This window comes from Cibotium barometz, chromosome 59 (genome assembly GCF_041138505.1).
Source record: "Cibotium barometz isolate CiBa-2024 chromosome 59, ASM4113850v1, whole genome shotgun sequence".
NCBI classification, from domain to species: Eukaryota; Viridiplantae; Streptophyta; class Polypodiopsida; order Cyatheales; family Cibotiaceae; genus Cibotium; species Cibotium barometz.
The window spans coordinates 28,788,910-28,933,088 of NC_141104.1; the positions used below are offsets into that span (position 1 = coordinate 28,788,910).

General features: G+C 41.2%; 1 protein-coding gene across 5 annotated transcripts; it reads right to left on the bottom strand.

The window, feature by feature from the left end:
• Nucleotides 1–18,762: 18,762 nt before the first annotated feature.
• Nucleotides 18,763–81,992, bottom strand: LOC147605682 (serine/arginine-rich splicing factor SR30-like). 5 transcript variants are annotated; one of them, XR_015265106.1, is made up of 15 exons: nt 81,848–81,971; nt 57,992–58,116; nt 57,778–57,843; nt 57,525–57,599; nt 36,249–36,351; nt 36,123–36,169; nt 35,951–36,008; nt 20,708–20,757; nt 20,536–20,592; nt 20,343–20,401; nt 20,052–20,165; nt 19,888–19,915; nt 19,709–19,783; nt 19,308–19,404; nt 18,763–19,205 (listed from the first exon to the last, which is right to left on the bottom strand). XR_015265106.1 is itself a non-coding variant. In XM_086792997.1 (14 exons), the coding sequence occupies exons 2-14, from the start codon at nt 58,076–58,078 to the stop codon at nt 19,381–19,383; spliced, it is 843 nt and encodes a 280-aa protein (XP_086649123.1). In that variant the 5' UTR covers nt 58,079–58,083; nt 81,848–81,992; the 3' UTR covers nt 18,763–19,380. The 5 variants fall into 5 exon arrangements, 4 of the variants coding, with proteins under 4 accessions (XP_086649123.1, XP_086649122.1, XP_086649124.1 ...); XM_086792997.1 differs by having other exon boundaries at nt 18,763–19,404; nt 57,992–58,083; nt 81,848–81,992; XM_086792996.1 differs by having other exon boundaries at nt 18,763–19,404.
• Between the last annotated feature and the right edge of the window lie 62,187 nt (nt 81,993–144,179).

Sequence of the window (144,179 nt, forward strand, 5' to 3'; positions counted from 1 at the left end):
TGTTCCTCTTAAATAAGTAGAAAATGTTTACATTAGAATGATTTAAATACTCTTGGTGAAATTCTAATTAATTTGAGAGAGTTAAAAATTGAAAAATGGTCAGCCATATACAAAGGAGGTTATGGCAAAATTTTTCTAAAATTGTGTAAAATAAGTTTTACTTTTTTATTCAAAAAGAGTAATTCCCATCGTATATGTATTCTTAAAGTGTTATTTTCATCCTAGGTATAGAAAAATGCATACTAAAAATATTTTATTAAAAAAGTGTTACTTTCTTTAGAATTAAATTCTATGCATAGAAGGAAGCATATTGAAATTGTTATTTTGATTATAAAAGTGTCATTTTCATCATAGATAATTTTTATGCATAAAAGAAATTCTTTTATATTAAAAGATTAATTTTCATCATAAATGATTTGTATGCATAAACATATGCATAAAAGATTTTTTTATATTAAAAGTGTGATTTTCATCATAATTAGATTTTATGCATAAATTAGATACATAAAAGAAATACTTTTATATTAAAAGAGAGATTTTCATCATAAATATTTTGAATGCATTAACATATGCATAAAAGATTTTTTTAATATTAAAAGTGTGATTTTCATCATAAATGGATTTTACGCATAAATTAGATGCATAAAAGAAATGCTTTTATTTTCATCATAAATGATTTGAATGCATAAACATATACATAAAAAAATTTTATATTAAAAGTGTGATTTTCATTATAAATGGATTTTATGCATAAATTAGATGCATAAAAGAAATTCTTTTATATTAAAAGAGTGATTTTCATCATAAATGATTTGAATGCATAAACATATACATAAAAGATTTTTTTATATTGAAAGTGTGATTTTCATCATAAATGGATTTTATGCATAAATTAGATGCATAAGAGAAATTCTTTTATTCTAAAAGTGTAATTCCTACTAAATTGGATTTATGCATGGAAAGATGCATAAAGAATTTATTTTAATCCAAAAGTGTTATTCTCATCAATTTTAATTTTATGCATAGAAAGATGCATAAAAAAATCTATTTTTAGTTCAAAAGAGTTATTTTCATCAATTTTGATTTTATGCATAGGAAGATGCATAAAAGATTGATTTTTAATTCAAAAGTGTCATTCTCATTTAAAATGAATTTATGCATAGGAAGATGCATAAAAGATTGATTTTTATTTCGAAAGTGTTATTCTCCTTAAAATGGAATTTATGCATAAATAGTTACGTAAAGAAATCTTATATCAAAAATAAGAATTCTCTTGTATTCTATAAATAGATATGAGGATGTGAAATGAATCAGATAGATGAAAATGAACGAAGAATAGATGGAGATGTATGTATGTGGAAGAATATAGGTGGATGTGGATGTATGGATGTATGGATGTAGATTGTGGATGTGGATGTGGATGTATGAATGTGGATATATGGATGTAGATATGGATGTAGATGTATGGATGTGGATGTGGATGTATGAATGTGGATATAAAAATGTAGATATGGATGTGGATGTATGGATGTATGGGTATGGATGTGGATGTATGGATGTAGATGTGGATGTGGATGTGGATGTATGAATGTGGATGTGGATGTGGATGTATGAATGTGGATATGAAAATGGATGTATGGATGTAGATGTGGATGTGGATGTATGAATGTGGATGTGGATGTGGATGTGGATGTGGATGTATGAATGTGGATGTGAAAATGGATGTATGGATGTAGATGTGAATGTGGATGTGGATGTATGAATGTGGATGTGGATGTGGATGTGGATGTGGATGTATGGATGTATGGATGTGGATGTGGATGTGAAAATGGATGTATGGATGTAGATGTGAATGTGGATGTGGATGTATGAATGTGGATGTGAAAATGGATGTATGGATGTAGATATGGATGTGGATGTGGATGTGGATGTGGATGTATGAATGTAGATGTGGATGTGGATGTGGATGTATGGATGTATGAATGTAGATGTGGATATGGATGTATGAATGTAGATGTGGATGTGGATATGTGGATGTGGATGTATGGATGTATGGATGTAGATGTGGATGTGGATGTGGATGTGGATGTGGATGTATGAATGTGGATGTGGATGTGGATGTGGATGTGGATGTGGATGTATGGATGTATGGATATAGATGTGGATGTATGGATGTGGATGTGGATGTATGGATGTATGGATGTGGATGTGGATGTATGAATGTGGATGTGAAAATGGATGTATGAATGTAGATGTGAATGTGGATGTGGATGTATGAATGTGGATGTGGATGTGGATGTATGGATGTATGGATGTGGATGTGGATGTATGAATGTGGATGTGAAAATGAATGTATGGATGTAGATGTGAATGTGGATGTGGATGTGGATGTATGAATGTGGATGTATGGATGTATGGATGTGGATGTGAAAATGGATGTATGGATGTAGATATGGATGTGGATGTGGATGTGGATGTGGATGTGGATGTGGATGTGGATGTATGAATGTGGATGCGAAAATGGATGTATGGATGTAGATATGAATGTGGATGTACGAATGTGGATGTGTATGTGGAATAATGAATGCAAATATATATGTGAATGGATATGAAGTCGATATGAGCGAATGGATGAGATGAGATATCATGTGAATCAGAATGTGAATGGATGAGATGAGATATCATGTGAATCAGAATGTGAATGAACAATATAAGATGTGAACGAATGAGATGTAATGAGAAATGGATGTGATGAGACGTAATGTAAATTAAGAAAGATAGGAATGGATGTTATGTGAAGTGAATGAATCTAATGTGATGGGATGAAAAATGATGTATCTGGTCAAGAATGGATACACATGATTTAGAATTAGGTTAAGTAATATGAATTGATGTGGAACAATCTGGAAAGACGTGAGTTCATTATTATAGAAACTGTATTTGTGAACTGTTTGTAAATGACTGTTTTATGTCAAGAATGCTGGGGAAGCATTTTGACTGTCTTGAGAATGTAGTCGTGGAGACCTACCTGATAAAGTTGCAACAGCTGAGACGGAGAGTCAACGGAGGACGTCTCGCGTAGCAAGGTCGGCCGAGGTCTTGACCAGCCTCGGTTCGATTTAAATGGTGAGCTTCCGGTAACCTGCAAAGGATCCTCGAGGGTACTGACCATACGGTGCTTGGGCTCTGGGTCGCCGAAGATACCCACACGTGCGTCGTGGAAGATATTGAAACAAGGAGTAAGAGTTGTTTTCTGAAACCAAGTATGGATCTGGTTGATTGACCTTGCCGGTCCTCAACTGATGAGTCCATAGCTCTCTTATATGGATCTGTTGGTTGATCTTGTTGATCTTCAACGAGGATTCCATCTTGATTTTTATAAGTGATTATCTGCCAGGTACTATGAGCTAGGAACTATCGAAAAGGCCCCTACGTGAATAGGTGGTGAGCATTCTGGTTACCAATGATGTCATAGATACTCCGATGAAGGAATGATTGGAAATAAGGATTCAACCAGAGATTTTGAGGATTGTGATCAGTGACACAATGGTTTCATTAAAGGATTGTTTTAAAGATAGCTGATGCTGAGAAAAAGGCAATTTGCATGAACATCCGGCTAGGGGCCTGGGAACTCTTTTCTCTGGTACCCGGGACAAAACCTAACCAAATTCCTAATTGGATCCCATCACTACAGTGGTTGGGCGGTTGGCTAACCCATGGGACTGGATGGGGTTAGGCTGGACTAATGGATCCGTAAATCGAGACTCAATTTCTGTTTAGTTTAATAGATGAAGTAAATCCCAGACAAAAATTGTTCTATGGAAAAAGAATCAACGGCTGTGCCTCTCGATGAGGAAAAAGGCATTGGTCTCTATGATCCATGCAATCTGTCCCTTGATCTGACTATGGAACTTATGAGTTCGGTCAGATCAATTCAGTTCAGTTTGTTAAGGCTTTTGACTACGTTACGGAAAAGTTATCCTCGTGGAATCGCTCGTGCTTTCCGGGCAAAGGAAGTTTTTCCGGGTTCGGTTTTGGAAAAACCGATGGATTAGTCTCTTGTCTAGATATCCGTGGGTGAGGCCCCGAGTGTGGGACCCTGCCCCACACAAGAAGTGCTACTTTCGCTGCTAGCACCGCAGAATTCGTTGCGCAGTGGGGTCAGCGATTTTACATTCCTGATCTAAACCAAGTGAAGCAATGGCTAGAGAACGATAAATTCTGAAATTTTCATTCCTTGAATTCTATGCAGCTTTGCGTAAAAGCTTACAACCAACATCTTCAAGAGAGGATGTAATCCTTCAAAACCAAACATCCTTAATACCTCTCCAACAAGTGATGAGCAAAATGCCTTGTGTTAAATACAATCACTATAAGACCAGCCCAATCCCCATTGTGCATCAAGGCACCTGTTTTTCTGTACTACATACATTACATAACCTTTGGTCATGATACTACCTAGTGTCCCAATTCATCAACAATTGACTCAAAACCTCCATCTCCCATGCACCAAGTAGAAACAATCCAAAGGGTGGAAACTTCTCAGGAAGCAGTTAATCGAACACTTCAATGTTTCTATTGTCGTGGGCCGCACAAAGTGGCTGATTACATAGTTTGGAATGCTTCCATGCCCACAATCACTGACACTTTGCAACCCATGTGTGGATGATGTGGCATTGATCACATGTTCCAAGATTGCCCAAGTCACTAACCTGTCTCACAAAATACAACTCTTAACATCTTAAGTATACAAAACGGACAATTGTCCACAATACCCTTGAATGTGTTTACACGATTGCAAGACAAGTCACGAGAAACGATAAAAAAGAACGCAAAAGATAACACTTCGAAATGGGTAGAAGAACATGCTTTAAAGCAGAAATCAATAAAGAAAACAAAACCTTCTAAACCCAAGAAAAACAAGGGACAACAAACTATCGAAACCAAGGTTAAAAGAAAGGACAGGGAAAAGGAACCTATGGAAAACATAAACCCAAAAGAACCTGAAGCTACACATGATGCAAAAGCATCCACCTCTCAAAGGCCACCACTCAAACCATAACACCCACATGTGTGACACAGGATACAAAAACAAGAATTCGATCTCGTCACATAGGCAAACATAATGAAAACCTGACGTTCCAAAGAAAGACAGAAGATGAAACAAGTTCTAGTATGTCACTTAGTGAGGATGAAACAAGCACAGACCAATCAAGAAACTAGAATCCACCCAACCAAGCCAAATTGCAAATCACGATCACATGACAAATGGCGGAACGCAAAAAGCAAGCTCAAGAGAGCATGCTTAGCATGGTTGAGTGTCTTACAGGATCACCAATTGTGATTGAACCTAATAATGCCAATCCTAAAAAAGCAACCAAAATACAAGAACCTGAGGAGTATTGCTTTCCCTTTCAAGAGGAAGACATACTCTCTATAGAAGAGTTAATAGAGGCAGATTGCATAAATTTTGTGATTAAAAAAGCACGTGAAGAATTCGATGAATCCCTTACAAAATTAAAGCAATCTCTCAAAACCTCATTTGGAGGAGTGATCTTCTCTCATGGTGAAGCTAACATAGTGTCAACACTTGCACCTTTAAAGGCTAAACATGAGTTATGCCAAGACATAAGAGCTCTATAGAACAGGACTGTGAGAATTCACAAGTCTCCAAACAGAACTCAGTTAGAGTTGTTAGAGGACCGAGTGTACCATTGTACACATTGGGTACTATTGAAAAAGATAAAAAGAGGATGAGAGTGAATGGGAATATGAAATCGAAACGGGATCTGAACGTGAAAAAAAACTGAAACATCCATGGTTTCTCTTGAAGATTCTATCATAGTATGGTTAGATTTTCCTAAATACAATGATGTTAAGTGCAAACGCGCATTGATTAGCCCTCAAGCTAGTCATAACATCATGATAATAGACACTTGGGTGTCATTGGGACAACCTAAACGCATCCCTAAAGACAATGGTCTTGCAAGAGGAGCCAATGGACAAAAAATTGAAGTTCCAGGTTACTTTAGCTATGCTACTCAAACAATCGGTGGAGACGTGGAATTTAGATTACATGTTACCATAAATCCCCTTGAGTATTATGTCATCCTTGGTGGAGCTTAGATACCTGACTCGTATTCACTTTTCAATTGCTCTTATGGGAGGACGAGACCTTGGAAGAGTTTGAACTTCCAACATATCTTACTAAGAATATCCCAAGAATTATGGTTGGATTGGAACTTTCCAGTAAAATCACCACAATTCAAGCACAACTTTATCCAACACAAGAGTAAAATCTCATGACCCTCAAGTTATGGGATTTGTTAGGTCAACCAACACTCACGGCTTATCTTGAAAGAATTCCATATACACAAGACTTGAACATGCCATGTCTGGGGTACTTTGAACATACAATGTATATTGAAACTAACCCCCTTACTTGCAAGTTTTTTGTGGTTGAGTATACGTTGGAAAGTAGATTTGATCTTGGGGCATAAATGGACTATTGCTGCTGCCCAAACACCATTGTACTTTGCTAGCGATAAGGTCATCACATGACAATCAACGACACAGAGTTGACAATACCATATTGCCAGGAAGAGGATCCAACCTTAATGGATTTATATGATGCTTAACACAAAAAGTTACAAGCCTCTTCCGGAATCCCCTCTACACAATGACCTACCATCTACCTCAACGACTGACTCCGATAAAGCATCTACTCCTTCAACTCCATCCTCATCAACAAAGTCTAATGGCACAACCTTGCAATCCACTTATATTCATGAAGAAATGCCCCAAGCGCAACCATCTAACAAGGAATGCAAGGGAAAAGCCCCAGAGCAAACGCCTCTTCATCAACCAACCTCACCAAAAGAGGGGGTTGCATGCTCAAAAGCCTCCATATCAGTAAGCACCACTCTGCAAGAGACTCGAACCTCATCGTGTCAACAATGCCCATGAGTCTCAAACCTAAAGCCTCAGAGCCAAACAATGTGAAGGAGGGCCTAAAACCTTCCACTTCCACCAAAAAGAAAAATCCACCATGACAACACAAATCAAGATATCTTAATGGTATCGAAAGGTGGGTGGAGAAGAAATTACTTGTAGCCCAAGGCTACTACAAAGGCACCAATCCAATTTGGGTGCCTCAATCATCAAAGCCTCTTTCTCAATGCAACACTCACAGGCTAAGGAAAAATAAAAGTACTTCCCAACACCGTCCATAAAAGCCTATGTGAGTTCCTCAAAGAACACCAAGTCAACAAGTGTGGGTACCAAAAAGATTACTACAAGCACAAGGGTGTTATGGCTCACCCTAACCCTCCTGGAAACACATCCAAAAAGAGGTTACCTAGTGAATCGTAACTGTCGTGAGAGGATCTTTCTAATGGCCGAACTCGTAACCCTTGAAGTCTCCAAGCTCTACAACTTCTTGAGAAGCAATTCCACTGTGTCTCCACCACAAGCCCTGTCACACTGCTGTGTTGCACTACGGGTCCTCATCCCTCCTCTCATCTCACTTCACTCACACACACTCACTAGCATGCATTAGGGAGAGATATTAGTAAGAGGATTAGCAAGAGCAAGACTCAATTGCACAATGGGAGAGTCCCTTGTATTATGAGAGAAATTCACTTATATACATGGCCATAAGTGTTCACACTCACTTAAACTGTGGCCAGCCGGGCACTTTAGGCTCATAATAATGCTATTACAATGACTACTCTCATAATATATCCATGAAGTACATCACTTAGGACTTCATCATCCTAACTTGCTACCACACCACGCTCATGAAGCGGGAATCGCCATAAATACTCCGTCACACCATTACGGGCGCCCGTCCCAAGTTGTAGCTTTGGATACTATTGCTTCATATCATGAATGTATGACCCTTTGGTGTATCTACCGTGACTCCTTGATGTAAGATAATGGTGGTAGCTCTTGTTAATCCTAAAATTAGATTATTATTATTATTTTAATTTTTTTGCTGCGTGAGCTGGTGTTTCACGCTATGAAACGGTTTTCATGCCGTGAACCGGACTTCACGTGGAAATTAAATTACGATTTTATTTTTATTTTTTGCCGCGTGAATTGGTGTTTCACGCTGTGAACCGGACTTCACGTGGAAATTAAATTGCGATTTTTTTTGGGTCTAGTGGGAAATACGAATTTCCCTTCTTGGGGGAATATTTTTTTAATTTAAAATGAAAGGGATATGGGCATTTTCCCAAAAAAGGTAAGTGGAATCAAAAAAGTCAACCTTTTAATGACACACCTTACACCCTTCATAAATGACCCCCAAAATGGACAAACTGACAACTCATGAGCATCTTCTCATTGAATGCTCATTAGCCTTAATGAGTTATGTAAAAAAAGTGATTAAGGATTAATCTAAGATTAGTCCTTTCACTAATCTTTCTCTCTTTTACACTAATCAAGGACTCTAATTAACTCCTAATCCTTAATTAATTCATACAATTAAGCACACCATTGGATAGAGCAAGGAAAAACTAATCTTGGTGCATCAACCATTGTGTAAATTAATCTAAATTAGGGGATTAATTAGACTCTTAATTATAGTCTCCTCTTTAAGGTGAAATTAAGCAAATAGAGTCAAAATTTTTCAATTTATCAAAAAATTGATGTGATTAGGTGTTTTGATGCATCTAGATGCTCTCAAAACACTCAAAAACCCCAATTTCGACTACTCATATGATCAATTTAGACCCCAATTAACATATTTTCTAAATTTTTAGCCTCTTGAAACAAGATTAATCACCCTTAATGACAAAAACCAGTCCATTAAGAGAAATTAGTCAAATTCAAGGGTTTGTTATTGTTTTAAGAAATTTTTTCAAAGATTAAGCTACTCCTAATGCTTGCTAACACTCTAATCTAAACAATTTCAACAAAAAACAAACAATTAAACTAGAGTTAATAATCGTAGATCTATGTTTAAAATAAAGACAGCTAACATTCACTAAGAAATGTATTCTCTTGCATTCTTTGATGCAATGGATGCAAACTAAGCCTAATAAAAACTATGTACAAGTCCTAAGAACATGAAAAACCACAAAACAACAACAAAAACAATAAATTAATCTAAATTTTAAACAAAAAGCATTCTTTTCAAAAACAAAAAGAGAGAGCTATTCTACACCAAATCTCACACAAATAACCATCAAATCCATATATTTTTCATGGAGAACCATTAATCAAGATAATGGGAAATGGGTTATGCGTAGATTAGCCAAGGGATGGTTCCCCGACACAGCGGTGCAAAAAATGTTATGGCTCACCCTAAGCTTCCTTGAAACACATCCAAAAAGAGATTACATGGTGAAGCGCAACTGTCGTGAGGATCTTTTCAATGGCCGAACTCGTAACCCTTGAGGTATCCAAGCTCTACAACTTCTTGAGAAGCAATTCCACGACATCTCCCGCGAGCGTTGTCACACCGTTGCGTTGCACTACAGATCCTCGTCCCTCCTCTCATCTCACTTCACTCACACACACTCACTAGCATGCATTAGGGAGAGAGATTAGCAAGAGGATTAGCAAGAGCAAGACTCAATTGCACAATGGGAGAGTCCCTTGTATTATGAGAGAAATTCACTTATATACATGGCCATAAGTGTTCACACTCACTTAAACTATGGCCGGCCGAGCACTTTAGGCTCATAAGAGGCCTAATGATATTACAATGACTACTCTCATAATATATCCATGAAGTACATCACTTAGGACTTCATCATCCTAACTTGCTCGCTCTTGAAGCGGGAATTTCCATAAATACTCCGTCACACTACTACGGGCACCTGTCCAAGTTGTAGCTTTGGACACTATTACTTCATATCATGAATGTATGACCATTTGGTGTATCTACCATGACTCCTTGATGTAAGATAATGGCAGTAGCTCTTGTTAATTCTAGAATTGGATTAACAAAGGGTACTACCAAGATAATACTGAAGCTTGGATTTCCAAGCACAAAAAAAATCCCCTAATCATGTTCAAAGAAATAAACCTCAGCACCAAAGGCATCAGCCACCAAATTATAATGTTCATCAAAGATGGGTGCTTGTGCATGTGCTTCGACAAGGATATTATGATGGTAATCTCATCATATGGTTGCCAAAATCGAGCAAAGTGAAAACAGCCTTGCTACCAACTTTAACCCCAACAGCTTCACCTAAAGTTTGACAAGAATGGAAGCCTAAGCAACACCAAGCAAGTCACTCAACCGCTCTTGTGCATTCAGCACCTACACAAGAGCTTATGTGTTCAAGTAACCCCGATGGTACTCAACCAACAGTCTTACCTATCGCCTCGACAACATTTAAGCCAAAAATTCAAGAATCAATTCCCATGTCTACAACAGAGACTTATGAGTGCACGAAGACAAACTCACAATGCTCTTTTTACCCCTTTGGATGTAGAGTATAAGTGAAGAAGCTACACAGGCAGACATAAGAACCTATTCTCTCAAAAAGGAGAGTATCACAAGAACCTGTTGCTTGCAAGGTGGTAACCCAAAAAATAAAAAAAATAAAAAAAAACGACAAACACAAGGGAGTCACACATATGGCCTACCTAAAAGTGGTAGAATATTACAAACAACTCCCAACGATCTTCAATAGCCATTATATTTTTGTTAAGCTTATAGCTTACTATTCTTTTAGATAAATTAATGTTGCAGTAGGCTGCTCGAGTACATATCTACACTCATGCTGCACTAGAGAACATTTACACCAACACCTCCCCATCAACAACTTTCTAGGTACATCTCTGGATGGGGAGGCGAGGTGGGCAAAATCCTGGTGAGTGGTACAACCCATCACCGAAATTTCCCTTCAAATTACAAACCTCTCCAAATGACGCTACCATCTTCACAAATCAATGATCTCTAATCCTTAATGAATATATATATATTAACCTCGCAAGTTGATGTAATTCTTTCAATCCTCACCAACAAGTGGCTACTTCAACATAGTAGCTCAATAAGAGTCTATACGACTCAATTCTTGTACTTCATGTATCTGTGCTTTATAAGAGTACTTAAATATACATAAAAGCATAAAAAGCACATGGTAAGAAGCATGCAGGAACAGGTCCTACTCAACAACATATCATCAGAAAGTGGCTTGACCGTACTCCACAGATTTTTCTTCATGAGGTAGCCCTTCACCTTGATTTGCCAGGTATGGAACCCAGTTCCGTTGAATTTGTCAGAAAATTTAGAACTCATGATGATGAAATATAATACTTTATGTTGAAATCTTGCTCATATAGATGATTTAAGCCCAAATAACAAAAATATCATGAATATAAATCAAGATAAGTATCACCATGTTGTTGGAGCAGAAACTGCAGAAAATAGGCGACTGGAAATTAGCTCCGTACAGCAGCTACAGTGTACCATTTGCTCCAAGATTTTGTATGCTCAATCTTCACGTGATGGACTTGGATCACCTCAAAGGAATTGGCCCAATTTGTAGCGCGACGAAGGCGAATTGTTTGAATGAACAGAAAACGGGCTGTCTGGCTAGCGATGACGAATTCGCGCAGCTGCGTCGAAATTGGGCGTTGAGCTTCGAATTAGAGTATGCTGGGAGCAAAGCTAAGAGCCTATATCAAAATATTAGGGTTTCATCCCCTCAGGTGCAAGCACGGAAGCAATCTACAGCTTGTGGTTCAAACAGAGAAAAACTGGCTATGGTGATTAAGAAATTGATTAAGATTTTTGCTAATCATCTAAACCTAATTGGGTCAAGCTCAGATACCAAATGTTGGATATGATAACTAAGCTATGAAGATTGATCAAAACATACTCAAGGTGGATCAAAGATTGTACAAAACATCATGAATATGAGAGACAAAAATTGGTATATGCAGAAAATTGATATGAGATTAACACAAGAAGACACTAATTATGATTAGACATGACCCAAACTTACATAATCACTTGATCATGACTTGTACCTTATTTAGAGACTCCTCTATTCTATTTTTAGTTGCATGAGTTGCATGAACAACATGCACCAACCATTTGTAGGCTTTACACACCAACCACTGACCACTAGCCTATCAACCACATATTAATTTGGACTAAGGAGTTGGGATTACATTTATCCAACAAACCTTTGTTCTTTTAAACAACAAAAAAGTATTATTGTTTGAGTTATTCCGAGAGCTTAACCATCTTAGCCATATTAGGAATTCCCAAACTACACCTTGAGCAAGAGAATTTAGGAAGGGGGAGGGTAAATGTACATTTCATCGAGCCAACCTATGAGCCAATTATGGCCTTAATTGTAGCTACCCTAGCTGACTTGTTAAGGTTGTCGACTAAAATAGGTAAAGGGTGGCTAGGGAGTTGGGAATTGCTTACTCATGCCCCATGAAAGGTAGGGAGCTAACTTATTAAGGTTGTCAACTAAAATAGGTAGGAGGTGGGAGTTGGGAATTTCTCACACTCATGCCCCATAAAACCATATCGTATAGCTAAACTAGTGTAAAACTTTAATGGAGTTGGGAATCCCATTCAACATGGAAATCTTTGAGACCATTTGTGAAACATGTGAACACGTTGATGAGATCCATTCTTTTTTCCTAACATTTTTTGGTGGGAAGGCACACCAGTGGTATCAAATGCTTCAACCCAAAGATAAAGTTAAGTTTACTTATCTTAAGAATGTCTTTATGCCAAGCTTTGTTAGAAGTGGTGATGACAAGTCAAGCCAATGGCATAGTTCTACAACATCAAGCAACAAGAGCACAAGTCAAATAAGGGATTATTGTTAACCCATTCCTAGGGTCAACAAGAGCTACTACCATTATCTTATATCAAGGAGGCAAGTTAGATACACCAAAAGGTCATACCTTCAAGATATGAAGCAATGGTGTCCAAATCTAGAACTTGGAGGACGAGCGCCCGTAATGGTCCGACAAAATTCTTATGGCGATTCCCACTTCAAGAGCATGTGGTAGTAAGTTAGGATGAAGTCCCAAGTGATGTACTTCATGGATATATTATGAGAGTAGTCATTGTAATAGCATTAGGCCTCTTATGAGCCTAAAGTGCACGGACGGCCACAATTTAAGTGAGTGTGAATACTTATGGCCATGTATATAAGTTAATATCTATCATAATACAAAGAACTCTCCCAGTGTGCAATAGAGTCTTGCTCTTGCTAATCTCTTTCTCTAATGCATGATAGTGAGAGTGTGTGAGTGATGTGAGGTGAGAGGAGGAACGAGTACACTTGGCAGTTGGACAACGCTCATGGAAGACGCAGTGGAATTGCTTCTCAAGGATTGTAGAGCTTGGAGACCTCAAGGGTCACGAGCTCGGCCATTGGAAAGATCCTCAGACAGTTGCGGTTCACCAGGTAATCTCTTGTTGGATGTGTTTCAAGGAGGGTTAGGGTGAGCCATAGCAATTATGTCTCTCATCTTAAGCACTTAAACTCTTGGTGTAAGCTTCAGGAGAGGCTCACCATTTAGTTATTGTTGTGCTTCTACAACAATGGAGTATGAGATCCTAGAATACATGACTATCTGCTCTTATCTAAACTAACCACGTTTGAAGCATGCTACACATTGGCCATAGAATTTGAAGACACAATGTTAGAATTGTTTTAGTCTAAGGAAAACAACATATTAGAACCGTATAGCTTGATAAAAATAAGACTCCACTTCAACTACGCCATCTTGTTGTTCTAACTCAAACACACCGGTAGGGATAGGCAGGTAAAAAACATGATCGTCCTCAATCAACAATTCTAGAAAATATCAATCTCCTAGCAATGCTCACCTTTATCCAAGAAGGGAGTTAATCTTGTGTTCAATATGTAGATAAAATCATACGAGTAGTGAATGCCCACATCTGTGTGATGACCTCAACCATTACTATATTATGCACATTACATGCGCCTTGGAAATCATGAGACATCAATGTGCATATATGGTGCTTAATTCTCATGTACAAGTGTCGGTAGCTAGGCCAACTCTCGCTCATCCATCACCACCAACCCCCCAACATGGTAATACGAGGCCTACACCTTTGCCACGAAGAACTATTGAAAGAAAGTGAATATCCACATGAGTCTGAATAAGTATTATGACAAAGCATGTAAGAAGATGGTTAAGGCAAAAGTTCTACTAGGCTAGATGTAACAACATATTACAAAGCCAGTGGAGAGATCCACAATGGTTAAGATACATCGAGGCCACAAAAGTGTATGAAGAATTCTCAAAAATTTCGGGCAAGGAGCTTGAAAGATTACTATCTTTGGTAAGGCACAAGAGGAACCCCAATTCCTTTAAAAAACAGTGAACCACGACTTTACACCTTTCTAAATTAGACAGGTGTAAGTGAAACAAGTCCCTGGCCAAGGAAGAGCGAGAGGCCAAGAAGGGGTTAGCCCAAAAGGATGCCAAGGAAGATGATGTGTTGAAACTAAGGCCAGTCCCAGATCCTTACAAACATATACAGTGGGGGAACGAATAGTTGTCCACCTTAAGCCCAACGCTCTAAGGAGGGGAAAGAGGGAATCTCTATGACCTACTAAAGTTAAAGAGGTGGACTTAGCTGAACCTAGGGAGGATCCCAAACTAGTGTTCATTGCTAAGGATGTAACCCTTGAAGAAGAAATGGAATTGGTTGACTAAAAGAATTTAGGTTTCCTTTGCATAAGTAAGGTATTGTGAGATTTCATCACTCCACTCGAGTACCATATCAACGCATTTGGGAGATCATCATCGATTCCTTCCAATTCCTTTGGTGGGTGTGGCAGGTTTGCTATTACGAATCCATGACAAATGATCGACTAATACATGTTATGTCCCCTTTCTTATAGTGACCGTAAAATCAAACTCCAAGAGTAGGAGTGACGGTAGTGCTGGGCTTATTAACAAGATATAACAACAAGGGCCTGGTGATCCACAAAGAATACATATTTGTTGGCCAATAGATAATGTCTATACTTTTTCATGGTATATACACCATGGCTAACCCTTCTCTCTCTGGTAGTGTAATTCATTTTTTCCTTATTATTGAGTTGCCTACTATTGGCAAAACAAACAACATAGTCCAATTTATGCTCCCCTAGTTGTTTTAGCACACATCCAATGGCAAAGTTTGATGCATCAATATGCACATGGAATATTATCTCCCAATTGGAGGGTCTCAACATTGGTGAACTTGTTGGTGGCTAGGGCCTTCTTGATTTTATCATATGATTCCTCCATTCATCAAAGACTATAAGTAGTTGATACAATGGCTATACAATCTCTCTACATAGAATACTATGAGTCTTCTGTGTAGTACCCAACATGTCCCATAAACCATTGTACTTCCTTACTTTGTGGTGGTGGAAGTTCTAAAATCAAATTCACTTTTCTTTCATGTATGGAGATACCATTTTTAGACACAATGCATCCCTTTCATTCCACTTTTGCTAGAATTGTAGAGTTTTGGAGAGGTTGTGAATGAGCCATAATAACAATTTCACATTTGATATTAGAGCTCTACTTGTATTAAAAGTATAGTTATGGAGTATGGAGTTCTTATGACTATGATGTAGAGTTATGTTTCCTTGATTCACAAGACTTTGAAAAGATTCCTCAAATAGAATAAAAAGAGATTGAGCAACAGTGCTTACTTCTCCGTGAAGGGGGAGGAACAACTCAAGGAAGTGAATTTGACGACTTGGTTGTGTTCAAGGCTATGCCGAGAAAAGAAAAGTAGCAAACCATTAAAAGGAACGCTATCAATGTTGCATTACTTAGTGCATGGTGGAAAAAGAAAGCAACCCCTAACTTAAGTGTATTGAGGGGGAGCCTAATCTTCTTTTTAATGGTGGAAAATGCTCCTTTTCTATATTTGAAGTAGGTAGCACACTAATATTAATGATCCTTCTTTTGTGTGGTTTTTTTTTGTCACATGCACTAAGTTGTTGTCGCCTATGAGTGAATCATGCAAAGGGAGTGTAGCCATGTAGGGTTAGAGCCATGTTACACATTGATTAGGGGGACTTGGAAGTCATTCCGTGCAATATTTGAGAACCTATACAACTATGTCAAGTTTTGCAAGTTCTTCCAAGTAAAAGTAGTTTTAGGCAAGAGGGTACCCAACCAACAATTTTTTTTAAATCAAATTTAAAAAGAGATTTTTAGGCAAGAAGGTACCCAACCAATGAGTTTTTTTTTTCAATTTAAAAAATAGATTTTTGAGCTTCATCTTTTGATCTCGGTAGCTTTTTGTACCTTTTATGTCCTTAGCCAATGTGCATGGGACACCATTACTTTCAACAAACCCGTTGTTTTACATGCAAGTCCTCTTAATCATCATAGGATGTAGCTCTTAGATCCCTTTCCTCCCTCCACATTAGCTTGCCAATTATGCTCAAGAGTGGAATACACTTTGAAAATGAGCGTTGAGCTCCATTAGAATGACAAGTCGAGAGAGCAATCAATTCAATTATATGAATGGAAAGAATGAGTTATACACATGAGAAATTGTATTTTATGCTTCAAGTAAAGCAAACAAAAAACATAATTACTATATGCTCATGTATCTTAAATCACAACTATAAGATTCACTTGAACCTTGCCTTAATGACCAGTTCTAGTAACCCTCGTTAAACATTTTCATGACATAATAGAGAATGGAATTGCCAATATGTTGACCTGGAGAGAATAAAACTCAAAAAACTTACATCATTTTATATGATTCTTTTGATCAATTCTAAAAACTAGCTTAGAGATCCATCTCATGAACCTATGAATGCAAGAATCCCATCCATAATTTATGGGGTGTTCCAATCTTACATGTTCATTAAAAATCATATCTATCAAATCATAACACGCAATAGCATTAAGGAAAGGATACGATGTGGAAACAAAGAAATATAGTAGAAGATCATTGATGGTGGCATAAGACTATTCAACCATTCCTTCTTCCTTTTTCAATTTTCTCCAAACTCAATAACCAAGTCATGATATGTCTTTTTCTAGCTCTTTTATAACATTGTAGCTAACGCTTTCTCTATTACCACACTTTTTTGTATTATATTTACTATTCACTCTCCACATTTATCGCTTTTCACCTTACACATGTATTGCTAGAGTGGTGTATCATTCACCACATGCCTCAATATAATCTTGACACAATCACACACAATGTTGTTAATCATCATCTTTAGCCTAGCTCGTCACATCAAATTCCTTTAGTAAATTTGTAATACCCTAAAAAGTCCCACAATACGTTATAACATTTATGAACATCACTAGACTATACCATTCACAAAAGAACCTATCCAAGCATTTAGGTTGTTTTACCATGTTCAAGGTGCTACAACATTTGGAGAGATAAGGTGCCACATCAACCATAAGTTCATCACCTTTTTAGATTTCTTATGCGCTAGCTAAACAACACTTTCAATAGGTACAATGTTTTTTAGGGAAAGCACCGTTCGCTTTTTTTCAAAGATTTTGAACTTATCTTTTGTTTCATCTAACACAAATACCAATGAAAGAAAGGTCTCTTTCTTTTGGAATAGATTACACATAAATATATTCATAAGCAAACATCTCTCATACGACGACTCCACAAAATGGGTTGTATATAATATGCTAGAAGATATGCCAATCATGATATGCTAATCATGGATAAAAGTTTGTAGGATGGGGCTTGAATGTTAATAACTCTTAGAATTGTAGAAATGATAGGGTAAGGGTTTAGAGCCTTCTTGTGTGGGGAGGGGGGCGAGTGCCGCAGAGGGGGGGGGGGGGGGGAGAGACGACTATCGTACACACTAAGATGAGTTAATTCTATAAGAAATATTGATCATGGTGATTTGATATATTTCGTGCTAGCAAGCAAACCTTTATTTCACTCTTCAACTCATGAGAGGAGGGAACACTTGCATTCAAAATAATCTCTTTTGATTCCAAAAATCAATATTGCTTAAATAAATATTAAATCCCTTTCTTATATGTCACTAGACATTTTTAAAGATACGTGTTATTGGGAATAGTTTAGGTTTTTATTGTAGGTTTTTTAACATTGGTGTAGGCAGATTCGTTGTGGTCACTAACTTCGTGTCATCTTATTCAAAGCATGTTTCCCAACAATGAATAAGGATTAATAGAGCACAATTCAAGTCATTGATAAGCTTGCATTTCTTTATTATTGAAAGTATGTTTCTCAATGATGGATAATCTTTATCATAGCGTAACTATAATTAGTGATAAACTTGCATTGCTTGATTATGGGTGTTCCCATTCATGTGTGATTGGTTTCTCTACCCCAAACACGGAAAATTCTTTATTGCATTGTACTAATATTGGCTTGTACATACATGAATTAATAATCATGGTTTAATACTACTACTAAAAAAACTCAACAGAAGATTATTCTTTTTTTTTACTCGTACAACCTTCTCCAAGATGGAAAGATGTTCTTTTCAAAATCTTTTTAAAAATCATCCAATGATTTTAAAAAAACCTCCAACTAAAATATATGTTAATTAGTATATGCAATTCATCACCATTATTACATGTCAGTATATCATGCCTTGGTGAACATGCATGCCTTCAACAATGAGGTAACAATTTGGTGGCAGGTAGTGGTAGAGGATGTCATTATAGTAGGGGGAGGTATGATGCTATTTAACTGCTGTCTTCTGCAAGACTACTCTCTCTCCTATTAAACTCTCAACCTTAGATGATCAAACCAGCCCATGATCCTTTTTGCAACCACTTTATTCCCAAATTGGAAGTGCAGTAAAGTAGGAGTCAATCTCACTAAGCAAATTATTGTGCCCTCTGCCGATATTCTAATTCAGTTTGCACCCACAAAACCATGACACAAACAATACCCCACCACAATTTGCCATTTACATGCACACACTGCAGGCTTTGGGGAAATGCATCTAAACACACCAAAAAGCTACTAAATCTTCTGAAAGTTGCTACTTCACGACCAATTTTTTCGGAAAGTGCACTACCTCTTTTCTACCATTTAAAAATAAGCCCACATAATACCAACTTTGACAAGAAATAAATTCAATGTCACCCTGCCATAGCGCTACCACTTCTCATCTTGCTTTGTAGATCTGTTTCCACATAAGCTTTCCATTGCCAAGACAACCTTAACCAACAATGCGCGCAGGACGACCAAAAATTTGAGACTGCACAATCATTTCACCCTGATATGATGTCCTAATAATGTGATCTTTATAATTAAAACTGTCAAAAAGTGCAGACTATTTGAGAAATTTTATTGCAATCACCAGTGGGCCTTCATATCTACATGTGCTTTGCAATTGCAGCCTTGGCATAGCACAGCTGTCCACTCCTCACCTCTTAACTGCTGGGACTTCTTGCTTTCTACAATTGGGCAACAAGCAAATACACCAATAATAAAAAGGACTGCCATGGAAATGAATCAAAACAAGAAAAGACTCTCTCTATAAGGGGCCTGACTGTCTGTGTGTGTGTGTGTGTGTTTGTGTGTGTGTGTGTGTGAGAGAGAGAGAGAGAGAGAGAGAGAGAAACTAAATGCCATTTTCTTTTTAAGAGCTAATTTTTTGAAGCCATCCCTAAGCAAACAAAGAAATATTGCTTAGGCTGGCCTTTTACAAAAGCATACCAAAAAAAAGAACCATTTCAGTAAGGAAATGAAGAAACATACAGGTGAACGTGAAAAGGAGCGGGACCTAGACAAGCTGCGACTCCTACTCCGTCGGCTGCTGTGCCCTTTTGATCTCTGAAATCATTTTTTCAACTCCAAGCACACTCAGAATGCATAAAATAACTAGTTCTGCTTAAGTAATGATTGAGTATAAAACCAACCAGACATGATGTCTGTACCTTGCGAGAAGGTGACCTTGAAGGAGACCTGAAACAAGCATATATTCGATTATTTCACATTGGCTTCGACAAAACACAGAAGCAGACAAACAGAACTTGCAGCTGCTTCATCTTTACTACATACCAAAGAGCTAACACACCTAAAAGCATATTCGTCCATTTACCTGGAGGTTGAAACAGACCGTGAATGGGAATGTGGCGAGCGAGAGCGCCCACGAGATTGGGACCTAGACCTTGACCTTGATCGGGAAACAGATCGAGCCCGGCTATTAGAACGGCTGAAAAATCAGGCCAAAAACTTTGTCATTTCCAATACTGACACCAAATCAAGCTAAGGCTGGTCAGTCAGTCTGACACTAAGCAACAGAGTGGCATGACTGTGATTCCTGCCATCAGGTGATCTTTAAGATAACCATTCCTATAGCGTAGGCCAGGATGTGCCGCAGAAAGCTTACTTTCGGCTAGGGCTGTGTGAGTAGCTTCTCCGGGAAGCCCCTGCTCTATCTTCATGTACCTGAAAAGGCTCAGTAAGTTAGCTTCAAGCATGTGTAAGATAGCACATAAGCAGATTAATCTTTTTATTTTAAAAACAGATCAAAGTATGTTAGCATGCCAAAGACTCCTAGTACATTAGCATCTGGAATTTACCCGAATGAAAGCACGTGAATACCGATTGCGGAACTCTGAATCGTCCAGCTTTCGAATCTGGGTCACACACAAAAGGCATCGTTGGACTCAATGCCACCCTTCCAAAATTGCTCCCCCCAACACCCCCCCTCCCCCCCCCCAGCGAAAAAAAGAGAGAAAATATTTTACTTACTGCATATTTCATGTCTTCATAGTTTGTGTAATCCACTAACCCCTTGGTGCCTGCACACAATCCAATCTTGTTAGTATATATGCAAAAATTTCACAGAAAAAGAAGGGGTTCACAGTTGATACACAATCTGTTTCAAAGGTACAATGTATGCTTTTGAACATGTTGCAAACTAGCACCCCCTTCCCCCCCAAAACCCCCCAAAAAAAAATGGAAATTTGAAGTAAAAGTTATGTGAATACTGTACAGGAAACTGTCTGTACTGTATTGAACATAATGTACAGTTCAGGGGACCAAGTACGAGTACTTTATGCAACTAATGCCTGTTGGCACAGCACAGCATTCTGTTGAGTCATAATCCAACTTCACTATCTTTAGGCATTCCAACTTCACTATCTTTAGGCATGACTGACACCATAACACTTAGTTGAATCATAATCTGACTCTACAGAATCCATATTTGGCTTTGGCGCAAGATTCTATCTATGTAACAAAAGTGATGCTCATCCTGATTCCGTGACCCCATAATCTACAATCCTGAAGAATATTCTCAACTTTCAACAGGAAGGGACTTGCTGGTATACTTGAAGGAGATTCTTCGAATTGTATTGGGGGGCTGTGTCTACAAAGATTCAACTTTTAGAAGGCTGGTCATGTAACGGCGCAGGCACCTGAGCTCTTCCCAAGTTTTTGGATTGAGGTTCCTGGTAACAAGTGTTAGATACCAATTACTAGCAACTTCTTTGAGATGTATAGCTACCTGATGGAGTTTCGATTCTTCAGAATAATTACGATTTTTGAAGGCCAAATCAAACTCCCTAATGAAAGCTAAGATCTTTGTGATGTCACTGTCCTTCCCATCATAATATGGGAGTTTCACACTTCTATCTCCTAGATTGCAAGTCTCTTGCTTCTCCTTCTGCTTGGTGTCCGGTACAGCCGCCTTTCTACCATCATTGGTGACTCCGCTGGTGGTAAACTAGAGGGAGCTAGGATGCATCGCTCCAAGAAAACCGCTTGCCGAGATGAATCCGGACCAATGATTCCCTTCTCATGAAGATATTCCTTTGCAAACACCAAAGGATCACCTAACTTTGACTTCTTCTTCACATAATCTTCAAAATGAGATACCTTTGAATGGTTGATGGCCTTCCTTGATACCACTGCTTGCACATCCGCATCGGTTAATAAGTCCTCCATTTCTTTGAGTCGACGAAGGAGCACCGCTTCACCATTGGCATGAGAAGTATACCAAGTGCCTTCTCCATGGCTTATCGACCTTGAGGATTGGGGCCCTTCATCATGTCCCCTAGTTGCTCTGTCAGCATCACCACCCCTTCTTCTTGAAGATGAAACTTCTACGGACTCACTAAAATGAGCCAGTGATCTTGATCTCTCTCTGTGGTTAGACATCTTCTTAGCAACAAAAGGCTTGTTCCCAGGGATTGTCTTCAATTACCAACAAGGTAAGGAAGATAACACCGCTTTGATACCAATGAAACTCGCCACAGTTGCGTAACAAACTATTCACTGCTAATCACACTTAGCCAACTTTAATCACTGCTGAATTTTGAAGCAAACCACTCAAAATTTTCAACAATCACTTGAGAGAGAGAGAAGAGTGGAAGATAGAAAGCCGACTCAGCATAGACCCTGAACGGTCGGGCCCCTTCACAAGAATATAGATTATTCCTCCATAATTTTTTTACAAACTGTATTGGCGGATTAAATTCAACATGATATCACCATCAAACAAGATTGAAAACAAATGATTTGAAATCTCCTAATTTGCCCGTGATGACTTGCCATACACACGCAAGAGTTGGAGAAACTCACCCATCTGTGTGCCATCCCAATGGCCTTCCAATGGGTCATACAACCAGTTGTCTTCTCTTGTGTTTTGGATGCACACAAGAGTATAGTCCTTCCAAGAAGAATTCAGCTAGCATTTCTTTAAGGGCTTTGAAACACTTTCTCACATACACTTAGGCAACACCTCTGCCACGAAGTGATGGTCTTCTCTTTTGCAACAGAATCTCCACACTTATAGAGTAGCTTTAGCCTCCTTGTCTTCTTGCTGTCAAACCCTAAGTGTTGTTTCTCTCTCTCACAAAATGATGAAGTTCTTGCCTCTCCTCTCACAAAATGATTATGAAGTTCTTGCTTATCCTTGTCTAAGTGTTGTTTCTCTCTCTCACAAAATGATTATGAAGTTATTGCCTCTCCTCACATTGTATAATGAGGATAGCTAGCCTCTTTTTATAGTGAAGTTCTTTCCCCCTTTTCAAAAATAGAAAGAGATAGTCTAAGAGTGCATCTCCCTCTTGAAAATAGAAAGAGATGGTTTCTAAACGTGCATCTCCCTTTTGCTAATAGAAAGAGATGGAGTGTGCATGAGAAACTTTCTCTCCTCAAAATAGAAAGAGATGGTCTAAAATAGAAAGAGATGTTGATAACTAAACTTCTAAAATGAGTTTGCATGTTAAGCTGAAGGGAAAGTTACTGAGCTGGCATGGGTGAGTAGATTCATCGCTACGTCATCAGTTTTTTTTCCTTGGGGTTTTCAACCGTTCTAATTCTAATTCCGACCTCCGTTTTCCCAAAAGATGAAGGGAAAGCCCTTAAATCAGATTTGAAACCTAAAAGTTAGTATATCTTTAAACTTTGTTGAAATTGAAAGTTGTTAGGTGATAAGAATACTTAACCTCCTACAAAATACAAGTAACTAGATCAACAACCACTAACCTACACACATTTGATGCTTAAGGAGGAATGCCTACGTGTTCACGCATTCCTAAAACAGCATTCGATGCAAGTTCATCAAGCAACTTAATGTGTACATGCCTAAGGGAAATACCATCCGTTCAATACACTTTGTATCCATCCATACACTCCCTCATAAAGGTAAGAATGCATAGTACATCATGCTTTATAAAGCATGTCTAATTAGTAATCACACTTACCCACTTAGGGATGGAAGTATGTCCGTGGCCAATCATACTTCCCCACTCAGGGATGGAAGCATGTCCAATCATACTTCCCCGCTTAGGGATGGAAGCATGTCCATTCATGGGTTCCTACGGAATAAGAACTCATGTCCAATCATGAAGCCTATCGTGCTAGGTCAAACATGTCCAATTTATATTTATCTTCAAGATTCTTGATACAAGATTCCATGTACATGGTTAGGGTTTCTCACAAACACAGGTAGATGACAGACGGATTTCTCCGGACCTTGATTACATTACTGGGGGTGCATTTTGCTGGTTGCAACCAGACCGACAGCTTGGATACGAGGTTGCTTCGGATGATTTAGTTTTCCACATCGAGTATGGGATCTCTGCTCACATGCGTTTTTCTCATACCCATAGTCATGTTCCATATGCTCAGGAATCATCGAATAGCTCAGAGACCTTTAGCATCATAGGTGCTACTATTACTTGGCTGGTGCATTTGGAGGGCCAGATGCTGCCACACTCTTGGAGGAGAATCTTCTTCCACTCATCAAATTTCGGCAGATATTTGGTCCGACACCATTTACACGTTTCGTGGTGAATGAGAGTATTTGATGACTCTCTCCTCTCAGGAATCAGCCCTACTTTACTAATTTATTTATTTTTATTTTTATTTTTTAAGGGAAGGAACGCAAGCTGCTACTCAGTAAGTGCAAGGTATGGGGTTGAGCTCGAGGGAGAGTGTTGTGATATCAAGCTCAACTAGTGCAGATATTGATGACATGCCAGGATGTTAGCTCCGCACTTATGTCACTGGCATGGTTAGTGAGACTATGGTTGATATGCCGCCACTGGTTTACAGGTTGTGTGACAGCCAGTTTGGTTTACTAGAGTTATGGCATAGTTTTAGCACTAGCTCATATAGTCACGTTCACATTATGGACCGACCTTGTATGTTTTAGTAGGAGAGTATTTTCCCTTATATTATGTACTCTTATCTTTATATTATGGTAGTAGAGTAGTAAGAAGATAGAAGAAAATTCAACCATCCATCTCTCTCATGTGCTTTGTCTACTCGTGTGTGTGTGTGTGTGTGTGTGTGAAGAGGATTTCTTGCAAGGAGTTCAAGCTCACCCCTCCCCCTCGTATTTTTCTTAGAGATGGGGATCTAGAGAAACGTAGACATAATTATCAAAACGAGTGTTAATTTGATACATTAAAAACATGTAAGATGTTAGCTTCTTGGTTGATGCTTTCCCTATTGCACACAAATGCCTTCAGAAGGACTTGTCCTAGCATTCTTTGTCCCATGTGCTCTTACAAGCACATATACAATTAAGTGCATAAAAATAAAAAATGCGTCATTCAAACTCTTATGTATGTTGTTAAAGTCAAAACCATTGGAGAGGCATGAAAGAAATAAATCAAGGAGCGAGCCTAATGACAAACTTCTTCACCTTCTTTGAAGATATGTAAAGAGAGTTTTGTTGCCGCGGGGTTTGGGTTGTCAAACAAGTATGGCTTGATGGTAATAGGAGACAACTCATTGGATTTGCACCATGGAGCAAGCTTTCACCCACCATGGCCCCCCATCAATAGATATTTTTGGAAGGATGTTGATAGCGAAGCTACACTGCTTCAAGTTAACAGCTTACCCTAGCCTTGCCAAATCATTTGTCGTTGTGCCTTGCCTTAGAGCCGCAATTGCAACTTTCCGATATGGGTGCGCTAGCTCGTCCATCACGTCGTCACTCCATTGTCACGTTGTTGCTAAAGGGAGTGAAGGAAGATCTCTCTATGCCTAGATGAAGGCAAAAAGAAATAGCATTTGCAATGGTTCTCTCTCACAAAAGGTGAGGGAAGAAAAAGAAGCTAATGCAAGAGGGAATTCTACAAACAAACCTATCTAGCAAGCATCCATCAAGCATGCAAGCTTCAATAGCGCACATGTGAGCAAGAGTAGGGAAGAAGGGGAGCTCACAAGTATTCTATTGCAAGGGAATGGTTGTGTATTGCTTAGTGATGAAAAAAGCTAAGAGACGCACACATGCATATCCTTCACACACATCCTCCAATTCAAAAGAAGCCATTGCTTCTCCAGTTTTGAAGAAGCCTCCTACTCGGATTGCTCCTTCAAGTTCCTCAAACAATCCTTGGCGATGTGCTCGGTGGAGTCACAATAAAAGCATTGTCCAACAGCCATCTTGGCACTTTATCAAGCTCTTCTTTAGACACTTGACAATAGAAAGGCTTCATTTTTAAAAGTGGGGCTTGGACCTACCAACGTGTAAGAGATGCACACTGATCCTTCCTAGGAGCCGGTGCCTCTGATGGGGTTGAAATGAAGTCGTAACCTATCACATTAGAGAAAATATTGTGATGACTATGATGACCCATGGAAGGCCAACTTTCACCTCTGGCATAGTCTTCCTTCACTACATCTAGCAGTGTAGGATCTAGTTGGATTGGTTCCAAGGGAAGAGGCTCCAAAACTCGATCTTTTTGCGGCCTCTTAAGAATGGTCACGAGTTCGGTTGTAGCTTCTGGCATGCCCTGAGGTTCCCTTACTGATTCTATGATTGACTCTGGAATAGGGGGTGGGATACACTCAGCACAGTCAGTGATTCGTACTCTCACTTGCTGAAATTGAAGCCATCACCTATCCCATCGGAGAAAATACCGTGGTGATGACCCATGGAAGGACAACTTTCACCTCCCACTTAGTCCTCCTTCACTGCATCTAGAAATGCGAGATCTGCTTGGATTGGTTCCACAGACGAGGCACCAAAAATGGCTCTTTTTGAGGCCTCTTAAGAATGGTCACGAGTTCGGCTACGGCCTTTGGCATGCTCTAAGGTTCCTTTACTAATTCTATGATCAACTCTAGAATAGAGTCTAGGATACACTCAAGCGGGGTCAATGGTTCGTACTCGACTGCTTGCTCAAGTACATGTTTAGCCTCCACCTTTCTTACAAGGCTCTTGGACTTGTTTCATTCGCTCTTTCTCCAACACAAGGTTGGGATACTCTTTGAGTTTCTTTGGAAGGTTTGTATAGTCAATGGGTTTCTTCTCTTTAAGAAGAGTTGGTTTGAGCAAGAGATAGCTCATTGTCTCCACGAGGGAAGAAACTTCGGAGCTATTGCCCGAACCACTCTTTGACAACTGTTCGTACACTGCATTTCCGTGTGCTCTTCGAGGTTTTCTTCTTTTGGACCTATGGTTCCAGTCCTTTAGTCTTTTCAAGGGCTATTGCAACCTTTGAGGCTTGCGCCTCACGCTCTTTGGCTGCTAGCTTCAAGGTTGAAGCCTTAGCTTTCTACTTCTTAGCTGCCTTAGATGTTTCCTTCGCAACTGCCCTCCTCTTGGTCTGGAGCCTTGCGATGGTTTTTAGAAGGGCTGTATGAATAAGTTCTCCTTATACGCTTGATAAGTTGAGGCTCACCAAAGTGGTTGATGAACTTGTGATTGTCACTCTATTGGGACAATCCTTGAAAGCATGTTCGAATCCACACTTGTAACATGTGCCTCTGTATGGAATGACATTAGAGTTTGGCACTGGATTCGAGGATGGAGTTGGTGTACTTGGTGCGACAGCTCTATGAGCACACTCAGAAACACGGTCGAGGCCCTTGCAATGGAAACATCGGAAAGGTGGCTTGCGCGACATGTTATTGAAGTCTCTCGCTCTTTTTTGCACCATAGCTTCGAACAAGGAGGCATAGTCAATGGATGGCGGTTGCTCTTGATATCCATATGAATTGTATCGCTCATGTAACTCATAGCTCCCATGTTCTGGACTTTCAGATTCCGTTGGTAAAGTCACCAAGTATTATTGTCTCGGTGTGGTTCCAAAAGAAAACGACTGGAGTGGTAATACCGGAGGTGGGTATAGCATTGGTGGCGGTCTCTACATACCTTTCGGTATAGGGTTCTGATAAATGGGCACGAGATTACGCGCATGTTGAGAAGCATTTGGTATGGGTGCTAGGGCTACTGGTTGCTTTGGCACCGGGAGCATAGGTTGTGGTGATAGGTTTCCCTAGTTACCAACAATGGGTTGTATCATGGTTCCCATGGTGTTGCCAATAAGCACAATTCAGTTGTTGTCTAGGCCTTAGCAGTAAACACTCCATGCTTGTATGGTTTCACAGTGGCAAATTGCACACCAAACCATATCTCTCCATGGAAATAAATGTGGATATCCCACTTGAGGAGCTCATTGGGGCTGGCTGCCCTGCCACTGCTGGCTGATTAGGTTGGGCAGATTTTCTACCAACTCTTCCATGCTCATATCCTTGACTAGGACTCTAGCTCGTGCTGGTTGGGCACCCTTGGACATTGAGGCTTTGGTCGATGTGCCATTGTGCCCTATCTCTTGGTTCGATTGGACGACTTCTACATCCTTATCTTGTACATTGTCTACTAGGTCTATTGCCGTCTCAGATGCTACTATCCCCCTATACTAGGGGGTGTGCCGCCTAAACGGCTCTGTGGTTAGGCGGTGAACAAGATGCCAATGTCTACAAGTGTTTCCCTTATGTTTATGCTTATTCGCAGCAGGGTCTGTTAGCCTAGGGGCTTTTACACTACACGCCCAGGCAGCGCTCCTATCTGCCACGTGGATACCTCTAATAACTCATAAGAGCCTGAAAGGTTGCTTGTATAGCAATAACCCTACTATTAGTGGCCCTTGCTTTATTTATAAGCTTTTAGCTATAACTAGGCCCTTGCAATCATTTATTGACCCATGGCCAATCTAGACCTCATCCTGCTAGTAATCCTCAGTTACCCTAACCCTAATACTCAATTGACACACGTCCCTAGCCCCGGTTAACCTAACCCTAGGCTGGTAGGAATGTAGCAACAGGGCATCTCGGCTTCACACGTGTGAGAATCCAGCACCAGAGGCTTGCTGTTTTTGACTGATCGCACTACATTCAGGCTGGACGGCACTGTTACATAAGCTCCTGGGTGTGTACCAAGCTACCTCAAGGCAGTAGGTGATTACTAGAAGGCCCCTGGAGAAGGCAGCCATGCATGGGCTCTTTGGAAGGCTGACTCACAAGCTGAAAGTACGGAGGAAGTACCTGTGAGGACTCTTGTGTACGGAAGAGGAGTACCTTTGAAGATATTTAGACAGGGCGGAAGTACCTGTGTATACACTTGATTGCCACGAGTATCTTTTGGCCTAGTGATTTGTGATCACACAGATTCTTTGTTTCCTTTGTTTTCACTTGGATGTATTTGGAGCAACCAGGTGCAAGTGTTGGGGTAAAGGCACTATGCCCACCCTTATAGTGTGTACAAGCCCATAAGTTATAGTACATAGTACACTTAGTACTTTTAATGTACTAAGTGCACTATGTGTACTAGTGCAATATACATGTGTGATAGGGGAGTCACACACTCATATCTCATGAGTTGACTTATCCCCACAACTCTCTCTCTCCCTTGTTCTCTGTGTGTATGTCTCCCACATGAATTAACCTAACCCTAATTCCTGATTCTCCCACACAACTGGTATCAGAGCCGGTGCCCTTCGAATCTCTGACGCAGGCAGGCAGCAGCTCGACTCTCCCATTAGCCTGTGTGTGAAGAGGCCAGAAGCGAACCACTAGAAATCAGGTGGGCGGAAGGAGAAGGTGGCGGGCAGCCACTTCTGCGCTGAATCACACGCAAGGCAGCTGAGCGTGGAGCGAAGAAGCAGGTGGGCGTCAATATAACAGGCCAGCCCAAGTCGCGTGTAGCGCCAGCGCTAGGTGAAGGCAGTGTGGCGACGTGTAGCGCTACTAGGTGGAGGCGGCGAAGGTTTTGTTGGTCGTCGGCTGGCTATTAGGCGGGCGGCGCTCAAGTTGGGTGACGTGGAGCAAAGGCAAGCTCGACACGCCTACATGGGCTATAGGTAGCCAACAGCCAATCAGAGACACGCAGGCGAAGCGAAGGCAAAGTGCCTGGTGCGGTGAGCCAATTAGAGACACGCAGGCGAAGCGAAGGTTTTGTTGGTCGCCCTCTCCTGATACACCGACTGACAAGAGCACCGCCATGCACCGAGTCTGACGCAGCACCAGCATTAGAATTGCCCCCCTCTTCTGCAACAGCATCAGATTTTCTGCAACAGCAAAAATCATCAACCCCCCTTTTCTTGCAACAACAAAATTCAGCCTGCAAATTGAAGAAAAATCAGAAATTACAAGGTATTTTCCTCAATTTTTTTTTGGGATTTGCAATTGAGCAAGTACAATCAACAATTGAGCAGGTACAGGTGTCGAATTGCTCAATTTTTGAGCAAAATTGGCAAAATTGGGTGACATTGGTCACAATCAGAATCAATTTGCAAGAAATTGGTCACAATCAGGATCCATTTGCAGGAAATTGGATGTCGAAATTTGGGGCTTTTGATGTAATTGTGCAATTAAGCACTCATACATGCTGTATGATGTGAGAAATCGCACATTTGGGCAAAATTTGCAGCAAATTGCAGTGCAAATCAAGGGGCTTTTGTGCCGATTGGATTGATTTGCATACAGGCAATCGCGTTTGATGCTGTGGATAATGTGTTGATGCCTTACAAGCACTCAATGTGCCTATAAATCAAAGGGCTTTCATTATTTGGATGTATATGTGGCCAGGGGGAAGCATCGTGAACACTCTGGATGCCTTCATGTGCGTCAATGTACCATGTATGATCAGAAATTGATCTTAAATCAAGGGGTTTTTCAAGTTCGTATGCTTGTTGAGCTTGGCAAAGCAGCAGGCAAGACATTCATGCCTTGAATCCTCAAAAAATCAGCTTGCAGTCAAGGGGCTTTTGCCCAATTTCTGTTCGAGACTGTTGTATGCAGTGTTCGGGACTGTAAAAGTCTGATTTTCACTCATTTGGACAGCCAGGATAGCATTTATTGCTATTGTACCTGCTGGTACAGATTTGGCACAGCTTTGTGCAAGTTTTGGATTGGCTGTACACTGTTTTGAGTGACCAAAAGGTTCAATTTCAGCTGCTGTACTTGCCGGTACAGGTTTGGTACATCATTGGTGAGCACTTGGTACTGCTGTACAGTACTTTGGAAGGGCAACAGAGCACATTTAAGGTGCTGTCCAAAATCTGCAGCAACCAGATTTTGGTGATTTCATCATATAAAGTGGGAGAAAAGTTACATTTGTGCTTCACATCAAGAAGCTTGAAGGCTCGCATAATTATGATATTTGGCAAACCCAGTGCTACAATGTGTTGCTCCAGAAAAAGCAGCACAAGCCTATCAAAGAAAGGGGTGTGATGCCCGCTTCTCTTACTGCTGAAGAGTGGGAAGATATGGATGAGCTGGCAAGATCTACTATCATGTTTTCTGTGTCAGACTCATTACTTTTCAGCATTCGTGAAGAGAAGACAGCTTGGGGAATGTGGCAGAGATTGCAGGACTTGTATGCCCAACAAAGTGCCTCAAGCAAAGTGTATTGGTTGAAGAAACTCATAGGTCTTCAGATGAAGGAAGGGGCGTCTATGACAGCCCATCTAAATGAGTTTAATGGTATTGTCGGCCAAGTTATAAATCAAAAGTTGGCAATGGACGATGAGTTCAAAGCCACTTTTCTGTTATGCACTTTGCCAGAGAGTTGGGACACATTCAGGACAGCCACTAGCAATTCGCATGCTATGCTGTCATATGCAGATGTTGAGGGTGCTCTTCTACAAGAAGAGATGAACAGGAAAAACAACTCTGTTGGAAAGTCCAATGCAATGAATGCACGTGGGAGATCCCAACAAAGGGGAAAAAGCCAAGAACGGGGAAGGAGCAAGTCTCGCTCCAAAAAGGATTTGGAATGCCATTATTGTGGCAAGAAGGGACACATTAAAAAGCAATGCTACAAATGGAAAAATGATCAAAAAGAAAAGGGAAAAGGAAAAGACAAAGAGAAAGATGAAGCCAAAGATGTAAAGCCAAAGGGCAAAAGTGGAGTCAAGATTGAAGAAATCAATGTGTCACATGCAGGTGGCAGTGAGGATGAGGTCCTATTTACTTCTTCACTTGATGCCCATTCACTTCTTACAGGTGGTCATGGTATGCACTCATGGATCATTGATTCAGGTGCCTCCTTTCATGTCACAGGTTGCAGAGACTTGTTTGTCAGGTATACTGCTGGCAATGAAGGAGTGGTTTATTTGGGTGATAACCATGCATGCAAGATTCTTGGCAGAGGTGATGTGAGGCTTGTATTTTCAGATGGCTCACAGCTTATGCTCCATGATGTCAGGCATGTGCCTGAGATCAAGAAGAACCTGCTTTCTACTGGACAGCTTGATGATGCTGATTATGTTACCACATTTGGTGGTGGAAAGTGGAAAATTAGTAAGGGCTCACTGGTTGTTGCCGGAGGCTCTAAGGTGGACACTCTTTACTTCATGCATGCAGGTGTTTGTCACCATGCTAATGTAAATGCAACCGAGCTGCCGGAAATTTCTATGTGGCATAGCCGGTTGGGCCACATGAGTGTCAAAGGAATGGAGCAATTGTCTCGTTTGGGTTACTTGCCTTCTCTAAAATTTTCAAGTTTTCAGTTTTGTGAGCATTGTATATATGGTAGGCAACTACAGTGCCCCCACAAGAAAGCTCTTGGACAGAAAGATGCTCAGTTAGAGCTTGTTCATATAGATGTATGTGAGATACCTCAGCTTTCTTTGGGAGGGGCAAAATACTTTGTGTCTTTTATTGATGATGCCACACGCAAGGTGTGGGTTTATCCTCTTCATTTGAAGAGTGATACATTCTCAGTGTTTCAGAAGTTTGTTGCTCATGTTGAGAATCAAACTGGTAAAACACTGAAGGCTTTGCGTTCCGACAATGGGGGAGAGTATATGTCCAAACAGTTTCAGGACTTTTGTGATGCTAAAGGCATCAAGAGGGATACCGGGCATGATTTTTCAGCCTTATGGCATGGAACAGGAGCCACCAATGGGTGATATGCAGGCTGGACAGCAACCTGCAAATGATGGTCATTGGGTACGGAGGTCCACAAGACCCTCCAGAGCCCCTGACAGGTTTGTTCCAGGGGTTGACTACTTGATGCTTACTGACTGTGGGGAGCCCTCATGTTATAAAGAGGCTTTACAGAGGGTAGACAAGGCTCTTTGGGAGCGTGCCATGAAGTCAGAGATGGATTCTTTGCACAAAAATGGAACATGGAAATTGGTGCATTTACCTGCAGGCAAGAAGGTTTTGCCATGCAAGTGGGTATACAGGCTCAAAGTTGCACCAGATGCAAAGCCAAGATACAAAGCCAGGTTAGTGGCTAAGGGCTTCAAGCAGGAATATGGTGTGGACTTTGAGGAGATCTTCTCTCCAGTGGTCAAAATGACCACACTTAGAGCTGTGTTAGCTTTGGTTGCGCATGATGATCTGGACTTGATTCAGATGGATGTGAAGACTGCTTTTCTTCACGGTGATCTCCATGAGGAGATATATATGCAGCAGCCAGAGGGTTATGCAGTGAGTGGAAAGGAGAAGCTTGTATGCAAGCTGAAAAAGAGTCTTTATGGGCTCAAATAGGCACCAAGGGAATGGTATCACAAATTTGATACATTCATGAAATCTCAGAAATTCAGGAGAAGTGACATAGATCACTGCTTATACACCAAGAAAGCTTTGGATGGCAGTCTATTGATCCTCATCTTGTATGTTGATGATATGTTGATTGCCGGGAAATCTCGTAAGGAGATGGATACCTTGAAGCAGAGGCTGCATCAAACCTTTGATATGAAGGATTTGGGTGATGCAAATCACATTTTGGGTATGCGGATACTTCGGGACAGAAATCAGCATGTGTTGTATTTGTCTCAGAAGGAATACATTGGCAAAGTTTTGCAGAGGTTCAATATGGACGGGGGGAAGAAGACTAGTACTCCTTTGCCTCCATATGTGAAACTCAGTGCTATGGACAGCCCACAGTCGGATAGAGACAGGGCTGATATGGCCAAGATTCCGTATGCTTCAGCTTGTGGCAGTCTCATGTATGCCATGGTTGCTACTAGGCCAGACATTGCATTTGCAGTGGGAGTGGTTTCTAGATACATGGCCAACCCTGGCAAGAAGCATTGGGAAGCAGTGAAAGGTGTCATGAGATACCTGAAGGGCACACAAGATATGTGCATTTGTTTTGGCAAACAGGATGCATTAGTGCATGGTTACACGGATTCGGATTATGCCGGTCATCCAGATAACCGGAAGTCTACTACCGGTTATGTGTTTACATTCACAGGAGGTGTTGTGTCTTGGATATCCAAGATGGAGAAGTGCACTGCCTTATCTACTACAGAGGCCGAGTATATTGCAGCCACAGAGGCTTGCAAGGAGGCATTATGGCTATCTCGGTTAGTGGTTGATTTGGGTTATACAGGGGATATTCCATTGTTGCATTGTGACAGTCAGAGTGCCATCCAATTGGCAAAGAATCCTATCTTTCATGCAAAGACGAAGCATGTGGATGTGAAGTATCACTTCATCAAAGAGGTGATAGAGAACAAGCAAATTCAGCTTGTTAAGATTCATACGGATGACAACCCGACTGATCTGTTGACAAAGAGTTTGCCTCCGGAGCGGTTTGCTCATTGCAGACACTTGATGGGCATTGGATGAGGCCAGTTTCAGCCTTGATATGGCCTTGTATATTATCATGTACATGCTGATTTTTTCTTTTCCTTTACTTAAGGGCACTTTGCCTTTAAGTGGGAGGTTGTTGGGGTAAAGGCACTATGCCCACCCTTATAGTGTGTACAAGCCCATAAGTTATAGTACATAGTACACTTAGTACTTTTAATGTACTAAGTGCACTATGTGTACTAGTGCAATATACATGTGTGATAGAGGAGTCACACACTCATATCTCATGAGTTGACTTATCCCCACAACTCTCTCTCTCCCTTGTTCTCTCTGTGTATGTCTCCCACATGAATTAACCTAACCCTAATTCCTGATTCTCCCACACAGCAAGGTGCAGGCCGGTGGTGAATTCGGAAGTAGACTCCTTTTAGTAATAAAACCTAAAGGGGAGATGTTGGCCTATCTCTGGCCCCTAATGTGGTGTATTGTGCATATTTGGATTTGTGGTTGTGTGTTTATAATCTTGTTTACAGTTACTACAATTCCAAAATACGTGCCTGCCCCACTGCTCTCTGTGCACTACTAAACTGCTCCAGCCCTGCCCACACTGCCCGACCAATCCATACAGCTGCCTTGAGCCAGGTGCTTGGCTGCTACACAGGTGTGTCACATCATTACTCTGCCAAGTGCCCTAACTGGAAATAGGAGAAACACTGCCTTGGGAGACCACCGGAAAACTCAATGAGGTGGATACTTCAAGTCGTGAGATGGAGCCCTCCTGCGGTAGGTCCTTCGGGAGAAGATGATCAAACTGAGGAATGAAATCCCTGCTGCGCATGCTAAAGTGGATGTTGTGATCATAGGGGGTTCCACCAATGGAGAGAAGAAGCTCGTCGTATTTCTTGGGGAGGCCAAGAAAAAAGACAGCAAAGAAACTAGATGACAGAGATGTGACCACGTTTACAGGGAAAAGAGGAAAGGAGCTCAAGGTCCACTCTGAAATGTGCAGTTGAGGGTGGCCTCATTTGGAGAAGTCAGACCAAAAACAACAGATGAGGGGAGGGGCAAGACTCGGACGGCCAGCTGCTCATGCAGCCTGCAGGTGGAGGCATGGGGCAGCCAAAGACGAGATTCCAAGGGCAAAGGAGGCAGGAACAGGTAGAATAAGGGTTCACGGACAAAGAAAAACAGAAAGGGCAAGGGGTGGACGTAAAGAAAAAATGGAGGCAAGCCAGCAGGGGAGGCGGGATGCATGCAAGAAGCGGGTGGAAGGGAGAGAAGCTAGTGAGTGAGGCGAGTGGCATGAGGGGAGGTACCGGCAAAAGAAGCAGGTGGGAGGGGAAAGACCAACAGGGAAGACCACCGACACCACACGGGACAGGTGATGGTGGTGGTGGGTGCACACGTGCACACACACACATGGGATGCTTCAGCTCGTTGGCAATGATGGCTGCTCTTCAAATCTATTTTAGACTACTACTGCTTATCAACACAACTTTTCATTGAATCAACTTGACTCTCTTTTTGTGATGCATATTTTGACTAAGGAGTACGAACCATTCCTTATGTCATAAGGGCCATCCTCTTACTAGGTTCCATAAGCTGCAATGTTGTAAGATTACTAAATGCTATGTTTCTGCAATGGTAGCCTTAAAAACAAGAACCGTCAGAATCAGAGGTAAAAACTATCCAGCTTACCTCCTCCATCACGATAAACTTGAGCAAAGGTAACATCCCCTGCTTTCCTCATGTGATCCTACAAAACCAAAACACTTTGTCATGAAAACCCAAACAACCCGAAGCAGCAATTAAGAGATATTGCAATGCACAGGGGGCTCAGAGTCAAGGTCAAGCTTTGATTAGACCTCACCTTCAAATCTTGCCATGAAGCTGTTGAAGGCAATTTAGACACGTACACTGAGGCAACATGCAAATCTTATCGGTAAGAGATGCATTAGCACAACTAGATAGAGAAATTTAAAAGCATACTTGTAACCTCTAAAATCAGATTGTCGAGGAACAACAGAACGGCCACTATTGTGACTATAGTTGCGATCGTTTGATGATGGCAACCCCCGGCCTCCATGGGCAAGCTCAACCTGAAAGAATCCTTAAATGACTCAATTTCACTACATCACTCAAACCACATCAAAGGATAAACCTAAACAATAAAGCATAGTTTTGCAGCCAAATTTGAAGCTTCACAAAAAACAATTTCAATTTACGAGGTTTTAAGATTTCGATGCCAAAAATCACGTTCCATATCCTCAATACCAAGTCTAAGAGACTTAAGTAGTGTGATTCCATGTCCATGGTGCCACCCAAATTGCCAATGTGGAGAGAATGCATCCTGATTTTGTCTTTCAAGGCCCAATGGCATGGGACACTTAGGACGGAAGACAGAGCACAGTCAAAGGTGAATGGGGAAGACCCTCTGGTTAGATGTGCTCAAATAGTTCTTGAAATCATTTCATTTCTATGGAAAAAGCAAGAGCTTTTTGTCATGTTTGTGTATATTGTTTGTTTCCTGACAGACCTTGTATGTATGTTATTGAGATGAAACCCTAGGTCTTGGTTGTTTCTCTGCACATAAGGCTCTGTGGCTGTTGGCTGTAATATCAAGAGAGCTGGTCGAATTCTGCAGAAGGCAGTCACCTGTGCGCTTACGGTTGTGCACACAAGTTTATGCTTTTTGGGACTCTACTACATGCTTTTTCTATATATAGCTATAGACAGCAATACCTTGGATGAGCAGCCGACTAAGAGAAGGGGGGGGGGAACCCTAACTGTGACTATAGAAGGGTGCAGGAGTGGCTGTGAACTACAGCGTGCTTTTTCTGGTTTCCGAACAGCCTTCTGCTGTTACACGGGGGGGGGGGGGGGGGGGGGGAGGCCTGACCATGTGTCGTGTACAGTAGAGGCCCACGTGTGTGCAAATACAGGACAGACAGCATGGGTGTAGGCATGGGCACACTACAGGACTTGCTCGCCATCTGAAAAAAGTAAGTATTTATGGTATTTTTTTTAGCATTCATATACTTGGCTTTTCTCCAAATTTGTGGGCAAAAAGTGCTAATCTTCTAGATGTTTGTAGGCGCATTCTTTTTGGAGGAAACTTGCTTTTTTCTGGGACATGCTCGAATCAGCCCCTTGTGTATAAAAGGCCGGTTGTTGGTCAACCTTGTGAGCATCCAAGAGAAGATACAAATTCAAAAAGGAGAGGGATAGTGATTTGCACGACTCAATAATGCTTTGATTGATGATGAAATAACCTTACATCAAGTACATGCTAAAAGCCTTATCTTTGACACATCACATATGGCTAGGCCAATGACATCATTGCTCATCACATTCACACATAAACAGTGAAGGAGCTGCAGTATTAGGGTTAGGGTTTACAGGAGCTTCAAGCAAGCGTGGAAACCAAGAGAGGAGAGAACACGACTTTAGTATGCATGAATAATAAAAAAGTGAAGTACAATAGCCACATGATAGTGACCCTAAAGATAAGTGTTCACATGTCCGGCCATAAATGTGCCGGGTGGACCAAAACACTTATAAACTGCATATAAGTGAAACTGAGCTAAACTGGGGGAAAAAATCTCCACTAACTGAAGTAAAAAGTGCCCCAGTAATCTACTGATGATCACTAGCACTCCTCTGGGTGCATACACAGCATAAAACCCAACAAACCCCCCTGGAGTGATATGTGATCACTGTACATCATCCACCAAAAGGAAACAAATTCAAAGCATTGCGGAATGCTTCAAATTTCGGACGTGGTAATGCCTTGGTGAAGATGTCTGCCACATTCTGATCTGTAGGACAGTAGATCAGACTAATATCTCCTGCCTGGAGTCTCTCCCGAACAAAATGATAGTGAATCTCAATGTGTTTCGTGCGAGCATGAAACACAGGATTCCTGGCCACAGCAATGGCACTCTGACTATCAGTATAGATAGGTATAGGCTCCTCCACTGAAATATCCATATCAGTCATGAGACGACGCAGCCAAACACACTCAACAGTAGTAGTGTAGGCTGCTCTGTACTCTGCCTCACAAGACGAAGTGGCCACTGTGGTCTGTTTCTTGCTTAGCCAAGAAATGCATGAAGAGCCAAGGAAGAAACAATTTCCACTAGTGGAATGTCTGGTATCAAAATCACCAGCCCAATCTGAATCACTGTAAGCGTGTAACTGCATGTCACCCCCCTCAGGATAAAGCAATCCAAGAGACAAGGTACCCTGCAAATAACGGAATACACGCTTCACAGCTTGCCAATGTGACAACCGTGGGCTGTGCATGAATCTGCTCAACTGAGAGACTGCATACTGAATATCTGGCCTTGTATTACACAAGTAAATGAGGCACCCAACAGCCTGAGCATATGTAGTGGCATCAAAAGAAACACTGTCATCTTGGAGTGACAGTTTCATCCCAGGCTCCATAGGAGTACTAATAGGCTTGCAATCCTGAAATTTAAACTTCTCCAGAAGTTTAGCAACATAACGTGATTGCAACAACCCAATGCCTCTGTTATCCTGCACAAACTGTATGCCCAAATAGTAATGTACAAGGCCCAAGTCAGACATGTCAAATGTCTGTTGTTGCAGTATCTCCTTAAAAGCTGCAATTTTGTCATCATTTGATCCCATGAGCAAGAGATCATCCACATAAAGACTGATGACCAGCAGATCTGTCTCTTCTTTCTTTACATACAGAGTGGCCTCTGATGGACTGTTCACAAATCCCTGAGTGAGTAGAAAAGCATCTATTTTTGCATACCAAGCTCGTGGAGCTTGTTTCAAACCATACAAGGCCTTTTTCAGCCTGCAAACTTTCCCCTCATGACCATGTTCTGCAAATCCCATGGGCTGAAATACATAAACTTCCTCCTCGAGGTCCCCATGTAGGAATGCAGTCTTTATGTCCAACTGGTGAACAACCCAACCACGATGTGCAGCCAATGCAATGACACACCTAAGTGTCGACATACGGGATGTAGGAGCAAATGTCTCCTCATAATCAATGCCCTTCTTCTGTGCATAGCCCTTTGCAACTAGACGGGCTTTGTACCTGTCAATGGATCCATCTGCATGTCTTTTCAACTTATAGACCCATTTAGTACCAATTGCTTTCTTGCCTTTGGGCAGATCAACCAAATCCCATGTTTGATTCCTTTTAATAGAATCAAACTCATCCTGCATGGCTTTGTTCCAATGCACATTATCTCGTGCATCCACAAATGAATCAGGCTCATCATCATCCTGTAAACTGGCTGCCATAACCAGATTCAAATCCATGATGTGTGCATGCTCATTGGTCCTTGTCTCCCTACGAGTACGACCAGCAAGAGGACCCTCTAAATGGCTGTCCTGTAATGTCCTCAAATACCATCTAGGTATGTGTCTGACCTGTGGTGCCTGCTGCCCCATATTTGGTTCAGCTTCTGGCTCAGTTGGGTGCTGAATTTCTGCACCACCTACATCATTTGCTGGCTGTCCTGTACCCTCATGAGTTGGATCACCAACTGTGGAATGAAACTCCATGGGTAGTAGACCTTCAAACACATCATTTTCAGCCTGATTTGCCTCATAACCAGCCATGGATATTTCTGATTTTTCATCAAAAATCACATCCCGACTAGTGAATATCTTCCTGGATAGTGGGTCATATAACCTGTAGCCCTTGCTCTCACGGCTATACCCAACAAAAATGCATTTTGTGGCTTTATCATCCAGCTTCCTCCTCAACTCTTTGGGTATGTGTGCATATGCAAGACACCCAAAGATACGAAAATGCGATACAGAAGGCTTGCGGCCATGCCAAGCCTCAAAAGGAGTAATAGAAACCAATGCCTTTGTGGGACATCGATTCAAAATATGACAAGCACACATTACTGCTTCCACCCAAAAGATATGTGGTAGCCTTTTTGCCTTTAGCATACATCTGGCCATCTCCATGAGTGACCGATTCTTCCTTTCTGCAACCCCATTTTGCTGTGGAGTGTAAGGAGTAGTATACTGATGTTTTATACCTCTACTCCCAAGAAAGGAATTCAGCATATGTGACATATATTCCCCCCCTCGGTCAGAACGGAGAGTCTTCACCTTGCATCCTGACTCTGTCTCAGCAAGTGCTACAAAGGCCAAAAATGCATCATATACCTGTGATTTCTGTGTCAAAGGATACACCCAGCATATACGAGAGAAGTCATCAATAAATGTTGCAAAATAAAAGCAACCACCTAATGACTTCGTCTCCATGGGACCACAAAGATCACTGTGTATAAGTTGCAACTTTGCAGTTGCTCTTAGAGCCTGATCACGTGAGAAGGAAAACCTGTGCATTTTTCCCAAAATACATCCTTCACAAATGTGATCAGGAGGCTTCTCCATGAGAGGTAGATCTGTAAACATGTTATGTCGTTGCATAAGCATAAGACTACCAAAATTTACATGCCCCATGCGAGCATGCCATAACTCCGCATCAACCATAGCTGGAGTAAGAGTGAATGCATGATAAGCAGACTGATCCACTAGCTGAAATGCATCCAACTGATAAAGTCCATGACATAATGTACCAGTAAGCATCAAGGTCAAGGCATTAGCTTTGTCTCTGACCATGCATTTATCATCATCAAAGTGGACCTGCATTCCACAATGTGCTAAAGAAGAAATGGACAACAAATTCTTCTTTATCCCTGGTACATATAAGGCATCTATAAGGCGGAGAATAGAGCCATCAATGGCTGTGAGCTGAATCTCCCCAATGCCACGAACTGGATATGAAGCATTGTTGGCACACTGAACAGTTTTGCCAACAGGGGCAGGGCCAACATGACTAAACAAATCCCTGCGAGATGTGATATGCTTTGCGGCACCACTATCAAAATACCAAGTACATGCATGCTCTGTCAAACTGAGTGCCTGTGAAGACCAAGAGGCATCATAGCTGCATGTATAAAAACAGTAATCCCTGTCCTCAACAAAAGAAGCAGTCTCTGGAGGAGCTTTAGAAGCATCATTAACAGACATCCCAGCTTCCTTTGCCTTCTCTTTGGCAATCCTCTTCCTACATTCAGTGATGTAGTGACCTGGCTTCTTACAGTAATGACATTTGCCCTTCTTCTTGGGCTGTCCATCACTTTTCTTGGTATCCTGTAAAGAACCACCATCACCTGAATTTTGATTTGCACTCTTTGGCTAAGTTTTTCCTTTCCCCTTTTGACCTGTAGTAAATGCTTGTTCAGCATTTGTGTTCATATTCATATTCTTCCTCATTTGCTCCTCTTGTAGTAAGAGAACAACAAGTTCCTGATACTTGAGGGGTTCAACAGCATTCCTCATGCTGAGGTTCAAAGAGGTATGAAAAGCCAAGTAAGATCTTGGCAAAGAGTGCAAGATGGTGGACACAAGCTGTGTCTCAAGAATAATCTCATCCACATTGATGAGTTGCTCTCTCAAATCCTGCAGCTTGTTTAAGTGGCTAGACATATCATCTCCTTCATTCATTTTCTGATTTTCCAGCTCTCTTTTCAAAAATGAGATCCTAGCCTCATTACGAGCAGCATACATCTGCTCCAAAGTCACCCATGCATTCTGTGAAGAGCCAGCCGAACGAATATGAGGTATAATGGACCTCTGTACTGACAATGCAATGAGTGACAAAGCTTGTGCATCCCTGGCATCCCATGTCTTTTGAGCATTTGTTCTCTGAACAGGCAATGGCTGTCCTGGAGCCTGTACCTGTTGTCCTCGTCCACGAGCACCCCCTTGGAGAGGAGTCTCTGGAGCCAATGGACCTGGACGTGGTTCATCACCACTAACAAAATCCCAAAGACCTTTTGCCACAAGCACATTTTTCAGCATAAAACTCCACAAGGAGTAGTTCGTGCCATCCAATTTGTCTTCCTTAGACAAATATGTGAATACATCACTTTGCTGTTGATTTGCCATTATGCTTTACGCACAATGTTGTACCTGTTTACCAAAAAACCAATAGCAGAAACCCTGATAATAACTGTACTCCACTGAATACAGTTCACCCAAATATGCCTGCACTCTCAATCCTCTGAATGTGCAGCTCAATGCACCAATGACTGAGTAGAGCAGCAAATGGCGTACACAATGCCAAAATGCCCCAAAAATGCCCAAATTTGCTGCACCCAAACTGTGCAAAAAAACCTATATTGTTCTTTGCTAGAAAATCTGCCTGTTGTGCCTGTATATTTTTCACAGAGAAAATAAAAATGCCCAAAAACTGAATTTTAATGCTTACCACTGAATGACTGTGTAGCTTGTGTTATTTCTGCAGGTACTGATCACCAAGGTGCAAGTACAGATTACTGTACTTCACAGGACTGATGTAGGTGGAAGTACTGTGCAGGTAGCGCTTACTGTACGGGCAGGTACAGTATTGTGTTGGGCGAGCAGGTTCACGTCAGCTGCAGGTTCAGATGTGCGTATCAGGTACAGGCGCAGCAGTCGACTGAGTACACAAAGGCGACAGCATTGACTAGAGCTGGTACGGGTGCTGAAGGCGACGATTTGAAGGCGGCGCACAGGTGTACGGGCTGCAGGCGCACAGGTGTAGCTGAAGGCGGCGCACAGTGGGTGTACGGGCAGCAGGCGCACAGCTGTAGCTGAAGGCGGCGCACAGTGGGTGTACGGGCAGCAGGCGCACAGCTGTACGGCGCTCAGAAGTACGGGCAGAAGGTACTGAAGCTGCTGTACGGCGCACAGATGTACGGGCAGCAACAGTACTTGTACGGCGCAGTGTACGGGCAACAGATTCTGAGACCTCAGTATGGCGCACAACAATGGCAATGTACGGGCAGTGCAAGGCAGAGCTTCAATGCTCTGATACCAAATGAAGGAGCTGCAGTATTAGGGTTAGGGTTTACAGGAGCTTCAAGCAAGCGTGGAAACCAAGAGAGGAGAGAACACGACTTTAGTATGCATGAATAATAAAAAAGTGAAGTACAATAGCCACATGATAGTGACCCTAAAGATAAGTGTTCACATGTTCGGCCATAAATGTGCCGGGTGGACCAAAACACTTATAAACTGCATATAAGTGAAACTGAGCTAAACTGGGAGAAAAAACCTCCACTAACTGAAGTAAAAAGTGCCCCAGTAATCTACTGATGATCACTAGCACTCCTCTGGGTGCATACACAGCATAAAACCCAACAAACAGCTATAAGAGGTTGTTTACGTACATAAACACACTAAGCCATCAAAGGGCTGTTTCTTTTTTTTTCCCGAGAAAAAGATCCTTCTATTAGTTATTACCAATAAAACAGCCAAGATGGCTAAGTACAAATCCATCTCCAAAGAGAGATGCAAGTCAAGATGAACAAAGGGGAGGCTGCAGTTCTCCTCCGGCTGGCCGCTCTAGGAAGAGAAGGCAATCTCATACAATGGGGGGAGGGGGGAATAACCACACAGGAGGTCTGTAATGTCAAGTGGACTCGCCACCAGTATCTGTAAGAAAGGGACCGTGCTGCCAGATCCTGAGGAAGGCCTCCCAACGATTCCTCATGCAGACTGAGCCGCCCTAAAGCTGGCCCTCTGAGGATATGAACGATATTTAGCCAGATGCTCCGGATAGACTCCGCTGGCAGGGTGGGGTTGCCTTCAATGGCTTCGCTACATGGAGCTCTCTGTGACTTGGTTGAACACAATGCTAATCAATACACTTAAATACACTAAGATTTGATGGACACTTGCTCAAATACAAGAAGTAAATTGCTGAATTGACAAGAGACACGCAATGAGCCGGAACGGCCGACCCCTCCCTCAAATATAAAGTATATTGATCTTGGGAGAATCAAGTACATAGTGTCATGGGCATTTCTGACCAAATTTCCATACCAATGCATATGAATACAGTATTGCAAACAAGTGGTTGTCGATGTAGACTTGCAACCCACACTACCCTCTCAAGTGTCCATGTTCCCTACCATCTGCTCTCTATTGTTCCACCAACACATGGTAGCAACAATCTGCAAGAGAGCACGTAGGACAAGAGAACACTACACAGGGTATGTGATCTTGTAATCCGGTTCCTCCCTCCAGCTACTTGCTCCCATATTTAACCATAAAAGCTTACCAATAGCAAGTAGAGTCGATGACAACGGAAGTCTTCGCGATGGAAGTCCTTAGAGTGTTGAGATCTTTGATTTGTCGCCTTTCTTCGCCACAAAAGTCTTCAAGAGGATAAAGGGAACCTTGGGAAAGCTTCCCCTATGGTTCAACTTGAGAAAGGAAGGCTGAAATTAGGGTTTTCAGCAAAAAGACCAGAATTACAGCAAAAATGAGAGCTGTTTTGCTGAATTTCAGTCATTGAGAGTGAGTAGGAGAGTGATTATCACTTGGAAACACTCTTGGAAGCTTGGAAAACACCCTAGCAAGTTGGGTATGGCTATGGAGAGCTTGGAAATGGAGAGAAATGGTGGAAAAACAGAGTTTTCAGCCTCCAAAAATCTTCATGAAGAGAAAACACGAATTTGCTCTTAATAAGTAAGTGAATTGGGATCCAATCAGGTGAAGGGACATGGGGAGATGCCCATTTATGAGTAAAAGTGACTTTTGGGCGCCTAAACTTTAATGAAGTGGAAACGTACTCACTGATAAATATTGGCTAAGTCCTAAGGGCTATTTGAGCCTAGATTGGGTAATACTTACCACCTGTTCACATGCCACAAAACCATGTCAGCAGACAGTTTCACACGCACGGTTCACGGGCGGGCATCCCCTTGCCCGGAACTACACATTGGTCAAGCAAGCATGAAAACAGCATGCAATTTCAATTGCAAGCAAGCACATAAAGATGCTATGCAATGCAACATTGGTATGGACAATTCCCGTTCATGAGACTATACCAAAATAGACGTGCTTATACCAAAATAGACGTGCTCCAGGCAAGCACACAAGGTACCAGACCCAATGGAGGACCAATCCACCAAGCATTTCCAAGCATGTACACGGAGGCACAAGTCCCAACGGAAAGCCAAGTCTACAGTATCACATGAGTGGCATTAATCCCCGGCATAAACCACTGCCATGGACACCAGTCCAATGTACATACATGATAAGAAAGCACAAGTGGACCAATTGGGTGGCCAAATGGTGACATCCCCCCCGGCTTCTAAACAGTTGTCCGCAGCTGAAAAGCATCCAAATATGTCTGGAGCACATGCGGGCAATCTGTGAAGAACTCTTACACAATCTGCTCTGGCTGCAAGATCTCCTCAAGCTCATCCACTTCTGGTGGATCCTCAATGACCATTTCACTGGGCTCCGGCCCTACATACTTGCGAAGGAGACTCACATGAAAAGCATTGTGTATGTGACAATGACTAGGTAATGCCAATCTGAAAGCCACTTCATTGATCTTCTCGATCACTCAAAAAGGCCCATAGTACCTGGTTGCAAGCTTAGGATATGCACTCTCTTTGCCAGGCCTCTTTGCAAGTCTTGCTTTCTCAAATTTCAGCAATACCCAATCATTCTCTTTAACATCCAATTGCCTTCTATGCTTGTCGGCAGCCTTTTTATGCTTGTCTTGTGACCTTGCAATGGCTGTCCGCACCTGAGCAAAAGCAATATCCAAGTCTCTTACATACTCATCAGCTGCAAATATCTCATCCTTTGTACGAAGGATGGGTGGCAAAACCACCTTACCATAAACAATCTCAAACGGGGCCTTTCCCGTCGATGTATGCACCGTGTTGTTGTATGCAAATTCCACACGGTAAGTACTTCTCCCAAGAAGACTTCTGATCCGCCACATAACATTTCAAGAGATCCAACACGGCTAAATTTGCAGCCTCACTTTGCCCATCCGTTTGAGGGTGATAAGATGATGAGAAGTCCAATTTGGTGCCCATATTATCAAATAAGGCCCGTTAAAAGAGACTTGTAGTCCTGGGATCTCTATCCCCTACAATGGATTTCGGCATTCCATTATGTTTGAACACTTGTGCAAGATATATTTTAACCATATGCTCAGCTTTGATGACCGGCAAGAAATGAGCTTGCTTGCTAAACCTGTCCACAATTGTCCAAATTGCATCATTATCCTATTGGGTACGTGGCAAGTCCATAATGAAATCCATTGTAATACTTTCCCACGGCTGCGTGGGAATAGGCAATGGCTGAAGCAAACCTGGTGCCTTTTGCCTATCAAATTTGACTTTTTGACGGGTGATACATGCACGTACATGTGCGTCTATGTCCTTCCGCATACCAGGCCAAAAGAACTACCGCTCAATCATGTGCGTAGTAGGCATTATGCCTCTATGACCAGCATATGGAGGAGCATGACACTCATCCAAAACCTTTTGCCTCATGTCAGACACCACACATAGGCAATTATCTTTCATGAGATAACCCTCTTTGATCACATATGAGGCATGTGCATGACCAGCCATCAAATCAGCCCAAATAGTGGCAAAATCAGCATCCGTATGATACAAATCACGCATAGTAGACAAGTCCCCATGAGAGGCAACCGAGATAACTGCTACATATGACTTTCGTGACAATGCATCGGCCACTACATTCTTCTTTCCCGGGGTGTGCAAGATCTGAAAATGAAACATAGAGAGGAAATTGGCCATCCTCATATGCTTCTCTGACAACTTAATTTGAGTAAGAAAATACCTCAAACTCTGGTGATCTATCTTCACAGTGAAATCAGCCCCAAGAAGATAATGTTTCCATATAGTAAGTGCATGAATTACAACCAAGAGCTCTTTCTCATTAATGCCAAGAGATAGCTCTCCATCATGCAATCTACGACTCTCATAAACCACGGCATGTCTCTCTTGATTAAGAACAGCTCCTATGCAATTTCCAGATGCATCACATTCCACACAAAAAGGCTTTTGCAAATCCGGAATGATCAACACTGGACCATGAGTAGTTATATCTTTCAATTTGAGGAATGCATCTCTCTCTACATTAGTCCATTTGAACACGGACTTCTTCTTTGTCAAATCATGTAAAGGAGAAGCAATCCATGCAAAGTGCCGAATGAACCTGCGGTAGTAAGAGCATAATCCAAGAAAACTACGGATCTCATGCACCGAACTCAATTCGGGCCAATTCCGAATTACATCAATCTTTGCAGGATCCATCCGCACTCCATCTTTGGACACAATATGCCCAAGATAATGTATCTCTGACAAGAAGAACTCACTTTCTTTGCATTTATGAAGAGTTTATGCTTATGGAGCTCTTCAAAAACAACAGCCAAATGAGCTTTATGCTCTTCTTCGCTCTTCGAGAAGACTAGGATGTCATCAAAGAAGACACCTGTAAATTTCCTGTACCCACGAAATATGCGATCCATCATTCTATTGAATGTAGCCGGGGCATTTGTAAGACCAAAAGGCATAACAAGATACTCATAAAGCCCAAATGTTGTCTTGAAGGAATTTTGTGTACATCTTCAGACACTACACGCACTTGATGATACCCACTCTTGAGATCAATTCGGCTAAAGCATGCCGATCCATCCAACTTGTCAAGGATGTCGTCTATGCGTGGAATCGGAAACCGATTCTTGATGGTAAGCTTATTCAAAGCTCTATAATCCACACACATATGAAAGGATCCATCCTTCTTTTGAACCAAGAGGACGGGTGAACAATATGGAGAAGAGCTTGGCTGAACCAAACCCTTCTCAAGAAGCTCATTCACTTGCTTCATGATCTCCTCTTTTTGGGATGCACTTACACGATAGGCTGGCCTATTAGGTGGTGAGCTACCCGACACAAGATCAATGCGATGATCTTCCGGTCGTACAAGTGGTAACTCATTTGGTAACTCATCAGCAAAACAATCACTGTGCTCTTGTAAAAATTTCAGCCTATCATTACTAAGAGTGTTTACATGTACATTATTTTCCTCAACATGATCTCGTACAAGTGGTAACTCATCAGCAAAACAATCACTGTGCTCTTGCAAAAATTTCAGCCTATCATTACTAAGAGTGTTTACATGTGCATTATTTTCCTCAACATGATCTCGTACAAAAATCAAGTATGCAAAAACACTCTTTTTCATTACTTTCTTAATTTGTACATGAGATATAAGGGGAATGGTATCACCCTCTTCACCAGCATCAATTACATGTTCTCGGCCTTTATGCATGAAGGTGATCCTGTTGGTCTTGTAAGCTTTGCACGGATCAATACGTGTATGCCAAGGCTTTCCAAGCAATACATCACAACCATTCAAAGGCGCCACAAGAAAATCCTCATGATCCACATAGCCTTGAATGTGTATGCGCAACTTGCCAAAAATAGGCACGACCTGCACTTCTCTACCAACAAAGGCATCCCCCCCTGCTTCAATTTGAGGATCCATGTCTTCCACTTCAATACCCAAAGCAGCTGCCATCTGAGTGGATATGAAATTTTCAGATGCACAATCATCAAACATGAACAAAGCGGACTGATCTTTGAGCTGTCCCCAAGCTTTAACAGGATTCCGTGAGAGCTTCTCCGTGAGCAACCAACGGACAGCAGTGCCTTTCATGAACATGCTTACATGCCGGATCATGGATTTTTGAGTGAAATCCTCATCACTGAAAGCAATATCAAACTGGGCAATAAAAGCAAGTGCCTTGGATGCATCATATTCCCCATGATATGTGTCAAACTTCACAGATTTGTCTCCGGCTTTGAAGTCACGAGACTTTGATGCATGTGTGTGCATCTCAACATGTTTTCCCCCATGTTTGTCCATTGGGACAGCCCCTCTGACTGGCATCATTTTTGGACCAAAAGGTGATGCATGAGGCATAGATACATGTGCCCTGTAAGCATGAGGCATGGCTGACCCCTCAACATGCATTGATACATTTTCAGCCATAACTTCTCCCTCACGAGCACACTCGAAGGCATGAGTGGCATGAGAGATACGCGGAATACCTGCACCAACAGAAAATTGCAGCCCATGTTGCATGTGTTGTGCATGCACATTTTCAGCCGGCAATGGCATTTGACATACATTTTGACCACTGCCATAAACATTGTATCCTTCACGGGCTACATTAGGTGTTCCTGCATGGCGTGAAGTCATTGATTGTTCTTCTCCCATAGCATGGAGATTCATCCTCTTAGACATAAGTTCTTATTCGGACACTTGTGGGGATTCCAAGACATGTGGGATGGTTGCCTTTTCTGCATAGGCATCCTCGGTACGAGCCAAATATGCACGTGATACATCCCTCGGTTGCATGTGCAACTCTTGAGTAATCATTGCCATTGCATGATCCATATAAGACTCAGCTTTCTTGGCCTTCAAACGGTCATGTACCAATGGATTCTCGCGGCGATAGAGATTCAATTCTTCTTGTTGTGCATGGAGAAGAGCCTGCATACGAGTAAGTTCAGTCCTCAAGACTATGGACTCTTCTTCCTGCATCTTCTCTTTGCCACGGGACGACTGTCCCACATATTCATGTTCCCTATTGTGCACCACATGAGTTTGCTCATCTTGTAAAGCATTGGAAGTATGCATTTCATTGTCCCTGCCTCTTGTGTTAGCATCTCCAACATTCATTGTATGGCTATCCATAATGTTCGAAGTGTAGAGATAGCTAGAGTTCACGATGATCGTCTCTCACGATAGCAGTGAAAGAGAACCGTATGCTCTGATACCAATGTAACTTGGTTGAACACAATGCTAATCAATACACTTAAATACACTAAGATTTGATGGACACTTGCTCAAATACAAGAAGTAAATTGTTGAATTGACAAGAGACACACAATGAGCCGGAACGGCCGACCCCTCCCTCAAATATAAAGTATATTAATCTTGGGAGAATCAAGTACATAGTGTCATGGGCATTTCTGACCACATTTCCATACCAATGCATATGAATACAGTATTGCAAACAAGTGGTTGTCGATGTAGACTTGCAACCCACACTACCCTCTCAAGTGTCCATGTTCCCTACCATCTGCTCTCTATTGTTCCACCAACACATGGTAGCAACAATCTGCAAGAGAGTACGTAGGACAAGAGAACACTACACAGGGTATGTGATCTTGTAATCTGGTTTCTTCCTCCTGCTACTTGCTCCCATATTTAAACATAAAAGCTTACCAATAGCAAGTAGAGTCGATGACAGCGGAAGTCTTCGCGATGGATGTTCTTGGAGTACTGAGATCTTTGATTTGTCGCCTTTCTTCGCGACAAAAGTCTTCAAGAGGATGAAGAAAACCTTGGTAAAGCTTCTCCTATGGTTCAACTTGAGAAAGGAAGGCTGCAATTAGGGTTTTCAGCAAAAAGACCAGAAATTACAGCAAAAATGAGAGCTGTTTTGCTGAATTTCAGTCATTGGGAGTGAGTAGGAGAGTGATTAGCACTTGGAAACACTCTTGGAAGCTTGGAAAACACCCTAGCAAGTTGGGTATGGCTATAGAGAGCTTGGAAATGGAGAGAAATGGTGAAGTTTTCAACCTCCAAAAATCTTCATGAAGAGAAAACACGAATTTTCTCTTAATAAGTAAGTGAATTGGGGTCCAATCAGGTGAAGGGACATGGAGAGATGCCCATTTATGAGTAAAAGGGGAGGATCAGGTCCTGGACATTGAGTCTTGTCCGCCTCGAGACTTCAGTGAGTGTGAACTTGGAAGCGGTCATAATTTATAAGTGACTTTTGGGCGCCCAAACTTTAATGAAGTGGGAACGCACTCACTTATAAATATTGGCCAAGTCCTAAGGGCTATTTGAGCCTAGATTGGGTAATACTTACCACCTGTTCACATGCCACACAACCATGTCAGCAGACAGTTTCACACGCACGGTTCACGGGCGGGCATCCCCTTACCCGGAACTACACATTGGTCAAGCAAGCATGAAAACAGCATGCAATTTCAATTGCAAGCAAGCACATAAAGATGCTATGCAATGCAGCATTGGTATGGAAAATCCCCGTTCATGAGACTATACCAAAATAGACGTGCTCCAGGCAAGTACACAAGGTACCAGACCCAATGGCACACCAATCCACCAAGCATTTCCGGGCATGTACACGGAGGCACAAGTCCCAACGGAAAGCCAAGTCTACAGTATCACATGAGCGGCATCAATCCCTGGCATAAACAACTGCCATGGACACCAGTCCAATGTACATACATGATAAGAAAGCACGGGTGGACCAATTGGGTGGCCAAATGGTGACACTCTCCATATATACCACGCAGCTATACTACTATAAATCTCCCATCTCTGGCTAGAACCTAGGATCCAATGGCCAACAAGCAGAGCTGGCATAGGCACAATGGAAATACAAAGGTGCGAGACCTAAAGGGCTAGTCCTCAGTGGCCCACGCAACAATGCCCCATGTAACAATACGGGCAAGAGACCGATCCATAGAGAACATGCGTAGGATCCTCAGTCAGACTGTTCGGCCTTTGGGCAATCCCAAAGACAATGCAATGAGACTCCTAGGGATAGCCACATCTCTAACATAATGCTAGTCTGCCCCCAACGGCCAACCAAGTGCCACTGGCTAAGCTTATGTGTGCCAACTGCCACATGAAAAGGGTGATCTTTAGCAGTCGAAAGCTATCCCACAACCGCTTCCATAAAATGCGTCAGGAGGCCCTGGGACTGCCAATGTGCTGCTACTCTTGAAGTGCCCTCCACCTCTGACATCTGAATCCTACGGCCCAGCTGTGCAATGTAGGCAAAGAAGGGGGTACCCGGCGACTCCTCTCTATCCTCTGGATCTTGCCATGTCCACTCTCCCGGGTCCCACTAGAGACTCGTAATAGGCCAGCCCTCCCACATCCATAGCCGCCATACTCTCTCTGGCCACCTTGGTCGGTGGAGAGTCGATGTGCCACTCATGTGCATGAAAACCAATCACCCTCACCCTCTACAAGGTGCATCCCCTGAGGTGCTCTAAGGGGGTCTTTGCTCTCTCCAGTCTGCCATGAAGCCCACTAGAGAAGGTGAGTAAAGCATAGTGCTCGTCCACACCATGAACTGCGAGGGGTATATCGTGCATGGTGAACACTCCCAGCCACTGCGGGGGAGAAGGATCCCATATCGAGGCCAACCATTCGTAAGGGATGGAAGAGTCGATGTCAAGGCTAAGTCGGTCTCTGCTCCGAATCCCTATAAGGCCTCTCTCTTGGGCCTCTGGGGGTAGCTATCTGAATGCAAGCCAATCTCCAAGTGATCTTGGGAGGGCCGAATTCAAGGCTCCCCATGATATGTGTGGGCAAACCCCGACCATGTGACCATTAGGCAGACGGACCAAAGGATTCTAGACCAAAAGTTGCCAAAGCCGCTCATCAGAGGCTACTGCTCACTGCTTTAGGGCCGGCCTACAATGATCTCAAGCATGAAGTCCTTCAAAGGCTCACTGCTCTGAAGAAGACCTCGAACAATCAACTTGCCCAACAAGGCACGGCTCTAAATGGAGGGGTCGATGATGCCCAGGCGCCCTCTGCGTCGCAGCTGAACGATCACTCTCCAGGCCACCTTGGCCCTGGTCGGTCTCCCATCACTGCTAGCCCACAGAAAGTTCTAGATCAAACATTGAACGTGACTAATACATGCCCGGGAGAAAGACCAGCAGGAGGTAATGTACCACATGGTGGCAAGAAGAACCACTACCTGGCCAGCTAGGGAAAGCTTGGTCGAACTCCAGTATAACAGCTTCTTCTGAATGCTCAGAAGAATGGGGGCGAGCTTTTGCTCATGGGAGATGTCAATGCCAACCTGGCATCCAAGATGGCGAACTAGAATTCCCTTCGGGACCCACTGAAAAGCCTCAACTAGATGCCAAGTCGGGACAAGCGATGAGCCAACCCAAAATCCACACAACTTGTGCCTATTGATCTATGCTCCAGATACACGACAAAAAATCTCAATCCCCTCAGCAAATCTCTGGAGGTTCCCCTCGGCCCCGACAAGTATGTTGTTGTGTCGTCGGCCAGCTCAGCATCAAGAAGCTTCTCCTGCACCACCCAAATGGCGAGACGCAGTCCCTACAGTCTCGCCTCCTAGACGATAGAAAACTGCTCATGGCCTCGGCGACAAACAAGAAGAGATCAGGTGCTAGAGGGCACCCACTCCTCTTGGAAACCCATCCTACACATTGTCCTCTCCAGAAAGCCCCAATCTACTCTTTCATAGGCTTTCTCGAGATCGAGAAGGAGCACAATCAAATCATGCTGCCGCATCCTAGCCAATGTGGTCGCCTCCCAAAAGGTGAAGATGTTGTCCAAAATACTCCAATCCTGAACGAAACATGTCTGCGTACCATGAATCAAGTCGGGAAGAAAGGGCTGCAATCTCCGGCTAATGGCCTTGGCCCAGAATTTTGTAGGTCGTCCTTAGGAGAGTGATGGACCTCCAGTGCCGGATCTCCAATTTGTCACCACCCTCCCTGGGAATCAAGTGGATCAAACCCTCCGACCACCACTCTGGCATGGCTCCTGTAACCATTATCTAATTAAAGGCAACCTTGAGGCCACCTTCCATGAGATCCCAACGTCGCAGAAATAAAGAGGCTCGAAGACCATACTCTCCCGGGCATTTTCCCCTCGGTAATGTTGTCATAGCCTCTACCAACTCCTCAGCTTGAAGGGGGCCAAGAGGAAAGTCCTAAGAGAGTGAGGGACCACCTCTCTCGTGTGTCACCACACACGCTCACACGCATTCATCACCTGTGCAGAAATGGGAGCATCGGTGAGGAGTGTTGAAGAAATTGGTGGGATGGCACTTACATGGGAGGGGTCTGTATCTGGGCCTCGCAACGTACGAATACCCTCTCTCCCTCTATGTGGGGGGGCCTGCATTCTCAAAGAAATCTCCAGTGACCTTGTCTCTTGCCTGTGTCCAAAAAGAGGCTCTTGCGTGGTATCTGTACTCCACCCACCGCCCCTCGATGGATCTTAGCTCCGTACGAGCGGCATCCAAGAGACTCTCAATCCACGAGCTATCCGATGCACTCTCCTAAAGCCGTTGTAGAGAGGCAAGATCCCTGTGAATACTCATCTCCCCCTTCTCTCGGAAGCCAGCCAATCTGCTGTGCGCGGCCTCATGTAAAAGGTTGCTAATCTCGCCAAGGTCTCCATCCACAGCTCCTACAACTACTCCTGAGTGAAAATCCAGCCTCTCCCAAATCCCCTCTATCCTACTGCAGATCTCTTGGTCCTTAATGAAGCTATATAGAATCCGGGTAGTCATCTATCTGTCCTGTCTCCAAGGGTCATAAGGGTCATCCTAGGAGAGAACAATTGGAGCGTGGTCGGAAAAAGTAGTGCCAGCCAAAATACCAATCATGCTGCCACGCCCACAAGCCCACTTGTCAACATAGCGAGTTTGGATAGGTTAGGGCCAGTGTTCAGAAAGCCTGAGACGCTAGCCAAAGGATCGGATGTCAGGTTGAAGCCATGCTACCACCTCACAAAGAAGGCCTGGGCCGTACGCAGTGCAATTAGGCTCAGCTACATGACTCTGTCTGCAGCTGCAGGCGAATCAAACTCAATCTGGTAGTAACCACACCCAAGAGGATGAATGTCTGTAATCTTTCTAGGCACGCCGAGAAGGCTTGCCTATAAACAAACCCTTGAACTACCCACGCGCCGGACGGCTACCCACAATCTTGCATACCAAGGTGGAGACCTCCAAAGAGACAACTGTCGAAGCGAAGAGCTAGAGATCTTCGGAAAAGGAGAGCCAAGGGACGGCGGCCTCAATCGGCGATGACAGAGCAACTGCCATGCTGTCCTCCTGGGGGTACAAGACCAAAGAATGCCACTTGGCACAGATAAACTAGCCCCGAAAGCTGTAAGCACCTGACCAGGGAGAAGGGGGGTGGGGGAGAGCAAACGGTAACACGAAATGAAGGGGGCGACAGTGAATAGCCCGGTAGGTTGCGCACAGGAAGAGCTGAGGCGAAGAAGGAACAAGAGAGGGGAGGGCTGAGGCAGGCTGAGGGGGCGCAAAGGAGGGGACAGCAGGCGGCGGCGCACAAGCTAGAGGGCTGCCGGGGGGGGAGGGGGGAGGGGGACAAAGGAAGAGGAGGTGAGCAAGAGGCTAGGCGGCAGAAGGTGACACTTGGCGGAAGAGGAGCAGGGCACAGGCAATGGCAATGGCAATGGCAATGGCAAAGGCAAACGAACACCAAGCGGGATGGCAAGAGGAAAGGGCGAAGGCAAGGCAGCTGCATGAGGCTGGGGCGGAGGGAAGCTGGGCTGACAATGGCAAAGGCAAGCGTACAGTCAGGGGAGATCAATCGCTCGCGGTAATAGTAATCATACTTTTGGAAAGGTGTCTAAGGGCTGTTTCACACATACGTGGACACGTAAACAGCGCTACACACACGACGAGACACGTACAAGGGCTGGTTCACATACATGAGGCTCCAAATACCCAACATACTCAAGGTGGCAAGTGATCACCGTTATGTCGTCAATCTTGTAAGAGACGTGGAAGTGTGGGATCAAACGGTGCCTAGGCTAGAGGTCCAGATTCAGGACTATCGCAAGGCTTTGGTCATGAACATTGATAGGGTGGATGTGATCTTGGGAATGTCCTGGCTTTTTGTTAAGAGCGAGACGATGTTGTTAGATTATCGGTCTAATAGGCTCTCATTTGTCATGATGGTGAACTGTGTGTAATCCGGGGTGATGTTCCCCGTGGATTTTGTGATGTAAACTGGACTCAAGCTTCGACTGAGGATATATATGAAGCTCTTTTCTGGATAGAGACATGGATTGAGAGGAGGAGGGATTTTTAGAATTCTCACTTGCCGTACCAAAGCTGAGAAGAATAAGATTCTCAAACAGTCAAAAGCACTTAAAAATACCAAGATAAGGATCGCAGAAGAATTGACCCCAATGCAACTAGAAGCCTGCAAAATTAGGCAAAGTTTGAGCAGCTCGCAATGAAGGAAATTGAGCAGTCTCCTGCGAGGGCAGTACCCTCATTGAAGATTTCCGCAAACCAAAACCCCACAAATTAGTCTCAACTTTGAGTTGAGGTGAACGTATTTGATGCCTCACAGTGTAGCTTGATTAGAAAATCAGTAGGACTTTTCTCTTTTGAAGTTTTTCTTTTGCTAAAGGCCTTCATGGTCTTTGTATTACATCTTGGTCTCACGGGTTACTTTGGCCTTCCAGAGATGTTATAATAAGTCTCTCTCTCTTTTTTTTTCATTAAGTTGATTTATATTTGTATTACTGTACAACAGCTACACCAGCCACATGGCTAACATGTATGACTCTAACAACACCCAAGGACTGAAACTCTAACAACACACCCAAGGACTGAAACTACCAAACTAATTAGGCAGCCAAGACCACGCCAAGGATAATCTAGAAAGAAGTAGCCAGAACTGTAAGGAGCCAAATATCCGCCATCTCCTGCTCCACCACATGTCCTGAAACCATCGAAGAAATCTACCATAATAGCAGTCCTCGAATGCACCGGATATACCCCACTACACCGGAAGCAGAGTCAAAAATGAATGCATTCCGGGTAAGCCAAATATGCCAAACTCCCATCCATCCAAAGAAGTCAAAGAAATGCTCATGCTCCAACTCCATCAACCCTGCAGGAGGCCGCCCAAGAACCCAATCCATATCTGAAACCGAAGTACGAGTAACCGCGCACCATACCTGGGACACACAAGCCCAAACCTTCCTGGCGACAGGACAGTGAATAAATAAATGCCGACTGGTTTCCGTGCACGTGGTAAAAAGAAGCAATTGCCCGAAGAAATCTTTCGCCTCCGCAAATGTAATCCAACAGGAAGGCCACCCACAACCATCCGCCAGAGGAAGACCTTACCTTGATATGGAATTTTGGAGTGACATCCTCTATCCAAAGTAACTCTCCACCATAAGCGATTTTGTCTCTTATTCCATTCTTCATTAGCCTTCTCTGTAACCCATCTTTTATCCTCCACAAGAAGGTGATAGAACGCATTCGTGGACAGAAGCATAAGATCATCCTGCTTACGTAACATCCAATCTCTCTCTCTCTCTCTCTCTCTCTCTCTCTCTCTCTCTCTCTCCATACTGTAACACTAAGAAAAAAAATGTTATAGTTATTCAACAATCACACATGAATACACATATTCAATGACTTAAAAATTTGAGCACTGCAGTTCCCAAGTATTCAAATCTTTGGGCCAGTTTGATTCCCACGCCTTATGGCCATGTATCCTTCAATAAAAAGCATTTCTTTCACAGAAACAGGGAGTTCTCATAAACCCACCCGAAGTTGGTAACCATCAAAATTGTAGCCATCCCGACCCCTTATTGCATCTTCAGCATCTCGAGGATCTTCAAACTGTAAGCACATAGCAAGCAAAAACTATTTAGCAGTCTAGAAGTTATCAAGAGCATGATGATTATCAAGGTGATGCTTAAAGGTGAATCAAAGCCTTGCAGATTAATAGAATGACAAATTTAAGACGGTTAAACAATATCGAAGAATAGAAACTGATAGTGTGTACACTGTAACTTGCCTCAATAAAACAATAGCCGGGAGGTCGAGGAGGCATTTTCAAATCAATATCTACAATTGGCCCATACTGCTCACAAAGACAAGGATGCTGTTAATCACTAATTGAAAGTCATGCTTAGCACCCAAACAGCTCCAACGTTTGCATGGCATTGATGAATAAAAATCCATTACAACTGAAATATGAAATTATGATTCTGCTATAAAAATGGGCCAACCTTTCGAAACAAGTCTTCAATCTCATGCTCCCGTGTATCCCCAGGTAAGTTACCAACATAAATGGTACAGCTTGCACGTCGGCTCATGTTTGCTGCAGTCGTTTATATTCTTTTATGTACAAGAGCTTTCATTAAAGGGAAACCATGTAAGAAAAATAACACCAGAAATTACCCCCCACCCCCCAGCTCTTGAAAAAAATTGCATCCTACATGTGTACAACTTGAACTGCAACATCATGCTAGACCAAACCTAAATTACAAGGACTGTCAACATAATGGAATTCTTCACGCTGTGATCTTCTAGTGGAGGAATTTTTTCCACTAATATCTGCCAGACAGTGGTGTGTAACCCTCCATTGGCAAAAAACCTAGTTAAAAAACTGCAAACCCTCTAGTACATATGCCCAAGGCGTTGGGATGACCAGCCCAACAAAACACAATAGGTACTACAAGAAAATCCTGATAGATTTTGCACACTAAGGACAAGATCTTTGAGGTGGATCGGTTTGTACAAGACCGGGATGAGGCTTATGGCAAAGTCAAGCAGGCTCTCCAGAAGACACAAGCTAAGCAGAAGAGAGCAACAGACCATCATAGGCAATATTTGGAGTTCGCCCTAGGTGATTGGGTGCTCTTAAGGGTTGAAAAGGCAAGGCTCAAGAAGATGAAGGGTAAGGAGCGCTTATATCCTAAGTTGAGCATGAGGTGTTATGGGCCTTTCCAAGTGATTGAGAAGATGAGTGAGGTGCTGGCTCAGTTGCCAGATCATTGGAAGATTCACAATGCTTTTCATGTGAGTCTACTTCAACCTTTCAGAGGTGAGGTGCCATAGGATGTATCTCAAGAACAGCAACCGGAGGTGGAAGAGCTTGATGAAGTTCCGGAATAGATATTGGCACACAAGGAAAGAAAAGTACTCGTCATTATTTGGTGAAGTTCAAGAACTATTCACCTATGGATTCGAAGTGGATGGAGGAGGGTGACTTAGCACATTCACCTATGGTTTTGCAACTCTATCTTGATGCTTTTGGTTTGGAGCCTACCATGGGAAGTGCTCACACAGGTTCAACGGACATGAGCAGCAACACTACCTCAGAATCAGCCTAAAGCCCTGATACCAATGTTACATGCACAAAAGCTATGTGTCTTCTTTCAGCCCTAAACACTATGATAGGAACATCCTAATGCAAACGCAAATAGAGAGAGAGAAAAGAGAGATGGTTGTGTATTAAGTATATTCATATGATACAAAAAGATGGTACAAATTATGTGACCTTACCAAGGAAGACACCTCCAGAACCTGGCCGACTAGTTCCTAGTCCACAGACAAGCCTTCACATGCCTATTAAAGCTGCTAATGCTCAAATCCTATTGTTTATCTGTTGCCTAAATCAAGGATTAGCACTGGAGATCAGCCATGTCCATGTGTGCACATGACATCCCCTCCTGGCCCTTCTACTACTAGACTTTCTATTGAATCCCATACTTGGGACTCTCCCGTGTCTCTAAGGTAGTAGCCATACGTACCACGTCCGAGAGATCACGGGATGGAGAACACGCACATCTACGTGCAAGGACAATTTCAACCCATCCACGAAATGCTAGACCTACTTCAATTGTCAGACAGTCCTCGGGAGCATGAGCAAAAGCTTCCAAAAACGCGCTAGGTAGTCGGCTACCTCCTCACCCTGCCTATGAGCAAAGCGCTCCCATTGCCACTTCAGCTCACGATAATAGTCCACGAGAACAAACTACTTCAAGACCACCTTGCGGCAATCATCCCTACTAGGAAGTCGGTTACCTACTCACCTTGCTTATGAGCAAAAACACTCCCATTGCCACTTCATCTCACGATAATAGTCAACAAGAACAAACTACTTCAAGGCCACCTTGCCAGCAAGAAACGGAGTGGTGCCTAAGGTGGTCTGCCCCACAAGAGGGCAGCACCTATCAAAGCCGTATGCACCAATTGGAGCTGAAAAATATCTGAACCACCTATGGCCACCAATGTGGCAGGCGTCTCTCAGGTCCAGTTGGTGACGACTTCTCCATCCATCTTTCCGTTGCGGTGTCCATAATCTTTGAGTGCACAAAAGCTAGAGTCTTCGTGGCTGCAACTAAGGAATAAGCACCTTTCTCGGTGATCCGCTGAGGACGTTTCCTCCAATAATGACCCTTCTAGCCACAATGGTTACAGGTCCGCTCGGCCTTCAAAGCATCACGCTCTAAGTCGGGCTTCTTAGAAGACTTCAACCAGAAAGACTTCCCTTTGCCCTTGTTGTTGTTGTTGCGGTCTTCCTATCGTGGCCAGTCAAAGCCTCAAACTGCTCTTCCTCGTCCAAAACCATCAGCACAAGCTCCTCCCATGTAATGCTGCTGAAGCTCCCACTGGTGATTAAAGAAGAATAGAAACTGAGGGAATAGAATCCCCTACTGAAGAGCCTGGAGTTTGTTGATGTGCTCTCGCATGGTCGAAGACTTTGCAGGGTTCATCACTCACATCTGCACTTCCAAGGAAATTCTCTTCATGGGTGATACCCGATTGTACAAAGAGGCATGCAGGTGGAGTTCCATGAGCACTTTGTTGCTATCTCGGACAATGCAACAGGCCAAGTTGTTTGGGAAGGCGCAGTGGAGAATGGGATTTACAGACTCTCAGCACTTGCTTCTCTTACAAGTACTCAGCTCGGTGATTTGTGGCATTTCCGTTTTGGTCACTTGAATGTGAATGCGCTACAGAAGGCTTTCCGGGACCAGATGGTGGCCATATGTTGGCAACAAGCAGGGACATTGCAGTTCTTGCATTCGTGGGAAGCAGCATAGGGAGCCTTTTCCAAAGCAGGCTACTAGGCGGGCTTCGAAACCTCTGGAGCTGGTTCACACTGACTTATGTGGATCCATGCAGACTCCATCTTTGGGAGGATCCTTGTATTTCATGCTGCTTGTGGATGATTGTAGCAGGTTCACATGGGTGTATTTCTTTCACAAAAGAACCTAGCCTTTGCTCAGTTCAAGGACTGCTATGCTTTGGTGGAAAAGGAGTCTGGATTGCAAGTGAAGACTGTTCGCGCTGAGCTAGCCAATACAGGGTCGCCTTCAGAGAATGAAGTAGTTGATCGAAAGAACCGGACTGTGGTGGAGATGGAGAGGACAATGTTGGAGCATCGAGACCTTCCTCATCCACTTTGGGGCATAGTCACAAGGGACAGGGGACGGTGACGGGGGACGGGGACGGGGACGGGACGGGGGACGGCCATAAGTAGGGAACGGGGACGGGGGAGGGAACGCCACTCAAAAAATACTTTTTTTTTTATTTTTCTACTCTACACTTATTCTACTTTGGAAGACTAGAGGCTAGCCGCTAGAGAGACAGTCTATGCAATGTGTTTGAGACAGCACCATATATAGATAGCATGTTCTTACACTACTCTCTCTAAATTTCTGCCGCCGGGGGGATTCAAGGGGGGCAGCGCCCCCGAAGCTTGAAACGAACTCAAAATCGTGATGATTTTTTCAATGGTCGGCAGCAAAACATCCTATTATGCACAAAATAATTCAAGAAAAATAGCAACAAGAAGTAACATCCATAAATGGCTAGAAACGGGCAGGCAGGCGCAACGGCCAAAAACGGCAAGAGCAACAGCAGGCGCAACGGCTCTCTGCCGTCCCCCGCACAGGCCGTCCCCGACAGCCGTCCCCCGTCCCTGCGCCGTCCCCTGTTTGAAATGCCCGTCGGGGGACGTCCGTCCGTCCCCGTCCCTGCGCCGTCCCGTTTCGGCGTCCCAGCGTTCCTAGGCTCCGCCCCCGCCGTCCCCTGTGACTATGCTTTGGGGAGAGGCTGTGGCCATGGCTGTCCATGTCCTCAACCGATCCCCAACGACTTTAGTGCCTAAGATGACTCCGTTTGAGGCTTATTTTGGCAAGAAACCAGATGTCTCCCATTTCTCTGTTTTTGGGAGTGATGCCTATGTTCACATACCAAAGAAGGAGAAAGGGAAGCTTGACTCAAAGTCCCAGAAGCTTGTTTTTGTGGGATATTGAAGGGAGCTAAAGAAGCTCAGCTGAAACAGTTAGGGTTTCATGTGGGAGACACACACAGAGAAGAAGGGAGAGAGAGAGAGAGTGAGAGACGTGTGGGGATAAGTCAACTCACAAGTATGAGTGTGTGACTCCCCTATCACACATGTATATTTGCTCTAGTACACATAGTGCACTTAGTACATTAAAAGTACTAAGTGTACTATGTACTATAAAACTTATGGGCTAGTACACACTATAAGGGTGGGCATAATGCCTTTACCCCAACAACCTCCCACTTAAAGGCAAAGTGCCCTTAAGTGAAGGAAAAGAAAAAATCAGCATGTACATGATAATATACAAGGCCATATCAAGGCTGAAACTGGCCTCATCCAATGCCCATCAAGTGTCTGCAATGAGCAAACCGCTCTGGAGGCAAACTCTTTGTCAACAGATCAGCCGGGTTGTCATCCGTATGAATCTTGACAAGCTGAATCAGCTTGTTCTCTATCACCTCTCTGATGAAGTGATACTTCACATCCACATGCTTCGTCTTTGCATGAAAGACAGGGTTCTTTGCCAACTGGATGGCACTCTGACTGTCACAATGCAACAATGGAATATCCCCTGTATAACCCAAATCAACCACTAACCGAGATAGCCATAATGCCTCCTTGCAAGCCTCTGTGGCTGCAATATACTCGGCCTCTGTAGTAGATAAGGCAGTGCACTTCTCCATCTTGGATATCCAAGACACAACACCTCCTGTGAATGTAAACACATAACCGGTAGTAGACTTCCGGTTATCTGGATGACCGGCATAATCCGAATCCGTGTAACCATGCACTAATGCATCCTATTTGCCAAAGCAGATGCACATATCCTGTGTGCCCTTCAGGTATCTCATGACACCTTTCACTGCTTCCCAACGCTTCTTGCCAGGGTTGGCCATGTATCTAGTAACCACTCCCACTGCAAATGCAATGTCCGGCCTGGTAGCAACCATGGCATACATGAGACTGCCACAAGCTGAAGCATACGAAATCTTGGCCATATCAGCCCTGTCACTATCCGACTATGGGCTGTCCATAGCACTGAGTTTCACATATGGAGGCAAAGGAGTACTAGTCTTCTTCCCCCCCTCCATATTGAACCTCTGCAAAACTTTGCCAATGTATTCCTTCTGAGACAAATACAACACATGCTGATTTCTGTCTCGAAGTATCCGCATACCCAAAATGTGATTTGCATCACCCAAATCCTTCGTATCAAAGGTCTGATGCAGCCTCTTCTTCAAGTCATCCATCTCTTTACGAGATTTTCCGGCAATCAACATATCATCAACATACAAGATGAGGATCAATAGACTGCCATCCAAAGCTTTCTTGGTGTATAAGCAATGATCTATGTCACTCCTCCTGAAATCCTGGGATTTCATGAATGTATCAAATTTATGATACCATTCCCTTGGTGCCTATTTGAGCCCATAAAGACTCTTTTTCAGCTTGCATACAAGCTTCTCCTTTCCATTCACTGCATAACCCTCTGGCTGTTGCATATATATCTCCTCATGGAGATCACCGTGAAGAAAAGCAGTCTTCACATCCATCTGAATCAAATCCAGATCATCATGAGCAACCAAAGCTAATACAGCTCTAAGTGTGGTCATTTTGACCACTGGAGAGAAGATCTCATCAAAGTCCACACCATATTCCTGCTTGAAGCCCTTAGCCACTAGCCTGGCTTTGTATCTTGGCTTTGCATCAGGTGCAACTTTGAGCCTGTAAACCCACTTGCATGGCAAAACCTTCTTGCCTGTAGGCAAATGCACCAACTTCCATGTTCCATTTTTGTGCAGAGAATCCATCTCTGACTTCATAGCACGCTCCCAAAGAGCCTTGTCTGCCCTCTGTAAAGCCTCCTTATAACAGGAGGGCTCCCCACAGTCAGTGAGCATCAAGTAGTCAACCCCTGGAACAAACCTGTCAAGGGGTCTGGAGGGTCTTGTGGACCTCCGTACCCAATGACCATCATTTGCAGGTTGCTGTCCAGCCTACATATCACCTATTGGTGGCTCCTGTTCCATGCCATAAGGTTGAAAGATCATGCCCGGTATCTCCTCTAACTGTGGGATATCGATAGGGATATCTTATGCCATCTCTGGCTGTCCATTTTCCATTTAAGGGCTGGTTTTGTTGCTGTAATGGCTGATTTACAGCCCTTGGTTGTTGTCCATGATGTCCATCATCATCAAAGATGACTCTGCCAGGCTCCTGTTGCCTTGCAGGCTCCTTATACATGCATGTTTCATCAAAAATGACATCATTGCTGCGTATAATCTTTCTATTCACTGGATCCCAAAGTCTATACCCCATTTCACCTCTGTCACCATATCCTAGGAATATGCATTTGTGAGACTTAGGATCAAGTTTGGTGCGTATTTCCCTGCGTATGTGCACGTACGCAACGCAACCAAACACTCTCAAGTGCTTGTAGGACGGAGGCTTCCTTGTCCATACTTCCTCTGGCACTTTCCCACCAAGCCTCGTGTTAGGTGACCTGTTTATAAGATGAACGGCTGTCATAACAGCTTCAGCCCAAAAACCATGAGGTAACGCAGCATGTGACAACATAGAACGGACCTTCTCCTGAATGGTCCTGTTCATCCTCTCTGCTATTCCGTTTTGTGGAGGATCATAAGGAGCAGAGAGCTCCCTCTTGATGCCTTTAGTCCTGAAACTATTTGGACATATACTCTCCACCATTGTCGGAACGCAAAGCCTTCAGTGTTTTGCCAGTTTGATTCTCAACATGAGCAACAAACTTCTCAAACACTGAGAATGTATCACTCTTCAAACGAAGAGGATAAACCCACACCTTGCGTGTGGCATCATCAATAAAAGACACAAAAAATTTTGCCCCTCCCAAAGAAAGCTGAGGCATCTCACATACATCTGTATGCACAAGCTCTAACTGAGCATCTTTCTGTCCAAGAGCTTTCTTGTGGGGGCACTGGAGTTGCCTGCCATATATACAATGCTCACAAAACTGAAAACTTGAGAACTTTAGAGAAGGCAAGTAACCAAAACGAGACAATTGCTCCATTCCTTTGACACTCATGTGTCCCAACCGGCTATGCCACATAGTGATTTCCGGCAGCTCGGTTGCATTTACATTAGCATGGTGACAAACACCAGCATGCATGAAGTAAAGAGTGTCCACCTTAGAGTCTCTGGCAACAACCAGTGAGCCCTTACTAATCTTCCACTTTCCATTACCAAATGTGGTAACATAACCAGCATCATCAAGCTGTCCACTAGAAAACAGGTTCTTCTTGATCTCAGGCACATGCCTAACATCATGGAGCATAAGCTGTGAGCCATCTGAAAACACAAGCCTCACATCACCTCTGCCAAGAATCTGGCATGCATGGTTGTCACCCAAATAAACTACTCCTTCATTGCCAGCAGTATACCTGACAAACAAGTCTCTGCAACCTGTGACATGAAAGGAGGCACCTGAATCAATGATCCATGAGTGCATACCATGACCATCTCCTGCATGGAGTGAATGGGCATCAAGTGAAGACATGAATAGGACTTCATCCTCACTGTCATCTGCATGTGACACATTGACTTCTTCAATCTTGACTCCACTTTTGCCCTTTGGCTTTGCATCTTTGGCTTCATCTTTGTCTTTGTCTTTTCCTTTGCCCTTTTCCTTTTGATCATTCTTCCATTTGTAGCATTGCTTTTTGAAATGTCCCTTCTTGCCACAATAATGGCATTTCAAGTTCTTTTTGGAGCGCGACTTGCTCCTTCCCCGTTCTTGGCTTTTACCCCTTTGCTGGGATCTCCCACGTGCATTCATTGCATTGGACTTTCCAACAGAGTTGTTCTTCCTGTTCATCTCCTCTTGAAGGAGAGCACCCTCCACATCTGCATATGACAGCATAGCATTTGAATTGCTAGTGGCTGTCCTGAATGTGTCCCAACTCTCTAGCAAAGTGCATAAGAGAAAGGTGGCTTTGAACTCATCGTCCATTGCCAACTTTTGATTGATGACCTGGCTGACAACACCATTAAACTCATTTAGATGGGCTGTCATAGACACCCCTTCCTTCATTTGAAGACCTATGAGTTTCTTCAACCAATACACTTTGCTTGAGGCACTTTGCTGGGCATACAAGTCCTGCAATCTTTGCCACATTCCCCAAGCTGTCTTCTCTTCACGTATGCTGAAAAGTAAAGAGTCTGACACAGACAACATGATGGTGGATCTTGCCAGCTCATACATATCTTCCCATTCTTCAGCAGTAAGAGAAGTGGGCATTACACCCCTTTCTTTGATGGGCTTGTGCTGCTTCTTCTGGAGCAACACATTATAGCACTGGGTTTGCCAAATGTCATAATTATGTGAGCCTTCAAGCTTTTTTGATGTGAAGCAATGAAGAGCTCTCACCTGTGGTTGCCATAGCAATATGCAACCTTTGACACAGTTAATGCCTGACTCCCTACAAGATGTGCAAACACTGCACCAAAGCACACAAAGTGCTCACAGTTGTTCTCTAAAAGTTTATCTCCCACTGCGGAAGCACAAATGCAACTTTCCTCCCACTGAATGTGATAAAATCACCAAAAATCTGGTTGCTGCAAATTTATGACAGCACCTTAGATGTGCTCTGTTCCCCTTCCAAAATACTGTACAACAGTACTAAGTGCTCACCAATGATGTACCAAATCTGTACCGGCAAGTACAATAGCTGAAAAATGAGCCTTTTCCTTACTCAAATCAATGTACAGCCATGCCAAAACTTGTACAAAGTTGTACCAAATCTGTACCAGCAAGTACAATAGCAATAAATGCTCTCCTGGCTGTCCAAATGAGTGAAAATCAGACCTTGACAGTCCTCACCACTGCATACAACAGTCCCAGACAGAAATTGGGCAAAAGCCCCTTGACTGCAAGTGGATTACTGAGGGTTCAAGGCATAAAAGTCTTCCCTGCAGCTTTGCCAAGCTCAACAAGCACAAAATCTTGAAAAGCCCCTTGATTCAAGATCAATTTCTGATCATGAATGGTACATTAATGCACATGAAGGCATCCAGAGTCTTCACAATGCTTCCCCCTGGCCACATATACATCCAATGCCAGTGCCTGCATGCAAATCAACCCAATTGGCACAAAAGCCCTTTGATTTGCACTCCAATTTCCTGCAATTTAGCCCCGAATGTGAGATTGCTCACATCATACAGCATGTATGAATGCCCAATGGCACAATTACATCAAAAACCCCAAATGTTAACACCCAATTTCCTGCAAATTGACCCGGAATGTGACCAATGTCACCCAATGTTGCCAATTGTGCTCAAATCTGAGCCATTAGGACCTGTACCTGCTCAATTGATGATAATGGACATGCAAATCCCAAAATTGAAGCAAATACCTCTGCAAATTTCTGATTTCTGTTGCAGAAAAAAGGGGGGGGCGTCGTATTTGCTGACTCGTGTGGCCGAGTTCACAGGCTGAAGATATCAAACCGGTCCAATCGCCTCAGGCCAGCTAGACACGCTCTCGGCAGTCCCACTATGCGGATTGCAGATCCAGGCTCTAGCAAACTGCAAACGACTACACCTGTCTACGTTGACCTCTGTAACATCTTTTGCTTGCTTTCAACACACCTCGCGACTCTACCCTGTATAGTGAGCAGGATGAGCCCAACAAAGGCCGCAGTACCCAAAACAGTGATGACCAAGTTGCCGTCGCCCGCCTGAGCTGCAGCCTGCGCGGCAACTGCTGCGCTCTCCACAGACTGCGTGCCGACCCCAGCGTTCTCAACGGCCTGCGTAGCAGCTTCTGTAGTCTCGACGGCCTGGTCGCTTCTGGCCACTGCACACACAGACTGCGCCCAGCACACGAGAACCAGCACACACCTGCCCTTCGCGTTGACTTCTTGCGCTTCTTCTCCAGGCTCTGCCAAAAAACTGCAACGCCTTACACACACCTGACCTTCTCTGGACTGCAACGACCTGCTGCCCTGCGTTGCTTTGAGTAGTTGGAGAGAAATGCCCACCTTGCCTTCGTGCTAGCTCTGATACCAGTTGAAGGGAGCTAAAGAAGCTCAGCTGAAACAGTTAGGGTTTCATGTGGGAGACACACACAGAGAAGAAGGGAGAGAGAGAGAGAGAGAGACGTGTGGGGATAAGTCAACTCACAAGTATGAGTGTGTGACTCCCCTATCACACATGTATATTTGCTCTAGTACACATAGTGCACTTAGTACATTAAAAGTACTAAGTGTACTATGTACTATAAAACTTATGGGCTAATACACACTATAAGGGTGGGCATAATGCCTTTACCCCAACAGATATAACTCTCTTTCTAAAGGCTACAGGTTATATGACTCGGAGCGGAATGAGTGGTTGTCAACAAAGATGTTGTCTTTGATTAGCATGTTCCAGCTTCCACTGTTGAGGAGCCACCGCTTCTTGGAGAGCTAGATGTGTATGAGGATGAGTCCCAGGCTATTGTTCCAATAGCCAACCTTAGTCAATTGTAGAGGTTGAGCCCAAGGTTGGAGATGTGCCACAGCAAAAGGCTCTACGTTCTGTTCGAGTACGAAAGTGGTTGTTAGATACCATACGAGAGTCAGGTGTTACGGGGTATCCCTCCAGGTGGACCATGGAGGATGGAACTCGAAGATCGCACAGAGTTTGTGATAAAGTCAGTCAGAGGAGCCTTTACAAGTAAACTATGCATTGATGTCTCGTATCATTTGGGCCAAAGAGCCTACTTCAATTAAGGAAGCTCTTTCCCAGGAGACTAGGAGGAAAGCCATGCAAGTGGAACTTGAAGCCATAGAGAAGAACAGAACTTGGGAGTTGGTTTGAAGGCCATCAAAAAGGTCAGTCATTGGGTCTTCAAGACCAAGTATACGCCCGATGGGTCCGTGGACAAGCACAAGACCAGGCTTGTGGCTAAGGGCTATGCTCAGAGGCCAGGCATTGACTATGAGGTGGCCACGCATCGACTATGAGGACACTTTTGCACCGACAGCTAGGATGACCGCGAGTTGGACAGCTCTTGCTCTTGCCTCTTCTCAGCATTGGGCCGGTGTATCAAATGGATGTGAAATCTGCGTTCCTAAATGGTGACTTGCAGGAGGAGGTGTATGTTGAGCAACCTCCAAGCTTTGAGGTTCCGAGATCAAAAGCTATGGTTTACAAGTTGTGGAAGGCCTTGTATGGTCTTAAACAGGCCCCCAGAGCTTCGATCCAGAAGATTGTTTCTTTCTTTCTAAGAAAGGGTTTCCAAAGATCAGTTGCAAATCCGAACTTGTATCTCTTTCAGGAACGCGGTATGGTCACATTGAGTATCCTCTATGTGGATGATCTTATTCTCATTGCAGTCATGTGGAGCACATAGCTGTGATGAAGGCTGACTTGTCAGCGGAGTTTGAGATGACGGATTTAGACTTACTTCATTTCTTTTTGGGATTAGAGATTTGGCAGACCCAGAGGGGTTCTTTGTTTCTCAACAGCGGTATGTTCATGAGTTGCTGGAGGCCTTTGGGATGGAGAACTTCAAGCCTATTTCATCTCCGATGGACCCAAATAACAAACTTTCTGTACATGATCCTTGTGAGCAGGTTGATGCCTCCTTGTATTGGAAGCTTGTCGGTTCATTGATTTGGTTGCTAAACACCAAATTGGACTTGAGTTTTTCAGTGGGGCTGTTGAGATCATTTATGCAGACACCTTTGAAGACTCATTGGGACGCACGATTGCGGATATTCCGGTATCTGTAGGGTACGAAGGATCTTGGACTCTTTTATAACACTGGTGAGGAAACAAAGGACCGAGTCAATCTCCAAGGTTGGAGTGACTCTGATTGGGAAGGAGATCTAGACACGAGGAGATCTACTTCAGAACTTCCCATGTCAAAGAAGACAATGAACTATTGTCCCTTTGTAGTGCCATAGGCACGGATGAGAGCCTTTGTCTTTCCCTCTGCCTCACCCTCCTGCTTATCATCAAATACCACTAGTGGCACTAAATTCAAGGAGAGTAAAAGCTGAACGGCATTCGAGGCTGATAGCGGAGGTGTGGATGAGGATGCTACGATTGCTACTGTGGAAATGGATGCCTTGGCAGACTTTTCAGCTTGGAACTTAGTGCAATCTTTCTTCCAGTGTCCCACAGTGTGACAGAAGAAAGGACGGTTCTCTGTCTTGTACTGTGTCTGTTCATCCAGCTGGAGATAACCTCCAGTGATGCCCTCCTTTTTTCCTCAGGAGTCTTCTTGGGCGTAGAATCTTTTCTATTGAACAATTGACCCAGAGAATTTTTCTTTTGGTCCTTTTGGTCTTTGCTGTTATGAGCCCCTTACCCTAGGTAGATGATTGTTGGGTACATGATTGCTGTCAGGGCTTTGGGGAAGACTGTACCTGCTTGGGCTTACCTCCGTTCAGCATCAGTTCCTAATTCTGAGCGAGGATCAGTGCCCATGAATATGGTCGGCTTTTTCTCTATGGCGCTGGTCTTCCTCATAATTGCGTGTGGCTTCCTTATCCCTTTGTTCCTCCGCACGTCTCAGTTCTTTCTCTTTTTCTGCTTTTCTTTTTGCTTTCTTATCTTTTCTTCTTTGTTCTTCACATAGATCTTCGTCTTTTCTTCTTTGTTCCTCCATATGGAGAAGGACCTGTGCCAAATCTGAGATGCCTAGTTGCATCAAATTGAAGCTTATTTTGCTACTATAAGAAAAAACGATACTAACAGAGTGATCTTGGCTAGTTGGTATTTAGAGGGCGAAGCCATTCCATGGTGGACTCAGTGGACTCATGCCCACAACAGATTAGGTATGGTAGGTTATGTCTCGAAAGAGTTTATCTTAGATCTTAAGCGGCGGTTTCTACCACCCCATTACCTTGAGCTACTTGAAGATGAGTTCAGGAAGGCGCGGCAAAACGCGCAACTCGTCCTACAGTTTGCCAATAAAATTTCAAACTTATGTTTGCAATAAGGCATTTCTGACAAGGACGAGAATGGCCAGTTCCTTTATGGCCTTGACTCACAAATCCAGTGGAAAGTGTATGTTTCAGCCAGCCACCTTCAAAGATGCGCTCTCGCTTGCGCAGAGTGCTGAAATGAAGTACAATAGCGGAAAGCCCAAGACTTCCCAGTCTTCCACTCCCACGGCACCCACCTCATGGGAAAAAGGCCAAAACCAGACCGGGTCTTCCCCAAGACAAAGCACGAGAGCCTTTGGCTCCAAGAACTCGACTAATGCACCCAAGCTTACTCCAAACCAAAAAGCTCAAGCAGACAAGACTGGTGGGAAATTGACTCTAGAAGAGACAGCTTAGTACAAGAAGAAGAATAGGTGTTTCTTTTGTTACACACTTCTAAGGATTGTCCAAAGAAGACTACAACTCCGCAAACTACCACCCTAGTCTCCACGGCTTCCGTGGTGAGCCCCGCTCCCACACAGACCCTAGTGGTCATCCCTAGTTCTTTGGACCCAAGTTCTTCGGTTCGTGCAATCGTTAGCCGTGAGCTCAAAGATAAGCAAAAGGACGACCAAGACCAAGAGTATAAGCGCAATGAATTACTCAAGACGTTTGGCTACATAGGTGGCCAGAGAGTCGTCTTGTTTGACAATGAAAGAAAGTGAAGCAAATAGAAAACACAGATGTAGGCCCATGTACAAGACCTGTAAATGCTGGAAATTAATGTTTGTTGCTGAAAACTAAGCACGAGGGAAGCTCGTAGTAGGTGTTGTACAATGGTAGGAAGCAACACCAACTGCTAATGACCTCAAGTGAATGCTGAAAAATGAGATGAACTAGGGGAAAGGGGGATCAACCCTTATATACTCTCGCATAACCTGGTCGGCCAACTGTAGTAAGCCGACAGCAACACAGTAGCATAAAATGCTATATAAATGCTAAAAAAATACCTTAAAAATGGCAAAAAAAATGCTGAATAATATCTGCTAAGATATGCCAATGCAGGGCCTCATAAATGGCCAATACAAGCATGAAAATGGTGATGTAGACCATCTGGAGATAATATAATCCAACACCTCCTCTTCAGCACCAGAGGGGCGGTCCAATACCAGCACGCTCAAGTAACACCTCCATAGTAGCTCTCGGAAGTGGTTTGGTGAAGAGATCGGCCACATTGTCCTTGGTGGAACAGTAGACCAGTCGAAGAAGTCCCAACTCAATCCAGTCGCGTACAAAATGATAATATACTTCAATATGTTTGGATCGTCCCCGTATCACAGGATTCTCTGCTAGAGCAATAGCACTCTCAGAATCCGAGAAAATAGTTACCAGGGAAGTATCGGCACAGCACAAATGCTCCAGAATATAATGAATCCAAAGTGCCTCATTGGAGGAGAGAAGGTAGGATTTATACTCAGCCTCAGTGGAAGAAGCAAAAGAAACCAATCCAAAACCAAGCATGAAGCAATATCCAGATGTAGACCTCAGAGTATCAATACAGCCTGCCCAATCAGAATCTGTGAAGCCAACCAAATCAGCACCACAAGAGTAGGTGATGCCATAATCTGAAGTACCTCGAAGATAATAAAGAACTCTCAAAGCTGCCTGCCAATGAGACCTTCAAGTGGCTGATGAGAACTGGCTAAGGACACTCATAGCATAGGAGATGTCTGGACAGGTGTTGGCAAGGTAAAGCAATGAGCCAACAATCTGCCGATACTGTAGGCATATGCTCACTTATGGTAGTGCTATGTGTGAACAGGGCTTAACCAAGGGCACTTTTTCCCATGTGGTTTTTCCCCTTGGATATCAAGTGTGAAAGGATATTTTGTACTTCTATATTATATGGATGTGGCACACATGCAAGGGTTGACTTGCATTTTGTGGATACCACACTTTTGGCTCTCTCTCTCTCTCTCTCTCTCTCTCTCTCTCTCTCTCTCTCTCTCTCTCTCTCTCTCTCTCATTTCTGTGTGTGAGCTTCTCCATCCTGCACCTAACCCTAATGTGCAGGTTTGTGTGTGTGAGTGTGTGAGTCCAACACCAACAATTGGTATCAGAGCTGGGAGCTGGGAGCTGGGAGCTGGGAGCTGGCCCTGGAATTTGGCCCCTTGAAAAGCTGCAGCAAGCCTGCGAAATTCCGTCGCCTGCACAGCTGGTTCCGTCGCTGCTCTTCCGACCGGCGGTTCCGTCGCCACTGGTTCTAGCCACCAACAGCCAGCGGCACTAGTGGGGAGCCCACCACCGCCACTCAGCCCCGGGCGGCACCTCTCTCCAGCCGGCGCGGCGATAGTGCAGCCGCCCGCTAGTGCTCCATTCCGACTGCCCAGAGCCACCGTCGTCGTTCCGTTCCGGCCACCCAGAGCCGCCGCCGTCGCAGCTCCGTCCCGGCGGCCCAGAGCCGCCGTCATCCGTTGGTGCTCCATTCCGACCGGCAATAGCAGCCGCGTCGCTGCTCCGTCCGACGCCCACAGCTCCGCACGTGCCCAGCTGACGACTCTAGGCCGTTCCGGCCTCCCGGCAGCTTGCCTGGGACCTCCCAGCTCGCCCTGCGCCTACCGCCTCCGCTTGGCCCGTCTGCTCTGCGCGCGCCTCCGCCTCCGCCTGGCCACCGCGTACGAGGACCCCGTGTGCTCCTCCTCGTCAACTGTGCAGCTCCAGCAACTCCCTCCAACGGCCATCTTCACCCTCTGCACGCCTGCGCCTGGCTGCTGGCCCGTCAACATATGCGCCTGTGTGCTCCCCGCCTAACACCTGCTTTACACGTGCTGCCCCTGCCTAAAGGTATTCTTTGTACACATTTTTATTCAAATACAAATACAAATTTTGTGGCCATTTCAGGGCAGGTCAGATTCAAACAAAATTTTGCAGCCATTTCAGTGCAGGTCAGATTCAAACAAAATTCTGGGGATTTGCCAGAAGTTGCCCTCTGCCAAAAAAATTGCAGGTGGTGCCATTCACTTTGTTTGGTTTGGAATTTGGGGGCTTTCAACATTGAGGTCAAAATCAGCAAATTGAGCCTCTTTCATTTGCAAAAAATTGGGGCTTTTGTGAAAATTGGCCAATTAAATGCACATTGAAGCAATTGGAGTGCATAAAAATTGGGGATTTTCGGGTTGGAGCATGTAATTGGGCATTACAGCTGTGATTTGTCGCGTATGTATACACATTGTGTGTAATTGGACAATTTGGTGCAGGTTTACACTTGCTTTGGTTTGCAGGCATACATTTGCACAGGACATTTGGTTGCCTGGCAGTGCACAGGACATTTGGTTGCCTGGCAGTGCACATTGGTGCTTGGTTTGCTTGCATGTATATTTTGTTGACATGGCACAGAATGCTACAGATGTATTTGGTGTGCTCACCCAAGAGGACAAGTTGGATGGATCTAACTACTCCCTCTAGAGTTTCATGATCCGTAATTTGCTGGTAGCCAAAGGGCTTTGGGGCATCATGTGTGGTGATGACACACGCCCACTTACCATACAGCCAGCCACGCCTCAAAGGGGAGGTGCTCAAAGAGCTCCTGATGTAGAACCTGCTCCCACACAAGAGCAGAAGAGATGGGACTCTAGAGATGCACAGGCCATGTCATTGATAGCCCTTTCAGTGAAAAGGACTATTATTCCGCACATTCGTTCTTGCAAGACATCGAAGCTTGCATGGGACACATTGGAAGCAATGTATCAGGTACGCAACAAGGCAAGAGTTGCCTACTTGAAGAGGCAATTGGATCTTCTTGCTATGGATGAGGGTGACTCCATGGCAGATCATCTCACCAAAGTGAAAGATTTGCACGAACAATTGCTCAACATTGATGAGGTTATCCCAGACAGACAGATGGTCACCAACACACTTCATTCTTTACCACCTTCCTACTTGGGCTTTCACACCTCTCTCAACCTCTCAATGAGAGGAGGTGGTGATCCCGTCACTTTTGAAGAGCTGGTGGGTTTACTCTTGCAGGAAGAGCAAACAAGAGCAAACTTATCGAGCAACCATGGTGGAGACAAGGCATTTACAACCAAGGATAAGGGTAAAGCAAAGAGCTTTAAGCATGGGGGACAACAGTCTAGCAAGGCTAGTCATGGACAGCCCTCTTCTGGTGGTGAAAAGTCTGACAAAGGGGATGCAAACAAGCCCCATAAGCCACGACACTACATCGGTGAATGTAGGAAGCGGATTGCAAAAGAGAAAAGGAAAGAAGCAGGCAATGCAGTAGCAAACTCTTCTGATGACAAAGCACAGCAATCAGCTAATGTAATCCAAGAAGAGTACACTTTTTTGGTTACATGCACTAGTGGCACACCAAGTGCTTCAGACACTGATATGTCTTGCATTGCATCTGACAGACAGAATGCATCATGGTATTTTGATAGTGGTGCTTCGAGCCACATCACTTCATGCAAAGATGTATTTCAGCACTTGGTTTATGCTTCAAATGGCCGCACTATATCATGTGCAGATCATACCACATATCCAGTAAAGGGAATTGGCAATGTCATACTTATTGCAGCCAATGGTGCCAATATTTGTATGAAAAATGTATTGTATGTTCCAGGGATAAAGAAAAATCTGCTCTCCGTCTCAGCCATAAACAACCAAGGTTTAAAGGTTGAATTTGAAGATGGGAAGTGTTTGGTAAAAGACCCATCAAAGGGTTATGAAATAGTCACTTCTGGAACACGATACAAAGGCTTGTATAAGCTGGACAGCTATGACAAGCGTACTTATGATGCAAATACAGTGGCTGCCCACACTCCTGCTATGCATGATGCAGAGCTATGGCATGCTCGTTTTGGGCATGTAAATTTTCGGAGTTTGATGCTTTTGCAGAAGCATCATATGGTTGATAATATGCCGTCTCTTAAGTCTCCACCAAGACATGTATGTGAGGGGTGTATTTTGGGAAAGATGCAACGAAAACCATTCCCCAAAGATGGAGCTGTTAGAGCTGAAAGTAAATTACAGCTCATACATAGTGATGTATGTGGTCCAATGCGGACACCATCCATAGGGGGGCATCTTTACTTCGTCACATTCATTGATGACTACTCCATGTTTGCTTGTGCTTACCCCTTGAAAGCGAAAGCAGATGTGTTTACATGCTTTCGACACTTTGTAGCAATGGCTGAAAATATGTGTGGATGTAAAGTCCAAACACTCCGCTCAGATAGAGGTGGAGAATACATGTCAAATGCATTCAAGGATTATATGCTTCAAAAGGGCATCAAACACCAATGTACTGTGCCTTATACACCGCAGCAGAATGGTGTAGCTGAAAGGAAAAATAGATCTCTCATGGAGATGGCAAGATGCATGGTGAAAGCACAAAAGTTGCCTCACAAATTTTGGATGGAAGCTATAATGTGTGCAACTCATGTGTTGAACAGGTGTCCAACAAAAGCTTTGAAAACCATAACACCATTTGAGGCTTGGTATAGCCAAAAGCCAACAGTGGATTATATGCGTACATTTGGGTGTTTGGCATATGCACATGTGCCAGAACAACTCCGAACAAAACTAGATGACAAAGCAATAAAATGCATTTTTGTGGGCTACAGCAATGAGAGCAAAGGATACCGTCTTTATAATCCAACTACACGAAGGATTTTTGTCAGTAGAGATGTGGTATTTGCTGAAAATTCAGAACAGCCCATGTACACCTTGTATTAAAGCAATGATACAGACATACAGGACATGTTTGATGGACTTTTACCCATTGCAATTAGGGGGGATTCAGATCAGCCAGCCCCTACACAAGAAAATCCTCATGTAGAACATATGGAACAGCCAGCCATTCAGCCCCCTTCTATGGAAGAAGTGGAAGATCTTGTCAGGGAAGAGCAAACAACCATAGACACAGCCAAGTCAGTGCCAAGATGGTTGCTGAAAACTTTGCAAGAAAGCAAACTTGCAGCTCCACTCACAGGTAGAACAAGGGCTAGTTCCAGCCATGCTTTGAATATACATCGTGGGGAGTCTGCATTAGCAATGGGTGGTCTCTTTGATTCAGAAGAGGCTTCTTCTTATGAAGAAGCACATGAGAATGAGCATTGGGTGCAAGCTATGCAAGCTGGAATTTCTTCTATCATGAAGAACAATACATGGGATCTTGTGGAATTGCCTAAAGGCAAGCATGTCATTGGAACAAAGTGGGTGTACAAAGTCAAAAGAAAGTCTGATGGTACTATTGACAGGTACAAAGCAAGACTTGTGGCTAAAGGCTACTCCCAGAAAAAGGAAATAGATTATGAAGAGACTTTTGCTCCTACTTCGAGAATGACGACAATAAGATCAGAGATTGCATTGGCTGCACATAAAGGATGGAAAGTGCATCAATTGGACATCAAAACTGCATTCTTAAATGGGGATTTACAGGAGGAAGTATATGTAAATCAACCCATTGGTTTTGTAGTTCCTGGTGAGGAACATAAAGTATGCAGGTTACACAAAGCATTGTATGGGTTAAAGCAAGCTCCAAGATCTCTGTATGATAGGATACATGCTCATCTAACCAACCAAGGTTATGTGAATAGTCCAGCTGAAAGCACATTGTATGTGAAGAAAACCGATGCTGATATTCTCATAGTCATCTTGTATGTAGATGACATGCTCATTACAGGTACTAGCAAAGCACAAATTTCAGATTTCAAAGCTGATTTGAAAGCTGAATTTGATATGTCAGATTTGAGGCCTTTACGCTACTATCTCGGCATACAGTTTATGCATACAGATGATGGCATTGTTATGCAGCAAGTTTATGCATACAGATGATGGCATTGTTATGTAGCAAACTAAGTACATAAAAAGTTTGCTAAAAAGGTTTCACATGGATGAATGTAAGCCAATTTCTACTCCAGTAGAACCAAGTGTACGGCTTACTATGCATGATATTGGAGAGCCTTTTGAGGCCGGCATTTACAACCAGGCAGTGGAATGTCTCATTTACTTGTGTAACAAGAGGCCAAACATATCTTTTGGGGTGTTTTTGTTGAGCAAATTCATGCACAGCCCAGGCACAAAGCATTGGCAAGCAGTCAAACGCATTTTTCGTTATCTTAAGGGTACCCTGGATCTTGGTTTGTTCTATCCCAGGGGGGGACAGCTTGCAGCTTTATGCATACAGTGATTCAGATTGGGCTGGTGATTATGATACCAGGCAATCCACCACTGGGAATTGTTTTTTTCTTGACAGTTCATGCATATCTTGGTTGAGTAAAAAGCAACCCACTGTTGCCACATCTACTTGTGAGGCTGAGTACAGGGCAGTCTTCACAGCTACAATAGATTGTGTATGGTTGAGGAGACTATTGGCTGATCTTCGTGAGTGTCAGTAGACACCCACCACCATTCTCACTGATAGCCAGAGTGCTATGGCCGTGGCACGAAATCCAGTATTTCATGCACGTACCAAGCACATTGACATTCATTATCACTATGTCAGAGAGAGGCTACATGCAGGGGAGATCAGTTTATCTTACTGCCCTACTCAGGATAATGTTGCAGATCTATTCACAAAGGCTTTACCTCGAGAAAAGTTTGAAGCTTTCCGCAAAGCTTTGGGCTTACTCTCATACAGAGAGTGATCTGCTACCTTGTACAAGTTCACACTTCCACTACAGGGAAGATTTGTAGCATATGCTCACTTATAGTCGTGCTATGTGTGAACAGGGCTTAACCAAGGACACTTTTTCCCATGTGGTTTTTCCCCTTGGATATCAAGTGTGAAAGGACACTCTTAACATATAATATTTTGTACTTCTATATTATATGGATGTGGCACACATGCAAGGGTTGTAGGCATATGCTCACTTATGGTAGTGCTATGTGTGAACAGGGCTTAACCAAGGACACTTTTTCCCGTGTGGTTTTTTCCCTTGGATATCACGTGTGAAAGGACACTCTTAACATATAATATTTTGTACTTCTATATTATATGGATGTGGCACACATGCAAGGGTTGACTTGCATTTTGTGGATACCACACTTTTGGCTCTCTCTCTCTCTCTCTCGTTTTTGTGTGTGAGCTTCTCCATCCTACACCTAACCCTAATGTGCAGGTTTGTGTGTGTGAGTGTGTGAGTCCAACACCAATAGATACTCTGTGGAATCCACCAAGGGTGTATCATCCTCCTTGGATAACTTGGCATTGGGATCCATGGGACAAGAGAGCGGTGTACAATCTGACAACCCATAAAGTGAGAGCAGCTTCTTCACATACTTCTACTCAGAAATGAAGATACAATCATCTTTCTGCCAAACCTCCAGCCCAAGAAAATAATATAGAAGGCCAAGATCAGTCATCTCAAATGTCTCTCAAAGCTTGGACTGAACTTGTGTGACCAACCCAATACCTGAGCCAGAAAGAACGAGATCATCAACATGCAAAATAATGACACAAATATCTCCATCAGAAAGAAGCACATAGAGATTGCTGTTAGCATATGCCCTCTCAAAGCCAAGAGATAACAAGAAGGTATCAATTTTCTGATATCACGCACAGGGTGCCTGTTTGAGACCATAAAGAGCCTTTTGCAAAAGATACACATGGGTGTCTTGTCCCTGAATCACAAAACCAAGAGGTTGTTCAACATAAACTTCCTCCTCTAAATCTCCATTCAGAAAAGCGGATTTGACATCCATCTAGAACACAGGCCATCTGAAGTGTGCAGCCAGAGCCAAAACAATCCTGATAGTGGTATACCTGGCTGTAGAAGCAAATGTCTCATCAAAGTCTTCACCTGCCTTCTGAGCATATCCTCGAGCAACAAGGCAGGCTTTGTACTTGTCAAAAGTACCATTTGCATGAAACTTGACTTTGAAAATCCATTTCACACCAATAACACAACGATATAAAGGCTATGGCACCAAAGACCAAGTGTTATTCCTCTCAACAGAGGCCATCTTTGCTTCCATGGCTTGCCGCCACTGCGGCTATGAAAGAGCCCCATCTAGACTCTCAGTGGAGAGCATAATTCACTATGTGATGAGATGTGGAAGCTCGAGATGAACGGCAAGGTCCACGGGTGATGGTAGAGATCTAGTTATGGAGTTGTGCATCAGTGACTAAACCCACCAGCGTAGGCCAAGCATGAAGAAGAAGATGATCTAGCTGCAATAGAGAACTCAACCGATGCTGCTGGAAGTGGTGATGAAGTAAGCACTGGCGAGGTTAATCCCGAGGTCAAAGCAGGACTCGTAGAGGGACCGAGAGCTACAGAAGCTGATGCAACAGCAACGGGTGACTGTGAAGGAGCACCTGGCACCGGGGTTGCAACAAGGGGAGGAGGAGGAGCTGGACGTGGAAGAGGTAAAAGATCACTAGCATCTACCGGGAATGGATCTTCCAGAAAGTCGGAAGAAGTGTGGAATAAGTGGACATTTGCAATTGCTCAATAGCCTAAACTTCCAAGGAATACTTTTAGAGGACTAAAGCTTACATGATTTGCATTGATGAGCCTTAAAAAATAGGCATAGCAATTAGACTAGATAGGATAGGCAAGAATAGAGCTGAGAAGACACCTTGATGAGCATATCAAGGTGGACAAAAAGGGCAGCCCCAGCAACACACTACGATGCTGGCAGGATTCCATGAAGGGTAACTATCAAAGTAGTTTGGTTACGTCCCAAAAGGCTTAGGAATAGGGCTAGGGACATGAATTAACCTAGGGCTTCGCTAGGGCGTGGTGACCTCAATTAACCCATGGCTTCGCTAGGGCGTGGTGACCTGGAGGATTCACATGTGGCACCCTTCTCATCAAAGTACAAAAATATCCACTCCCTCGAGAACCCCGTGGATGAATCCAGAGGATGCTACGGTTGGGTGGTGAGTTCCTAGCCACAATCTATCGCGGTCATGCAGTGGGGATGATGTCGGGTCTATGAAACAATGTTAGGGTTTCGGTTCTAGGTCAGATGATTCTCTATGGAGACCTTACAAGCTTGACTCGCCATGGCTGTGGCTAAATAGGTCAGCAAACTAGCAAGTGTATGCAGCCCAGTCAGCCACAATCTATCGCAGTCATGCAATGCAAGCGTCGTTGGGTCTATGAAATCTCGGTTTCAGTTCTACGTCAGATGATCCTTGGATGTGGTTTATGGAGATCTTACAAGTTTGACTGGCCATGGCTCTGGCTGGATAGGTGAGCAAACTAGCAAGTGCATGCAGCCCAGTCAGCCAGCCTTTGCGCCTATCAAAAAGCCCTCCTATAAGGGCATCAAACACTTGCCATGACTACGTGACTTGACTTTATGTGTGTAGTCTCTTAAGCTTGCCCACCACTCGCAGTAAAGTGTGTTAAAACCTCCATCCGTGCACCCACCCCAAAACCTCAACATACTCCAGACAACCATAGCCCATTCATCAACGAAGCTCTCTTGCACAGAGCACATATGCTAAACCCTAGCTGTATCCCCACCCAATCATAGGCGCACTCATCAACACAGCACTCACCTCTATCCATGCTCCCACCTCAAAACCCGAAAGATAGCCCCAGAGGCCATCCACCTCACATGCCAAACCATGGGCTCATTCATCAACAAAGCTACGAGCCCGAACCATACCTCTTCACGCATTCTCACATACAACAATAGTTACACCTTCTGACCACCTGCACGTCTCACAGGAACAATACAGTAATGAGGCAAAAGTCACAGACATGCTGGAGAAGTCCCTTCCTCCAACCCACCCCCCCCACACCCTCCTTCTCTCTCTCTCTCTCTATCTCTCTAACCCTGAAGCCTTCTCAACGTAGAAACTGCAGAAAAGACCTGTGTTTTTCCACGAATAAAATCGAAAATTCGCCATCAGAAAGCCAGGTACTTACCGACACAGAACAGCAAGCCGAAGCGATCAAGAACACTCTCCCGTCTTGTGAAATCTTAGGGCCTATTTGATAAATATTTTTTTTTAAGGAAAACAGGTGAACAACAAATATGTAATTTTTTACCAGCAGTGCGGTAGAGCAATTGGTGAAGCGTGTGTGTGTGTTTGGGGTAAGGTCTCATGCGGTAGAGCAATTGGTGAAGCGTGTCTGTGTTTGGACTAAGGTCTCGTGATCGAGTCTTACTTCCGGCTCTCATCTCTAAGGACACTCCTTGGTACAAATAAAAATCTCGCATTACAATAAAAATATGTAATTTCCATTTACCACAAGGCTCATCGTAAAACATTTGCGAAAATAAAATAGCTCGTTCAAACCTTCAAAGCAGAGGTGTATTGTCCTCGCGGATTCTGGAAATGGACCTAAAGGCAAGCGTAGTGAAAGGCTTCCCCGAAGGAAGCCTGAGCGAAGCGATCACCTTTCACCCGAACAATGGGTCGTCCCTTGTATACTTTGAGGTCTCGGGCTAGGAACTGCCATGAATGCTGGAGACTGCCCTGGGTATAAAGCACCGAGGACCTCTTCCTTGAGTAAGAATTTGCATTTCTAAGGTATAGTTTCCAATAAAGGTTTTGTTCTATAACAATGAATTGTGACGAATAATATTTTGTTTACATTGTCTTCTTTTGTGGTCCTTATCAAATTTCCAATTCAAAAGGGATGTCTAAGTTCATCCTCTTTTGGTGTCTTGGGGATCCTTTCCATATTTCCTAAAGTTGTTCTCTTCTAGCTTTGGATTTTCTTGACCCAAGGTACATCTCTCTAGAATTGGCATGAATGATGTTATTAATCTCCTTTGGAATGTCCATTTGACCTACAAGGTATGCTTTCACTCACAAGCAGCCACGCATATGGGTTCAAAAGATTCCAACCAACTTCATGGATTCTAGCAAGAACTTGCCCCATGGTGATCAAAGAACTCTTCCCACCATTTCACATCTTGTTGTCCTGCATATTGCTTTGCTTTGTCACCAAACTTTTTCTCTCTTGAATGCACCTCTTATGATCAATGTCCGTGCATGTCTCCACAGCATCTTCAACCTCCTTCAAATATTCAAGCGGTTTCATCTTAGGAGTTTCATGTTCAATGAATGTCCATTTGATTGCAAGGTATGCTCTCACTCACAAGCGGCCACACAAATGGGTTCAAAGATCCCAACCATCTTCATAGATTCTAGCAAGAACTTGCTCCTGGTGATCCAAGAACTCTTCCCACCATTTTCATGTTGTCCTACATGTTTCTTTGGTTTGTCTCGCCGAACTTTTTCTCTCTTGAATGCACCTCTTATGATCAATGTCCCTACATGTCTCTGCAGCATTTCAAATGTTCAAGTGGTTGTATCTTAGGAGCATTCATATTCAATTTAGGTATAAATGTAAGAAACGAAAGACCACTTACTGATATACTTATCACAAATTGATAATTGATTACCATTGCACCATCCATACTTTTATTTATCAAGAAGCCATGTTGACAATTGCTTACCATATAGACAAACCAAATACGCTTGCTTATTATAGATTGACAATTGCTAACCATATAGACAAATTACACCATCCATATTTTTTATTTTCAAGAAAACATGTTGAATCAAATACATCCCTTTATGGATGTATTTGATGCAACATGTGTTCTTAATAAATAAAAATATGGATGGTGCAATTTGGCATATGCATAAGGGACACATTTGATTCAATATGTTTTCTTGATAAATGAAACGGATGGTGCAATTTGTCCATATGGTAAGCAATTGTCAATCTATGATAGTGACTATCAACAAGTGGTGATCTTTTGTTTGTCTATATGGTAAGCAATTGTCACTCCATGATAAGTGACTATATTAACAAGTGGTATAGTAAGCCATTGGCTTTAGTTTGTCTACATGGTAAGTAATTGTCAATCTATATGGTAGGTGATTTTCAACAACTTAAAGTCAATTTTCTGTTTAAGGTGCTTACAAATGGCCTTAGTGTGTAAGCTTGCTCAATAAGAGACATCAATAACTTAATGTCAATTGTTTGTTTAAGGTGTATTACAAATGGCCTTGGTGTGTAAGCTTCTCAACAAGACATCATTATAGGCTATTGAGAGAGCTTCTTTGCAAATGTACTAAACATTTGATCTATGTGATCATGAGAGAGCTTCTTGCAAATGCACTAAACATTTGATCAATGTGATCATGAGATAGCTTCTTGCAAATGCACTAAATGTTTGATCGATGTGATCATGAGTGTGTCCCATAAGAAGAAAGTTCACTTTCACTTTGTTAAACACCCCTAGATACACTAGCATATTCAATTGCTTTAAAACAATTCTCCCTTATTGTGTTGTCAAGTTGAAGCTGAAGTGCCTTTGGCAAAGCACATTCCCAAGATTAAATGACCAAATGAATTATAAAAATTGTCAAGTTGGGATTGTTATACACATTGGAGTATGTGCACACAATCATTATACAAGAGGCAACCAAGTAAACATGTTACAAGGGTCTTATCATTAACATCTTTTGGTAGCCTTGAGAAATGGGGCAAGTAAGAGAGCCTTTTGGTCCATTCCATCAATCACCCAACCCAATAGACTTCTTTAGAGATGCAATACAATTTTTCAATGATACAATGCTTTCCTTCTCTCATTGACCATTTCAAGGGGACCTCTCTGAATAAGGGCTTCTACCTTGCTATTATTAATTCAAAGGAGTTGGTATACGATATTATTGATTCAAAGGAGTTGGTATACGATATGGTATGAAAAGGAGGGTGTTGGGGAGGGTGGTATTTTACCCATGCTATGCCATGGTCTCTTCTTTTTCATCCGGAGGAAGAGCTCCTTGTCTTCTACCCTGTGTTGCTCACACTCAAGAGGCTTCTTATCTTTTTTTTTTAACGAGATAAATAGCATGGCAAGGGTTATATTTGCTCCTAAGCCTTAATACTCGGCCATGAGGTTGGATGTTGAAGTATGAGTGCTATGGAAAATGGATCATTATGTGCCTACTTACATGGATCTAGACATGGGATTCTTAGATCGCTTCCATCCAACTAGTGGAGGCTTTGTCATCTTTTCCTATGGCATGCTATAGGTATAGAAGAATTGGGCACTATATGTAGGCCTATTTAGCTCATGGAAGTGGTGTTGGTTCAAAGGTCAAGGATGGTATGGAAATCTTCTCTTCATCCAATCGGGAATGGGCTCACCCTTTAATGGTATTAGGAAGAGTATAGGGCCTCGGGGAGGGGAGATGCTAAAAGTAATCAGTCATTGCCTTCTCGGATGAGCCCATTTGAAATATTGATCAACAAGTGTGGGGCTGTGGTGGAGGAGGTGAAGGAAGAGCTACACGAGGATCTCTTAGAGCGACTAGAGGAGCCCTTAAGGGTGGAGGGAATGTGAAGCCTAAAGAAAATATCAATCGTGAATCAAACTTGCTTGATCTCATAGGGATCCTAGAGTTGGTGAAACAAGTGGAGGCCACGGTTAATCCCAAAATGAAAGCATGAAGAGTATGAAATCTCTTGATGCCACACTTTGATCAGATTTTGGAGGAATGGAGGATCATGGCCAAACTACTAAAGAAAGGAGGGGTGCCTACTAAAGAAAGGAGGGGTGCCTACTAGGCATGACGTGAGTCTAGCTCACTAGACCCATGCGAGTTTAGTTCATAAAAAAAAAGGTGTAAGTCCACCTGCCCAACCACTAGACCCATGCGAGTTTAGTTCATACAAAAAAAAGGTGTCAGTCCACTTGCCCAACCAAGCTGAACTATGAGACAATAGATGTGAGTCCACCGAACATGATATGAGCCTAATAAAATGGTTCAAAAAACCTTTAAAATTTAAAAAAATAAAAATGTAGTACCCATTGTTTGATTCCATCTAGACCTGTATGCTAGAGACCGATTTAGAGGAGTTTTAGGAAGAAATGATCCACTTATTAAATGCAGACATGCATGGAGAAACCATGGACCCCTTGGAAATAGGAGGTGCCATCATCTTCTAAGCCCCAAATTTTCCAACAAGCTTAGTGAATAGCACCATAAACTTTGTGAAAAGGGTGTTGAGTTGCTCTATCTTTGGGCAAAATTAAGGAGCAGGAGTAGGATTAGGACCATCCAGGTTTTCTCCAATTGGAAGTAGTCAAACCATGTGTCGGAAGCCACACTTTTCCAAACTTTTGATGTCAACCCTGAGCTAGGTTTGATAATGAGGACATATCTCTTTTGTAGCACCGTTAGGGGCAGGTAATCTACATGGCAATTCACAACCTGGTTTGCAAGTACACATAGTGTAAGTGTGAGTACCACACCTCCTAAAGGAGCCCATTATGGAAGCTTCTTCACCATGGAACCAAGTTTTAGTTCTTCTAGTTCCTCTTTGTTCGGACAAGGAACAAGGATCATCCTTGAAGCAGTTTGACATGCTCAATAGGACTAGCTGTTGTTGCAGAGCTGTTCAGCCTGTTTTGTTGCTGCAGCCTTGGAAATAACAGCAAGACCCTACCACCCGCCATGACACATAAGCCTCTGAACATTCACTAAGGTAGTAGATATTGGATGACTAGGGGGTGGCAGGATGATGGCAAAGCTAAGATCCATGGAGTAGATATTGGATGACCAGGGACTTGGAATGATAAGGCTAGGTATTTCTCTCTCCACCCGAGCGATGATGTCTGTGGCTAGGTTTTTTTCCCCCTCTCTCTCTCTCTAGGGGGAGGCATGAGGCAATCCATGGAGGCAATTCACTACCCAATCATATCATCAAAAATCACGGTCTAAGAAACTTGATCATATGATCACACTTTCCTCTCACTTCTACGATTGTGGTCTGACCTCATGGATCTCACACCTTTTATCATTGAGTCTTGGATCGTGGTGATCCAACTCCTAGGCGATTCAATATCTTTCATCATTTCATCTTGGATCGTGGAAATTTGACTCATGGGACGACCTCACTTTTTCTAGATAATTCAAAATCTTTGATCCGCTGATTCTGGTGGATCATGGGTGATTCAACTCTTGGACAATCCCACTTTCTAGACAATTGAGCCTATTTAATAATCGATTGTGATCCAACCTTGCCAATATCATATCTTGAATCGTCAATCTCACTTCTATGATCCGTGACTTGACCTCTTCGATTTCATATCTTGAATCGTCAATCTCACTTCTATGATCCGTGACTTGACCTCTTCGATTTCATATCTTTAATTATCGATCCTATTTCTTAAGATGTGATTCAATATCCTTGATCGCATATCTTAAATTGTTGATTCTACTTCTCAAATCATGATTCAACTCTATAAATCACTAGGCCCCTCAAATTGTGTGATCCAACCCATGCCGGTCTAACTTTAGATCACCAAGCGAGCGATTGAAATTTTGAAATTGCCAATTTGACTCAAGTGCCTTTTTTTAAAAATAAATATTTTTGGGTTTTGAGTTTTTTTAATCATTCCCGATGTGAAGGTAGTAACTTAAGTAGGGAGGGTTGCATTACATGTGTATACATGTGTTAAGGTTCGACGCTTTACTGCGTGCACACACTCAATCAACAGAGGTAAGGGGAGTAGAGAGTCGCTTGCCCATGATGAAAGCTTGAATGTCCTTGCACTTGGCTTAGCTAGTGCACTTGTCTAAACTTTTATCTTCCACAGCTGTTTATAGTTTATGTTTGTGGCGTGGTGCACATAGGTGTGTTGTGGGGTGCAAAAGTGTGTACATATTTCTCTTTGAGATTCAACACCATGGATGGCTCCTCTTTGATGGAAACAAGGACAAGTAGGGCCATTGTATATGGATAAGGTGTTGCCTCTTATTGCTACTCAAGGTCCATGGGCACTTTTGGCATTTCTCTGAAGGTGGTGTCAACATAATTGATGGCAATCATAGATTGGAAATTATTTATCATGGTGATAATGGTTTCTTCGGATGTCTAGAGTCTTGGTGTAAACAGCCTCTACACACAACGGGCACTTTTAACCATGTGCTGGTAGAGGTTTTTTTTCCCATGTGAACACACTCTAGTGTGTTAGCCATGTTAGCCCTAGGGCTAGGGCTACTTGTACTTTGTACTCCACACATTCATGATCATCATACAGTACTTCCAGCTATCACATCTCGTCTCTCTCACTCTTTGAGCTTGTGTGTGACTATGTGTGTGTGGGGGGGGGGGCAGAGCACCTACTACCTCATCCAACATTTGGTACCATCCAATTGTACAAACCTTGTCCCAAGCTTCTGTGGAAGAATGTCCATGGTTGTAAGAATGTGAATCTAGTCCTTGGAGTTGGTACGGTATTCTTGGAGTTGGTACGGGAGGGCTCATATTCTTGGAGTTGGTACGGGAGGGCTCATATTCTTGGTACGGGAGGGCTCATATTCTTGGAGTTGGTACGGGAGGGCTCATATTCTTGGAGTTGTAAGAATGTGAATCTAGTCCTTGATATTCTTGGAGTTGGTACGGGAGGGCTCATATTCTTGGAGTTGTAAGAATGTGAATCTAGTCCTTGATATTCTTGGAGTTGGTACGGGAGGGCTCATATTCTTGGAGTTGGTACGGGAGGGCTCATATTCTTGGTTCTCATCTTCACCATCCAATATCTTGTTGCTAGCTCTATAGTTGTCAATCAACATGGTGTGAGCCTCTGCATTGCATGCTCTGATTGAAGTAGTGCGATTGGTTGTGTCTAACTCATTATGAAAATGAGTCAGAACACCACCCTGCTATAGAAAATGCTAACAGTGAGAAAATGGTTAACATTACTCCTACTATTTTTTATTAAAACATGGTTGCACTTCATGTAACTCATTTTTATGTAAAATCGTGCTAAGTGCTTCATGTAAAAAGATATGGGATGACTGAGCTTACGACATGTGTAATGCCGACCATGAGCTAGAAAGCCTCTAAGACTATACATAGAGCTAGATAACTAATTTTGGGCCCCCATTTGTCAAATGGGTGGCCGGCCATTATAAAAAGTGAGCTCTTGTATATAAGTGATTTGAAGAAATGTGAAAAGGATATAATCCCATTATCACATTTGAGTCTTCTTTTTCTCTCTTTCTCTTGTGTGGTGATGGTTGTGAGCATGTGCGTTGATACATGCTTGCTTGCTTGCTTGATTGTGTGTGTATGCTTGTAGTAGGTGATGCTCCCTATCTTCTCTCCATTCCCTTCTCTATATCCCTCTCTTTCTCTCCATGCACACATGAAGGCATTGGGTAGAGGTTGAGCTTTCCATAGCTCCTTCCCTCCTTTCGCTCTACCTTGCATATGGAAGATCCACTTGGGTGACATAAGTGGTGGTGGAGTGATCCCCTAGCGGCTTCATATCAAGGAGTTAACCCTCTTATAGGGTTGGCTAAGTGTATACTCCCAGACTGGCCCTTGCATCTTCTCTTCTCTCCCTATCCCCTCATGCAAGGTGAATGTTCATTTTGGTGAACATATTTGGTGCCGCTCTACCAAGGATAGCACTTAGCTTAGGGTCCTTCACAACCTCTTCCTAAGCTAGAGACTTATGTTGCCTGGATGGAATACAAATCTACCGGTTGTATGAGCCTGGCATGAGTTGCTTGTTTGATTTTTATTCTTTTTGTTTTCCTTTAAGCCATGGAGTTGCAATGGAGCTTTGGGAGCAATAGGACCTTTGAAAGTTACATCGAATGTAGAAGCAACAAGTAATGCTCTAATTTTTCTGTTGGTTCCATTGCTTTTTGGTTTCTTCTTTAAGTAGATAGAAAACTGCATGTTATCTTAATTGTACCATTAATCCTAGGATATTAGGTTAAACTATGCATTCCTTGTATCATTAGGTACCTTAGTGCTAGCTTAATATATGCATAAAAATAAAACCTTAAAAAATCATTTAGTAAGGGGAGAAAATCATGGAAAAACTAGGAGAAAACCAAGCGCAACTCACTCTTGGGTTCCTTTCCTCGGAGGTGAATGCTCATTTCTTCACAAAGGTACGGTCGTACCCTTCTTAGCAATGCCCGTTCACTTATGGATTCTAAATCTCTCCAAATCTAATCCATAATAATGAGTGTAATGGGCATTAAAAGAGCATAATTGTTATGCAACTAACTTTGTTAGGAGAATATTTGGTGGTGGGGCTATTAGAGATATGCCATTTTGGTGCTATTAAGAGACTTGACAGTGAGTGAATGTCCATACCTTCACGGAAAAACGTCCGTTCCTCCCTAAGTGAATGGTTGTACCTAAGATGAGCCCCCAACCAGTCCCCCACCAGTGAGAGCGATAGTGGACCTCTATGTGTTTGGTCTATGCATGAAACACTGGGTTCCTAGCCAAAACTGTATGCTACAAATGTTGTCACAATAAATGAAAACTTGTGTGCTCACATGGAGCCCCAAATCACTAAAATGAGGGTGCCAAATAGAAAGAGTCAAAGGTTGGTTTTTGATAGCCTAATGGTGGCTAGCAAGGATAACTTCTTCAACAATTGCATGGATTTAGAACTTGAAGGAGACGTAGCCATTGGGAAGTTAATAGGGATTTTCAACAATTTGATTTGTGTTTGTTTAGACTCATACCACTACTTGATAACCTCAACAGGGGGTAAAGGGCCATAAAGAAACCCAATCGTAATAGTTTGAAGGCATGTATTAACGGAGGAATTGAATGGCTAAGAGGGGGGATGAGGGACTGGAAGATTTTTTTACCACTTTGGTGTCATTGATCTCTTGAGATATCTCCATCATAAAATCCTCCCGTGAGGGTACCTCTCTAATATTTCACAATCTCAGCAATCTCCCTCAATAAGTAATGTCTCTAAAAAAACACTATAGAATAGTTTTTGGTGGCAAGGGGAGGGCTTGAAGGGCCCAAAGCCAAGCCCAAAATCTTTCTCTGCCCCTTTTCCTAGGGGTTCTCCTTCAACAAGCCTCCTTTGAAGCAAAGCCTCATGGTTGGGGGTGAGGAGAACCTATGGTCACTGCACATGCTATGTAGGAATTTGGGAGGATATTGGTTACTGAGGGAGCACATGAGGATTGTGTTGTTGTGCACCAAAGGGGGTCTTAAGGGAAAGGTTGAGGCAAGGGAGGCACCTATTAAGGGGTGAACTTCTACGGAGGTTTGAGGAGAAGGCTAGGCATAGGATGCACCTATGTAGAGTGCTCTAGAGCTTCTTATAGTATGCATGTGGGGAATAAGGGAATATATTATGTGCGCTACCTGGCCCTTGTGGTAGTGATGTGTGAACATTATTAAAAGACTAAGGTCATGTAAAAGGGTAGGAAAAGGGTGTGTGTGTGAAGGGACTTAAGGTCCACTAGCTCACCTATTTAAAGGTGAAGCTAGGAGGCATTTTGTATGAAGCAAGAAGCCTAGTTGTATTTGAGCAACTTAATAAGCAAGATATTGTTCTATTGTGAGTCCCTCTCCTCTACATACTTGATCTAGCATAAGCACCACGAATTCTAACATGTTATCTAGAGCTTTGGTTGAGTAGGTCCCCTTTGTGGTGTAGAATAGGTCAAAATTTTCACTTTTCCTTATCCTTTGGAGCTGAACCCCCTGGCAGTGGAGGAGCTCTAGCAGCTCGTGGAGGCAACAACTCGCCGAGCTTTCTTCAAGGGAAATGTAGAGGACATCCGAGCGCATGTTGTCGTATAGATCATTAGCTGAATCGTACGTTTTCCATCGCGGCATTGTCGCCTGTGCAGGCCGGTGCATATCTTGGTTGTAGGCATGGTCATACAAAAATACGACGCCTACAATTGATCATTAGCAACATTGCCTTAGGGATTTTAAAGCCCACACCCTGAAGAGTCTACAACTCAAGTTTCAAGGCCAATGGTGCATCCTTGTGCGCGCTACAGCAAAAAAACCAGGCAGCATTTTCTCAACTCCATTGAAGCTCTCCATTAAAGCTTCAAAACTTTTTCTTTTCTTGCTCTAATCCTCCCCTCTTTGCCCTAATCACCTAAGTGATCTTGTGAGGGCTTGTTGTTGATGATCTTATTCTTGATTTTGAAGCGGTGGCCAACCACATGAGGCATTCATAAGTCTCATTCATCAAAACGTCATCAAGCTTCCTCATCATCTTCAAGTTCACAAAGCTTTCAAAGTGTGCTTATGAGCACTAATAGTGTTGATTAACACTAATGAGGCTTCTAATCTAGCAAAAGGGAGTTATTCCAAAACACCAAGAGTGTTATTAAACACTAATGGTGAATCTAATCACCAATACAAGTGTCATTAGATGCTAGAAATGTGCTCTTAAGCACTAATCGTGTTTCTTAAACACTAATGGTGATCTTAATCACCAAACAAAGTGTTGCTTAACACTAATGTGGTCTTAACCATCAAAGGAGGAGGTCTTTAACACTAAGGAGGCTCTTCTTCATCAACATTGGAGGCCCGACACACACCATAAGTGCCACGTTATAAGTCTTCATCATCAACCCGCTTCTATGCTTACCTTGGCAAGCTTCCAAGGAGAAATGGTGCAACCATGAACCATTGTCTTCATCCCATAATCCAAAGAGGTTGAAGTTTTCTGGTTTTTTCATCAACAAACTCAGTTTTTGAGTGGTTTAAAGTTGGGCACATGTACACTAAGTGCGCATCTTTAATGTTGTTGTGTATCACCCTTGAGGCTCTTGTTGTAAGTGTCATGTTTTTAAGCATCTCTTGGCATTGTCTTTGTAAAAGGTATAGGCAACATTATGAGCCATGCCCTCTCCTTCTTGAGCCAAAAATGATGTACCTTATTGGTTTGAGAATTTACCTCAACCACTTACTCACTTTCATTAAGCTTGTACCTTCAAACCCTAATGGGTATCACGTAACCAACATGCACAAAACCTTTTATTGTAATTATGGAGTAGACACTGCCCTTGACCAATCCATAAGGCAAGTGGTAAGACCCTCCCTTCCCCTTTCCCATATAAATCTACCTCATAACCATTACTCTAAGAAAGAAGATCCTCATTGCCCATGGAGGAGGTATGGCATTCAAGGAAGCATCAACCATGTTGAAGGAACATCTATGAGCAAACCACTTAAGCAAGGGTGGCAGCCTTGTTTTGATCATTGTGTGTGAGAATGGTCAAGGTGGAAAGCATGTGGAAACAATGGCATGTATGTCCAAAGCATGTCAACTACAAGAAGTCAAACAAGCACAAAGAGTGGAGTGCACCATCATTAAGGTGTACATCTTCATCGACATCAAATAAAGACTTATATGGCATCATTGTATTAGCCTCTAAGGCTCTAGGAACATAGTTGTAAATCCTAGATAACCACACCACCATGACATCCTTGTACGCCTCATGTTATAAAGGCAACCTATGTCCAATACCACCTATTCCAATTCTTTCATAGTTGGTATTGAGGGAGGGTATTAAAAGACTAAGGTCATGTAAAAGGGTAGGAGAAGGGTGTGTGTGTGAAGGGACTTAAGGTCCACTAGCTCACCTATTTAAAGGTGAAGCTAGGAGGCATTTTGTATGGAGCAAGAAGCCTAGTTGTATTTGAGCAACTTAATAAGCAAGATATTGTTCTTGTATATTGTTCTTAATAAGCAAGAACACATCAGAATAGGCCTTCTACTCTAATTCACGTAGAGGCAGAGGTAGAGGTAGAGGCCACGGTTGAGGCCGACAAAGAAATCAGAATTCTGGATAACAACAGTCCAATGATTCACAGTAGCAACAATCATACACAGATGGAAGAGGCCAGTCTAGAGGTAGGGGGAGCCAAAGAGGCTGAGGTGGTTGGCAAAGAAATTAAAATGCAAATAGAATAGAGTGATATTATTGTGGCAAACTAGGATACATGGGGAAAAGGACTACTACAAAAGGTAGAATGACATTAAAAGTGGGAAGTTACACAGCAAGGCAACTATGCATCATCTAGTAAACATGGAGGTGATGACAGAAGTGAGCAACTGTTTGTGATGTAGCACATGCTTAGTTCCATAACAAGGGATGTCTCAGGATCTCAAGATATATGGTATGTGGATTCTGGTGCCTCTAACCACATGACCAATCATGCTGAGTGGTTTAGAGATATGCAAAAAATAAAAAACCAGGTTATAGAGAAACAGGTGATGATACTGCGCATCCCATTGTGCATGTTGGTAAAGTGCCATTGTTTATGCAGGATGGAAAAATGAAGTACTTGGCTGATGTACTTCATGTTCCAAATATTACAAAGAACCTGGTTTCTGTTAGACAGATGGTTAAGCATGGTCTGCAAGTGAGGTTTAATCCTCAAGGATGTTTTGTGGAAGACTTCAAAAATAAGTGAGGTTTAATCCTCAAGGATGTTTTGTGGAAGACTTCAAAAATAAGTGTGGATTGGTTACAAAGAGTAATAGAAATGGCATGATGTTTAATTTGGATGTGAACATGCCTGAGATAAAGGTAGCCATGTTTGCCCATGGAACAGGTGTCATTACAGATATTGACATATATACCATAAACGCTTTGGTCATGTGAATGTACAGTGACGACTGAAGTCTATGCAGGCCCAAAATATTGTTACAAGTTTGCCAAAGTTTAAGGTTAATGGTATGCATAAGGTATGTGAAGCATGCCAACTTGGTAAGCAGGCCAAACATGCTTTCCCACATGAAAAGCATGTCAATGCAAGGCCATTGGATGTCATACATTCAGATGTATGGGGACCGACCAAGACTGCAACAATTGCAGATTGCAAGTACTATGTTACATTCATTGATGACCACACTAGGAAAGTGTGGGTTTATTTCATGAAGGAGAAAAGTGAGGTGTTTGCTCACTTTCAGATATTTAAAGGCTTGATCGAGAAGGAAAAAGGCATGCAAATAAAATGCCTAAGATCAGGTGGTGGGGGAGAATATTTCTCCAATGAGTTCAGCGATGTCCTGAGAAAATAGGGTGTGAGACCCCTCTGCCCCCTCTGCACACCGGATTCCCGATTGCTAGCAGGGAAGTAGCTTCCTCTTGCGCGGGGCAGGATTTCCCACTCAGGGCCTCGCCCTCGAATGTCAGGACACGAGACTAATCTGGTGGTCATTCCGAAACCGAAACCGAGAAAATTTTCCTTGCCCGAAAAATGGGGACGATTCCACCATTTTGATTGTCTTAACGAATTTTCTAACGGGGTCAAGAGACTAAACTATCCTTCACCTGATTAAACCAAATAGAAGGAAAACTATCACTGACTTAATTTGAAGAAATCAATGCCTTTGTCTAACCGAAATCAAGCACAGCCGTTGATCTAATCATTTGAGGACAATGCTTTTTTCCTAACCAAAATTAGGCACAGCCGTTGATCTACTCATTTGAGAAATTCTTCAGGTATTTATTTAACTACTCGAATTCTAAGCGTATTCTTATTATTTCAATTTAATTATTAAAACTCCATTGATTCCGGCCTATCCGGCCCATAGGTTAGCCACCACCCAACCACCACTGGAATTGGTAGAACCAGACAATTACTTACCCACCCATTATTGAATGCCTTTCTTAACTTTTTCTTTCGAACACGGATACGCACACACTTCTCTTTAAAACTTTAACTTATAAAATAATTCATTGACAAACAGTTATTGGTTACAGATGTCATAACTCAAAAATTCCATCCAGTCCCTTGTTTCTCAAAAAATAGTATCACTCTGGACTCTCCGTTGAGACCAACTTGTCTCAGCAACAACGACATCCAGTAACAGATTACAATAATCATTTCGTCCATCATACATGTCTTCCACAACATACGCATGGGTGTCCTAGGCACCGCGAGCCCGTGCATTGCCTAGTCAGAACCCTCCAAGATCCTCCTGAGGTGTCCTGGCACTTCACTCAGGTAGTACGGCTTCGTCAGTCCTCATCCATTGTACCGAAATTATACCGAAAGCGCACCATTTTTCAGCCATACCGAGGCTGGTCAAGACCTGGGGGCAGGCTTTGCCGCGTGAGCTATCCTTTGAACACTCATCCATTGTACCGGAAGTACACCATTTTGCAGCCATACTGAGGCTGGTCAAGACCTGGGCAGACCTTGCCGCGTGAGCTGTCCTTTGAACACTCCCCGCCAGCTCTTACTATCCTCATCCACATTTCCATTCACATCTATACATCCACATCTACATCCACATACATACATACAAGAGTGGCCACCAATCTTTAGAAGAGGGAAGGTCAAAAAATAATGAATTATGAGTAAATTCACAGTTTTCTGGCTCTTGGGAGAAGTAGGGTAACAGTGCAAAAACACTAGTAAGCTTCAACAAAGAACTCAAATTTAGGAATTTTGGGAAATATGCACAATTTTGGGACAATTCTTTGTTAGATCCAATACAATGTTTACTATGCGATATGCAAGATTTATTATTGGATGTTCTCAACAAGCATTTTCATAATGCGATATGATTTATGTACTATTGTACATTTGAAAAATATGCACAATTTTGGGATAATTCTTTGTTAGATCCAATACAATGTTTACTGTGCGATATGCAAGATTTATTATTGGATGTTCTCAACAAGCATTTGCATAATGCGATATGATTTATGTACTATTGTACATTTGTAACAAGTATATATGATGTTGGTGGGATGTAAATTTGCCTGCACACACACGAACTTCCCTTAGAAAGACATATACTAAATGCTCCCTCCAGCATTCTGGCGTAAGACAGTCCTTTAAGAAAACAGGGTTTCTATGCAAGTTTTCAATTTGATTTTCTTTTGAATACAAGGAGAATTTCTTGAATCAGTATCCCCAAAACTTCTTGATCGAAATTCTGAATTTCATACCAGAATTCCTTGAATTTTGTAACCTTGATTCACAGATCAATTCGAAGAATCTCAAACTTAGTTTCAGATTTGGTGAGAGTTTTGAGTGTATTTTTCTAAACTGGTCACACCTTCTTTTCTCGAAATTGATAAAAGAGTTTGGTCTTGGTCATAGTCAGATTCAAGGTTCGAGTCGGATAAGATTTTTCCTGAACTATCTTTCTTGAAAAGGTTTGATAATTCAGTTACTATTTTACTGAATTTCTTTCTTTGAATATTCACTTAACTGATTTCTAAATTAGTTACGAATTCCAATGAGGGATAAATTAATCATTTATCTGAATATTTCAATCTCGATAGATTTTCTGAATTTTCTTTTTACAATCCCTGTGAATATAAAACGATAGAAATTTCTCTCTTAGTGTATTTAATTATTCATTTATCAAATACTCATAGAATTCAAACATAGAATGTAAGAGAACTCTAATTTTGATATAAAAATTCTTTATGCATCTATTTATGCAAAAAAAATCAACTTTAATGGAAAAAAATCCTTTTATGCATCTATTTATGCATAAAATCAATTTTAATAGGAATAACACTTTTAAAATAAAAAGAAATTCTTTATGCATCTATTTATGCATAAAAATCAACTTTAATGGGAATAACACTTTAAAAAAAAAATCCTTTTATGCATCTATTTTTGCATAAAATCAAATTTAATAAGAATAACACTTTTGCAATAAAAACAAATTCCTTTATGTATCTTTCTATGCATAAAAATCAAATTTAATAAGAATAGCACTTTTGTAATAAAATAATTTTCCTTTATACATCTTTTTATGCATAAAAATCAACTTTAATGAGAATAACACTTTTGTAATAAAAAAAATTCTTTTATGCATCTTTCTTTGCATAGAAATCAATTTTAATAAGAATAACACTTTTGTAATAAAAAAAATTCTTTTATGCATCTTTCTACGCATAAAAATCAATTTTAATAAGTCACTTTTGTAATAATTTTTTTTCCTTTATGCATCTTTCTATGCATAGAAATCAAATTTAAGAAGAATAACACTTTTATAATAAAAAATTTCCTTCATGCATCTTTCTATGCATAGAAATTAAATTTAATAAGAATAAGACTTTTATAATAAAAAATACCTTATGCATCTTTCTATGCATAGAAATCAATTTTAATAAGAATAACACTTTTGTATAAAAAAAAATCCTTTATGCATCTCTCTATGCATAGAAATAAAATTTAATAAGAATAACACTTTTGTAAAAAAAATTCCTTTATGCATCTTTCTATGCATAGAAATCAAATTCAATAATTAATATCAATGATATCCCATGCATATTCATAGGTGAATATGTACATGGAGTATTTAGAATATTTCTTTTAGATACAAAAATGGTGGGAATTATTCTTTTGGAATAACATAAAAACAAACTTTCTTTTTCATAAAATTTTGGAGAATTTTGCCATAACCTCCTTTGTATGGCTGTTCATTTCTCATTTTTATCTTTCTTTACTTAGCTTAATTAACCCAAATTAGAATTATAGAACTCTAATCTACACAATTTTCTAAATTCAAGAGAGTAAACAATAAGAAGAGTTTAATTAATCACTTAGTTAATCTTTCTAGGATTGAGAAAGGTTGGAATGTAAAGAAGAGAAGGTGGTGGCCTTTTTATCAAAGGCATCGCATTTGAATTTAATTCAAACATTTGCAAAACATAAAAATCAAGAAAACCATAAATTTTTAAAGTAAGAAATTTAGCTTACATGGAGCTTGTAAGCTCTCCTTTGGCTTGAGGGATTGAGGGTTCTACTCTTGTTTGAAGCAAGAGTGGCCACCAATTCACTTTGGAGAGGATTAGGCAAAAAACAATTAAAAAATTCAATGTAGATGGCTCAGGACAGGAGTAGAGTAACAGTGCATAAACACCATTAAGATTTTACAAAGGGGGAGGCTTCTATTTATAGGAAAAAGTGAGCCTCTAACCAAGCAAACTGATTCTAGAATTTTTCAGATCAATTTGGTCAATTTTTGACCAGTTTAGCTTACTTTTTGGATCTAGTCTTGAAACAGGAGAGAGGAGAGATGAAAATATCTCATTTTATTGATTAAAAATTGGGGATAATGATGAGAAAAAGGTGCCTACTTCGTGAGGGGAGATCCCCACTCTGAGTTGTCAAAATTCAGTTTTTTAATTCTTTTCTTTTGTCCTTAGTCCACTCTTCATCTTATGTGAGCATTTACTCATTTTTGGGGGGTTTTTCTTTTATTCTTCAATTTATCTCCTCCCCACATTTGGATTAATCTTATTGGTCCATAGGAACCTTAATTGGACCATAATCCAAAATTTTCAAAAAATCTTAACCCTTAGGCTAAGGTCTTTTGTGCACATTATAATTTATTTCTAATGCACCTTAGAAATTTCTTTTTAAACTTCTGTTTTGGGAAAATTTATTTTAATAAGAAGTATATTTTTTATCCAAAGATATCTAAAAATTGAATTACCTCTCTCTAGAATATTTTCTCTCTCTAACCCAAAACAGATAATAGAAACAAGATCTTTTATTATTCTGAAAAGGGGATTGATTAAAGGGGAAGAAACTAGACATCTTGAGTGGCTGGGGAGGAATCTTACATCCTCTCCCACTTGAAAAATGCAAGATGTCCTCATCTCTCAAACTGGGGGTAATCTCGTATCAGTTTAGCTTCTTTCTCCCAGGTGGCATCTTCAAAAGGATAGAACTTCCATTTGACTAATAATTCACTCAAAATTCTGTTCCTGAGAACCTTCTCTCGAACATCAATTATCTCTTCAGGTTGAAGTTCCATCTGTCCTTGGGCTGAAGAAGTTAAGAGTTCATCATTAAGCACATGATTCAGGCTCTGTACATACTTCTTTAGTAGGCTGACATGAAATACATTATGTAGTTTGAGATGAGGAGGTAAAAGAAGTTCATAGGCTAAGTCACCTACTTTCTTTGTAATCAAATATGGCCCACAGTATCTCGGGGCTACTTTCTTGTACTTCCCAAGAGGATAGAGAACTTCTTTTGGGGCGTACTCGAATGAAGACCATATCTACTTCTTTGAATTTTATGTCTGACCTCTTCTTATCTGCATACTGCTTCTGTCTATCCTGAGCAACTTTCATATCCTTGCAGATTGACTGCATCTACTGCTCCATGTCATCAAGTATCTGTCTGAACATCTCGACCACCCTAATCAATGGGTCGGACCAAGTTAATGGTGTTAGGCAATCTTGTCCATATACAGAGCTTTAAAAGGGCTCATCCCGATACTTCAACTAGGTGCAGATAGCTTAGCCACTTCTTGGGTTCCCTACCAAGCATGACCAAAGTATATCTTCGATTACTTGGTTCACCCTTTCTGTTTGACCATCGGTCTCGGGGTGGTAAGCTGTGCTGAGATCCAAGAAAGTTCCTACTACTTTGAAGAATGCAGTCCAGAATCTTGACGTGAATTTGGGATCTCGATCACTTACCATTCTAGGCCATGCAATCTGAAGATTTCCTTGAGGAACACTCTGGCCACATCCACTGCACTGTAGGTTTCTTTTACTGGAATCAGATGGGCAACTTTGGTTAGTCTATCCATGAAGATGGAGTTGTAACCTGATTGCACTTAAGGTAGTCCAGTAATAAAATCCATACTGATACATTCCCACTTCATCTAGGGGATGTCTAATGGATGTAACTTCCCATGCATTTTTACTCTCTCAGCTTTGACTTTCTGACATATCAGGCATTGATGTACATGATTAAGTACATCCTTTTTTAGTCCAAGATAAAAGAAGCTTTTCTTTACAGACATGTAGGTCTATAAAGAAACTTGAATGTCCTACTATAAGGCTATCATGGGCTTCATTCATAATTTGACCCTTAGTTCCCTCATCATTGGGAATGCATAGCCTGCTATTAAAATACATAATTCCTTCATCTAGGCTGTACCATTGAACTCGGTTCAACTCATGAGGAGTTTTGCTTTCCTGCATAAGTAGGGTAGCAATAGGGCCAAAGAATCTATCCTGCATGATCTTCTCTCTTGCTTCATTAATCAATGGATTTGACACCACTGTGATTGCAAGAGCAAGGAGGCTTTTCTGTTGAGGGCATCTGCTACCACATTTTCTTTGCCTAGGCAGTACTTGATTTCAAAATCAAATTCCTGCAGGGTCTGCATCCACCTTCTTTGGCGTATGTTGAGATACTTCTGAGTGAAGATCCACTTTAAGCTCTGATGATCTGTCATCAAAGTGAATCTTTGACCCAGTAGGTAATATCTCCACAACTTCAGGGCATAGACTACTGAAAGTAGCTCCAGGGTGTGGACAGCATAATTTCTCTCATGCGTTCTGAGTTTGCGGGATTCATAGGCCACTGCATGAGCACACCTCCCAGGGCAAAACCACTGGCGACATCAGTTACTACCTCAAAGGGTAGAGAAAAATTTGGCAACTTCAGAACGGGATTGGTTACCAAGGCAGTCTTCAGCTTATCAAAAGCTCTCTGACACCTGGCAAACCATTGAAACGGAGTATTCTTCTTGAGAAGATTAGTCACGGGGGAAGCTATGAGAGCATACTTAGGTATAAAAATTCTATACCAACAACCAATTAATCCCAAGAATCCCCTGACTTCTTTCACTGTCTTTGGTTCAGGCCAATCTATGACTGCTTGGACTTTTGCAAAATCTGGAGAAATTCCGTCTTTGGATACCAAAAAGCCCAAGTATTCAACATGGTCGACAGAGAAAGTGCATTTGCTCTTTTTTGCAAAGAGTTGGTACTTCCTAGAATCTCAAGAACTTTACGGACCTGAGCTTTATGGTGGTCAGCTGCATTCTTTGAGTAAATCAGAATATCATCAAAGAAAACAAGAACAAAATCATCCAAGTATTCTTTGAGAATGTCTTGCATTAGGCGATTGAATGTAGCTGGGACATTTTTTGTCAATCCAAACGGCATGATAGTAAATTCATAGTGCCCATAGAGAGTATTGACGACTGTCTTCGGGATATCTTGATCAATAATCCTGATCTAGTGATACCCTGATTTGAGATCTATATTTGTGAAGATCTGGGCTCCATTTAGCTTGTTCAGAAGCTCATCAATTCTGGGGATAGGATAATTATTCTTAACTGTCAGCTGTCAGCTGGTTGAGACCTCTGTAATCCACACAGAGTCTTAACGTTCCATCCTTCTTTTTCTGAAAGAGAACTGGCGCTCCCCAAGGTGAAACACTAGGTCTTACAAACCCTTGCTCTAACAACTGCCTAAGCTGTTCCTTGAGTTTAATGGCTTCAGGGACTTGCATTTTGTACATGCCCTGTGCTACTAGCTGAGCTTCGGGGGTCAATTCTATCTCATGATCTACTTTTCGAATCGAAGGCATCTCAGTTTGGTCGACTGGGAATAAATCATCATACTCACTTAACCATTCTGGTTCTTTAGCCTTTAACTTTGTGTCTACCGGATTCATTTTGACAACATGAATGAGTTGCTTCTTTCTAAGTCCTTTCAGTAACCTAGAAGCTTTTCTAATTGCAGATCTGGGGATCCAAAAATTCCAGTTCCTTGAACTTTGTTCCCGTAAAGGTCACGGAAGGAAATGGTTCCATTGTGACAACGAATGTTAGTTAGATTTTTGTGGAGCCAATACATTCCAAGGATTTTGTCAAAAACTCCAAAAGGTAAGACTCTGCTAGCAGTCAGTTACATTCTCATCTAGATTAAACTGAATACGATCTGTCTCATGGTGAGTGAAAAGAATCTTCCCACTGGCCAATTCAACTTGCATGGGTTTCCTTGATTTCTGTTCTAAGACTAGCTTACGCAAGCATCCTGGAGAAATAAATGAATGAGTACTTCTTGAATAAATCAAAAGCTTACATGGCTTACCCTTATACTCAAATAGAGCATGGATAACAGAGAATTGATGATTTGGCCCTTGGTTTTCAATTGCGGCATAAATCTGACCTCTTTCCTCTTCCACTACTTTTGCTATCGTAACTGCTCTAGCTACTGTAGATTGGGGCAGAACTCTTTCTCTTTGGTTACCTCAGTTCTGAAAGGGAGTTCTAAGATTACTCTGAACAAAGGCAGATGGCTGAGCTGGAGTCCTCCTGGGATTGCCTTGATTTTGGCAAGACGGACCCTGATTTGACTGATATGAAGGAGCTGGTCTCTGCACTCTGGGTCCTTGACTTCCCTGTCCTCTTGACATGGCAGGAGTTGGGCAGTCTTTAAGCTGGTGACTGAATCCCTGACACCCAAAACACCTGTTCTCACTTCTAAGCTCATCCTTCTGAATCCTTGAAAAAGATGGGGCTCCTGAGAAAGTGTTCTGAGGGAAGGGTCTTCCTTCACTTCTGAATCTCCCACCATCTTGATTCTGATTAGGGCCTTGCTGCCTCTTTGGGGGTGGAAAGCACTCCCCGGGGTTTGGAACCTTTTAAAGTTTGAGGGTGCAGGCTTCGGCGAGACCTTAACAAAAAATGCTTTGGCAAAGTCCTTTAGCATTCTGACAGCTTCTGCCATTGAGACTCATTTGGCATTTTTCACTAAAGTGTCCAATGGCTCATTTATCCCTCGAATGAATCTGGCCAGCTGCTGCTCTTCATCCAAAAGTGGAGAATATTTTAGGAGAAGGGCAAATGCCTAATGGTATTCTAATCATTCGGCTATCCTGCTTCAATTCCAAGAACTCATTCATTTTGGTTTTCCAGGAAGCCCGGAGGATAGAACCTTTTCTTGAGGTAAGCTTTAAGATCTGACCTGGTCTAGGTATTTCGGTCGAGATGGTTTGTCTCGCAATGGTTCCTCCATGATGCGACCCTGGCCGTTTCCACAATTTTCAATCTGGCGAGAGCCATCTTGCTCTTCTTGTTATAACTGGCTACATCAAAATACTCTTCCATTGCCTCGATCCATTTTTCCACTACTTCTCCTAGTTGTTCCCCTTCACCCTTGAAGGGACCAGGTTGGGATCGGTGCAGGGCTTTACGAACGTCTGGATCTAACTCTTCATCATCGGTAAGAGGATCCGACTGCCTACCACGGCCCGCACGCCTCATGATTCTGACAAAACTGTATTTTTGTCAACTTAACTTTGTCATCAGATTTATGACTATTTAATTTTTGAGATTTATTTCTTAAACAAACAAATATTCCATCATAATTCTTGAAAACAAGATTCACTCTGATAATTTTATTAACCAATATTCACAACCATGAAAACAATATGGAATCTTTTTCAAAACATCATTTATTATCAAAAGTTTTTGATATATACATAGAGTGTCTCGGCTCCAAAAGTCACCGCCTCAATCGCGTACGCATAAAAAGGCGATACTGCGATGGACACATGCTATGATATACACGATTCATCACTGATAATGGTGCTGTAATTCTTCTCCTAGGAATAAAGCGGCTAAGAAGTCTAAAAATACGGCAAGAAATTCTAAAATTTCGGGGTGAGTGATTATAGAGTTGTACATAATGAATAACTCCTAGCCTTATCAAGATCACAGCTAGCGAGATATTCTGTCTGAGTCTCTGTCGTTGATTGGTATTGACGCGAATACTTCGCCCTCCAGAGAACCACATATGCTGACATTGCTCTACTGGATCAGGAAGGTATAGATCCTCAAAGTGACGAGCAAGTCTCACTCTGCTTTCTCGGGTTGTAGCGGAGTTGATGAGATTTTCGAAAGCAAAGGTGATCATATCTTGACTTTGGGAGAGTCCAGGAATGCTAGACAGATTTGGGGTATCCATCTAAAAATCCAGTTCAATTTATGAGTTTTCAATTTATGAAGTTCATTTCAAACATAATCTTAACAAGTAAAAACATTATTTCCCAGATTTACTTTAAAATTTTTGGCAATATCTGCTGTTGTTTGTTGGTAAGTTTATAACAGTCCTCTGATACCAGTTGTGAGACCCCTCTGCCCCCTCCGCGCACCGGATTCCCGGTTGCTAGCAGAGCGAAAGTAGCTTCCTCTTGCACGGGGTAGGCTTTCCCACTTGGGGCCTTGCCCTCGAATGTCTGGACACGAGACTAATCTGGTAGTCATTCCAAAACCGAAATCGGGAAAATTTTCCTTGCTCGGAAAACGGGGACAATTCCACCATTTTGATTGTCTTAACGAATTTTCTAACGGGGTCAAGAGACTAAACTATCCTTCACCTAATTAAACCAGATAGAAGGAAAACTATCACTGACTTAATTTGAAAAAATCAACGCTTTTTTCTAATCAAAATCAAGCACAGTCGTTGATCTAATCATTTGAGGAAATCAACGCTTTTTTTCTAATCGAAATCAAGCATAGCCACGTTGATCTACAAATTGAGAAATTCTTCAGGTTTTTATTTAACTACTCGAATTCTAAGCGTATTCCTATTATTTCAATTTAATTATTAAAACTCCACTAATTCCAGTGTAACCCCATCCGGCCCATGGGTTTAGCCACCACCCAACCATTGGAATTGGTAGAACCAAACAATTACTCACCCACCCATAATTGAATGTCTTTCTTAACTTTTACTTTGGAATACAGATACGCACACACTCCTCTTTAAAACTTTAACTTATAAAATATTCCATTGACAAACAGTTATTGATTACAGATGTCATAACTCAAAAATTACATCCAGTCCCTTGTTTCTCAAAAAACAGTATCACTCTGGACTCTCCGTTGAGACCAACTTGTCAGCAACAACGACATCCAGTAACAGATTACAATAATCATTTCGTCCATCATACATGTCTTCCACGACATACACATGGGTGTCCTAGGCAATAATCATTTCGTCCATCATACATGTCTTCCACGACATACACATGGGTGTCCTAGGCACCGCGAGCCCGTGCATCACCTGGTGTCAGAACCCTCCAGGATCCTCCTTAGGTGTCATGGCACTTCACTCAGGGACCGCTTCGTCGGCCCTCGTCCATAGTACCGAAAGCGCACCATTTTTCAGCCATACCAAGGCTGGTCAAGACCTGGGCAGGCTTTGCTGCGTGAGCTGTCCTTTGAATACTCCCCGCGCCAGCTGTTACAACCGAACTTCCCTTAGAAAAACATATACCAAATGCTCCCTCCAGCATTCTGGCGTAGACTATCCTTTAAGAAAACAGGTTTCTATGCAAGTTTTCAGTTTGATTTTCTTTTGAATACAAGGAGTATTTCTTGAATCTGTATCCCCAAAACTTCTTGATCGGAATTCTGAATTTCATACCAGAATTCCTCGAATTCTGTAACCTTGAGCCACAGATCAATTGGAAGGGTCTCAAACTTAGTTTCAGATTTAGCGAGAGTTTTGAGTGTATTTTTCTAAACTGGTCACACCTTCTTTTCTCGAAACTGACGAAAGAGTTTGATCTTGGTCATAGTCGGATTCAAGGTTCGAGTCGAATAAGATTTTTCCTGAACTATCTTTCTCGAAAAGGTTTGATAATTCAGTTACTGTTTTACTAAATTTCTTTCTTTGAATATTCACTTAACTAATTTCTAAATTAGTTACGAATTCCAATAAGGGATAATTAATCATTTATTTGAATATTTCGATCTCGATAGATTTCTTGAATTTTCTTTTTACAATCCGTGTGAATATAAAATGATAGAAATTTCTCTCTTAGTGTATTTAATTATTTATTTATCAAATACTCATAGAATTCAAACATAGATTTTAAGAGAACTCTAATTTTGATATAAAAATTCTTTATGCATCTATTTATGCATAAAAATAAACTTCAATTAAGAATAACACTTTTGTAGTAAAAAGAAATTCCTTTATGCATCTTTCTATGCATAAAAATAAATTTAATAAGAATAACACTTTTGTAATAAAAAAATTTTCCTTTATGCGTCTTTCTATGCATAAAAAATCAATTTTAATAAGAATAACACTTTTGTAATAAAAAAATTTCCTTTATGCATCTTTTTATGCATAAAAATAAATTTTAATAAGAATAATTTTTGTAATTTAAAAAATTCATTTATGCATCTTTCTATGCATAAAAATCCATTTTAATAAGAATAATATTTTTATAATAAAAAAATTCCTTTATGCATCTTTCTATGCATAAAAATTAATTTTAATAAGAATAACACTTTTATAATAAAAATTTTTTTATGCATAGAAATCAAATTTAATAAGAATAACACTTTTATAATAAAAAAATTCCTTTATGCATCTTTCTATGCATAGAAATCAAATATAATAAGAATAACACTTTTATAATAAAAAAATTCATTTATGTATCTTTCTATGCATAGAAATCAATTTTAATAAGAATAACACTTTTGTAATAAAAAAATTCCTTTATGCATCTTTCTATGCATAGAAATCAAATTTAATAAGAATAACACTTTTGTAAAAAACAATTCCTTTATTTCTTTTAGATGCAAAAATGGTGGGAATTACTCTTTTGGAATAACATAAAAATAAACTTTTTTTTCACAAAATTATGGAAAATTTTACCATAACCTCCTTTGTATGGCTGACCATTTCTCATTTTTATCTTTCTTTATTTAGCTTAATTAACCCAAATTAGAATTATAGAACTCCAATCTACACACTTTTCTAAATTCAAGAGAGTAAACAATAAGAAGAGTTTAATTAATCACTTAGTTAATCTTTCTAGGATTGAGAAAGGCTAGAATAATGTAAAGAAGAGAAGGGGGTGGCCTTTTTATCAAAGGCATAGTATTTGAAGCTCTCCTTTTCTTGAGGGATTGAGAGTTCTACTCTTGTTTGAAGCAAGAGTGGCCACCAATTCACTTTGGAGAGGATTAGGCCAAAAACAATTGAATTATTAAAAAATTCAATGTAGTTGGCTCAGGATAGGAGTAGAGTAACAGTGCATAAACACCATTAAGCTTTTACAAAGGGGGAGGCTTCTATTTATAGGAAAAAGTGAGCCTCTAACCAAGCAAACTGATTCTAGAATTTTTCAGTTTAGTTTGGTCAATTTTTGACCATTTTAAGGTCAGTTCAGCTTACTTTTTGGATCTAGTTTTGAAACGGGAGAGATGAAAATATCTCATTTTATTGATTAAAAATTGGGGGTAATGATGAGAAAAAGGTACCTACTTCATGAGGGGAGATCCCCACTATGAGGTGTCGAAATTCAGTTTTTTAATTCTTTTCTTTGGTCCTTAGTCCACTCTTCATCTTATATGAGCATTTACTCATTTTTTGGGGGGTTTTCTTTTATTCTTCAATTTATCTCCTCCTTACATTTGGATTAATTTTATTGGTCCATAGGAACCTTAATTGGACCATAATCCAAAATTTTCAGAAAATCTTGACCCTTAGGCTAAGGTCTTTTGTGCACATTATAATTTATTTCTAATGCACATTAGGAATTTCTTTTTAAACTTCTATTTTGGGAGAATTTATTTTAATAAGAAGGGATATTTTTACATCTAAAGATATCTACTTCAGGGCCAGACAACCACTGGAACCATGATTGGAGCTTCCTGCAAAGGAGAGACAAGGAGCGTGTCCAAGCCAACCATGTCTGGTTGAGGGTAGGGTGAGACAGCAAGAAGCTCAGGCACTGGCACATCACCCTGTGGAGGAGATGAAGAGGCAAGCTTTCTCTGATGATGGTTCTCTGATGAAGTGAAAAAGGATGGAGCCTGTTGAGAGCAATGCAGAGGACTGTATAGCTTCTTCACCTTTATGTGATGTGATTTCTACTGTTCCTGTGAACTCAAAGCTCTCCTGTCTTAGCTGATGGGGTACCCACCAGGAGCCGTAGTGATGCTCTCTGCTCTTGATATTGAGATAGGTCCAATCAGTGTATGATGATAAAGCTCTTGAGCAGCACCACCTTCTCCTGACAAAGTACTAGAGCTCTATCCGGATTATGTTCTAAAATCTAGCTTAATGAACAGATTGCTATGTACTCTTTAGTAGATTAGCTTTTAGCTTTTCATGCTCGTTTGCTTGGCTGATCTCTCTATTTGAATGAAGGGGGGTCAAGGACTCGAGATGTCTTGACAATTTACTCCCCCCGCCCTCTCTCTCTCTCTCATATGTTTTCTCTACTCTATGTTATATAAAGGAAGAGTTTTCAAGCGGCTGCATGGCAGCATGGTGAGAATTTGGAGGTTCGGGATGCAGTTTGGAAGTTCGAGGAGGAGTAGGGTTCCTACTCGTAAAAAGAGGAACGAGGTTAGTCGTATAGATATATAGATATAGATATAGATATATAGATATAGAAGAGAGAGAACACATGCACTTTTTGCTGGGCTATCCAATTCCATCATCCATGTGACATGACATGAAAAAGTTTGTAGGTGTGAAAACTTTCTCTGTGAAGGGAGCCACCCTTTGTCCTTTTGCATTGGGTATTCATATCACTATCTTGGCTGTATAAAGATAGGTATTCATATCACTATCTTGTCTTTACTCTCTTGGTACTTCTGTCACTGCTGTGGGCATTTATCCAATACCTCAGGTACCTTTGACACAGTCTATTGCTCAATGCGGGCCTCCTCCCACTGTTCGTCCTGTCTCTTAGCGTCCTCTCCTTAGCGCGCCTCTCTAAAGCCAAGCTGAAGAGCTTCCTTCCGACAAAAAGGATGCTCCCTTCACCTGCATGCAGCCCAGAGAAAGAGAGGCGAGAGGAGGGGTCTCTTGAGCTGTGTCTCTTACGCTGGCCCAATGATTGTGCCTCACAGATCCTGTGGAGAGGCATCGAGAGAGAAAAAACCAGAATCATTTGTATCTTTCTAAGTGATGTAACGAAGCGAGGGGGTCCAGGGAGACATAGTGACGAATTCAAATTTTTAGGGGAAAAAAAAAACTGGTTTAAATTTTTGTTTGCCCTTCAATTGGTGGAATATAGCACGCTTTTCTTTTCCTTTTTAAAAAAAAAAAATTTACGACCATTTTAAATTTTACAATTATTTTATGGTCAAAATGTTGAAAAGAAACGAGTGTGCCGTCTGTCAAAAAGCAACTATTTGTGAGACACATAGTTTAGAGGCAAGGTGCCATTGTCCAGCCATCCATCCATCAGCATGATGGCAATGGGTAACATGGCATGATTGATCGTTGCCATGTTGTTATAACTTCTAAGAGCGTGTTTCCACGCATGCGCGTGGTGGTGTCAGTTGGAATCTAGCCAGCTCATTTTCTATTCCATGAACTTTTTGCAGTTGCTTATCTATTTGTGAGATCCGCAACCACTTGCTAGTTTCGTAACTAGAAACTCAAAGTAATAACTTTGCAACCATGGCTGTTAGTCTCTAGAATATAGAGTCTAGCTCATATTTCATGCCTTTTCAATCTTAAAATTAAAAAGTCTTTATAATAATGTTCGAAAAAAAAATGGGATTCTAATGTATTTGTACCGGCCAGAATTACTGAGAGATTAAGTAACCCTAAAAATGATTTTTCATATATTCACCCTCGTAAGTTGCGCCCCCGCTTTTTCACTTGTTGCGCCTTTTCAAAGTACTAATTATTTATTTAGTAAAAAACACTAAAGAAAATAAAAGTGCATTTTCTTTGGCTATGTGCGTGGGACCCTCCCCCTTTGTCCTATCCATGCAACCTGACCACAGTACAATTTTCCTTTATTATATATCACGACGCAGAATTTTAGAAATGAGTTTATTTATTCAAGTAAGTAAAAATGCACTCTGAGAGCACTCATGACTCATCCGCATTTTTTTGCATTAAAAAACAAAATCCAAGGGGCATGCCTATCCCGTTGTCTCGCTGAATAGGGGTCACCCATGTAATTCACATGCACGAGTGTCCACACCACATTTTTTCCAACCATTTATACAATATCTAGATTTTATGGCCTGGATTCACACTTGGCCTCCTTAAATTCTTTGCCTCCTCCAATTACTAATAACATCTCTAATGCTCTTATTAGTAGCTCGATGCCTCAATGTTCACACAAATCCCTTATGCTACTTGGCACTGTATGACTCCTTGCCCATCTACGATGCTGGCACATGGTCTCGCAAGCCTCACACAAAACCTTGTTGGTGTAGGCCTCACTAAACTCTAGTTTTGCATATCTCCTTGTTGCTGAGAGCAACCAAAAGTAGTAACACTACTTGTTGCTGAGAGCAACAAGTAGTAACACTACTATTGCTAATAGGATGGCATTTTTGACGTTTTAGTTGTGATCCTTTTTTATTCACAGTGCACAAAAGTTCATATCTTTATACAATGCACAAAAGCCTTTGTTATTCATGATGAAGGCCATGTTGTTTTTAATGATATTATTCCTATTGATTAGGCTCGAACAAAGTTTGTGTATCACATGTATTTGTGTGTGTGTGTGCACGAGCGCATATATATGGTGTAGAATATTTCTTCACCAATGTTGTCTTATATAGAAATATTTTCATTAACTCTTTGGTTGAGTGATCTCCAAATTTATAATTCAAATTGGGACTCATATTGCATGTCCATTTTGTAGAGAAAAATTAACTCTTCAATGGAAAAAAAACACAAATAATAGACATGCACATTTTACACGATCAAGGAGTTTTTTTTTTTTTGAAGCCCTAAATAGTTAGTTAGGAAAGTGGCATATTGATGCCAAACTTGAAAGGACAAGGTTACATAAAAATTTTGTTGAAACCTTGCCTTGGGCTTCAAATTTAAGGCTTTCCTAGGAAGCTTGCAATGGGAACCCCTAATTACGTATAGGCTATATGCTAGAGTGTTAGACCTTCAAGTAATTGGAACTCGTACCACATCCCACTTACATTCAAATCTATGTTTCACATAGCATGCATGGACAAGCCCAACATACGTTAAATATTTGTTTAAAATGGCTTAGAGTTGTCTATGTAAGGAAAACCAAAGAGTTGGATATTTGTTTGTATAAAGAAAACCAAAGATTTGGATAAATGGTTAGTTTCAGGTTACATGAGTATTTTTCGTTCTTTTCTTTTGGAGTGCTATGCACAATTTGATTGTAGTATATTTCCTTTAAAGTTAGCTTAATGAAACTCAATATGCAAAATATGAAGCTTAATTTTAAGTCAATGGACACGTGCTCATAATTGTAGTTTTTGCTATTTGTTGTGATAATAACAATGATCCCTTGTGCTGCTTAGATTAGGCGACCCACATTTAAAAAATAATAATAAGATAACTTGTCGAACTCTTTTGTAGTGACTTCTCACCCATGATGATAACAACCCCGTTGATTTGTGATCCAAAAAGATAAACTATGCATTTAAATAATTGTATAATGGTTTATTGTGTCACGTTATTTATGTTGAATATACAACTACAACCACCCTTGAAATATCACAAGTGAACGTACAAAAGGATCTATAAATGACCTTTGAGGAGCTACATATACCAAGAAACTCATAACATATAAGGGAAAATATAACATAGTTTTAAAACCCCTTGGGAGTTCATGCAACTTAGATATACATCAACCTCGAAGAAAAGTAAGTGCAATTTAACAAGTACATGATTAATAATGATAAATACTCTATGATCATTCCTTTAATTCCCACCAAACACATATTTGGGCTCCACTCTCATAGCAAATTGGACATCAATGATTATTTATACACAAGTCAAATGCTGAACAAGATAGGTCTTTCTAAGAGTGTTTTCACAATTGTTTTTAGAGATTACCAAATCTAAAGTTATCATAACCTTGTGCATTATCATGATACCAAGGGTAATACAGAGAGGATTATACTAATTGTGAAAATATCAAAACCCAACACAAATATCATGTTTTGATACTCTTCCATTTTCTTCCTTTCTTTAAGATTAAGGAAGTCTTTTTCACTCATCTTATATGAATATAGCAAATGGTATACATACATGCGTGTGTGTGTGTACATATATATATACACACATATATTTGTAAGTATCTATATGTGTGTGTGTGTGTGGGGGGGTGTGTTTGCGTCTAAGAATATGTTAAATAAGGGGCATGAATTTAACAATTTTTCTATGTATAAGGGAGTATAGAGAGTTTAAACTTACTACATATAAACATTATTTTTCAAGGGGTCATGGATATAGACACATTCTTGCAATGTAATCCTCCTTTCCTTTTTCTTGTTGCATCTTCGCCCTTATGTGCATTCTTCTCTATTTCTACTTCTCCTTGTTTCTTCCATTTGTTTCACTTCTCTTAATTATACTCTAGAATCATCTTATTCAATCCATATTTGGTCTCCACTCATTAAAAAAATGGATATTAGTGATTATTTTTACATGTCAAATGTTGAACAAGTTCGGGGGTTTTCAAGGTGTTCTCCTAGTTGTTCTGGAGATAACCAAATCTACAGTTCTAGTACCCTTCTCACTGTGATGGAGAGACTAAGGGAAATTTGAGGGTTATACTAAGGGTGATAACAAGGTTTTTGTGAAACATTTAAAACCTAGCACAAATCTCACATTTAAAGAAGTGTGTGTGTGTGTGTCATGTATGTATGTATGTATATACAAAGGGTTCACACTTGTTACATATACAAGTTGTTTTTCAAGGTGTCATGCATGTTTCAACATTTTTTGAATGTACAATGTGAATCCTTATTTCCTTTTCTTGTTGCATTTTTATCCTTACACGCCTCCTGTGTTTCTCCTTGTACTTGTTTCTCCATTTGGCTTATGTTCTTTTAATGTATCTCTTATGTAGCTTTCATTTTCAAGTAATTTTGGTAGAAAAATGCTAAGCAAATTGTTCCACTCATTAATGAATAAAAATTATTACTAGGAGATGATATAGAACAAATTTGTATAGAAAGAAACATTGTATTAACCAAAGTAGGATGTGTCAAGTATAGAGACCATCACAATGCAGTAGAAAGTTTTAAAAAAGTAAAAAGTATTGAGTATAGACACTAGTGTGAGAATAAGCCACCACACAAAATAAGAAACACTAGCATTCAAAAGTTTTCATTACATTTCTTAGGTTGAGCACACCATTAGTCACACGGATCCTAAAGCCTTGGCATTGATAGTGGCACAATTAGCTTGGGCATCACAAGTTAACTAGAAACTCTTTATCTATTATCTAAATGGAAGCCATGCTTGGACTTACTATTAATCCTGCATATAAACATGAACATGCAAAAGGAACCTATTCTATGGCCTCTCTAACTAACCTTTAAAAATCCACCTTTGGTTTAAGCAACTCTACAAACTTTGGGTACTTCTTGATCTCTTGTTGCAAGGCTACTACGCTTGCTTTACTTCTTTTCTTGTGAAGTGGCTCTGTAAGTGTTAAAACCCTGAAGATCTCTCTAGCTAATCACTATGCATAGACATGCATAAACCAGGCATATACTCATCCACCCAACCACTCCTGAGCCCAAGGTATTTAGAAAGTTTACCTTATGGTAAAAAGGTCATTGCGTCTATGGGTTTATAGCGTAAAGCTGATGATGGTAGTATTGGACTGCTACAAGGCAAGACTAGTTGCAAAGGGTTATTCTTAGTAGAAGGGCATAGATTATGATGAGGCCTTTTCACCCACCTCTCGTATGACTATAATCACATGTATAATTGCTTTGATAGCACATCATGGTTAGAATGTACATCAATTAGATATTAAGAATACCTTCTTGAATGGTGATTTTTGTGAGGAGGTTTATGTATCTCAACCTCATGATTTTGATAAGGGAGGTTTATGCATGATGAGGTTTATGTATCTTGGCGTCATGATGTTTTGTGACAAGGGACATTAGTCTAAAGTATGTAGGTTAAGAAAAGCTTTATATGGCCTTAAGTAGGCTCCTAGAGCATGGTATGAGAAGATAAACACATATTTGGTTGTAAATTGTTTTTGTAGTAGTTCAACTAAGAGTACCCTCTATGTAAAACCTCTATGTAAAGAAGAGTAAAGATTTTTTTTGGTTATCGTTTTATATGGTGATGACATGTTGCTCATAGGCCCTAATGAGGAGAAGATTTCAGCCTTCAAGGTTGAATTATATGTGTCATTTGAGATATTAGATTTAGGCTTGTTACATTATTATTTGGGCATATAGTTTATGCAACGTGTTGATAGTATTGTGGTGTTGCAGTCAAAATACATACAAAGGCTTCTTATTACATGGTGTTATAAGGTTTTCTCTTAAAGACTATTGCTATAATAGTAGAGATACGTGCTAGGCTTAGTCTCCAGGTGAACCATTTGATTCATCACTTTATACGAGTAGGCTATTGGGTGCCTCATCTATCTATGCAAGATGAGGCCATACATTCAGTTTGGGATCTCCCAGTTGAGCATGTTTATGCACATTCTCGAAAGTAAGCAATGGTAGGCTACCAAGCAAGTATTTAGATACTTACACACTCCTAAGAGAGTGTCAGACCATAGCCACCACCACCCCTCCTTCCTCGCCAATAACTAACCATCACCAGTTTCTTTTAGGCCCAAGGAGAGGATACATATATTGTGTGTGTGTATGTGTGTGTACATACATACATACATATGTAAAAATGTATGTACATGTGAACACACGCACACACACCCACACACACACACACACACACACACACACACACACACACACATGTATAATCTAAAACATAAAAACATATGACCTTTGAAAAATCAGTGAAAAAATATCTAGATTTTATGGCCTGCATTCAGATGGCCTCCTTTAAATTCTTTGCCTCCTTCCAATTACTAATAGCATCTTTGATGCTCTTATTAGTAGCTCGATGCCTCAATGTTCACACAAATCCTTTATACTGCTTTGGCACTATATCACTCTTAGCCTTGCCCATCTACAATGCTCGCACATGGTCTCACAAGCCTCACATAAAGCCTTGTTGGTGTAGGCCTCGCTAAACTCTAGTTCTGCATCTCTCCTTGTTGCTGAGAGAAACCAAAAGTAGAAACACTACTATTGCTAAAAGGATGGCATTTTTGACGTTTTAGTTGTGATCCTTTTTTATTCAAAGTGCACAAAAGTTCATATCTTTATACAATGCACAAAAGCCTTTGTTATTCATGATTAAGGTCATGTTGTTTTTAATGATATTATTCCTATTGATTAGGTTCGAACAAAGTTTGTGTATCACATGTATTTCTATGTGTGCGCGCGCGCATATATGGTGTAGAATATTTCTTCACCAATGTTATCTTATGTAGAAATATTTTCATTAACTCTTTGGTTGAGTGATCTCCAAATCTATAATTCAAATTGGAACTGATATTGCATGTCCATTTTGTAGAGAAAAATTAACTCTTCAATGAAAAAAAAACACAAATAATAGACATGCACATTTTACACGATCAAGGAGTTTTTTTTTTGAAGCCCTAAATAGTTACTTAGGAAAGTGGCATATTGATGCCAGACTTGAAGGGACAAGGTTACATAAAAAATTTGTTGAAACCTTGCCTTGGGCTTCAAATTTAAGGCGTGCCTATGGAGCTTACAATGGGAACCCCTAATTACGTGTAGGCTATATGCTAGAGTGTTAGACCTTCAAGTAATTGGAACTCGTACCACATCCCACTTACATTCAACTCTATGTTTCACATAGCATACATGGACAAGCCCAACATACATTAAATAAATGACAATCATTATTTGTTTAAAATGGCTTATAGTTGTCTATGTAAAGAAAACCAAAGAGTTGGATATTTGTTTGTATAAAGAAAACCAAAGAGTTGGATAAATGGTTAGTTTTAGGTTACATGAGTATTTTTCGTTCTTTTCTTTTGTAGTGCTATGCACAATTTGATTGTTGTATGTTTCCTTTAAAGTTAGCTTAATGAAACTAAATATAAAAAATATAATGCTTAATTTTAAGTCAATGGACACGTGCTCATAATTGTAGTTTTTGTTATTTGTTGTGATAATAACAATGATCCCTTATGCTTCTTAGATTGGGTGACCCACATTTTAAAAAAAATCATAAGATAACTTGTTTAACTCTTTTGTAGTGACTTCTCACCCAACAACCCCTTTGATTTGTGATCCAAAAAGACAAACTATGCATTTAAATGATTGTATAGTGGTTTGTTGTGTAACATTATTTATGTTGAATATACAACTACAACCACCCTTGAAATATCACGAGTGAAAGTACAAAAGGACCTATGCATGACCTTTGAGGAGCTACATATACCAAGAAACTCATAACATATAAGGGAAAGTATAACATAGTTTTAAAACCCCTGGGAGTTCATGCAACTTAGATATACATCAACCGCCCTGCTAAAGAAAAGTAAGTATAATTTAACAAGTACATGATTAATAATGATAAATAATCTATGATCATTCCTTTAATTCTCGCCAAACACATATTTGGGCTCCACTCTCATAGCAAATTGGACATCAATGATTATTTATACACAAGTCGAATGATGAACAAGATAGGTCTTTCTAAGAGTGTTTTTCACAATTGTTTTTAGAGATTACCAAATCTAAAGTTATCATAACCTTGTGCATTATCATGATACCAAGGGTAATATAGAGAGGATTATACTAATTGTTGTGAAAATATCAAAACCCAAAACAAAAATCATGTTTTGATACTCTTCCATTTTTTTCCTTCCTTTAAGATTGACGTCTTTTTCACTCATCTTATATGAATATAACAAATGGTATACATACATGTGTGTGTGTTTGTGTGTACATATATATAAACATTATTTTTCAAGGGGTCATGCATATAGACACATTCTTGGAATGTAATCCTCCTTTCCTTTTTCTTGTTGCATCTTTGCCCTTACGTGCATTCTTCTCTATTTCTACTTCTCCTTGTTTCTTCCATTTGTTTCACTTCTCTTAATTATACTCTAGAATCATCTTATTCAATCTCCATATTTGGTCTCCACTCATTAAAAAAATGGATATAAATTAGTGATTGTTTTTACATGTCAAATGTTGAACAAGGTCGGGCATTTTCAAGGTGTTCTCCTAGTTGTTCTCGAGATAACCAAATCTATAGTTCTAGTACCCTTCTCACTGTGATGGAGAGACTAAGGGAAATTTGAGGGTTATACTAAGGGTGATAACAAGCTTGTGAAACATTTAAAACCTAGCACAAATCTCACATTTAAAGAAGTGTGAGCGCGCGCGTGTGTGTGTGTGTGTATCATGTATGTATGTATGTATATACAAAGGGTTCACACTTGTTACATATACAAGTTGTTTTTCAAGGTGTCATGCATGTTTCAACATTTTTTGAATGTACAATGTGAATCCTTATTTCCTTTTCTTGTTACATTTTTATCCTTACACGCCTCCTATGTTTCTCTTTGTACTTGTTTCGCCATTTGGCTCATGTTCTTTTAATGTATCTCTTATGTAGCTTTCATTTTCAAGTAATTTTGGAAGAAAAATGCTAGGCAAATTGTTGCACTCATAATGAATAAAAATTATTACTAGGAGATGATACAGAACAAATTTGTATAGAAAGAAACATTATATTAACCAAAGTAGGAAGTGTCGAGTATAGAGACCATCACAATGCAGTAGAGAGTTTTAAAAAAGTATAAAGTATTGAGTATAGACACTAATGTGAGAATAAGCCACCACACAGAATGAGAAACACTAGCATTAAAAAGTCTTCATTACATTTTTGGGGTTGAGCGCATCATTAGTCACGCGGATCCTAAAGCCTTGGCATTGATAGTGGCACAATTAGCTTGGGCATCACAAGTTAGCCATAAACGCTTTAGCTATTATCTAAATGGAAGCAATGCTTGGACTTAATATTAATCCTATATATAAACATGAACATGCAAAAGGAACCTATTCTATGGCCTCTCTAACCTTTAAAAATCCACCTTTGGTTTAAGCAACTGTACAAACTTTGGGTACTTCTTGATCTCTTATTTGCAAGGCTACTATGCTTGCTTTACTTCTTTTCTTGTGAAGTGGCTCTGTAATTGTTAAAACCCTAAAGATCTGTCTAGCTAATCACTATGCATAGACATGCATAAACCAGGCATATACGCATCCACCCAACCACTCCCGAGCCCGAGGGTGCACACATCAATACAATGAAGTACCACATACCTAACCTTGGTGTCCCATACCACCAAGAGGTATGACCTTAATCCAGTAGCACATAGCTCTAACATGAAATGGCAAGAGAGTAGATACAATGCTTTACATTAGAGAACATCCCTTGAGAGTGCCCCTACCCCTATTATATAGGAGAGCACATAAGTGACTCTTGAATCTCCATTTCCATGTGTGACCCTTGGTTGCCTGACCCTAACCTCAACCCAAGGTTAGACCTAACCCTTGCCCCATTAGAGCATGTTCCCATGCTCCCATGCTCACATGGGAGGGTTAGCCTCCTAGTATATGAACATATAATGCATAACATACTTCCCCTCTCTCAAAACATTACACTCTTGAAATGAAAAGAAGGAAACCTGCGCTGAACGTTCTCAACTGACTCCCGAGTCGAATCCTTAATTTCCCTGTCTTTCCACTTAATTTTAACCTTGGGGATTAAACAACTACGAAGTTTCCTTTCCCTGAATTCAAGTACCTTTTCAGGTTCATGTGGAACATAGGATAAATATTCAACTTCAACGAGTTCTTGAGGAGTAACTACGTTATCCTCACCTCCCAGCTTCTCTTTTAATCTACTTACATGAAAGACGAAAGGATATGATAACCCAACAGATTTAAGGCATTCAGCCTTGTTTATCTGACATGGATGAAATAGGACCACATAACTTTGAATAAAATCTTTCATTTTTGGCCAAAATTTGTCCTTCTGACCAAAGCCAAGGTACCTTGTATGCTAGGATGTCCTACCTGATGGTGCATCATGGCACTCAAATAGGATCCTCAGTTTAATTTCTGGCACATCTAGCATGTAAACCTTATCATTTTAGAATAAAAGACCATTCCGAATAAAAAATTGGTTGGCTTTTCATTCATTCACTAGGTTTTGATCTACCTCAAAGTTGGACCGTGATTTTTCCAAATTCTAATATTTTCGAAAGAAAATATATGTACTGCATTTCCCCCTGAATGGTACAAGTTAGAAGTAATTTACGTGAAGCTAAGTTCATTAACTTCACCAATTCGACTCAATGCATTAGCAATGCAATTCAAGCTACCTTTCCTGTATTTACTCATGAAATCAAAGTACTACATCAACTCAGCCCATTTGGCCTTTCTACCTTTCAAGTCCGGTTGATCACAAATGAACTACAAAGACTGGTGATCTGTCAAGACCATAAAATGAGACCCGTAGAGATAATAATTGTCTCCATGCCTTTAAAGCATAAATGATTGCATACAACTCTTTCTCCTGAATTGGGTACCTAGTTTGCGCATCATTGAGTTTCTTACTCTCGAAGGCCACAAGCTTCCCATCCTGGAACAAAGCTGCTCCTACCACAAAATCACTAGCATTAGTCTCAACGATGTAAGGCTTGCTAGGATCTGGCAAGGCTAACATAGGAGCATCCCGAACATTATTTTTCAAAGTATCGAAAGTTCCTTGTAGCTTCTTATTCCACTCAATCAGAGAATTTTAGGCTTCTTGTTTTTACCCTTAAGAAGATTGGTAAAAGGCACTACAACTTCGAATAATCCTTGATAGATTTTCTAAGAAATACCACAAAACCTAAGAAAGATCTTAATTTCTTGACCGTACGTGGACCTGGCCATTCTTAAACCTTTTGGATCTGATCCAAATCCATACTTAAGCCATCTCAAGAGATATTATGACCTAAGTATAACAATTACTTCTTGAAGAAATCACACTTATATAATTTACAATACAGTTTCTCCTTCCTGACCCTTCCTAGAACCTCTTTAAGATGATCCTCATGCTCAACCAAAGTTTTACTGTGTATCAAAATATCATCTAAGAAAACCACCACGCATTTTCCTAACAGATCCCGAAATATATCATTCATCATCTATTGAAAAGTTGTTGGTGCATTAGTGAGACCAAAGGGTAACACTAAAAATTCATAATGGCAATAACGTGTCCTAAAAGCAATTTTAGGAACATCTTCCTTTGCAATACGGATTTGATGATAACCGGTTCACAAATCAAGCTTTGTGAAATACTTAGATCAATGCAACCTATCAATAATATCTTTTGATCTAGGCAATGGGTATTTGTTCTTAAGTGTAACATTGTTAAGACTTTTGTAATCAATACACATCCGCTAGGTACCTTGATATTTTTTCTTAACCAGGAGAAGTGGTGCACCCCAAAGAGACTTACTTGGTCTAATCTGACCCATCCTCAAGTATTCAGCTAGTTGCTTGGCTACCTCATCTTCCTCGATCTGGCTAAGCCGATATGGAGGAATACTAATAGGTACTGGTACTAGCTCAATTTTATGGTCCACCTCTTGTTTAAGAGGTAATCCATGAGGTAGCTTATCAGGAAATACATCCTGAAATTTGCTCTTAATGGAACTTAACACTATACTTTCCCAAACATCTAAAGAAACAATGTTTACATCAAAATGAGCACATGAAGAAAATGGATCCATAACCAATTGGAAAAGTTCATAATTAAAAATATTTTCCATTAACTCAATCTCATTAATAAAAGTTTCCTTAGGTATAACATCATTTCCTTTAAGAGTAACAAGGTTTCCATTGTGATGGAAAGACATCAAATGTTTGACCCAATCAACAGAAAAATTCTTATTTTTTCGATGAAACCATTCCATCCCTAAAATGATGTCTACATGACCCAAGCTCATGACATGAAAATCAACTCTATCTAAGTACAACTGGATGTCTAACGGTAGTTTTGACACCTTCTTGTCCCAGAATTAGACTTGTCCTCTAGCCATCCTAACCTTGTACATGTGATCATTCTGTGTGGTTTCCAGCTTGATCCTTTGTACCATAATGTTGTCAATAAAATTGCAAGTACTACCACAATCAAACAAAATATAAACCTAATGTCCACTTATTGATCCACAAGCACAAAATAATTTGTTTCAACCAAAAACATCTTTACTAAAAGTACAATCTGAACATTGGCCTTCTTCAAGATGCGTAATATTGACTTTAGAAAAATTTACCTTGAAGTTCCATAATGTGTACAGATTTCTTTGGTATAAACTTCTTCGTTGTCGCCTTTTGTCCAGGCGTCGAAGGTGTTGTAGCTCCATTCAAAGGATATAATTTCTTCGTGTGTCCCTTTTCCTTGCATTTGAAACATGTGGTAGTATCCCTGCTCACAAATTTTTGCTTCTTACTAGCATTGTCAGAATTCTTTGGTTTTGGTGTGAAAACCAACTTTATTTTTTGTCCACTATTTGAAAACGTGAACGTGGATTTCTTTTCATTAGCTGATGGTTTTGAAGTGTTGGCACCGACCATAGTCTTATGAAAAACTTGAGCTACCTGAATAGCATCCTGAGCCGTTTTAACCTTGCATTTTTTTACCTCTTACACTGATAGTCACGAGCTAGACCATTGATGAAAATCCCAAACAAGGTATGATCATCACACTTGGCTTGGCAGCTAATTGTCTAAATTTTTGCACATGATTGTCAAAAGATTGATTTCCCATGCTATTTTTAACAAGCTTGGCAATTATTTCAAATTTCTCTTCTGGTTGGACAAACTCTTTTTTTAAAGCTTCCTCAAAAATTTTCCAAGTGGTAGGAATGAAGTCTTCTTTGAGATTCTTCCACCAAGTTAATGCCTTCCCCTTTAATAACCTTTGCGCCATCTGTAGCTTTTGTGCATCAGTGAATGGATGAAAGGAAAAGTGTGTAGTCCACCTATTAAGCTAGTCATCTCACATTCTTGAGTCCTCTCCTTTTTTCTCACCGCCGTACACCTTTGGTGTAAACGACGGAGCAAATTCTTTGGTAGAAGCAAGAGGTGCCGCCAAAAGAGCTTTTTGCAAAGTCAAGATCTATATCTTCAGTGACTCCATCTCATCGTGGCATTTGGCAATAGTTGCTTCTAGATGCTCTGTCACTTTCATAAATTCACTCTTTCCAACATGACCAAAATGATATAGCAAATCAATTCGCTAGAACATACTGCAAATAAGAAAAAAAAATTGAATTAGCATTTGGTGGCTAAACAACAGTAAAAAATCATAAAAACACCATTTAGAATCAATCCAAATGGAAATAATTACTAATACAAGGCGCACTCGCATTAATTATATGCGAATAATCTGCATCTATCTAATGTCAGCACATAAAAAATATACTTCAACCCTTAATAACCCACGAAAATATTAAATTCTCGAGAAAAAAGAAGTATCATGATTTTTTTCTCATTTTTTTATTTTTCTAGGGCCTAAAAATTTACTAATTTTAAAATCCACCAAATTCTATCTTATGGCACTCCAAATCTAAAATTTTCCAAAATACAATTGATATTTCAAAATTACCAATTTCTAGGATTTCTAAAATTTTTCTAAGTTTGGTAATTATAAAAAAAATTTACCCTGAGAATCCCATTGATCACAAAATTTTTCAATTCTGCCCGACAATTCTCAAATCCAATCAAAATCTCTAATTTTAATGGAATTACTAATTTTCTAGGTTAAAAATAGATTTTTAAAGGAATTTGAACAGTCCACGGACGCCCGAACAAACACACCACATGTTGATCGACAAATGCGGATATTCCAAAAATTTGAAATAACCTTTGTCTAATTTTTCACAAATTTTTTAAAAAAATTTAAAATTTTTATTGTACCCCGAATACATTAGAATACGAACGGACAAAAAATTTCGGAACAACCTGAACAATTACTTTGGAATGCGGACAACCAAGGGTTATGGAAAATTAAGAGATAAACAACTCTAGAATTTAAAAGGTAAAAAAAAATCGACCCCAAAGACCAAAGGGCTCAAGATGGATTTTTTTAAAAATATCATGAATTTGAATATTGTTTTCTTTTTAAAAAAAAGTTTTAATCAAAAGATTTACAAAAGTTTTTTTTTCTTTTTTTATGAAGAATCATTGGGGGGTTTCGGGGAGGGGCGTAGATAGCCACGGCTGGAAAAAAAATCCCCCCCCCCCTCGTTGTTGAGATATCAAGCTCATCTAGTGAGGCGGTGGACACTAATGACCCGCCTGGGGGATAGGCCCCGCACTTACACCACTGGCATGGTTGGTGAGATCATGGGTGATATGTGGCCAATGGGATGACAGGCTGTGTGACAGCCATTCTAGAGACTGGCATAGTTATAGCACGAGCTCATTTAGTTGGGTTCACACTATAGAGAACCCTACATAGTTATAGCACGAGCTCATTTAGTTGGGTTCACACTATAGAGAACCCTATTATGTATTTGGTTGTGTACTCTTATCTTTGTATAACTATGCCATTCTAGAGACTGGCATAGTTATAGCACGATCTCATTTAGTTGGGTTCACACTATAGAGAACCCTATTATGTATTTGGTTGAGTACCTTTCATATTGTGTGTACTCTTATCTTTGTATATGGTGTGTTGAGTGTTGAGTAAAGAAGAAGAAGATTTTCAGCCTCTCACCTTGTGTGTTCTCTATTAGGGTTTTATGAGTGTGTGTGTGTGCTTGCAAGAGCTCAAGCTCTCTTCTCCCTTGCATCTTTTCATGGTATCAGATCCTGGTTCATGCTAAGGGCTGAGCTACAAGCAAGAGAAGCACAGGAAGCGGTACAAGGGTAAGAGCTTCAACCACTCTTCCCTATTTGTGTTGGGTGGCGACTACACCCTGTCGGGAGCTCTACAGGAGGCACCGACCAACGAACTCTGATTGAGGAGATTTCTTCGTGGGAGTAAAGCTATAGGGCAACTATACTATCCTATTGGACGTTATAGCTTGGGCTGAAATCGCGTTTCAGGCGCGTCTCGACCTCCGTTTTTCAGAAAGCAGGCGATTTCAAGCACTGCGGGTAAGTCATCGATTCTCTCCAAAACTCTATTTTAAGGACTGTAGGAAGACAGATTGGCTGTGCAGACACTGTGTGTGATACGGAGGTTAACAGTTGCCATTGGGTGTATGTATGCACATTGAGGTCAGTGGTTGTGACATTTGAGTGTACTACAGTACCGCTCTACAGAATACAGCAGTTTGTGCAAGACAAACCAAAGTGCTGTTTCTAGTAAATTTGTGTGTCTGGCAAGATGTCAAATGATGGCATAACCCAGATTGTTGCTGAGAACAACTTCCATGCTTGGAGGTTCAGGCTAACAAATTTCCTTATTATGGGAAAGGGCTATTGGGAATTATGGGAAAGGGCTATTGGGACTATATAGAAGGTGAGCATGAAGAGGCACCGAAGATACCGGACATCAATCCGACTGCTGCTGCAGATGTGAAAGAGTTCAAGGATTGGAACCAAGGAGCCAGAAAAGTTATGTAGCATTAGCTCTCTATCAGTATACAAGACACCATGATTGGGCACATATACAAGATGCCAAGTCCCCCAAGGAGGCGTGGGACACCTTAGTAAAACTCTATCAGTATACAAGACACCATGATTGGGCATATACAGGATGCCAAGTCCCCCAAGGAGGCGTGGGACACCTTAGTAAAACTCTATGAAACGAATACCAAGGCATGCAAGATACAGTTGAAGAATGAACATACTATGGAGAAAAAGAGTATGTTTGTGAATGACTGCATTGAAGATAAAGGGTATTGTGGAATCCCTTGCATATATTGGTGTTTCAGTAGATGATGATAATAAGGTGGAAGTCTGTCTACGTGGTCTCGGGCCACAATACAAGGTGTTCAAGACGTCTATTCAGACTCGAGAAAATATTCCCAATTTTACAGATTTGGTGTCTATGCTGATTATAGAAGAGAAGAGCTTGGGTGAAGACCAACAGTCTTCACAAAACAAAAACAGTTCAGAGCAACAGGCCTTCTACACAAGTTCAGGAAGAGGACGAGGTAGAGGAGGCTGTGGATGTGGTCAAGGAGGTGGCCGAATAGGTAATCAAAATTATGGCCAGCAGCAGCAACAACAACAATTCCAGAATTCACAACAACAACAACAACATGCAGGTGGAAGAGGCAATTCAGAGGCACGAGGAGTCAAAGAGGTCGTGGAAATTGGCAAAGGCAGTATAATGATACATGTGGATGCTTTTATCGTGGTAAGCCTACACATGTGCAGGAAGATTATTATAAGAAGCAGGCTGACATGCAAAATGGAAAATTGAAGTAAAACAACTATGCATCCTCGAGCAGAAACAATGAGGATAATGAAAGGTTATTTGTTAATGCAGCATGTCGTTAATGCCATGTCTGAAAATGTAGAAGCAGCACATAAAGAAGATGATGTATGGTACGTTAATTCAGGTGCTTCGAACCACATGACAAGTCATGGGGAGTGGTTCAAGGAGATGAAAAACCTCGAAAGACCAGGTTTTGTGGAAATAGGGGATGACACTGCTCATCCAATTGCCCATGTTGGAGATGTGCCATTGTCTATGCAAGATGGCAAAGTGAAGTACCTTGCAGATGTACTTCATGTTCCGAACATAACAAAGAATCTGGTTTCAGTTGGCCAGATGATTGAGCAGGGTTTGTAGGTTCGGTTTAACCCTGATGGTTGTTATGTTGAAGACTTTAAAGACAAGTGCAGGTTGGTTGCAAAAGGCAACAGAGTGGGCAGAATGTTTACGTTGAATGTAAACATGCCTGAAGTGAGTGCTGCGATGTTTGCAAATGGTTCAGGAATTGTTGCAAACACAGACATTTGGCATAAAAGAATTGGACATGTGAATGTGCAGAGAATGAAGTCTATGTAGACTAAAGGAATTGTGACAGGGCTGCCAAAATTTAAAGTTGAAGGTATGCAGAAAATATGTGAAGCATGCCAATTTGGAAAGCAAACAAAGCATGTATTTCCACGTAACAGAAATGTGAGCAGAAATGCACTAGATGTTGTGCATTTAGATGTATGGGGTCCTACGAAGACCATGTCTATGGGAGGCTACAAGTATTATGTGTGACAGATGACCACACAAGGAAAGTGTGGGTATACTTCATGAAGGAGAAGGGTGAGGTGTTCACTCACTTTCACAATTTCAGAGTTATGGTTGAAAAGCAAACAGGGAAATATGTAAAGTGCCTAAGGTCAGATGGAGGGGGAGAGTACTTCAATGATTTCTCTGAATTTTTGAAGAAGAATGGTATTCGGAGACAATTTACATGCAGATACACTCCGCAGCAAAATGGAGTTGCTGAGTGGAAAAACATGCACATTGTTGAGATTGCATGAGCATTGATGGAAGAGAAGAATATGCCGCATAGCTATTGGACTGAGGCTGTTTCTATAGCAGTTTATATCATGAACAGGACTCCAACTGCAGCCATACATGATGTAACTCCAGAGGAGAGGTTTACTGGCAGAAAACCTGATTTGTCTCATCTGAAAGTCTTTGGATGCATTGCATATGTGCATGTGCCAGATGAGCTGAGAACCAAGCTAGATCCAAAAGCTGAAAAATGTGTGTTTATTGGATATTCCCTTGAGCAAAAGGGATACAGGTGTTATAACCCTGCTACACGTGAGTTGAGGATAAGCAGGGATGTTGTTTTTGATGAGATGAGCAGCTGGTATGCTACTGAAAAAGAAGCTGTTGGGGGCTGATGTGAGTGGAAATGTGGTTGCACAGAATACAAGTCAGCAATCACAGTCTTTGAGTGGTCCACGAGAGTCCTTATCGAGTGGTTCAGTTGATAAACCATGGAGTGGCAAGCTGCGTCATAATACCAGTCCTGCAAATGTGATTAGTACATCACATAAAGGAAAAGAGAAAGTGGTTGAGTCCCTTGGTATGCCTGACATTTCTACAGGGCATTCTCATGTTGATGGAGAGTCTAGTGGCTCAAAGATGAGCCTTGATGAGGAGCTTGGGATACCAGCTATGAGAACACCTGGTGTAAAGAAGGCTATGGAAGCCATGAATGAAAAGATGCGAAGATACCTTTGTGCCACTTTTAATCTCAATACTTATTATGTGTCGAAGAAAATGTACACAAGTTAAAAGTTTTTTATAGAAAATTTTGCATAGATGTCATTCTTCACAAATTTTGCTTGAATGTAACATAATTTATTTTAGTGAAATCAAGATATAAAAGAGAATTTTATATAGAGTTATAAACATTTAAAAAGATAATTCAAAGTTATGTTTATAGGAGGAAAATGAAGTATTTTCTTTGTGACTAGGATAATGATCCATTTTCAAAACATCTGACTTTAAAATGATAATGTTATATTGGTATTGATGTTGATACTGATAATCTAATTATGATATGGAATGAATTGAATTGATTCTTATTTTGATTTTGATTTTAATGTGGTATTAAAAGCTAAGATGAATTGTTGAGTATACCTAGCTTACAGTATGCTTGTAGAGATTGTTTAAAGATATCATCCTTCACATATTGTATTGGGCATCTCACTACTACTACTTCTTACTTACAATGTAGTGACGTGACACTTTTTTCACGTAACTCTCTCTCTCTCTCTCTCTCTCTCTCTCTCTCTCTCTCTCTCTCTCTCTCTCTCTCTCTCTCTCTCTCTCTCTCTCTCTTTGTGCTAGGCATGATCATCATATCTTTTAAGATGGCTTCCTTTTCGTTTTTATGAAAGTCCAACACAACTCACAAGATGGGCCCCATAAGACCGAGGATGATGAGGCCATATAGAAAAAATTATCTTAGTGTCTAGGGGTGTTTTTACTATTATATGCATTACTATAGGCTCATTGATATATGTGAAATAGCAGTGCAAATAGCATCGATTTTTTCCAAAAAAAAAAGAGAGACTAGGGGAGTCCACACTCCAACAGACTATCAGTAAACAAGTGAGCATCAACAAATAGTTATATTATTTGATCATAAATAAAAAGTTACATTATTGAGAATGCTTCTAAGGAGGCTTCTAAGAACTTGAACATAAACAAGAAGTTATATTCCTTTAAGAGATGCATTACATAAAAATCTCATTATAAAGAGTATCCAAAAAAACTCTAAAGTTAGAACATTTATTATGACTTTAAAATTAAGTAGCCTTAAGCAAATTGTCAGAAAAAAAGTGGAGACACGCTTACATTCGCACCCATGTGTAAACTTTCCCAATTGAGCTCTACTCCATAAAACTCTAGCAAATCCCAAGTGCTAAATAAACTATGGTTGTAGTAGTGTGTTTGGCAGACTGTGACTATAGTAGTACTTGTATTCCTCTTTTGTGGGGAAGAGACACATTACCTCTCTCACTACCTCTTTTAATGAAGATTAAAATAAAGATAAAAAGGTTTATTAATATCGAATCAATTTATTCTTAGAAAATTGATTTTATAGTAGGTTAATCAATTTAGTGTATAAATGTTCTAATTTGAATAACCATGTAAAGTAACCAAAAACAAATTTCAATATTAAATATTTATGCTAAACTTTCAAAGAAAAGAAGAGGAATCCATCTTGAAAGATTTAATATGATCGTGTGACTATAGAGAGAGAGAGAGAGAGAGAGAGAGAGAGAGAGAGAGAGAGCGTGTGGGACAAGAAGTATCCAGATGTCAAGTGGAGATAGGATACATCACCTAGTGATTGCCCATACTTTAGGTGAGAAGGAATGGGTGGGTGTTTTGCTACGAAGAGTATGGGAACAAATGGAGAGAGAAGGCATTGAGGATCCTGTGCAATATTTTAAGGAAAGAGAGGCCGATGGTGGTACCTCTCATTGATTATCTTTTTGTTTTGATCGATTATGAAGATTGCTCTTTGGAATGTAAAAGGTATGTGTTCACCGTCCAAGAATTATCGCATATGTGACGTACTGTGTTTCAAGGTCAATGGGATATGTTTTGTGCTGTGGAGCATAAATAACATTCCATGGATGGACAAGTATATGATTACAAGGAATTTCATGTGTTTTATAGTGGGCACCCCACTACACAATCAGAGGTCATGATTGCAATGAAATCTCAATTTAAGCCATCATTCTGCAGGATGTCTGAGGGTGGTTCACTGCTATGTGGAAGTAAAGTTTATGGATGAAACATTATGGCTTGTGGGGCTGTATGCGCCTATAATGGTGTTGCACAACGTCATTAGTTATGGTATGATTTATTGTGTTTGTGCAACGCTATGCCTGACTTTGTGTTGGGCTATCTTAATGTATGTGAATTGTCGGAGCATGATTCTACACCTCACTCTATTATGGATGGGCCGGAGAGACTCAGCTGGAATGTGTGCCAATCAAGTTTTGGTTACACCCGCATGAGAGGGGATTTACATATGCCTCTCAACAGTACGTGGGTACACGAGCTCATCTAGACCGAATGTATATCTTCCAGCATGATTTGTTTCTACCATAGATATTGTCCATGCAGGTGAAATATAATCATATTTTATTAGATCATTTCCCTTTGGTATTGGAGATACATAGCCATTTGTGGATGCTTATTTTCCATTATTGGGAAAGGCTCCACTTAAGGTTAACCAAACTTTCTTGGAGCATATTGTTTTCCATTAGTTTATGTTACAAGTGTTACAAAACTTTCAAGGCCATGTAATCTCTATTGGGGTGTTAGCTTGGGAGTGTTGTATGTTCAATAAAGCTTGCTTGCCAGTATGGGATTAATAATGCATCATATTTTAGGGAGAAGTTTTGGAACCTAGAATCCTTCAAAAGGTACTAAGCCCAAATCTTTACAAAAATCTTTAAAATTTTCTCTGGTAGAGATTTAGTGATATACATTAGGACTAAAAACGTTAAAAAAGGGCCGTGTAAGGATTGGATTAACTTTCTTAATCAAAGTGATTTAACTAAAATAGTAGAGACAAGTAGCTATATTAAATGCGTGTCTTTTACCTATATTTAGAGGAGAGTGTCTTTAATATGCCATCCATCACGTATCTATAGTCTTTAATTCACCTATTCTTTTGGCAGCCCTCGTACCTACTTTAGTACACGTTTTCTAAAATAGGCTAATTTTAAATATTTGAATACAAACCATTCTCTCTTCTATAGGGTATGACGAGAGTTTTTCCCTCTCTTTTCTTTCTACTGTCTTTTTTCTCTCCCCGGCCATCTCTTGCTTTCTCTTTGGATCATTTTTATTGCTATGGTGACTCCAAGAGTTGATCCACACTTAAAGAAAAGACACAATATCAACTTAGTACTTGACAAAGGAATATTACACTTGGAGAAGTATTCATCACAAACTCTACATGATGAGTTGAAGCTCAAAGGCTAAGTGCAGAAGGCAAGAAGCATGTAGATTTGTGGGTTCAAGGAGGTCTATACCCGCTTGACCCATCAACTGGTAAGCCCCCATCATTTAGCACCTTGCATGATCTTGTTCAATGATTCATTGGGGATTGTAGAGAGAAGGTTTATTTGGATATTGCTCAAGATTGAATAATGAAGCTACTATTTTCAATCAAACTATGCTTGGTGTGTACAAGCAATCTGTTAAAGGACTAGAAGATATCATGATCTCACAAACTCAACGTGTAAATGAGTTGGAAAGGCTACTTCAATCATCTCAGGAAGAGGTAACAATGCTTACACAAACTAACCAAAAATTGCAGGAGTATGTACTCCAAAAAACCCAACTAAAAAGCACTCCTTTTGGGTTAAGAGTGAGATCTAGACAGTTTAAAAGTGTTACATGCCTAGCCACACACACATGGGGGTGCTAAGAAGAAATGGATGAGGCTTGCTCAAAGCTACATGAAAAGTGTGGGAGGTTTCTGCTTGGATAATCCTCTAGATAGAATTTCTATGATCAAATCTTATATAAAAAACAATGACATGATTGAAATGCTCAAGCTCTTGCAGTGTGTAGGGCTTCAAAGGAAGGTAGTCAAGGAAGTTTGCAATGACTTTTGTGACTTGGTCAAGCCTGATGAGGTGGTGGAGGCATGTGATAAGGTTTCAATAAGCAGAAAGGGATACAAAGCCATATCAAAGCTACTCATCCAAGGTATGAAGCCTCATTGTCTTCGTGTGTTTAGCTTATCTCAACCATATACCGTAGCAATGGCACGACACAAACAAAATTCGGCTATTCCAGGGCTCATAGGTGAATACAAACACATTGGCAGTTTAATGACTGTAGAGAAGCAAACAAAAAAAAGAAAAAAAAGAAATCAATATTCAACAACATATATAATAACATATTTACAGATGTTAGAAGGGTCCAATCAGCCATGGTGAAGTTCTATCAGTACACAATAGAGGACTGTGAGGGTGGTAATCTTATTTTTGTTATCAAGCTTGATGAGGCACAAATTCTCAAACATCAAAAAATGGAAAGAATCAATATAGGGCTGATGAAAAAACCTTTAAATTATGCCCAAGGTAAGGAAGACTAGCCAGTACATAGCGCAAAATCAGAGATGGAACTATGGTACCTAGGGGCAGCTGCAGTACCAAGTGAAAGTCATGATACTCTTAAATGGTTGTTTTAGCACACAGAAATTCCAAGTGCCTTTGATGCTCAGAATAAAGGAGATATTCTTATGGTTAATGGGGTAGGAAACTTTATAGTTGAGTGGCACATGAGTGCCTACTTGAAAGCATTGAAGTGCATGTATGGGGTGTGTGGTGGTCCTAGATGTGTAAACTCATGCCTCTATTGCATGGCAAGAATGAATAGTTTGGATTGGTACAACCCTATAATGGATTGTACAAAGCCTCCATCCAGAGACAAGACAAAGCAAGTAACTAGTGATAAAGACCAGACCAAGGCTAAAGGGAAATCAAAGAGAGACCAGGAGCAGGGGAAAGTTAACAAAAATAGTCGAATTCAAGGATGAACCATGTATTGTGCAGGATCCCAATTGGGATTTCATACTTCCTATACAGCTAGAGAGAGTTCACATTTGTAGTTTACATGCAAAAATTAGAATACTGGATAAGCTATATAAGCTTCATCTTGACTATGCTCATTCCATTTTGCCATCAGAGCTATTGGATGCATGTTTAGAGCAATGTGATATTTTACTCTCTAACAATGTGATATTTTACTCTCTAACAATGGCTTTCATGGTGGACATGTGCAACTTAAAAAGGATGACAAGAAATCAGGTACCACTGGTGATGTTCTGGCAGATGTGTCAATGGGAGGAGCTAAATCTAGGAGGTTCTTGTCAAACTATGAAAATAAACAAGTTACAACAGTATGGGAATGTTGGAATTCTCTATGCGAGCACACAACTAACCAAGCTAGTGATCCAAGGATGACAAAGCTTCGTTTGAGGGTCTGGATGATAATTTTATAAAACTCTTATATAAGCAAATGACTGAAGACAGCTACGCAAGTCAGTTTGAAACAAATCAAGATGCTTGTGGAAACATTGTAGGTGCCTGAGGAAACAAGGACATAACCTTCTACCTAGTAAGAGTTTTTTCTTCATGTAATTTATACATTGACTAATTAATATGATATAAAATGATTATTAATATGTTTTTTTAAAATGTGAAGCATATTTTGTTTGCACATGGCCCATACTTTATGAGGAACCAAGGTCCTCTTGCTACATGGAATACTCAAGGCATGAAAAAATCACACTATGCCGCACGTATCAAACTATTTTTGTACAACTTGACATGGTGGTGGAAAAACAAAAACAAATGCACTAAGAGAACTTTTCAACACATTCTACCAAAGGCAAATGCAATGATACAATGAAATTCTTAAAAATTAGGTTAGTTTATACAACACAAAAACAGTCACTCTTATTAACATCAATATATTATAAATATTCATCATGCTAAATAAAGTGTATCTTTGCAAGATGGTGATTGAGAAGGAGAAAAATTCAAAGTGACACAAATTGTAATAAAAATTATTCACAATATAAGTGGAAAAAGACTCTTAAAAGATTCTTCTTTTTTGCTTCAACTCTTTGTCTTCCTCAAAGAGACTCCCCTCCTTTTCAAGGCTTTCTTTGGGCAGCTATTGTCCCTCATCTTTGGATAACTGTAGTTTGTCTCTATACCTTAAAATATTTTAGCGTTGATAGCCTCCAAGAGCATGGGTGTTCAAATCAGGAACTACCTTTGCATATGCCGCATAACACAAAAAATACCCTGCCCTTGAAACCCACAACCCTAGTGCATATACAAAAATACATATGGCTTTCTCCTTCTCTCTATCAGCATTATCTTTTCTACATTGTGTTGTATCCTTCCATATCCTAAGTATGCTGATAAAACCTTTAAGGCCATTAATGGAATGTGTGGATCATTTGAATATTTTGCATGGTAAATGATTAGCATGCCTAGAGGCATCCTTGACATATAGTGGCTGAGGGGGGTTGAGTCTTTGCCAACAAAAATTTGTTTACCTCCACCTCGGCCAAGGAATCCATCTTTATCTACTATCTCAAGCTGTAAACAAAGAAGAAATTTACTTTACAAAAATAAAAATCTTTTAAAAAAATGTTATGTTTATTCATATAAATATCTTTTTGTTCTCATCGTCAACAAGGTGGCTATCCTCCCACAAGTCAATTGAACCTTGTGGAGGCATCTCTTCTTCTGAGCATGGAATCTTTGGTTGCTCCCTTCCCATATTAGAGATTCCCATGCTATCTTGAATAGCTTCAAATTCTTCCTCTATATGGGAAGAGTGTCTTCTTCTTTTTCAAACTTTTTTATGCACATTTCTAGAGCCTAAGGTGCACTGATGAAATTGTCGCATGCTGCTTTTGTATCAAAGCGCTGAGAATGCATCAATGGCATCTCGATCTAAAAAATCTGAAACAACTTGACATCCATCTGTAATTCAACCAATAAAATAGTCCTCCCTTATATTCAACAGCTTTTGAATATCTGTTAGTAATACAAAACTCTTATTGTCCTTTAGTGGGAAGGATGGTAGGCATGGGAGAAGTCTCCTTCTCCGAATCCTCCATAGAAACATCCTTTTCCTCTAGAACAATCAAACTTGTCTTAAAATCTGCAGCATCAAAATCCCTGCTTATTATTGCTTCTTGCTCTTTATCCAGGACTGTTTCCCCATCCTAAATTTCTTCTTAATTTTCAATTTCTCCTAGAAATGCTACAGGCTGGACACTAGAACTGTCCAGGCTGTTATTTTCAGCATCTTCAATTCCTGATTGTACATGAAGATAGAAAAGAAAAGCCACATGATGTAGAAGAAGCTTACATTTCTTACTATGTAACGAGTAATGCTCTATAGTGAGCTTCACATGGTCAGGAAGTATGTCATACTTTTCCCATAATCTGCCCTTTTATGAAGTTGTATGTGACAACATGCTGAGATGATCAAACCTTACACCCTCAATAAGAATTCTACGATCATCTGTCAATGCACAGAAGGCTTGCATCTCCTCTTCTCATAATATTCCTTGAAGTGATCATTCACTAAACTCACTTCAAATCAAATAAACTTTTTGCACCTGCACACGCTATAGGAAGTCGAATAGTCTCTCTGCTTCTTCTATCACAGGATCACCTTCATAACCTGAAGCCATCTCTTTGTAGTTAAAAGATATCAGTAGCTAAGGGTTTTACAAAACAAAGAAAAAATTGTGAGGCTTGGGAGCTGTAGGAAGCTATATTATGCAAGAAAAGAAAATGTGAAGAAAAAGGGTATACAATAACAAATTCTTCTTTTTTGCTTCAACTCTTTGTCTTCCTCAAAGGGACTCCCCTCCTTTTCAGGGCTTTCTTTGGGCAGCTATTGTCCCTCATCTTCGGATAACTGTAGTTTTCCTCTATACCTTAAAATATTTTAGCTCTATACCTTAAAATATTTTAGCATTGATAGCCTCCAAGAGCATGGGTATTCAAATCAAGAACTACCCTCGAACTACCTTTGCATATGCCGTATAACACAAAAAATACCCTGCCCTTGATGCCCACAACCCTAGTGCATATACAAAAATACATATGCCTTTCTCCTTCTCTAGATCAGCATTATCTTTTCTACATTGTGTTGTATCCTTCCATATCCTAAGCATTCTGACAAAACCTTTAAGGCCATTAATGGAATGTGTGGATCATTTGAATATTTTGCATGGTAAATGCTCAGCATGCCTAGAGGCTAAAAAGATGTAGGGGAGAAGAGAGCTTGAGCTCTTGCAAGCACACACACACTCACAAAACCCTAAAAGAGAACACACAAGGTGAGAGGTTGAAAATCTTCTTCTTCTTCACACAACACTCAACACACCATATACAAAGATAAGAGTACACACAATATGAAAAGGTACTCAACCAAATACATACTAGGGTTCTCTATGGTGTGAACCCAAGTAAATGAGCTGGCACTATAACTATGCCAGTCTCTAGAATGGCTGTCACACAGCCTGTCATCCCACTGGCCGCATATCACCCATGACTCACCAACCATGCCAGTGGTGTAAGTGTAGGACCTATCCCCCAGGTGGGTCATCACAGTGTCCACCGCCTCACTAGATGAGCTCGATATCTCAACACTCCCCCTCGAGCTCAACTCCATCTCATGTACACCAAGCGAAGCCCTGAATCTGCGGAGCTTCTCTGTACCCAATGCTTTGGTGAAGATGTCAGCGATCTGATCCTACGTGCTGATATAAACAAGGTCAACGTCTCCTGCCAAAACCTTCTCTCTGACAAAATGGTAGTGGACCTCTATATGCTTCGTGCTGCGAGTTTGAAAAACTGGGTTCCTGGCCAACTGTATACTACTAATGTTGTCACAAAAAATGACAACTTGTCTATCCACTGATAGACCCAAATCTGCAAGTAGCTTTCTCAACCAAGCTACCTCACATGCTGCCATAGTAGCACCTCTGTACTCAGCCTCTGTACTAGATAGAGCAACCGTAGGCTGCTTCTTGTTGCTCCAAGTCACAAGAGCACTCCCCAAAGAAAACATGAAGCCACTAGTAGATCTCCTATCTGAGATACTACCAGCCCAAATCAGCATCTGTGTACCCATGTACACATATCTCTATCCCAGTTTCATAAAATAGTCCACAATGCAAAGTAGACCTCACATACCTCAGTATGCATCTCAATGCATCCAAATGCGGGTTCCGAGGAACCTTCATAAACTGATTCACCAACCCAATAGCATAGCTTAAATCTGGCCAGGTGATCGTCATGTAGATCAAACTTCCTACTATGCGCCTATACGTAGTAGGATCCTCCAAAATCTCTCCTGAATCTGCACTCAACTTGCCATTTTGATCCAATGGCACTGAGATAGGCTTACAACCTGTCATACCATACTTGGACAACATGTCCAAGCCATACTGTCTCTACAGTAATCCAATACCATGTGGTGACCTAATCACCTCAATGCCCAAGAAATATCTAAGCTCCCCCAGATCCTTCATCTCAAACTTCTGTCTAAGCAGGATCTTTACATCAAAGATCTCTTCATCATGGTCCCCCGTAATAATGATCAGGTCATCTTCATAGATGACAACAAGCACAACCCCTCTATCACTGTGTCTCACATACAGCGAGAAATCTGCATTGGCTACATGAAAGCCAATAGTGACAAGATATTCAAAAATCTTGTCAGACCATGCTCTTGGTGCTTGTTTTAAGCCATACAAGGCTTTCTTCAACCTACAAACATGCTCGGGGTGACTCACATCCTCATAACCAGGTGGCTGCTGCAACATATACACCTCTTCCTGTAAATCCCCATGCAAGAATGCATTCTTTACATCCATCTGATGTAAAGTCCAATGCCATTGCTATCACAACTCTCACTGTTGCCATCTTGGTAATTGGGCTGAAAGTTTCCTCATAATCAATGCCATATGTCTACGCATATTCTTTGGCTACCAATCTAGCCTTGGACCTGCTTATGCTTCCATCACTATTATGTTTTACTTTGTACACCCACTTGCATCCAATGGCTTTCTTGCCTTTGGAAATTGCACTAAATCCCAAGTCTCATTTCCATATAGTGCATCCATCTCCTCATCCATAGCTTTCTCCCAACACACATTTCCAACAGCCTCATCAATGCATGTGGACTCTACAACCTGCACAACTTTTGCCATGTATGCATAGTGATGTGCCACATAACCATCATAGGTAAACCTCTGCACAGGATTCTTCACTCCAAGATCTTCGCAGCTTTGCATTCATGGCTCCCATAGCCTTCTTTACACCAGGTATTCTCATAGCTGGTATCCCAAGATTCTCATCAAGGCTCATCTCTGAGCCACTAGACTCTCCATCAACATGAGCAGCTGATCATCTCATAAAAAACAACATCCCTGTTACCCTCAACTCACGTGTAGCAGGGTTATAACACATGTATCCCTTTTGCTCAAGGGAATACCCAATAAATACACATTTTTCAGCTTTTAGATCCAGCTTAGTTCTCGGCTCATCTGGCACATGCACATATGCAATGCATCCAAAGACTTTCAGATGAGACAAATCAAGTTTTTTGCCAGTAAACCTCTCCTCTGGAGTTACATCATGTATGGCTACAGTTGGAGTCTAGTTCATGATGTAAACTACTGTAAAAACACCCTCAGTCCAATAGCTATGCGGCATATTCTTCTCTCCCATCAATGCTCGCGCAATCTCAGCAATGTGACTATTTTTTCGCTCAGCAACTCCATTTTGCTGCAGAGTGTATCTACATGTAAACTGTCTCTGAATACCATTCTTCTTCAAAAATTTAGAGAACTCATTGGAGAAGTACTCTCCCCCTCCATCTGACCTTAGGCACTTTACATGTTTCCTTGTTTGCTTTTCAACCATAACTCTGAAATTTTGAAAATGAGTGAACACCTCACTTTTCTCCTTCATGAAGTATACCCACACTTTCCTTGTGTGGTCATCAATAAATGTCACATAATATAATGCTCACATTTCTGTCACGTGGAAATACATGCTTTGTTTGCTTTCCAAATTGGCATGCTTCACATATTTTCTGCATACTTGAACTTTAAACTTTGGAAGCCCTGTCACAATTCCTTTAGTCTGCATAGACTTCATTCTCTGCACATTCACATGTCCAATTCTTTTATGCCAAATGTCTGTGTCTACAACAATTCTTGAACCATTTGCAAACATCGCAGCATTCACTTCAGGCAAGTTTACATTCAATGTAAACATTCTGCCCACTCTGTTGCCTTTTGCAACCAACCTGCACTTGTCTTTAAAGTCTTCAACATAACAACCATCAGGGTTAAACCAAACCTGCAAACCCTACTCAATCATCTGGCCAACTGAAACCATAGGCCACGTTTCTCGAGCTTTCGCTTATGTTTCTTAAGTGTGTACAAGAGCACAAGGTCTCCTTTTTTGAATCGGCCAGTTGTTACATTTCTATCATACCATTGCTTTTGTCTCCTCTTCTCGGCATACATCCCCATTACCGCCAATAAGCGGGTCTCATCAAGCTTTTCCAATTCATCAATGCGTTGTGAAAGCTCATGACCAGTCCAGTCCAATTGTTTAGCTACTCGTAGAGTAGGTACAAGAAATTCAATGGGAAGAATTGCATCTAGCCCAAAAGCAAGCTCAAATGGGGTTGTGCCCACAGATGTTTTATAGGCTGTCCTATATGCCCAAAGAACTGAGTGCAACTTTTGCTCCCAATCAGTCCTATGTCCCTCAACAATCTTTATGAGTGCTGTGCAGAGAATCTTGTTAGTACTCTCAGCTTGTCCATTGGTCTGGGGATGATAGGGTGCAGAACGCTTGTGAATTACCATAAATTCTTGAAGCAAAAACTCTATGACCTCATTCACAAAGTGAACACCTTGATCACTAACGATTTCAATAGGTAAGCCATAGCGTGTAAACACGTACTCATACAAGAACTTGGCTGTGGTTCTAGCATCATTTTTAATTGTAGCCTTTGCCTCTACCCATTTGGTCAAATAGTCAGTTGCGACTATAATATATTCGGCATGCGTATGACGAGCTGGAGGTTTAATGGGACCGACAAAATCAATACCCCATTTTGCAAAAGCACATGTGCTTAACATAGGCCGCAATGGCATATTGTCTTTTGTGATGGGAGGTTTGGTCCTTTGACAATCGTCACAACGTTTTACATATTCTTCGGCATCCATTTGTAAGGTTGGCCACCAAAGCCCAGACCACCTAATCAACTTAGCTGTGGTATTGCCCGAAAAGTGTCCACCCCCAACACCTGCATGTGCATGAGTCAAGATTTTCAAGTAGTCAGCTTCACATACACACATGCGTAAGTTGCCATCCTTGACCCTCTTGTAGAGTTGGCCCTCTATCAGCATATAGTTCCGCCTCAACTTTAATAGCACGCTTTCGATGTTTAGGACTTTTTTGATCAGTATGACCATGCTGAAGATAGTCCACAATATACTTACTCCAACTTGGTGTAGTTGAAATTTGGAATAATGTGACATTATGAATTGGCTGTAGAATTTGACATGAAGCACAGTTGCGAACAAATTTTTCAGCATCCGCATGCATGGTAGGCCACCATTGCCCATCCTGAGATATACGTCGCACACAAGTAGTAGCTGATGCATGGATTCCATCGATACCCGCATGTGCCCATTCCAAGATCTCCTCATATTGGTCAGGGTTAGGTATAAGCCGCAACACTCCATCATTACCCTGACGATATAATCTCCCTGAGATTAACTTGAATGGTCGCCATAGGTCCACATTAGGACCCGCTAGTTGTATCTGCCCACTTGTCAAAACTTCTAAGATGGATTCAGACCATCTAGGAGCTGTCTCTACAAGGAAAAGTGTTGAATCTAACATATCATCATCCACACCCACAGGAGCTTCTCCAGAGGTGATTCGAGACAAATGATCTGCCCTAAGATGAGTTGTTCCTTTTCGGACTGCCACTTCAAAATCAAACTCAAGAAGGATGATAAACCACCTCACAATCCTTCCAGTTGCACAAGGCTTATTCACCAAGTATAGCAATGCTTGATGGTCCACAAAAAATATGAATTTGTTTGCCAAAAGGTAATGGCGAAACTTTTTCACTGCATATATCATGGACAAACCTTCTCTTTCTGTTGTGGTATAATTCTTCTCAGCATTGTTCAACTGTCGACTAGCATATGAGATTGGGAAATCCTTATTATGTTCTCCCGATTGAGCCAAAATACATCCAATTGCAAAGTTTGAAGCATCAATATGGACATGAAAGATTTGGTTCCAATCTCGTGCCCGTAAGATGGGTGCAGTCACTAATGCTTGCTTCAACTTTTCAAAGGATTCCTCACACTCATCAGTCCAATTAAACTTTACAAGAAGAGCATATAATGGTCTGGCTAGGACAGCGTACATGTAGATGAATCGACGATAATAGCCACAATGTCCCATGAATGTTTGTACCCCTTTAGGGTTGATAGGCCGAGGTAATGAGACAATGACATCAATTTTATCCATATCTGTTGAAATCCCATTGCGAGAAACAATATGGCCCAAGATTTTCCCTTGTCTTACCATGAATTTGCACTTGTCAGGATTCAAGCATATACGATAAAGTTAACACTTTTGAAACACAAGTCTGAGGTGTTCTATGTGATCATCACGCTCTTGTGAGTGAACACATAAATCATCCATGAAGATATCAAGAAATTGCCTAAGGTACTCCTTGAATACATGACTTATTAACCGCTGAAAGGTTGCTGGTGCATTTGTTAGACCAAATGGCATAACACGATAGGCAAAGATGCCATCTTCAGTAGCAAAGGCTGTCTTGTGTTGATCCTTTGGATCAATTGACACTTGATTGTAACCGGAGAATCCATCCAAGAAACTATATGCCTTTTTTCCTGCAACTCGTTCCAAAACATGATCCGTGATTGGAAGTGGGTAATGATCACGTACAGTAGCTGCATTTACCTTCTTGAGGTTTACACATACTCGAAGTTTTCCATTTTTCTTGGGCACCACTACAATAGGGGAGATCCATTCAGTGTGTTCAATCTCATAGATAAATTCTGCCTCTAAGAGCTTGTCTATTTCTTCCTTTATCTTTTGTGCAAAATTCTCATTGTAGGTATAAGGACGTTGCTTGGAAGGCTTTGCATCCTCTCGCAATGGAATTGGATGCTGACATATGCTTGGATTAACTCCTTTGAGGTCTTTATAACTCCAATTAAAAACATCGCGATACTCCTTTATTGTTTGAATTAATAACTTCTCCTCATCTATGGACAAGTCTGCGGCAATCCACACATAGCGAGGCTCCTCTCCTGGCTTAGGAATATCAATCTTTTTTGCATCTTCTGGACCATCATATGAAACCCTGGCACGCTAGGTTTTTGTCGCATGGGATATTGAAGAACAATCTTCCGATCTTGAAGAGTGTACTGTGTGAAGTTAGGGGGAACATTGAGACCCTGTTCTTGTCCACTTGAGTCTTCACTCATTGAAGACCATGTGGTTTTGAGCTCTCCTTTGCCATCTTGCATCGGATTTTTTTGTTCAATCGTTATCTTTGCACTTCCGACATTCTCTTTTGAATCGGTTTTAGACGAGTTTTGGTTTTTGTTTCTTCGTTTTTTTACGATTTTTGCTAACTTGTATAGATATCCGTTCTTTCCTGAGAAGTGAGGTGGTGGTCAAGAGAGTTCACTCTTAGACTCCTCCTTTTCTTTTTGTAGTCTCTCACATCATTCCCTCTCATCTTGTTTACGGATTCTCTTATGGCTTTTATAGCATTTACGTTTAAGTCGGCTTCGAGGGATCTCTACTTAAACCTCCCTTCCTCTCAAGAGTAGGCGTGCCTTTCCTAACTCTTCCTCAGGGATTATCACATCATTATCAAAATCAGAGTCCCATCCATCTTCCTTATCAGCATCATTAGCAGATTCGAGTGTTAAATCCTCCACTGAGACTTCCTCTACACTGTTGTGGATGCATTCCTATAGTACAAATCATCTAGAAGGTCACGTGGTTGTACCATTCGTATAGGAATAATGTCATATCCATCTGAGTCACAAAATTGAATTGGCTTAGGTAAAGCACAGGTCGATAATGTTGCAAGGACATGACTCCATTCTAGTGGATCAATTAAGTGCTCAGGGAAGGGTTGTGGAATGTATGCCTCATCTGATACACTTCGATTACCCTTAAGTCTCTCAGTGTTGAAATCCTTACATGAGGCTCCACACATCCACAGATCTTCTCGCCCATCTGACAATGTAACTCTTGAGCCCTCAGATGAAGCAGAATCAAACTCATCTATTGGAGACCTTGTTACATCACGATAGGAGTGATTCTTTAGGTTGACCCTTGTGATGACAGAATCATGTCGGAGGTACAAATAATTGTATCCCCAATCTTGAATCATTTGAAATTGTCGCATGAATGGTCTACCCAATATCACTTCATAGTTTGGATGTTTTCCAAAATCCACTACTGCAAAGGTGTGCTCATATTCAATCCCACATGTGGTGACCAATATGTTCTCAAGCAGCCCAAGGGGATGTTCTAAGCTTCCATCTGCTAGCTGCAAGCGCATCCTGGTACTCCTAATAGCTGGTTTGCCCCACTTTTCCCAAATGGACCTTGTCACAATGCCCACTCCTGCACCACTATCAAGTATTGCAGTTGAAGCTGCTTTTCGCACTTCTAATGGGAGGGTAGCATTTCCCTGATCATCCTCACAAAATTTTCCTACTTTGTTGATAGGAACTGGCATAACATGCTTTGTCTCAGGGTATATAGTACAATGATGGTGACCCTTTTGTAGCAATACCTGCTCTGACAAACATGTGGCAATATCATTCTACAACTCAGGTTGAAGCTTTATCAAATCAAGCAAAGGTAAGGTACAAGCCACTGGTGCTGACAAAATAGCTTGCACGATACCCATATCCATCTCCTTTGTCAACCTTCTATGCATGGAGGGTATCCTCAAGGTTTGAGAACAGTTCTCATATTCTCCCAAATATGATGGTAAGGTTTTCATTGTATGCTTACTTCTAGGAGAAACAATTGTTTGAACTTCCTCCTGGATGCTTGGGCGTCTAGAGTTGTTTTCTGTGCCCCTGGTAAAATCCACCTCAGAGAATGGAGGTGAAATGATAGAGGACATGTTCTCATTAACTTTCTCATGAACTGCTGCCCACATCTCATTTGCCATGTCCTCATTAGCATCAATAACGTCATTATTGCATGGGAAGACAAGGCTAGGTGGTGGCAGAATACCTTCTTTCAATGGGGTGGCAATTGTTGCAGACTTCTCGCTATGAGCTTGTGAAATGAGCTCACTTTTCATTTCCCGACTTGATGACACTTTTGGTATGGTTTCTAATGTTGGCTTAAGAGAGGTTGGGCCCCGAGGAATAGGTGGAGAGGTGGTCCCTCAAGTATTGATTGAGCTTCCTTATAATGAGTTGCTGATGTACAGCTAGATTGATCTTCTCCTCACGAGGGTTTGGGTATTCTTGAAGCTTCTTGGGTAGCTCAGATAAAGCTGCAATGCGACTTCTATGAGCATCAATGACGGCATCTAGAGTCTCATTCACCTTATCCACAAAAACAGAACCCCCAGAACTATCCTCAGTCATACTAGCCTCATCTTGTTTAGCACTAGGCCCAAGTTGA

Bases quoted from the DNA above. Each gene is read 5' to 3' on its own strand.
- LOC147605682 (XM_086792997.1), bottom strand. From the start codon at position 58,078: ATGAGCCGACGTGCAAGCTGTACCATTTATGTTGGTAACTTACCTGGG. The intron at 57,844-57,991 runs GTTGGCCCATTT...CTTTGTGAGCAG, and splicing joins TTGAAGACTTGTTTCGAAAG to TATGGGCCAATTGTAGATAT. The intron at 19,916-20,051 runs GTAAATGGACGA...TGCTTGTTTCAG, and splicing joins CGGTCTGTTTCAACCTCCAG to GTCTCCTTCAAGGTCACCTT.